This window comes from Arvicanthis niloticus, chromosome 11 (genome assembly GCF_011762505.2).
Source record: "Arvicanthis niloticus isolate mArvNil1 chromosome 11, mArvNil1.pat.X, whole genome shotgun sequence".
Classification (NCBI taxonomy): Eukaryota; Metazoa; Chordata; class Mammalia; order Rodentia; family Muridae; genus Arvicanthis; species Arvicanthis niloticus.
In genome coordinates this window covers 50,057,645-50,168,722 of record NC_047668.1, presented here as the reverse complement: position 1 = coordinate 50,168,722, position 111,078 = coordinate 50,057,645, and the positions used below count along the sequence as shown (strand labels likewise).

Sequence of the window (111,078 nt, the reverse complement as noted above, 5' to 3'; positions counted from 1 at the left end):
CCTTCAAGAGCTAGTGATGACAAAGACCCAGGGAAAGCTGAGCCAGAAGATAAACAGTAAAGACACTAGTTTCAGAACCTGATTCTCTGGCTGGCTGGCATCTTGCTGACTTAGACCTGTGTCAATGAAAGGGCACATGGTAACTCAGCAAAATTTCCAGAAAGAGAGGTTTTAGTACAACCTCCTAGTACTTACTCACAGGTGTAGAACTAATAGAAGATTCTGGCTTAAAATATAAACCTAAGTCACTATCTACAGAAAGCTAGAATTTTTCAAAGTAAGCATGTGCACAGAGATATCAAGTACTTGGGCTGGCAGGATGGCTCAGTGGACAGAGGTGCTTGGTGTGGGGCCTGATGACCTGGAATTGGCGTGATAGCAGGACAGCTAATGTCTTCAGGTTGGTCTAAGGAGAAATGCTTTCACTGGAAGCATTCATTTTACTGGAACATTCATACCTGTAATCCCAAAATTTGGTAGGCTGAAACAAGGTTGACACAAGTTCAAGGCCAACCTGGGCTACATAGTGAGTTCTAGGCTAGCTGGTGCTACACACACACACACACACACACACACACACACCTGTCTCAAAACAAACAATAATCAAACATACCACTCATTTCAAGCCAGGCTCCAGGGGCCCAGGAACCAGATCGGGGAAAGCAGAACTCGGGAGAATGCTACAGTGGTTGAAGTACATGGTCGGTGGAGACAAGACAGGACCAAATCCAGAGTATGAAGATGTTGGACTTAATATGAAAATGCCTCTCCCTCCAATACAGAGCACATAAGATCACTTAAATATGGTTTGTACAACTGAGAAACTGTATTTTTTCAAGTGTTTTTTTCAGTACATATTAATTACACATGAGAATGGGTTCATTACTACATTTTCGTACAGTTTGTAATATGTGTTTCATTCATATTTGTTTTTGTTACCATCTCTTATCCCTTTCCCACTCATGCTGAACGACCCCCTCTTCCCAACTAGCCTCCCCTTCTTTTAGTTTCATGCTGATTTTTTTTTAAAAAAAAAAAAAAGATGTATTTATTTATTTGATGTATATGAGTACACTGTCACTGTCTTCAGACACACCAGAAGAGGGTGTCTGATCCCATTACAGATGGTTGTGAGCCACCATGTAGTTGCTGGGAATTGAACTCAGGACCTCTGGAAGAGCAGCCAGTGCTCTTAACTGCTGAGCCATCTCTCCAGCCCCTATGCCTTTTTTTTTTTTTTTTTTTAATGACCAAGTGAACTTCATTAGGACTGCTTACAGAAGCATAGGTGAAGATTGTTTACAGGTGCACAAGCACCTAACCAGAGGCCACACCACTAAAGAAAATGTCTCTTGCCATCCCTATCGACCGTTAACTTTGTATAAATACACAGAGAGGAGTGGGCTCCATGAAGCTCTCTCCTCCCCATGACAGGATGTTGATGGACTCAGTTTTATGCAGATCCAGTGCTGACAATCACAGCTGTCATGGTTTAAGAGTACAACAGCCATGTTGGGTTGGGAATTCAACATTTCCACTCTGCTCTCTTCCAGCTCTTACATTTCCCCCACCTTTCCTATCTCGGTGTTCCTTGAGCCTTGGGGGAGATTATGTAGATGGCTCATTTATGGCTGATGTAGATGAAGCAGTGGCCATCTATTCTCAGCACTCTGACTAGTTATGGGTCCCTGCAGTTACTGATGCCCACTGAAAAATGAAGCTTTTTTTTTAGCTTTTTGTTTTGTTTTGTTTTGTTTTTAAGAAGGGCAATCTGATGAACACATCTTATCCATTAACAAAACAACAGCACTAGCTTTCTTACTGGAGTCTATGGCCTCCTGGCCATGGGCTTTTGCCAGTTTTGCAGTACCAGATACAAATGACCTCCTTTGGAGCAAACTTGGGGAGAAAAAAAAAAAAAAAGCAGTTGGTTACCCTGGTAATTGCCACTACAGCACCAGTGAGTACATCTTTTCTAGTGGATTGATGTTGTTGCATCCACAGTCTGAAGTTGTGTCGAGAACCACTCTATCAATGTTGGAACCTGCACTGCCAAAAGCCTTGGGGGCTAAACTGTTAGAGCCCACACTTCCCCAAGCTGTTCCAGTCTGCAGGTCGGGGTTCAGCAAGAGAGAGAGTGAGAACAGACATGAAGAATGGAGACCAGACAAAGTGTGATTCAATCCTGTTTATTCTTCAGTCTCTCTTCTTCTCTCCAAGTCCCTAGCTCCTAGCACCAAGTCTCAGGTCTAATCCTAGTTCCAGCTGTAATAAGTCTCAAGTCCCAATCCTAGTTCCAAGTTACTCTCCAAGTTTGAGTACTTCTGTCTGCCTCTCACCTTTTATATGTATCACTTCTACGTCTTTAAGTCACGCCTTTAAGTCTTGTCTCTAAAGTACACCTTTAAGTCTCTAACACCCAAGGGAAGATCCTGGGTATCTAAAACAAGATGTTATCAGAGTGTGCTCAGCTATTGTAGACTGTTGTAAACAAGTCTCTTGTCAGGGTATATGGCTCAAGATGGCTTCAAGGATGATAGCTGCTTTCTGTCGGCTCCCCACAAAGTTGAATAAAATTATTGACAACAATTCTTTCCCAGCAGCCTGGGTAGCATCTTCTAGCACTATGAAGGCCAGGTAACAAGGAGGAAACTTCCATTCTAGTTGCAACTTGATTGTTCTATGTCCTGTTTTATGACCAGTGGCATGGGATCTTCAGCAATAAGGTTTCACAAACTAGTTCTGGTAGGCCACCAATAATAGTAGCAATTGCTTGTAAAAGACATTCTTTTTAAATTTTACTTAACTTTAATTGAAATATTTAAATAGACACAAGTATCTAGTACATCAGTTGTCAACCTGTGGTTTGTGACTCCTTAGTGGGTGTTGAATAACTCTTTCACAGGATTGCCTAACACCATAAGAAAACACAGATATTTACATGACGATTCATAGCAGTAGCAATGCAATGAAGTAGCAACAAAAATAACTTTATGGTTGAAGGTGGTCACCAACATGAGGAATTGTCTTAAAGGGTGACCACATTAGGAAGGTTGAGAACCACTGCTCTAGCGGCCGCCATTTTGGACAGTACAGTGCAGTGCCGCTAAATTTATGGTTACTGTTTGGCTTTTGGCCTGCTGTGTAGGGTTTTTGTAATCTTCGATTCTCTCTGGTGATTCTAAAAGTATTTCCAAGCAATATAAATGATATTATTTGTGTAAATCAAATTTACATGGCTCTTGAGTCCCTTAGAGGCAAGTTAAATAAACTCATCTGCTTGGTGTAGTTCATCTAGTGGAGTCTGGAATAGGCAAAGGAGATAAAAAAAGCCAGCCTCCAGACAGACTTTATTAGAGTACAGTGTTGACCAGCTGCTAACTGTCCGTGTGTTGTTCATGTCATGAAGGGGTGTCACGACTGAGTTGAGAGTGTACTATACACTTCCCAGGGACCAATCCCATGAGAATGTATCATACACTTCCCAATCAGTCAATCTCAATCTATATGCTTCCACAGGGGCATGCCACAAATGCCTGGTGGATGGACACTGAAAATGTGGCCTTGTCCGATTCAGGTCAACACCCATGAGGCTTGCTTGTGCCTGGGAGTGAGTATGAGCATCAAGTACGAGAAAAAGCAATAAACAGACAGGAAGTGGGGGCAGAGAATGGATTCAGTGGGAAAGGAAACCTCTCGAGTGAAGAAAAGATTTTCTAGCACTTCCCCGTGAGCACTTAACTACACACATGAGAGATAAAAGTCTAGGAAGCCTTCGGTGATCCCACAGGAAGATGAGGGTATGAGGTAGGTTGTTCCCACTGAACAGCAAACCCTGGGCCACATAAAGAAAGCTAGAGGGTAAATTGAGAGTGATGAGAACTCCCAGGAAAATCCCAGGGAAGGAGAGGGAGCTGGCTACTCAGTTTTCTTTCAAGTTTTTGTCACATGTGTTTTGTTGGAGTTTTGCACGTGGCCCTGAATGTGAGGAGGGGAGAGGACAACATACATGAGTTGGTTCTTTCTTTTCCCTCTGTGGGTTCCAGGGATCAAACTCCGGTCATCACGGTTGTTGGCAAGGGCCTTTACCCACCAAGCCAACTTGCCAGCTCCTGCTCAGTTTTCCTGATGTCGGGGACAAGGCAGGCTGAGGCATGCTGGCTCTGGCTGCTTTCTTGCCCTTCCTCCACTTGGCACACCCAAATGTGACAGGTTGCATTTGCACTCACGGGCCAGATTTACTATTGTTCTCCCTACTTGCTCACTCCAGACTCAGGGACACTGAGAGTTTCTGGTACCGTGCCGAGTTCCCAGGGGTGTCATCTGGATGTTCACACACCAGTTTGTCAGCTGCATAGGACCAATCATTTTCACCCCCTGCTCCTCTTTGTTGCTGTCCTGGCTCATGAGCCTGCAGTGGGTATGCTTCATGTCTTCCTCCTGTGACAGAGTCACTCTGGAAAATGGCAATATCTGTACCTACCAAGAATGCTGTCTCTAGTGTTTCCAAAACTACTGATCGGAAGCACCACAAGGGCTGGCCTCCCTTTAGAAATGTCCCTGATTTTGTGGATTATTTTACCATCTCAGTGCTGAAGTAATCCTACTTGTAACACCCAAATGCCAGTCTTCAGCAGCCTGGGACTGCTAAGTAAAGTCCTAATTGTAAAGCAAAAAGAGAGCCTGCCTTAAAATAGCAGTGACAAACCCTCATCAATAGCAGTAACAAAGCCCTCACCAATCCCTTATCCTCTTTCTGAGCTAGAGCCTCAGATCATTAGCTCCTCCTTCGGGAATGTTGAGGCCCAGGATACACCTTTCTTCATTCGACCAGATTCCTTCTGGGGCATCTGAAACTCAGTCACATCCCTAGAGTCAGACTGCAGAACCTTGACAGGCTACAGCTCTGTCTGGTTCCCACCAATGTACCTGCAGGGATATGGACAGGAAAATTCAAGTCTCATACTCAAAGTGTCTGCATCCTTTCACAAACAAGGCCTCTGAAAGTCTTTAAGATACACTCATTCTTTGGGCCTGAGAGCCGCAGGCTTGAGGGTAGCATGTTTTAGTTATGGCTTCTATTGTGATAAAACACCGTAACCAAAAGCAGCTGGGGAGGAAAGGGTTTATTTGGCATATACTCCAACGTTGTAGTCATTGAAGGAAGATAGCAACTCAAGCAGGACTGAAACCTGGAGACAGAAAATGTAGAGGCCATGGAGGAATGTTCTTTATTGACTTGAGCTATGAGTCTTGTCTGGATCGTCCTGTCTTCTTATACAACCCAAGACCATGAGCCCAGGGGTGGCCCGTAGCCAGTTTGAGCCCCACCCCTATGTTGATTACCAATCAAGAAAATGCACTACAGATTTGCCCACAGGCTAATCTGGTGGGGATGTTCTTTTCGATTAAGGTTCTCTCTCCCAAAATGACTCTAGCTTGTGTCAAGGTGACATAAAAACTAGCCAGTACAGACCACTAGAGGTGACAGGAAGTCATACTGTCTCCGCTTATTTCCTCTTGTGGAGACGATACTAGCCCTGCTGGGCTGTCATAACCAGAGCTCAGGATGGGCTGAATGGACCAGGCATGGGAGTGGTAAAATTCTGGAAATGAGATCACATCAGCCTTTGGGTGCTCTCAGCCTCACCCAGTTGTTTCAAATGTATTTATAGCTGGCGTCACCACAGACAGCCATTACACAAGTTCAGCTAATCCCAGCCGGCCCCCATGTCTAAGGTGAGTGGGTTGTTGAGCTGCCATGCTTCCGGGAAGGTTCAGTGGATTTTCCTGTGACCTCCAGACTTGGCATCAGCGGCATCAGGGTCACTACCTATGCTGGCCCTGAGCACCAGTGGCCTCCAATGTCGATGGCTAAGCTCCATTCCAGATGTCAACATAGCTCTCATTCTTCTCTGCTGAAGGCCTCGCCAGTCACAATCCTAGCTGGCACCCCCAAGATACCATACCCTACAGAAATATATTTTGTGCCATTTTTGGTACTTCCACTTGAAAGGATTTTCTTAGCTGTAGCAAGCCACAGACCAGTACTGGAGAAGGCTTTCAGAGCGCCAGTACTCTGCATAGTAGAAGTTTGTTAAGGAATAAGTAGTTAGGAGATTGGTATGAAGGATTTCCATGGTGTTAAGAAGTGATGGGAACCTACAGGGGCTGCACAGGCATCAATGGCTCATCAGAAGCCTCGGGGGCCCAGAGAGGCGGTATCTTTGCAGGTGTTTTTGCCAAAGAGGAGAAGAAAAGTTTGGAAACCTCCTTGAGCTGACAGGTACCCTCCCTAGAAGACTCTAGGGTGTGTATTTCAGGAAGCCTCCACTTCTGAAACAGTCCTTACATGGAGCTGGGTACACAGTACCTACAGTTAACCTCTGTGGAATCACAGACTCTAAGAGTAAAGTCTGTACTCATGCTGATTTCCTGGTTCCACAAGCAGCGTTCTGAATGGTTGGTGGCTTCTCTCCCACAGTTCAGCAGCTCTCATTCCCAGAGTAGCTCTCCCTTGTGGCTAGGCTGTGAGGTAAGGCAAGGCAAGTTGGTAGCCTCGAAGGCTCAGAGGCTGGTAGCAAACTCTGCAGCGGTTACAAGCAATGCCATCAAAGCTGTTTGGCCAAAGAGACTTAGACAGGATGAGTAGATGCCTTCCCATGATGCATTCATTTTTCGTTCATTCATTCTCCAGCATCCTGCATTCAGCACTGTCTGGGAGATGGAGGGAAGGAGCATGTCTCTGTTGTCATGGTGCTTTATTTGAGTGACAGGACGCAACAATGAACAGACAAATGATACTTCAGAGGGAAGTGCGAAAGAGTAAAACCCATTAGAGGACTGGACACAGAATGGCTGAGACATGAGTGTGGATGTGCTGTCAAAGGACGAGCATTTAGAGAAGGTATTTGGAATTGAGGAATAATCCACTAGGATTGTTCGGGAACATGGTCCGGGCCAAGGAAATACTATCACTACCACAGTTAATATCTTTTTTCTTTTATTTATTTATTTATTTATTTATTTATTTATTTATTTATTTTAGATTACACTGTAGCTGTCAGCTGTCTTCAGACACACCAGGAGAGGGCATCAGATCCCATTACAGATGGTTGTGAGCCACCATGTGGTTGCTGGGACTTGAACTCAGGACCTCTGGAAGAGCGAGCAGTCAGTGCTCTAACCACTGAGCCATCTCTCCACCACTGATAGCCTTAAGCAAAAGTCTCTACTGTGTTTGAAGAGCAGAGCACATGCAATGGGACTTAAGTTAAGGTGAGAGAGGTAAGGGACTTGAGAGGGAACAGAGAGCCAGATCGGAAAGGCTATGATTGTGGTTCTGGACTTCCTGTTTGTGACACGCAAGAGCCATTAAAGGGCTCTAAGAGCAGAAGTGAATTTCTTTTATAAAAGGAGCTCACTGAAAGTAAGCCATATACATAAAGACAGCACAGCATGGTCTCACTCAGCTGTGGAAGCGGAAAACAACAACAACCACAACCACAAAATGATCTCACAGAAAGAGAGAGCAGAACAGTGGTTGCCAGAGGCTCAGAGAGGACAGTGTGGGCAGGGGCTGGCTCAGAGTTAGAAAATGAAGAGGCTGGAGAGATGGCTCAGGGGTTGTTTTGGCAGAGGTCTCAAAGTTCAGTTCCCAGCGCTTACATGGCAGCTACAACAATCTGCAACTCCAGTTCTAGGGGATCTGAGCCCTTCTTTTGACCTCCGTGGGTACCAGGTATGAATGTGGCGCACACATATACATGCAGGCAAACACCCATATACGTAAAATAGAATAAATAAATCTTTTTTTTTAAAGAAAATTATAGTTAGATAGAACTGGTAAGTTGTAGTGTGCTATAGTGCACTGGAGTGACTACACAATCTACTGCATATTTCTAAACATCTGCAAGGAATTTGAATATTATCACAAAGAAATGACACATCCGAGGTGACAGACAGGATTAAAAAAAAACCCTTAGTTTGATCTTTACATGTTGTGTAACTATATCAACATATCACACTCTACCCCAAAATACATAAAATTATTGTCAGTTAAAAATAAAATAAATGTTAAAGAAATGTATCCATAATAAAAAAGTCATTAGAAAAAAATCTAAAGAAAAATTGGTATAAAAAGAGAGACTTGTTAGAAAACATGGTAATGGCCCATGAGATGACTCAGTCGGTCAAGGGTTGGCTGCCAAGCCTGAAGAACTACGTCTCATCCCTGAAACCTACATAGCATAAGGCGAGAGCCATTTCCTACAGTTGTCTTCTGAGTTCTTCATGTACACCATGGCACTCACATGCCCAGATATATGCACACACAAATACATAAATACATACATAAATGTAATTTTAAAATTATTTTGAGATAAGACCTCACTATGTAGTCCTGGCTATCCTCAAACTCAACATGTAGACCAGACTATTCTTGAACTTAAAGAAACGCTCCTGCTTCTGCCTCCCAAGTGCTGGGGTTAAAGGTAGGTGCTAACCATAACAGCAGCCTTGGCGGAGGCAGAGGCATGCAGAGCTCTGAGTTTGAGGCCAGCATCTACATGAGTTCCAGAATATCCCAGGCTATGTAGGAGACTTTGTCTCAAGAAACAAAAAGCAAAATTATCCCCCCCCCAAAAAAAAACAAACTGTGAAAGAAATAAGTAATTTTAAAAGTTACAAGTTAACTAATCACATAAAGTGAAAAAGAAGCTAAGTGTGGTAGCTACCATATAGTAACCTGTAATCCTAGCACTTAGGAAGCAGAGGCGGGAGGGTTGGGAGTTCAATGTCATCCTCAACTACATAAGGGATACTGGTCCCATGTACAGAACCTCCAGAGTTCCCATGACAGTGGATCACAATAAAAGAGTAAGACATGCTTCTCCTCACGGCCTGACTTCCCTTCTGTTGTACTGTGTGATATCCTTTCTCTTCCACATTCTGTCATCATAATGCCACCCACCATGAAGTAATACATCCAAGGTGGTGATCACCAAAGGACAAGCTGTTTTCACCTTTATCCTCCAAAACTGTGAGCTACATAAAGTTCTTTCTTTAAAGATTACCCAGCTTGGGTATTTCAGACTGATAATATGTTCTGGGAAGAACTATTTTATACCCAACGTACAGAAAACCATGGACACTGAATCCAAATCTTCTGTTTAACTGGGAAGTTTTCAATATTACATACGTATTTTTCTTGTAGAAATGCATCTCTAATGTAATGACAAAGTAAACACACACACACACACACACACACACACACACACACACACACATTACTTTGAAAATGTCCACGACTGATAGCTTAGGATGAAGACAACAACAGTAGTTTTTCCTAATCATCAACTACTTAATTCCTAAGCATAGGACTCCCTGAGTCACATCCTCAAAAGCTGAGAATCACACCAATGGTATGCAATTATACTGTAGACGTTACAGAAGTGTAGAATGTCTGAGACAGTGTGGGGGTCTCTTGATCAACTTTTGTGCTTTCCTTAGTCAGAAATATTAAATAAGGCCATAGATTTCCTGCATCTAAGATCTATCATTTATATTTTTAAGCTGAAGAAAGCTATGCTCAAATGTGAAAAGAAACTATGATATGCCCCTAAGAAACAATAACAAGTTAGGAAAACCATCCTGTTGAGGTCTGAATGAAAACTATCGCCCACAGGCTCATGAATGTGAATGCTTGGTCCTCAGTCGGTGGTTCTGTTGTGGGAGGCTATAGAACCTTTAGGGGGAGCAGTCTTGTTGAAGTACATCAGTGGGGAATGGGCTTTGAAGGTTTATAGCCTCACCTTGCTTCCTGCTGGCCCTCTGCTTTCTGTTTGTGAGGAAGATATGATCTCTCAGCTTCCTGCTCCTGCTACTTGTTGCTACCTCCATTATGGGCTCTTCCTCTGGAAATGTGAGCCAAGATAAGTTCTTCCTTCTACAGGTAGCTTTTAGTCATGGTGTTCCCTCACAGCGACAGAAGGATACCCACTGTATCCCTCTAAGCAGGCAGCCTCTTTTTCAAGGGAGTACTAAAACACACACAATTATAACAGTACTGGTCTTGTGCACAAACTCATCATAGCTTATCCAACCTAGGATACCTGTTCCCAAAACCTAAACTCTGAGATCCAGATCTATATGGAACAGTGGGCAGTTAATGTTTAGCTAACAGTGGAGTGTTTTTGTGCATCTGGTTTGGGGCAAAAGAGTGAGATTCAAGTTAGCCTACATAAGGCATGTTTTTTTTTTTCCTTAGAGAATCACCAGAATGACAGAAAGAATTGGTAGAGCTACTTCAAGACTGGAAATGAAATTTTGGAGAAATCCTGTACTAGACACTGGATGTTTCAACTTAAAAAGCATTGTTTTATTCGTTGTCACCAAAGCTCATCAGACTGTGATCACTAAGACATTTCTTCACAATTTAGAAATGAAAATTTGGTATAAACGAAGCCTCTGTCAAGCCTACAAATCCTGACAAAACTAGCCTGTCTTGGAAGAGACGGGAGCTTATGGCAGCTCTGCCTTGGCAGACTGAGAGCTCCTGCTTTATTTTAGAATTAGAGTCAGTTTCAAACATACCAAGATGCTACGAGGAGATGGAGCAGGAAATACGGAAGATGCCACTCCAGCTTGACATCTACCAGGTTACTCTTAGTTGGCAGAACACACGAAAGCCCATGGGAATGAGGAAGACCAGATCTGTGACTGGGGGTGGGGTGGTGGGGGGTTAGGCACTATCAAACACTGTTCAGAGGATTTCTCTTGAGTGATCAGGGTCTAAGCTTTATTCAACAAGAATTCAATTTAGCATTGACTAAGAACTCTTATTTCACACAGCCATGGCTTTCTCAAGCTAAAGAGAGGCATCTTTGTTACTGGAGTTTGTGGAATATAAACCTGGGCCCTGGCAGCCCTAACAAGCTATATTCAGCCACTCACCCTCAATATGCCAATTATAGAGAGAAGTTATACTAATAAGCAAAGAAAGGAAATTCATGCCATGTCATCATATCTGGAAGAGGAAGAAAACACAGAGGTACTTATTAATAAGTCCATCCTCCAGGTACTGCAAGACTTTCAGGTTTATAGAGGGTAAATGGTATGCTTACATCAGTGGTTCTTGGCTCCTGGTCTAACCTGAAGGTGGTCTAACAAGATGGCAGACTATAAAAAATCTTCCTGGAAGACAAGCTCCTCTTCTGGCTAGTAGTGCCAAGGCTTTTCAGGGTTCCCTTTCTCCCAGCAATGAAGAAATTTACCACTCAATAGTCTGATACACACACACACACACACACACACACACACACACACACACACACACACACACAGAGAGAGAGAGAGAGAGAGAGAGAGAGAGAGAGAGAGAGAGAGAGAGAGAGAGAGAAACACCACATGAGTCTCTATTTAGAATTTCTTCCCTCCAGCCAAGATGGTTACAGCTTTACTCAGTTCTGTACCCAGCATTACAACTGCAGATCTAAAGGGAAGACATACTGGTTCCAGATGAGTAACACAGCTTTCAAAAATATTTTACTTGGGGCTGATTAGACGGTTCATCAGGTAAAGATACTTGTCACTGAGCCACATGACCTCATTTTGATCCTCAGGACTCACGTGATGGAAGGAGAAAACTGACTCCCACAAGTCCTCAGAAATCCACATACCTACCCCTCAAATAAAGAAGTGTAGTTTAAACATATTTTAGTCTGGCAGTAGTAGTGCACATCTTTAATCCCAGCTCTCGGGGATACAGAGGCAGGTGGATCTCTGTGATTTTGAGGCCAGAGTCTGGTCTATAGAACAAGTTCCAGGATGACCAGGGCTACACAGAAAAACTGTCACAAAAAAAAAATTTTTGTTTTCCAATCGTACTACTCCACAGAACAGAGGAGGTATATTATGTCTGCCCATGGGGGAACTTGACTCATGAGAACAAAACCCAGAACACCGTGGCCTTTCTATTTGACTGGCAGGCAGGAAAGGTGGGAGGAACACATTACAGGACAACAAAGATCCTGACTTGAAAGAAAAACAGTGAGGCTGGGGATGTAGCTAGGCAGTTGAAAGGCGTGACTAGCATGCACAAAGCCAGGTTCTGTCCTCAGCACCTTGTTCACTGGGAGACATGGGACATGTCTCTAATTCTAGTAGTGATGTAGGCAAGAAGACCAGGAGCTCAAGGTCATCCTTAGCTTCAGAGTGAGTTCCAGGCCAGCCTGGGCTATATGAGACTATCTTTCTAAATAAATAAATCTATAACATACTTGTTTAGAAAAATCAAAGAAAAGAAACACTCTTAAGAGCAAAGGCGCTCTGCACTAAAACATGTGCACAAATGTTTACTGTTAATAATAAACAAGGTAGAAAACACCAAAATATTCATTAAGTGATGAATAAGTAAACAAGATGTGAAACATCCAATATGACGGGATATTTTCCTAGTGAAAAAAGTGAGGTGCATCTGACATGGATAAACCTTCAAAAAATTAAGTGACCCAAGCCAGTAACATGAAGTCATAAATAATTCTGTTTTTTTTTTTTTTTCCAAGACAGGGTTTCTCTGCATAGCCTTGGCTGTCCTGGAACTCACTCTGTAGACCATACTGGCCTCAAACTCAGAAATCCACCTGCTTCTGCCTCCCAAGTGCTAGGATTAAAGGCGTGCGCCACCACCGCCTGGCAATAATTCTGTTTTAATAAAATACACAAGTCAATCATTTGTTTTGATAAAAGTGTTTTATGAATGGCTGTAATTGTGATGCCAAAACATGAGGAGGCCGAGGTAGAAGGAGCCCAAGTTTGAGACATGTTGAACTACACAGTCAAAAAATACTGAATTGAAGCCCTTTAGTGGTTGTTTAGAAGTAACAAGAGAGATAGGAGAACTTTATGCTACTTTATGGTAGCATAAAGATATATACTTTCATTCTGAAGTGATGAAAAATATCCTAAAATTGGCTGTAGTAATAAGTACACATACTTATGGACATAATCAGTGAGGGGCTGGAGAGATGGCTCAGTGGCTAAGAGCACTGGCTGCCCTTCCAGAGGTCCTGGGTTTGATTCCTAGCATCCACATGCTAGTTCACAATTGTTTGTAACTCCAGTCCCAAGGGATACAATCAGATAACTTCTCTGGCCTTTGTAGACACTACATACCTGTGGTATACAGACATGCCTGTAGGTTTACCCACATACATAAAATAAATAACAACAATGTAAACCATGCTGAATAGTAAACATTAAATAAACAAATTATACCTATGTGGTAGTGGTACACTCCTTTAATCCCAGCACTTGAGAGGCAGAGGCAGGCAGATCTCTGAGTTTGAGACCAGCCTGGTCTACAGAGTGAGTTCTAGGACAGTCAGAGCTACACAGAGAAACTCTGTGTCAAAAACAAATAACAAAACAAAACAAAAAAAAAAACAAAAAAAAACCCAACAAAACAATCAAACAAGGAAAAATGGACAAATTATGAAGTACATAAATTGTATTTCCATAATTCTGCTGCTAAATAAGAACTAACAAGGTTGACTACAGATTTAAATAACAATATACTATGCAGAAAAATTGGTAATAAAGGCATGGGAAAATATATTTTCCTGAAAGAACCCTCAAGATCTCATTTTCTGGGGGTGGAGAGACGGCTGCACAGTTAAGATGCTTACTGCTTTTGCAGAGTACCCTGACGTGGTTCTCAGCACCCACACAGCCATCTATAATTCTAGTTCCAGTGGATCTGACATCCTTGGGCCTTCATGCATTTTTTTAAATATACATGGTGCACACAAACACAGGCAGGCAAACACACATACAACTAAATGAATAGGTCTTTTAAAAAATTCACACTTTCTGCAGATGCCTATACTAAGGAAGAAGTTAATACTATAATTTCAGTATGATAAGTTGAAAAAGACGATGCATGAGTCAGGAAAGCAGAAGCCACATTGGTTACCTCATCGTTGTGTTTGATGCGGTGCTGGGGATGAAACCCAGAGCCCCATGACGCTGGGTGAACTCCCTGTCATTGAGCTAGGGAGCTCCAGACCTTTTAGGTTTTTGTTTGTCTTTCTTTAAAATTATTTGAGACTAGGTCTGTCATATGTTGCTCAGGCTAGCCTTAAACTTGTGATCTTCCTGTCTCAGTTTCCAAGGAGCCTGGGATTACAGGCATGTATCACAATGTCCGGCTACACCCTAGTTATTTTAACAGAGAGACTAATGGAAGGAATTAGTTACGTGAGCATCCAAGAAATGACAAAACAAAGTGGGCCCGTGAAGTAATGCAGGGTTAGTCAATGCAGTAAATACTTAGTCTCCTGAGGGAAGCAAAAGGAAATGGACCTGAATTGAGAAACTAGGAGGACATGTGGTGAGCACACGGATTCCCAAAAAAAGGGGTGGCCTGGAAACTGCTGTAACACAGGGGATCCCAGAAACAACCCTGGGTCTGAGGTACTGCCCAGCCTCTGCTTAGAGACTAAGGAAGTACTATGAGCTAACTCTAGGAGTGTGCAAAGAAGCTGAAAACAGGAAGTAACTGCTGCAGTTGGGTGGACAGAAGTTACATGCAAACAAGAAGCAGCCAGAGGCTTTTCTTTCCTTCTGGCCTCCAGCGTCTCTTCAGCTGTCTACATCCTCAGAGCCTAACAAGTAGCTAGCTAGTTCAATGGTAAGGCCTGCACAGCCACAGTTTTAACAGCATAAGCTTAGAGCTGAAAAATGAGGGACGAACCATCAGTAGAACTGACTTGATTGCAGCCTCAGAATGAGATGAGAAGATGGAACTGCAGGGCTAAGGCAATCCGGAAACCAAAGCATCACTGCAGGTGCAATTGCTCACCACTGCAAAGCTTGGCAACGGATACTTAATAATCCACAAATTGAATGAATGCTGTGGGGGAAAGGCTTGATTTAATCAGCAAACTCAAGAAGAATGGCACAGTTAGCAACAAAATGACCTATGCAGAGGATCAAGCTGTTTCTACCAACTAGCTTGTGCCCTGGGTAGTCGTGCTTATCTCTGATCCCAGAATTTCAAAGGTGGAGGCAGGAGGTTAAGAAATTTAAAGCCAGCCTGGTCTACAAGTTGAGTTTGAGGCCAGCCTTAGCTACAAGAGATCCTGCCCACAAATAAACACTTTCTGTGAAGATAAAACACAAACAAAAGTACCATTTTTGAGTTTCTGGACATCCTTTTTTTTTGTTGGGATGGGTGTCAAGGCAGGGTTTCTATGTAGCCCTGGCTTCCTGGAACTCACTCTGAAGACCAGGCTGACCTCGAACTCAGAGATCTGCTTGCCTCTGCCTTCTGAGTGCTGGGACTAAAGGTGTGTGCTTCTTCTGCCTGGCTAATTTTTGCACATCTTTATAAAGGGCTTGTATTATTACTATTATTTTAAATTTTAATTTTATGTGATTGGGTGCCATGTCTGATATATGTTTTGCCTGCATGCCTGGTGCCTATGGAGGATTGCAGGGGGTGTTGGATCCCCCTAGAAATGGAGTTACATAGGTTATTTATTTATTTATCTATTCTTTTTTTTTTTTTTTTTTTTTTTTTTGAGATAGGGTTTTTCTTTGTAGCCCTGGCTGTCTGGATTTCACCCTGTAGATTAGGCTGGCCTCAAATTCAGAGATCCACCTGACTGCCTCCCAAGTGCTGGGATTAAAGATGTGTGCCACCACTGCCCAGTGAGTTACAGGTTTTGAGCCATCATGTGGGTGACGGGACTCAAACTGAGGTCCTCTGAAAAAGCAGCAAGTGTTCTTAACTGCTGAGTCATTTCTCCATTCCTGGCTTGGTATTATTTTTATAAAGATAACAAAGTTATAAAATGAATTTACAAGAAGCTTCACAAACAGTCCCAGGGGAAAGGGCCACTTGCATAGGGAATACTAAGATGAAATTATGCTCTAGAATGTAATCTGTCTAAATTGCTGCTTCTCAATTATAACTGCACATTATAACCACCGAGGAGCTTTTAAAAAAATACCAATGTCTAGGCTCCAGCCCAGACCCATTAAGCCACAATCTCAGGGGTGAGACTTGGGAATTGATATGTGTTAAATGTTCCTGGAGTAACTGTGATGTACAGCTCTGGTCAAGAACCACTTGAGTCAACAGGTCACATGGATACATCTCAAGATATAAGGCATATGGCTGCAAAGTCAGGACACTTCACTCTGCCATGGCTACAAAAAGGAGTCAAAACCAGAGCTCGTTACCAGGGAAGAAGGAAGAGATGGGCTACAGCAGCCTGACCTCAGCCTGGCTTCCCTTGTTGTCACAAAGTGCCTGTCAGCAGGAACGAAGAAGGCGACATGTGTTCTTGATTACAACCAGTGTGTGTGTGTGTGTGTGTGTGTGTGTGTGTGAGAGAGAGAGAGAGAGAGAGAGAGAGAGAGAGAGAGAGAGAGAGAGAGAGACTTTCTGAGTTGGCATCTCATTGTATGTTGCTGATTCAAAATGGATAAGGCACACCCATTACAGGAGCAATTTCTAGTAAGCATGATGGACTATTGTGATTAGCTTACTAATGCTTCTCAAACATTACTGTGTATAGGCATTGCTCGAGAGAATCTTTTTAAAATGCAGATCCTGATTCAGTAGGTCTGGCTACGGGCCAATTTTGGCATGTCTAACAAGCCCCCAGGTGATTAGAGTGGCTGGCTAAGGTGTCAATTACAATGTCCATCTTAACTGCCAAGCACACGAGATATTTATATTAGCTGAGGAATCCATTCTTTCCTTGTAGGTAACTCTAAAGAGAAGCCAATTATAATCACAAGGCCTTAATGAGCATAGCAGATTGCAAAGCATATGTGAAGGCACAAAAGCAAGGACTGCTCACCGCGCAGTGAGACGGGATAAGGCAGAGTCAGATCACTAAAGGGTGGGCCCTTACTGTTCTTTAGAACACAAAACCATAAGGGATAATCTATGAAAAAGAGCTCTTCTGGGTCCAATTAGTGTGGGAAACATTACATCCTACGTCTCTCACTTGGGTATTTACAATGGCTACTTAAATTTTCGAGATACTAAGAAGTTTTCCTGCAGTAAAGAAACCTCTCCTCAAATAGACAATAACTGATAGGTCAGTCGGGGTTATCAAAATGAAAATCAGGGGCTGCTCTTCCAAACCCCATTCGGACTTTCTAGATGGTGACAAGACCATTAAACAACTGCAGATCCCTTCTAAGGGAGGCCTTGTACAATGCTCAGAGTGCCAGGCCTGCTCACGAGGAAGCTGAAAGGCTTAAAGAGGGCAATGGATTTGTACATTATAAACACCAAACAGACAATAACTATAGCATCCATATGGGTTTTGGTTAAGACTCTTGGTTGCAGCAGAACTTGCTGGATCTAACTTCAGCAAGACAGGCAAGGAGAAGTAGCAGCAGTAGCAGCAGTAGTAATTCATTATAAAGATTTTTCCAGGCAAGTTTCTCATACTTCAAGTACTTAGGCAGTCAGCAGTCACCTAAGCAAGTGGTAGAGCAACTTCCACATGGAAGAGTAATCGTGTTACAACTCTCTCAGCTCTACTAAAGAGGTTCTCTACATCCTGAGGCAAGGCCAGCTCATAGAGACTGTCTAGTGGGAGGAGTGCCTTTTCATCCCAATTCCATTTTCTAAAGAGGCTCTGATGGTTCCATCTATTTTTATCTAAACAAGTATATATAATGACTTTTGTTATAGGCCCAGTGGGTTCAATAATCCAACTCGGTGTCACAACATCCTCTACAGTTGGTAATTTGGAATGCACAAGGATGTGGTTTTTTACATAGAGAAGTAAAACATATACATCCCATAATTGCTTAATTTAAGGGACTTTTTTTTTTGGACAGGGTATCATATTATCTTAGGGTTTTACTGCTGTGAACAGATACTATGACCAAGGCAACTCTTATAAGAACAACATTTAATTGGGGCTGGCTTACAGGTTCAGAGGTTCAGTCCATTATCATCAAGGTGGGAACATGGCAGCATCTAGGCAGACATGGTGCAGGGGGAGCTAAGAATTCTACATCTTCATCTGAAGGCTGCTAGCAGAATACTGACTTCTAGACAGCTAGGGTGAGGGTCTTAAAGCCCACACTCACAATGACACACACCTACTCGAACAAGGTCATACCTTCTAATAGTTCCACTCCCTGGGCCAAGCATTTACAAACCATCACGCATGTCATCCAGTTGGCCCAGTGAGACCTTGCTTCAGTTTCTTAAATGGCGAGATTAAAGATGTAGCCAATATGCATGGCCTGGGGACATTTCTTAATGCAACAACTATTAATACCCAATAGAGAGGAGAGGGGAGGGGAGGGGAGGGGAGGGGAGGGGAGGGGAGGGGAGGGGAGGAGAGGAGAGGAGAGGAGAGGAGAGGAGAGGAGAGGAGAGAAGAGACCAAGCAAGCAAAAGGACTTGGGAAATGATGCTGAAACAGGCACTGAGCTGGGACACTTGAAGGAGCGGTCTGAGTAGTATGAGTTGAGTTCTTAGCATGTTTGATGACAAGAATGATACTCAAGTGGAAGCCTGAAGCTTGGGGAAGAGGTAGAGACTTGATATGCTGGGGAGATGTAGATGCAACTCTAAATGTTTATGAGTTGGACTTAAAAAACCCAGTGCAACAATGTTGGGAAATGGGAGCCCAATAACAGGTGGGATTAAGGATCTGGGGGAGATGGCTCAGTAGGTAAAATGTTTACTGAACAAGCATAAAGATGGTTTGGGTTCCAGAACTTGTTTATAACTATAGGTAATCACAGTACCAGGCAGGATTCCTGCCATTCACTGGTCAGCCAGTCCAGTAAAATTGGTGCGTTCCAAGCTCAGTCAGAGTGTCATCCACATCCCTCCACATGCCATGTACACACATGTACACCTGCACATATGCAAACATGCATATAGGTATTTTAAAAGAGGTGGGATTAAATCAAAAGGCTCTCCTGCATAAATTAGTATCACTATCTAGGGAGTATATGTTACCTTGAGAGTAGGTTATTACAAAAGGAAGCTCAATCCCTCCTCTCCTGTTCTTTTGTCCTTTTGCATTTCACCATGGGATCACACAGCCCCAAGGATCTTTCCACAGAGGCAACTTTTAGCATTGGACTTCCTAGTCTTCAGAAGCTTGAGAAGTAGATTTCTTTATAAATAACCTGATTTAGTATTCTGTCAAAATAATACAACACAAAGATAAATTTTAAAACAGTCCGTTTTTATAATGATGAAAACCCAAAGAGCTCCTGTGTTTAACAGGCACTAGGAGACATCACATGAACAAAACATACACAGTCCTAAGCCAGGCAGAGCTCACAGATACCTAGGGGAGACATTACCACAAGGTAAATTACAAGGCCCTGGATTGTCAAAACCAGGAGCTAAGTCATCAGGAAGTTGTCCCAAGCTGTCCAAGAGAGGTGTGCTAGAAAGTGGTCCCAATGACTGCCACCAAATCTTTGGAGTCATTGCTGTTCTCTGCAGATTTCAAGGAAGGTCATGCCTCATGAGGGCAAGTCAAGTCTGTAACTGGTAATAAGAAAACATTTAGTCTGATACATAGCTCAAGTTCGTTTCTCTTGTGCGTACCCAGTACCTGTGTCTTATCAATTGAGACACAGGGAATTAGCAACACTTGCCTACTGGGCATATTAGAATTGGACAGTTGATGGACATTCACAAGGTGCATTTTTGCATCCCTAAACCTCCAACATTTGGGGAAAAAAAGGGAGATAAACGTTGAGCGGTAGAGCCCTGTACTAAGGTCCACGGCTCCAGCTTCAGCATCCCGGAAGAGAAGCGGAAAACAGACCCCAATTTTGGGGGGCATGGGCAGCGCCTACACACAGGCAGTTTGGGGAGAACAATGAGATATCCGGGTGGAAGCCGTGGATGAATAAATTCAGCCTCATACAGAAAGTCGGGGATTTGCAGTACCATACGAGGCGCGTGAACAACCCCGGGAGCAGAGCGCCAGAGGTGGAGAGCGAAGCCGAGCCCTAAACCCAGGAGGTAAAGGCCGGGAAGTCACACGCCTGATGGCGGCCGCACCCGCGAGAAGGGCGTCGCGACAGTGCGCATGCGCACAGCCCCGGCCAGCCCCCTGCGTCCGCCGCGCGGGAGAAGCTACGCACTTCACCACGGAGAGGCGTCGCGTCTGGGTGAGCGCGCTCCCCTTTCTCCCGCAGTGCTTTGCGCGCGGCCGGTGGGCGGGGGAGGGAGGGGAGGGGAGGGGAGGCGGCGGTGGCAGCCATGTTGTTGTGAGTCTCTGTGCCTCACCCTCGGTACTTCGGTGGTTCGGAGGAGGAGGGGGAGGAGAAGGAGGTGGGGTGGGGGGGAGGGAGGTAGGAGGAGGAGAAAGAAGACGTCGCCGCCACCGGAGGCGGAGGGGGAGGACGGACGGCCGAGAGCGTCGCCGCCGGTGCCCAACGGTCGGTGTCCCCGGCTGAGGCAGCGCGGCCGCAGCAGCCCTGTAAGTCAGCCCGCGCTCGCTCCATCTCGTCCGTGGGCGCCGCGGGGGCCGGCCCTGGGCTTTGTGTGGCTGCCTCCATGGGAGCAGGCCTCGGGCGGGAACCGGTCGGGCCTGGGCGGGTATCGCGGCGGGCTGCGGCCTGGGCCCCGCTCGCACAATGCCGGGGGAGGGGAGCCGGAAGGGGGTGTGCGCCGGCGGGGGAGGGGGCGCAGCTCGCCGCTTTCCCGCTTCCTTCCCGCGCCCTGCGACTGGCCGGCTCGGCCGGCCCCTCTTCGCCGGCCTTAGTGACCAAATCCGTGTGCCTGCCAGTCCCCAGCCCTTGGGTTCCCACAGTGTGGAAGAAGCTCGGTGGGTCCAGAAACAACGTGCGAGTTGGAAGTGGGTGAAGCGGAAGGAGTGGTTTTATGAGAACGAGGGTGGGAGGGTGGGTGGGTGGGTGTCGGGGGGATTTGGGGAGGGAGGGAGGGGGTTCCTCCGGCCTGCGAGTGTCCAGGAAAACCTTAGCAAACGGATGTGGATGTGAAAGAAAACGGGGACAGGGGTTCGACCTGTTCAGCTGCCTCAGTAAGGAACATGGTGTTTTGTTAGGGGAACGTCTTTTCGGTAGAATGTGTAACTTCAAAGCCCAAGACGAAATCAGCGACTTCAAATATTCGAACCATAGTTTTGCTTGTGAATACAGTTAGATTTGAGGGGAAATAAACTGTGCGGAGTTTATGCCCAAACACGTGTAAAGTTAGTGTTTCTTCCAAGAATATAGCTTTTAAACCCCCTATTTTTTAATAGCCTTTTATTTTGTAACATTTGAACTTTTGGGGAAGGGAATGGATTTCGGACGTTTTATGTGTAAGACATGCTAGGACTTTTTTTTTTTTTTTTTTTTTTTTTATTTAAAGAAATCTGGAGGTGGGTTTTTTGTGAGGATTTCAGGAGAAATGTTTTTAAATCTTAACAGGGTGCAATACCTGGAAACGATACAGTGTGTCACGAAAGCAGTTTTAAGGAGTTACCTTGGTATGTTTAAAGCTTGTTCACCGCTTAGATTCGTGACTTTACCATGTGACCGGGTGAATGGAGGATGGTTTAGGGAATTCTGGCCAGGAATCCTGTTAAAAATACAAAGATGGATATTTTTAATTGGTTAATAATAAGCCTCTGTTGCTAGTCCAGTATCCTGCTGTTTATAAGTGGTTTACGTCATTCGAACAGTCATAAGTAATTAACTGCATGTTCTTTATCGAAAGAATGTCTTTTAAAATAATTTTGGGAAAAATTAAGCTCTATAGGGCTATCTTTGGTGTTTTGGAGCACAACTGTTTCACTCGAAAAAGTTACAATAAGTGTTTTGTATTTCAGAGGCTTACTACAATAGTCTGGGTTTTTATTTTATTTTTCTCATTTTGTTTTATCAATCTAAGCTGATTTACCTTTAAGTGGATTTGCCAGGACCATTTTTAAACATTTTCAGACAATCTTAAGTTATCTAGTGATTTAATAAAATTTTCTTTGTCTTGAGTCTAAAGTTTCTTTAGGTGGTTCATATTTAGTAAGATTTTAAAGTAACTTTTTCTTTAAAATTATATTTTAATGTAACTTTTTGTCTCTGTGTTTGTGGCATGTGTATGGAGGTCAGAGGACAGATTGTGGGTGTTACTTCTCTCCTCCCACCATGTGATTCCTGGGGATGGAACTCAGGTTGTCAGGCTGTAGGCAGGCCTCTACTTTGTTGCCTGCCAAGATTTTTAAAGTAAGCACGGGTACAAAACATGGATTTTCTTTCCTCATCTTTCTAGTGTTAAGAGATAGTTTGTGTTTTAAATACGTATTTTTCTACATTATCAGAAGTACTAATCGATTTAGGCCAGGTGTGACATCTAGACTATCTTCTCACCGTCCAAGACTGCCTGTCTGTAATGTGTGTGGGTGTGTGCTTGTATTTACCTGAAATACACTATGTGAATACTCATATCTCACATGGCTTTGTAAAACTTTGTGTATTCATTCACAGCTTTAGGCCATTTTATTAACAAGTTAATAATCAGTGCACTTGTAGGTGGGTAAATTGAAATTGGCTTCTGACATTAGATTTTTGTTTTTGTAATTGAGACAGGGTTTCTCTGTGTTGCCCTTGGTTGTCCTGGAATTCACTTGGTAGACCAGGCTGGCCCTGAACTCAGAGATCCACCTGCCTCTTCTTCCCAAGTGCTGGCATTAAAGGCATGTCCTGCCACGGCCAAACTTTATAGATCATATTTTTAAGAAGGCATGAAAACTATCTTGCACTTTGTTTTCTCCTTGTTGTCTATTAGGTCTACTGTAAGGGAATGAAGTACTATGCTGAACCCCGTCCTCCCTTTTCCTGAGAGTGTGCCCCCCCCCATGCAGAAAATGTGTCTTATCTCATGAGACCAACCAGGATAGACAGCTTCTTTGTATAGGAGAGGATGGTAGTTGGCAACTTGTGCTACCAGTGATTGCATTAAGTCTAAACTATTCCTCTGTAGCTTTGCCAGTATTAAAAATTGTTGGTTCACCATCAGTCTAACTTGTTTCTTGGTTCAGTAGGTTCTGAATTTTAATGCAGTGGGAAAATGTTTCTTCAAACTGAAAAATGTTTTATTTTGAGACAGAGTTTCTCAGTATAGTCCTCTGGAACTCATTCTATAGACCAGGCTGGCCTCCAACCAACCAGGCTGGCTTCCAACTCAAGAGATGTGCCTGTCTCTGCTTCCCAAGTGCTGGGATCAAAGGCAGTGCCAGCACTGCCCAGTTGACAAGTCAGTTTTTTTTAAAAAAAAATAACTGCTTTTGTAGTTGACAAGTGGACTGAAAGATATTTTCAAACTTTTGTAGTGCATGAAACACTGAAGAATTACTATATAGGTAGGTGCATGATGCTTTTTCTTATATTTCAGGAAATAGTAAATTTAGAGATGAGGTGATGCTTTTTCTTCCCATAATTCAAGAGATTAAATTTTAAATGAGAATTTAGGATTTGCCTAGTTAGCACCTTCACCTTAAAGAGTAGCTTTAAATTTTCATTGACTTTTTAATTGAGTCTTTTTTGAATCTAAAATGAAATGGTTTAAGAAATTGAAAGTGATTGACTTTATTCAAGCATGTTGACAAAAGGTTGGTTTCTTTACTCCATTCTGCAAGTGTGGCTACTATAGTCTTATTAATCCATTCTTAAGCTACATGTCACTTCTTTTGTGGAGGGATAAAAGACTTCAGAGTACTGAGAAACATCCAGATGTGCCCACCTGATGTGCATGTCATGCTAGCTGCCAACTACAGAATAAGTGTGAAAAAGGTGTGTCAGTATGTTTTAATTGACTGTAAGTAGGACAGGAAAAAACAAGATTATTATCACCTACTTTCTGGCAAAGTATATGCTTGAGCTCTTCACTGATCCCCCAGATTTGTTTCCTGGAAAGGATTTAGTGTACTTGGCTATACTTTGACAACACTACAGTACTATCTACTCAGTATTACCTATCAGGCATGGCCAACTCTTGGTCCATTAGCTGTGTGTGGTCAAGAATAACTATGGATGTAGCTCACTACAAAACCCTAAACTCACCTGAAACATTATGAAATACTTTAAATAGATTAGTTTGTGTGGTTCTTAAGTATGACTCCATAGATGACAATGCTGTGTAACAATGTCAAAAGTTGGATACCCCTGGGAAGGAATAGAACCTGTATCTCTAACAAAAATATAATGTGGTGGAATTAGAAAAGTAGGAAAGTATTGTTTCTGTATAGTCCTTTAAAAAAAAAAAAGTCAAATAGTGAATCTGGGACCAAGTTTGAAGGTCAATCTTTGTAATGATTTCTCTTGCCAAGACTAGCAAGTTCTTTTCTTTGTGTTTGTGTTCGACTATTCGAACACAGGACTTGAGTGTTCCAGAGTGCATGTGTGGAGATCATAGGATAATATTGGGTGTGGGTCCTTACCTTCCACCGTGTTGAAAATGGGAGTCTTTTGTTTACCTGTAAAAACCAGGCTCTCAGAGATTTAGGGGTTTCTCGTGTTTCTTTTCTTACCTACCTTAGGACCTGGTGATTTGGCTATATAGATTTTGGGGGATCTGAACTCAGGTCCTTACTCTTTACACACTGAGATGTCACCTTATCCCTTTGGCACCATTTCCAAAAGACTTCTCAGGGATAACTGAATCTTAACTAAGATGCAGTTGATTTTATTCAGACAATACAGATAAGTGAAATATAGAGGCAGGGGGAATCTGTGGATAGTTATGTAACAGGCTGTCACAATGGGAAGAAAGAAACAATAGACTGAATTACATAGTTTGTTAACTATCAAAAAAATTAAATATTCCAGGGGGTGGTGGTGGTGCATGTCTTTAATACCAGCACGTGGGAGGTAGAGAGGGATCTAAGTTTGAGACTTGAGACCAGTCTAGTCTGCAGAGCAGGTTGCAGGACACACAGAGAAACCCTGTTTCTAAAAAACAAAATTAAGCACAGGTAGGAGCTACTTGAATTTTCTATACCATTTTATCTGTATTTTTGTGATAAAATTTTACTATAGACATTTCTACAGTAAAATTTAATCTTTATTCCTAGTTCTACATAAAGTTTTGAAGTTAGAGAGTGGGTCTAGATTTTTTCTACAACTGTTTGTTCAGTTGGTTTGGTTTGGTTTTTTTGTTTTTTGGAAAAGGGTCAGGGATAAGGTTAGGATCTTATGTAGCTTAGGTTGGTGTGGAAACCCCTGAGAGTATGACCTTGAATTTAAAATCCTTTTGCCTCTAACTAGTGCTGGGATTACAGGTAAGCCACTATGTCTGCCTTGAACATTTTGATTGAAGCATAATTATAATTGATTTTCAAAAAAATGGAGAGAAAGGATGATTTAATTTCTAGATTCTGTGGCTTCTGCATCAGTAAAAGAGGAGTACTCTTAAGTGCTTGCTAAAAATAAATTGCCCTTTTAAATCAAAATTCTTGTTGAGAAAGTATTCATGGAACATTGAAGAATACAGTATATTTGTTTTTGAATGTGTGTTTTCATTAAGGTATACTATCAAAAGCACACTTGTTTGAGGATTGTAGGTTGGTCTTGAGCTACACTGTCCTTAGATGTTGGTAATCAGTAATTCTTGTTCTTAAGGAATTTATAGTGTAGAAAAAGGGTTAACTTGGGGTTTTTGTGCAGTATGCTGTCATAAAGTTGATATTATAAAGGTGGTCCTGGGCTCTGGGGTAGAAAATACAGTGGTCAGGAAAAGCTTTGCATAGGTATAACTGTAATGGCTATTCCTGGTTGTCAACTTGACTATATCTGGAATCCAGAATTGGAGGGCTCACCTGTGATCCAGATCTTGAGGGTGGGAGACAAAAGTTTCTGACCTTGATCTTGGCATGAAGATCTTGAGGCATAGTGGCTTTGAAAAGTTTAGGCCCAGGCAAGGTAGTCCGTGCCTTTAATCCAGGAGACTAAGGCAAGGAAATCTCTGAGTTCAAGATCTTTATGTATGCCAAGATCCAGGTCAGAAACTTGGGTCTCCCAGCCTCAACATCTGGATCACAGGTGAGCCCTCCAATTCTGAGTTGTAGTTCATTCTAGATATAGTCAAGTTGACAACCAGGAATAGCCATTGCAATAACTGAGTCTTTTTAAAAAGAGTTAGAGAAGTTAGGGTTGGTGAGAAGACTCAGTGAGTAACAAGCAAGCCATGCAAGCCTAGTAACCTAAGTATTATTCCACCCCAAGTCTGTGTAAAGGTGGGATGGGAGAGCCGACTCTGCCAAGCTGTTCAACAATTCATCTTTATATGAGTGTTGTGGTACTGTCATCCTCACACTCAATGCCATATACACATATATAATAATGATGATACAAGAAAAATTTCGAGACATTAATGTCAAGAAATAGGTGAAATGTTACTCGGTCAGAGGGATTCACATAGTGACTGATGGGAGAGAAGTAAGAAGATCTGAATGGAGCAACTAGAGCTCAACATAATGTGATCATTTGATTGGGGTATTTATTCATTTAGATCTGAACAATCAGGATTATAGTTTAGGAAGATTTAAATTATCCTGAAACTATTGTAAAATTGTTATGGACTTGCTTCCACTGTGTTGTATTTGGATTTTGGTATAAAACCTGTCCTTGAGGGACTGAGAAAAATATATTACTGGAACTTCATTGAAGACACTGCCTGTTACAGTTCTATCCCTTCTCTAAGAAATATTTCTTTTTTTTTGGGGGGGGGTTGGTTTTTTTGAGACAGGGTTTCTCTGTGTAGTCCTGGCTGTCCTGGAACTCACTCTGTAGACCAGGCTGGCCTCGAACTCAGAAATCCTCCTGCCTCTGCCTCCCAAGTGCTGGGATTAAAGTTGTGCACCACCACTGCCCAGCCGAAATATTTCTTTAAATAGTAATGCTAGGAAATAAGGTTGCCCCTGTGGAATAGGTATAATTTTCCCCCTGCAAAACATTAATTCATGTTTCCAAATGTTAGTTTTAAGAAGTCAGTAAACAAATTGTACTGGCTGGTTTTGTGTGTCAACTTGACACAAACTGGAGTCGTCACAGAGAAAGGAGCTGCTGTTGAGGAAATGCATCCATGAAATCCAGCTGATAATTGGGAATTGAGGGCATTTTCTTAATTAGTGGTCAATGTGGGAGGGCCCAGCCCATTGTGGGTGATGGGCATCCTTGGACTGGTAGTCCTGGGTTTTCTAAGAAGGCAGGCCAAGCAAGCCATGGGAAGCAAGCCAGTAAGCAGCATCCCTTCATGGTCTCTGCATCAGCTCCTGCCTTCATGTTCCTGCCCTGACTTCCTCCAATGACTTTGGTCTGGAAGTAAACCCTTTGTTCCCCAACTTGGTTTTTGGTCATGGAGTTTCCTCACAGCAATAGAAACCCTCAGGCACCAATCTATTCTGAATATTACAGTTAAGTCAAAAAAGACTGAGCAAAGCCATAGAAGTATATACATTAGAGTAAATATATATTAAGTCACTCTGCTAAACAAATTTCAGAGTTAAGTGATTTTTATACTATATGTGGAAATATTTTCTCTCCTTAGGTTTTGTGTCCACATATTTGAGCTCTTAAGAATGAAGATGAGGAGGCAAAGAAGAGAAATTCTTACCATGGGGCCAGTATTTATAGCTAAGGCTCTTCATACAGTTAGATGTAATACATCAAAGCATAAACAGAATGTATCAGATGATTATGTGATATTCCTTGGGCTAAACAGAAAGATGCTCACTGTTAGCTCAGTTCAAAGCCGTTGTCTACTAGTGAATACCTTCCTTCACATTCCAAATTTGAGCAGAGGTCCTTTTCTCACCCTAATTGGTATGTTCAAACTGCCATGTTTTAACCCTTTCTGGCTATTTAAAAGGTAACTAAAGTCAGTGTAGTGGGTGACATTATTCTTTATGGTATGCAGCTGAAATTGGAAATTTTCTTCTAGGGTCATGATCTGAGCATTTATAGGAACCTTGAGGCATTTCAGATGGCAAGTAATGGACTCCTAACTACAGCCAAAATTTGAGAGGATTACTCCATTATCTTGCCATGGGGAAAGGCATGGCTGCAGTATCAGGCAGCTGCTGTGTCACACTGCATCTCTATTTAAGAAGCAGTTGCCGGGCCGTGGTGGTGCACGCCTATAATCCCAGCACTTGGGAGGCAGAGGCAGGCCGATTTCTGAGTTCGAGGCCAGCCTGGTCTACAGAGTGAGTTCCAGGACAGCCAGGGCTATACAGAGAAACCCTGTCTTGAAAAAAACCAAAAAAAAAAAAAAAAAGAAGCAGTTATATTTTGGATAATAAAAGGTGTTCATATCTAAAATATATTTTTTTAATTTTTAAAAATTTTATTTTGTGCTGTGTGTGTATACACACTTGGGTGAATTTTCTCTTTCTATACTTTGGGTACCGGGTATGGAATTCTAGCAGTGGAATTTACAGTAAAAATAACTTAGAATTTATTTATTAGTTTTATTATTACTAGTCTTATTATTCAATATCTGTGTTTTTTTTTAAGATTTTATTTTACATCATAGTACTACAATTTTCTGTTTAGAGAACATAGAATACATTTTATTTAAGTTGTGCTGAAGATCTTATCTCAAACCCTCTTTTTAAAAAAGGTTTTTATGAAAGTCTTTAAAAATTGCAATTTCAAATTTAAGGTTTATTTATTTTTTATGTGTGTGAGTGTTTTGCTTGTGTATGTGTTTGTGCACCATGTGTGTGTCTGGAACCCAAAGAAGCCAGAAGAAGATGTTGGATCCCCTAGAACTAGTGTTTCAGATAATTGTTATCTGTGATTTTGGTGTTGGGAATTTTTAGAGCTCTTAACAGCTGAACCATCTCTCCAGCCACAGAGTTTGTCATCTTTAGGATATTTTGATTGTTCATCTCACTGAAAGTTGGTGAGAAGAAAATGATCAAGAATTCATGGTTTATTTGAATGTCTGAGAAAAAAATTCTTACAATTCATTGTTATCTAAAAAAGACTAACTATTTCAATTCAGAGATTTGTACAAACCATGTATTTTATACTATTTCAGAGACCACAATAAACATTTTAATGCTTTTTAACTGTTAAGGTATTAACTGTTAAAAGTCACAAACCATTATAAAGTTAAAAAAATATTTTATATAGCCTATATAGAAGAGTACATATATTCATTTTTTAAAAGTTGTCTAGGAAATTACTGGGTTTTGGGTATTTTTTGTTAACATTTACTTAAAATGTTATGATGGGAGATAGAGAAATGTCTTAGTTTGTAAAGTACCTGGCACATAGGCACAAAGATCTTATTTTGGATTCCCAGACGGATGGAACCCACATAAAAAAGCCAGGCAAGATAATGCATGCACATCTATAACCTCAGTTCTGGGAGTGGGGCGTGGGTAGAAACAGGCTGATTGCTAAAAATCCATTGTCCAAATACCTTGGCTGAATTGATAAACTTCAAGTTGAACTCTTGTCCTGTCTTAATAAAGTTGGAGCACAGAGATACCTAATATTGCCTACACATGTACACATCTGTCTACACATCTTGCCTACACATGTACACATCTGTATACTAACAAGTAGTTAGAGCCCACACGTAGACCAAAAAAAGCTGTGAGCTGTGTTGCTACTGGGATTAAAGTCTTTAGGACTTCTGAGCCTGTAATGGTGACACAGTGACTGAAATTAAGCATGTGCTCAGAGCTTAAAAATAACTACTGGTGTCGGAGATCAATGTATCTTAAATGTATTGAACAAGGAACTTATTTCAAAGAAGAGAGTAAGTCATTTTTTTTCACTTATTTATTTAATCATTTATTCACTTTAGATCCTGATTGAAGCCTCTCTCCTCCCAGTCCAGCTCTTAACAAGTCCCTCCCCCCATCCCATCCCCTTCTCAGAGAGTACCCTATGGGTCCCAACCCACTCTGGCAAATCAAGTTATAGCAGGACTAAGTGTATCTTCTCCCACTGAGGCCAGACAAGGCAGTCCAGCTAGGGGAAGGGGATCCAAAGGCAGGCAACAAAGTCAGAGACAGCCCCTGCTCCAGTTACTAGGAGATCCATATGAAGACCAAGCTGCACATCTGCTATAAATGTGTAGGGCCTTAGGCAGCTCGATCATACCTTTGGTGGTTTAATCTCTGTGAGCTCCCAGAGTTCCAGGTTAGTTGACTTTGTAGTCTTCTTTTGGTGTCCTTGACCCCTCCAGTCCACTCAATTCTATCCTTGTGATGGCTTGTATATACTCAGCCCAGGGATTGGTACTGTTAGGAGATATAGCCTTGGAGTGGATGTGTCACTGGAAGTGGGCTCTAATACCTTTATCCTAGCTGCCTGGAAATGAGTTTCATAGTAACTTTCAGATGAAGATGTAGAACTCTCAGCCACACCTACATCATGCCTGCCTGGATGCTGCCATGCTCCTGCCTTGACGACATTTAGTTATCCTTATAAGTGTTGCCTTGGTCATGGTGTCTGTTCACAGCAGTAAGACACTAAGACAGTCTCTTACTCTTCCATATGACTCCCTGAGCTCCACCTGAATTTTGCCTGTGGGTCTCTACATCTCTTTCTACCAGCTGCTGGATGAAGCCTTTCAGAAGACAGTTATGCTAGGCTCCTGTCTGCAAGTATAGCAGAGTATCATTAATAGGGTCAGAGGTTGACTTTCTCCTATATGATGGGTCTCTTAAGTTGGGCCAGTCATTAGTTGATCATTCAATCTCTGCTCCATCTTTATCTCTGCACATTTTGAAGGCAGGATAAATTTTGAGGCAAAGGTTTTGTGGATGGGTTAATATACCCCTCTTTTCACTGGAAGTCTCACCTGCCTACAGGATGGCCAATTCAGTCTCCATATCCCCAGCTGCTAGGATTCTTAGCTTGGGCCACCCCCATAGACTCCTGGGAGCCTCCCCTGTCCCAGGTCTCCAGCTCACCCCAGAGATTTCCCCTCAATGGTTTCTGTTCTCTCTCCCAGCCCTATTCTGTCACCCTCAATGTACACCTGATTCTCACCCTTCCTTCCATCTGCCTCTGGTATCTATTTTATTTCTCCTTCTGAGTGAGATTCAAGCAACCTCCTTTGAGCCCTCCTTGTTATTTAGCTTCTTTGGGTCTGTGGATTATAGTATGGTTATCTTGTACTTTATGGTTAATTTCCACTTATAAGTGAGTACATACCATGTCTTTCTGGGTCTGGGTTACCACACTGAGGATGATATTTCCTAGTTACATCCATTTGCCTGCAAATTTCATGTTGTGTTTGTTTTCAATAGCTGAATAATATTCCATTGGGTACCACATTTTCTTCATCCATTCTTCGGTTGAGGGACATCTGGGTTGTTTGCAATTTTTGGCTATTACAAATAAAGCTGCTGTAAACATATTTGAGCAAGTGTCCTTGTGGTATGGTGGAACATCTTTTGGGTATATGTTCTGGAGTAGTATACTGAGACTTGAGGTAGAACTAGTCCCAGTTTTCTGAGAAACTGCCAAATTGATTTCCAAAGTGGTTGTATAAGTTTGCACTCCCACCAGCAATAGAGGAGTATTCTCTCTTGCTCCACAACCTCGCCAGCATGTGCTATCTTGTCACTTCAGTTTTTGATCTTAGCTATTCTGATGGGTATAAGATTGAAGGAATATCAGAGTCATTTTGATTTGCATTTCCCTGTTGACTAAGGAAGTTGAATATTTAAGCGCTTTTCAGCTATAAGAGATTCCTCTGTTGAGAATTCTGTTTAGTTTTTTGTGTTTGTTTGTTTGTTTGTTTTAAGTTAATTTTGTATCCAGCCACTGCTGAAGATGTTTATCAGCTGCAGGAATTCTCTGGTAGAATTTTGGGGGTCACTAACGTATGTAATGTATCAATTGCAAATAGCAATACTTGGACTTCTTCCTTTCCAGTTTGTATCCCCTTGATCTCCTTTACTTGTCTTACTCCTCTACCTAGAGTTTAAAGAACTCTATTGAATAGATATGGAGAGACTGGGCAGCCTTGTCTTGTCCCTGATTTTAGTGGAATTGCTTTAAGTTTCTCTCTCTTTAATTTTATATTGGCTATTGCTTTTATAGTGTTTAGGTATGCATCTTGTTTCTCTGATCTCTCCAAGACTTTAACTCAAAGGAATGTTGGATTTTGTCAAAGGCTTTTTTAGCATCTAATGAGATGATATGGTTCTTTTCTTTCAGTTTGTTTATATGGTAGATTACCTTGATGGGTTTTTTTATTGAACCCTCCCTGGAACCCTAGGTGAAGCCTACTTGATCATGGTAGAAGATGTTTTTGATGTGTTCTTGGATTTAGTTTGGGAGTATTTTATTGAATCTTTTTGCATCGATATTCATAAGGGAAATTGGTCTGAAATTCTTAAAAAAAAAAAAAGATTTATGTATATGAGTACATTGCAGCTGTCAGAAACACCAGAAGAGGGCATCAGATCCCATTACAGATGGTTGTGAGCCACCATGTGATTGCTAGGGATTGAACTCAGTGCTCTTAACCTCTGAGCCATCTCTCCAGTCACTGAAATTCTTTATTAAGTCTTTGTGTGGTTTAGGTATCAGGGTGACTGTGGACTCCTAGAATGAGTTTGGCAATGTTACTTCTGTTTCTGTTTTGTGGAATAGTTTGAGGGGTATTGATATTAGTTCTTTGAAAGTCTAGTAGAATTCTCTGCTAAAACCATCTGTCCCAGGGCTCTTTATGGTTGGGAGACTTTTAATGATGGCTTCTATTTCCTTAGGGGTTATATTCCTATTTAAATTGTTTACCTGATCTTGATTTAACTTTAGTAAGAAAATTGTCCATTTTGTTTAGATTTTTCAATTTTGTGGAGTATAGGCTTTTGAAGTAAGACTTTCAGATTTCTTCAGTGTCTTTTATGTCTCTAGAATTTTGTTAATTTGGATACTGTCTCTGTGCCTTTTATAGTTAGTTTGGGGTTAGTTAGCTAAAGGTTTTGATTTTTCTCAAAGAACTGGCTCTTGGTTTTGTTCTTTGCATTGTTCTGTTTCTAGTTTATTGATTTCAGCCCTGATGTTGACTATTTTCTGCTGACTACTCAGAAGTAAATAATGTTATTGAGCCTGTATGTATGCCTGTAAGCTTTAAACTTTAAAAATGGAGGTAGGAAGATCAGGAGTTCACGGTCATTCTTGCCTACATAGTTTGAAACCATCCTGTGTTTCATTAGGTCCCTGTTTCCTCCCCAACCCCCAAGATGAGCGTTGAAATTTTTGAAAGAAAAATCTTTTAAAACTGCATTAAAGAACTGTTTGGTGTTTTTATTGATATAATAGATGTTTTATTAATACTAATAACATACAACTTTAATTTTAATAACATTTTTAGTACATGGCCTTTTGTTACTATTAAACCATTCTTTTCTGTTGTTGAACTTGGATTGCTCAGTTAAGCACTACTGGGTAAATATTGTTAAATAGTTAATTCTGTTCTGTTACTGCTGCTGTTTGTATGAGGCAGATTCCCAGAAGAGAAATTTTTATGTCTGAGGATTGTATATGGATTTTGTTTTTTTAAACAAAGTCACTCATTAAGATAGGGAGTTAATACTCTAGGAAGCACATGTTTCAATTTTGAGTATTCATATATTCTAAGTCTTTTGATTTGGATCTCTGTTATACTATATTGATGATAAAAGAACTTTAGTTGAAAACCTAGGCTATTTGATTCAGTTTTGAAGGATTTGCACATAAATCCTTCCTGCACAAAGCAAGATGCTGTCCAGGTGATTTGTGTAATGTAAACTAAAGAAAGATAAGGACAAAGATCTTTTTAAAATTAAGAGTTCGATAGTTATCAAGTTTATTAGCATTCCATAGCAGTGCCAAATTAATGGAGCAGTTTAAAGGAGGAAAGAGTTGTTTAGCTTCAGAGGTTTTATTTCATAATGGGTTGGTTTTATGTTGCTGGGCCTGTGGAGAGGCAGTAACTTCATGGTAGAGTAAAGCCATTGAATTGGCAACTAGGAAGCTGAGCAGAGTGAAGAGGGGATGTTTAGACGAGAAGTCTTTAAAAGGCACCTATGAGTTACCTACTTCTCCAGTTAGGGTCCACACTCTAATGTTCTATTCTTATCAGCTCCTAGTAATTGGGTCACATCATGAATCTTATCAGTGTACTAATCTCTTCATGAAGTCTGGTTTCATAATCCACTCATTTTCTAGAAGTTTCTAGAAGATCCACCTCTGAACACTGCCCTGGGAATTGAACCATGTGAGCCTTTTGAGGGTGAACTTGATATTAAAATGGTAATATTGCTTCAGTGGTGGTTTGCTTTGTTATGGAAAGGCCATGAGGCTCTTGGGGTCTTGATTATATTGATTGCTCTGCCATTTGATTTGTCTATTTATGTACTGTTGTATGTTTAATAAATTAGTATGTTAATATGCTGCAATTTCTTAGTTTGTAGGACTGTAATATTTACTTAGTTGGGTTGTATTTACCTAGACCTAGAATGATCTCTAGCATAACCTTGAGTGAGAGGTTCCATTGACTACTCTTTTGGGGGAAGCTGACTCATCAAAACTTAGGCCAAAATAGATTGTACTCATTTGGGGGAAATTTGTCATATACTAGTCAAAACTGGTTGAGGAAATTATTAAATGTACTTAACTTTGAGAAGAGTCATCTTTATAAGCTGCAGCTTATAAGTATTATAAGACCACTTTTAATTAGCTTTTTTTCATGCCGTTCTCTGGGTATGAGTGCTGTATATATGCATATAAACTGTGAGGGGCCGGATGTGCACTCACACACAATGAATGTTTGTAGGAGCCAGAGGTCAACATTGAGTGTCTTCCTCTCCTCCCTATTTTTTGAGCTCACTAAAGTGTGGAGCTAAGTTTGCAAGACTAGCTGGCTGCCAGGTGCCAGGAATCACCTGCCTTTCTAGCACTTCAACTACAAGGTTGCTGGGAATCCAAACTCATATCCTCATAGTTGACTGACTCAACCATCTCCCCAGTTCCCTTATACTTGTTGCTTCATATAGCTGCAGTGTTTTTTTGAGATAGGGTTTCTCTGTGTGACAGCCCTGGATGTCCTGGAACTTACTCTGTAGACCAGGCTGGCCTCAACTGAGATATCTGAGTGTTGGGATTAAAGATGTGTGCTACCACCATCTGTCTTCATATAATTTTGTTAAATGTATACATGCTCTCTTCTGTAGGTACACATGCATGCCAGAAGGAGGGCATCAGATCTCTTTTATAGGTTGTGAGTCACCTTGTTGTTGCTAGGAATTAAACTCAGAGCCTCTGGAAGAGGCCAGTGCTCTTAACCATTGAGTCTTCTCACCAGCCCATTCATATAGCTTTTGATTATATTTCATTAACCTTTATTATGGAAAATGTCAAACGTAGTAAAGAAATTAGAGTAAATTCTTGGATATCTATCCTTGGTAGTCAGCATTGTATGAAATATCCATTTTACCTTTTAAAGGAATGTATTCCTGTAATTGACAAATGTTGATCTCTGTAGTACTTTTTTCCAAAATGAATGTTTCATAAGCATTATTTTGTTTTTCAAATAAGTCAATGGAAAGAATGAATGCCTTGTATAAGACTTTGTAATGACAGTTTACTGCCCCCCTCCAGGGAGGTTTTAATGGAAGACATATTTCCATATGTGGAAGAATATCTCCTTGAGGGTTTGTTCTCTGAAATTTAATCTTCAAAGAGCTAAAACTAAAACGATCTTATGTAGAACATTTGATAGGTTTTTATTCAGTGACAGTGGTAGGCTGGAATAAAACATTTCATTAGATGATTAGGCCTAATAGCATCTTTGAAGGAGATTTGTGATCTCAGGGTCAGTAAAATGTAAGTAATATCCCAGGTCCTCCCATTTACTCCCTGTTTGTTCAGCATCTTTAACTCTCTTAAGTTCCTTCCAAGTAGATACAGCATACTTCTTATGTTGCTGTATTTCAGGATATTTAGATGCACTAATACTTAGTGTGTTGAGTCCTGTTGTACACTGCACAGGTTCAGATTTTGTAGTCTGGGAGTAGAGCCAGCCATTTAGATTAGGAAACTATCTGATGTTGGAAGCCAGATAGACTACTATACGTTTTAGCAGGGAAAGGAACCTAGAAAAACATAGGTGTGTACATATGTCACAGAACTGTGGAAGTCAGACAATTTGGGAGTCCTCTCTTCTTCTACTATGTAGGTTCCAAGGATTGGACTCAGGTTACCAGCCTTGGCAGCAAAGTATTTTTACCCAACTGAGCCATTTTCCTGGCCCCTGGTTTTGGTGGTGAGTTATGTTAAGTCAAAGCATTAAGTAGTAGCCTAGCCTGCCCTTGAACTAATAGCATGGCCAAGGATGAATTCCTGATACTTCTACTTAAGTGTTGGGATTGCAGGCATTGACCATGTCTTAGGACTTTTAGTTTTCTTCCCACTTTCCTCTCCTCGGTTCTTTAGATTAGAAATCCTTTTATGTATTTTCAAATTTTACTGACCCTTCTATAATCTCTGCTAGTTGACATTGAAAGGTATGTTTCCATTTTAGTATTTTCTAGTTTCTCTGAATTGTTGAAATTTTGTGCTCACTGTCTTTGTTTCTTCTGTTGCTTTGATAAAATACTCCGACATAAGAAACTTAAGGGAGAAAAGATTTATACTTAACTCAGAGTGTAAAGTACAGTCCACCATAGTAGGGGAGCCAAAGCATCAGCTTAATGTAACTACTTATATGGTACTCAAAGTCGGGAAACAGATGCTAGTGCTTAGCTCTTTTTCTCCATTTTATGTAGTTGAGGATCAAAGTCAATCCCATTTCAGTTAATGCAATCAATATAATTCCCCATAGGCATTCTCAGAGGCTCATTCTAAAGTTTTGTCAGGTTGACACTAATCAGATTTGCATACTAGAAGCATGCTTTTCCTTCATCTTGTACAGTTGTTAGGTACTTTTAGCCAGTTGTTCTCAGCCTGTGGCTCAAAAAGGATTGATGGTTGCCTAAGACCACCCTGCATATCAGATGTTTAAATTACAATTAATAACAGTAGCAAAATTACAGTTATGAAGTAGCAACAAAAATAATTTTATGATTAGGGATCACCACAAGATGAGGTATTTGCTGTACTAAAGGGTCGCAGCATTAGGAAAATTGAGAACCGTTGCTTTTAAGTTCTTTATAGCCTAATTCTGTCGTGCATTATCTTGATGTTGGTTGATTGTTAGGAACATACTATGTCAGAAACACAAATAAGCACATTTGTGTCTTTCTGCAATGTCAGACATTATTTAACAGTAAATTCACAGAGAAGGCTTCAGTGGCTGCAGTTTGCCAGGTATTCATGGTTTCCTTGATAGCTCTGGCTAAGGAGAACACATTTTTACAATCTTATTTATTAGCATTAATTCTCAGATAACATAGTGTATATATCTGTATTTATATATTTATGTAGGTTACAGAATAGTTGCAAAGGTTAAAGAGGCAAAAAAAATTTAAAAGAAGCCTGAGAGGCTAAAGCTGGGGACCTGCCTGGTATGAATGCTAGTCTGCTGATAAGTTATATAGCCTCAAGTTGGAGAAACTGCTGGCTCCTGGTTGTAGAGTCTGGATGCAAAATCAGAACTGAGCTGGAAGAGTAACAAAACAAAAGGCAGGTTTGGGTCTAGATAAATGAACAGGCAGATGGATGGTAGGCCCAGACTGCTGGGCAGATAGATTGGACCAAACTAAGCTGAAACTCCTAAGAAAGTGGAGAGTTCTTTCTATATCATCACAGTTGGTGTCTCTTTCCTGTTCCTGTTTGTCTGTCTGTCTGTCCCTCCCTCCCTCTCACTCCAGGATTTATTTATTTGTTTAATGTGAGTACACTGTAGCTGTCTTTAGACACACCAGAAGGGGGCATCAGATCCCATTACAGATGGTTGTGAGCCATCACGTGGTTGCTGAAATTGAACTCAGGACCTCTGGAAGAACAGTCAATGTTTTTAACTGCTGAGCCATCTCTCCAGCCTGGGTGTCTGTCTTATTTGTGGGGTCCAGGTGAGGCAGTTATTCTTTTGCCTTGGTCTGTTGTGTCTGATAAATTCTTGGCTTTGTTTTTTTCTGATGTGGTTTTAATAAACCCCTGTGCTCTTATAGTTGGATTTACCCAGATAAATATATAGGATGGTACTCTTTTTACTCCCAGATTAAATTCATTTATTTGTCCGCTGTGTTGGTGGTGCTGGGCAGATGGTACCATTCATGTGTCCACCTAGGCACATAGGGAGGGCCTCATGATAGAGTCAAAAATCTGCTTGTGGTAGAACTAGGCATTGTGGCACACAACTTTAATTCCAGTACTTGGGAGGCAGAGGCAAGCAGATTCTGAGTTCCAGGACAGCCAGAAATAATACATCAAAATCCTGTCATGAAAAACTGAAAGCTGCTGTGATAGCGTCTCTTAAGGCACAATGTGAAAAACAGGCAGAGCACGTCCTGACTTCAGCATTTGTCTTTATTCATTGATTTTTCTCTTTATATCATTTTCTAGTTTCTTCATAAGTCTAAATAGTATGAGTTTCAGATATCATTGATGATTGGATTCTGTTGTGGAAAATCTTGGGTTTAGTTTTCATGTAACTCGAAATCTAAATTCCTATAATTTTTATGGTCAGCAGCACAAATTTGCTTAATTCTTGTTAGATCCTTAATTGGGCTTCTCAGAACTTGTTCTAGACCTGTAGTTCCAGGGTCATCTAAATATGTATTTTAATTTAAATGCAGAATTTATGTCCTTTCTGGGATTCTTCCCCTTGTTGTATAGTAGATCTGGTTGCTCTGTAGTATTTTTTTTTAGTTCTTTAGGCCTTATAGGAGTGGATTTGCTATAGGAGTTTCAGAGCCTGTCTTGCTTGCCCTTGGATAAAACTAGCAACTGTCTCTGTCTTGTTTGTCAGGAGGCAGGTTCTGGGAACTGGACTCTGGTCCTCTGATTTGGCAGTTTTGAACTGCTGAGCCATCTCATCCATCCCTAAAAGTCTTCTACTTGAATGTTTGCCTAGTAACCACTACTTTTTTTATTTTATCTGACTTAGTTTTTACAGCCAATCTGTGTGGCAGCTCTTCATATTAGAACATAGAGGGGGGAAAAAAACCTTTATTTGTCCAGAGAATTAGAATTACCAGATGTATGAACACTAATTTGTTTTATTTATATATTTGCTTGGTCCTTGAAACCTGATTGGGGCAATGTGGGAATAAAGAAACTACACAGAAAAGCTGGAGTTGGCCAGACTGTGCTTACATAGGCTGTGTTCACTCTAATGGAAGATACCTACTAGAATCTCAAAAACTTAGCCTGTTTATTATGAACAGAGCAAGGAGGATGAGCTAGCTAGTCTCATAACACAGAAGCAGTCCTCCAAGAGGAGGAAGCTGTTAGACCAGAAGAGGCTTTGCCAGTCTCATAGATCTGAGGACCTGGGGTCCTTGACATAGCTGTACCTATTCGAACAGTGTACACTGGCTCAGGACTTCAGCTTCCTATGGCTATTTAGTGGAAATCCGGCAAGCTGAAGGAGTCCTTCCTTCCACTCTGTGGCTCCAGGGCATTGAACTCATGGTTAACATTTTTACCAGCTAAGATCTCCTTGTAAGCCAAATAGGAGTTTGATGTTCTTCTTAGGGATGAATTAAAATACAAGAGTCGCATGATCAGAGTAGTTTTAGAAAGATACCTACAACTTGGAGATTAGATTACTGAAAGGAATGATGAAGAAGGTCACAGTGTTAAAAGGTGGTGTTCTCAACTAGACAGCTAGAAAACAGGTTGAAGCAGGTAAGATTGGTTTAACAGGACTTTAAGTTATATGAAATGAAAATGTGTGTAGAAAAGGCAGTAAAGGAGAACAAGATGGAAACTTTCTGTGGTACATTCAGGGAAATAAAAGGAGATAACTGGAAGCATTAGAGAATAGAGAGATTTCCTTTGTAAATACAAGTTTGGTGGGTTTGGTATCCAACTCATCTAGACAGCTCTCAGCATTGAAAATAGAGATTGTTTACATTATGGGATGAAGAAGGGTGCCTTCTACAGAATAAGGAGGGATACTAATATTTAAGGGATGAGATGAAAAATAGGAATCTATGATGTAGCAACTAGAAACCTAGGAAAGCAAAAATGATTATAAGGACAGTAGAACAGAGAGCAGGGAGGAGTTATAGTGTTTTCAGTTTGTCAAACCATGGGGGTTTTAGAGAAAGAATGGAGTGGCAGTGGGGGAAGAATAATAGGATTTTTTTTTTCCAGTTGAATTTCAGAGTTGTAACTTGGGAAAGGCTTAAGCTTGCATGTTTTATTTTGTTTTGTTTTATTTTGTGTCTTAGTTGGAGGAGGCTGGGGACCAATAACAACACATTGTCACATAAGAGAGAAGTAGGGCTGGAGATGGCTCAGTGGTTAAGAGCACTTACTGCTCTTTGGAAGGTCCTGAGTTCAGTTCCCAGCACCTACATGGTGGTTTACAACTGTGCTCTCTTCTGGTGTGCAGATATACATACAGACAAAATACTCATATACCTACATAAATAAATATAAAAGTAAATAATGTACTTTAGTAGATAATTAAGATTATTTTTAAAAAGAGAGAGGTCAACTATTATGGAAGGATTGAGAAGTGCTTTCTCAAAGAAACTACAACAAACATGGTAGTTAATTCACTGTAGATGAAATGTTTTCACTAAAAATGTATATTACCATTTAATTACCTTGCTAATTTTTATATTGAGGTTTATAAATAAGTGGTGAGACTTTTTCAAAAATCATAACAAAACCTTAAGTAATATAAAACAATGTTATAGAAGTGAGTATCATGCTAAAAAGAGAAATACTTTAATGCTTGGATTCGCTTTTACTTCTTTTGCTTCAGTTGCACAAGAATGTGTAGTGGTCTGTTGGCACTTAGTTAGAATTATATAAACAAACAAACCTCATCCACTTTTATAGTTTTAGGAAAACCTGTCGCAGAAAAATCTCCTCTTGTGTATTTTGGAATATGATAGTGTTAGTTAATACCCATACTACATAGTACTACTCTTAAAAAAAACTTCTGCTAACTTCCACTTTGTGTTATTTACCAGGTTTGATCTGTGGATGAAATGAATCATGATTTTCAAGCTCTTGCATTAGAATCTCGGGGAATGGGAGAGGTAAGAACTCACCAATACCAAAAACTTATGACACACTTTAATCCTTGAGCCATTGAAACTTATTTTTAAACTATAAATATTGGAAATAGTTATAGTTTCAGACATATATATATATATATATATTAATTATAATTATTCGCTTATGTAGTCAATGATTTTTTTTTCCTGGTTGCTTATTTTGTAAGTTAAATCCAGTAAGTAATTATTGGTGTGCTTATTTGTGTCTAGGTGATTTTGATTGACTTGGTTATCATATTTTGCTAATGAATTGTATAATTAGAATTAGCTCTGCTCAAAATACATCCTATTCTGTCATTTTATATATGTATCCTGTTTGCTTTAGCTACGCTTGATTGTTGCTACTCTTTCTCAAAAATCTCTCTTTACCTGAAGATATTTGCTTAATAAACTCCTAATCCTCTGCAAGACTCTACTGAAAACACAATATCTAGTATCCCATTGCTGTCTGTAATAGAATTATCCTCATCTGACTTGTCATTAGTTCATTATAAATACTTTATGTTACTGATTAGTTTGTTTCGTATTTGTCTCCTATAAATTGCTAGCTTTGAATGCTTAGCGTAATAGGTACTCTTCAAGTTTGAATGGATGTTATCTTTTCTATTAATCTATGGTTCTCTTTGGGTCACCCAGTTAACCATACCATTACATATTTTAAGGCATCTAAAATACTTAGTTTTCCATATTCCTAATGAATTTTAGAAAACTGATTATAAAACTTCTTGTGGACACACCTTTGTTGTCTTCTATATTACACACTCCTGTGTGAACTTTGATAGTAGAAAATAACAGTAAACAGACCTAAGATGTATAATTAATTGTTTGCTCCTGGAGATTATTTTACTTTAGTAGATTAGAGACCTTCATGAGACTCACTCCATCCAATGCTGTGCTCTTCAGATGCAGAGAGAGAGTCCAGTCACTCCTTTGGGCCACAAGAGGGCACCCTGCAGCTAGCTAACCCTCCCTTTCTTCAGAGTTTGTCATTTTCAGAGGACTGATTTAAGGGTGAGTTAAGGTGCTTAAGCTAAGTATTGCCAAAGTAAACTTGTTAGATCAGTACATAAAGTAAAATCTAATCTGGGCCCTAAGAAAAAATTGAGAGAGGGAATACTTTTGGTTTTAAAAGAAAAGCTTTATCTGTAGCATAGTAGCTGTTCAGGCATTACTGACACTACAATAGACTAAACAGAGGCAGTTAAAAGGACTGTCCCCCCTGCAACTCGTATTCTTTTGAGTTTTTAGAAAGTAGAGTAGCATATCTTAACAGCAGGTCTGGGAGCATTGTAGAACATGCCTGCACCTCCAGCACTTTGTGGGCCAACGCTGTAAAAGTTTTGAGCTCAAGGCCAGTTTAGGTTACATAGAAAGGCCCTATCTTCAGATACTAAAATAGTGAAAACATTTTTGAACTGTTTTTACCCTCCGTCTGTGACAGATTTGAACTTGGTTTTCATAAGAGTGAGCGAGAACCCTACATTAATTCTAGACTTGGTTCTTTACTTCCATGTACATTATGAATTTATTTACAAATTGCCTTTTTTTTATTTGAAACATAGAAAAATTATGGTCAGAAGCAGTGGTTGAATTAGTTGTCTATGGGTAGATGAAGATTTTAGTAGAGTAGTTGGGTTGAATAGTAAGTCAAATGAAGTAAGCTAATACCCACGCCTTATTAGTTGACACATCAGATGTGCACAAGCACAGTGCTATAGATATATAGATAGGGCCTAAACTTCTTGCTGTCTGGTGGATGGCTGCAGGCCAGTTTAACATAAAACCTTCATCCAGTACAAATATTTTTTTTTTAAATAAGCTGGTTTTTTTTTTTTCTTTCTTTTAAACAGTTTACCGATTAATATTGTTACCTCTAAGAGATAGCTAAGAAGCCTACTCAAATTTCTGTCTCTGGGTTCTCTCCCACAAGCCTTTCTATCTTTCCTCATCTCACAGGCAGCAGGGAACCTTCTGGGATTTCCTTCTTTGCCTGTCTCTCTCTCACCAGTCTTCTCCTCCTTTACTGACAGGTGAGGTGTTTTGTTTGTTTTATTCCAGAATTCACTCATTGGAATAAATTAAAGCAGCCTGTACTCTTTGGCTCTTAAGTTTTCTAAAATTGCTTGTTTGGGTTGTTTTGTAATGTAAAACAATCCTTTTTTTAATGGATTGCCCTGTTCTTTTAAAGATAAAGTTTTGCATATTGAATTTTAACGGTTATAAATCTCTAATGTATGGAGAATCATTGTGTATACTTATAAGAATCACTTTAAATGTATTGTTTTTGTGAGCTATCATCAGGAGATCATTTTCTTTTTTAAAGATTTATTTATTTTATGTATTTGAGTTCACTGTCACTGTCTTCAGACACACCTGAAGAGGGCATCAGATCCCCATTACAGATGGTTGTGAGCCACCATGTGGTTGCTGGGAATTGAACTCTGGACCTCTGGAAGAGCAGTCAGTTAGAGCTCTTAACCACTGAGCCATCTCTCCAGCCCAGGAGGTCAGTTTCTTAAGTTGTTCGCCCAAAGATAGAAACAAATCTGTATTCATAAACTCATTCTTTTTCTTGATAGCATGTTTTTGTCCATACTGATTTTTATTATATCATGCGACTTAGAACAAACAAATATAACACATAGAGGTATTAGGCCTTATTAGTGTGTATAGAGATGTAATATTTTAATGAAGTAGCCAGAGAGGCACATGACTATTAACTGTCATCAGTTTATTAGCTGGCTCTTGTTTAATTTTGAAATAACAGAAGAGAAGGACCTTGCCTCAGATTTTTTGAAGATACCAAAATTCAACTTTAGATCATTGAGCTAATAAGTTTTATTGGGGGGGGTAGTTTCATAACTGTTGTGATAAATAATGTTCTCCTATTTTACACAGTATTTTAGAAAAATATTAAAATGGAAAGATGGCTCAGTGGTTAAGAGCACTGGCTGCTGTACCAGATGACTTGTGTTCAATTCCCAATACCCACATAGCAGTTCATCTGTCCGTAATTCCTGTTCCAAGGTGATCTGATACCCTCACACAGACATACATGCAAGTAAAACACCAAGACACATAAAATAAAAATATATAAAGCATTTAAAAAAATCTCAAGTAGAGCCTAGTATGGTAGGTAGTAAATGCCTTTTAATTCCCAGTACTGTGGAGGCCAGAGGCAGGTGGATCTTCCAATTCAAGGCCAGCCTGGCCTCCATAGTAAGTCCCAGGCTAGCTGGAACTATGCAATGAAATCTATCTTCAAAACAAAATTTTAGAGTAATGGAGTAGGAATGTATTGGAGGAACTAAGAAGACCTCTGTTGTCACAGAAATCTCACTAGCTATGCCATTAATGCTGAATCTTTGAAAACAGAAGTAAGACTGAACTCAGGTGTTCTTACTGATCAGTGGAAATGTAAACAGCTATGTCATCTAGACAGGAAGCAGAGGCTGCTGATGGTGTGCACAGCTCTAGGACAGCCAGGACTACACAGAGAGACTGTCTCAAAACAAAACATACAAGGAAAATAAGCTATTTCAAGTAGTGTTTAGAAGACTGCAGTATATTTATAAAAATCACTGTCTCAATTATTCTTAGAGTTTATCCAAAGATTGAAGAATTAGATAATCTTAAACTTTTTATTTACCTAGAGAGAGTCTTAAAAAAAAAAAAAAAAGATTTATTTTATATGAGTTACATTGTCACTGTCTTCAGACACACCAGAAGAGAGCATCAGATCCCATTACAGATGGTTGTGAGCCACCATGTGGTTGCTGGGAATTGAACTTAGGACCTCTGGAAGAGCAGCCAGTGTTCTTAACCACTGAACCATCTCTCTAGCCTGTGATAGTCTTAATAATGGAAATTCTTAGAAATATGATGAATTGGAAAGTACCATCCTCTGTAGTAGTTAAATGTAAAGCCTTAAAGTGAACCCTCTTAAGAATTTAAATCCCAGCGGTGTTCTTTATCAGCTAGCTATATGTGTGAACCTTTGGCATTTAAACTTCTGGTTGTGTTTTCTTATGCAGAAAAACTGTATCAGACAATTATTCTTAAGTATTAGGGTTTCATCTCTCTGGTATACTTAAAGTAACACAAGAAAAAAGAAAAGGAACAAAATTTTGGCAGTATACAATTCTTTGAAATAAACAGTCAATAAAATGAAAGGTTCCTAGTATTTATGACTGCTATAATCTAGATGATGGATTGAATGAGTCTTTTCAGTGGTCTTTCATTGTAGTTCCAGTCTTAGAACAGTGGGTTTAATGTGCTTTCATTACAAAAAAAGAAAAATGAAGAGTAGAAATTATTACTATCTTTTATTTATAGAAAAGATTAATTTACAGCAAAGATAAAGACTAGAAAGCACCATTTTAGAGATTTAGGAAATTTCATTGTGATTTCTTTTGTTGCTGTTCTCTACAACTTCATCTGGGACTTTGTTTTGTTTTGTCTTTTGTTGAACTTGTATTATGAGTGATCATATGTCTTGATTTCCCCCTCCCCCCAGGTAGTTGAGTTATGTCATCATAACATCCCTTTTTTTGAAAGTATCTGAGTTTGGATAAGCTGTATGAACTTAACTTTAAGCATGCTAATTGGCTAGCTTGAGATTTTTTGCTTAAGTTTATAGTAGAAAATTATGATGCATATATGTACCTCCTGAAATGCTGGACCAGGAATTTGGTTGATTTGTGTATAAGGCAGTATATATAGGGTCTTCACTGGTTTCTTCACATCAGAGAGGGCAAGCCATAAATTGTTTCTGGAGGACAAAAAAAAAAAAAAAAAAAAGTTTGTTAGTCATATCTGACATTGAGGATGGAAGGACAGGTTGACAAGAAACACTGAGTGTCCCAACCATGGTTTAGACTCAAAGCTTTGTGAGTTAGGGCACTAGTAGGAAAATAATATATTTTTTAGATTTTAAATTTTCTTAGCCTTATTTTCTATAATGTAAATCTTATTTATGCTATGTCATACATAATCAAAGAATTTATGGAGAAATCTCTGTCTCAATTCATTTAACCTTATGTTTTCTCAGGTTTTATTTTAACTCTTTGGGGTTATTTATTTATTTATTTTCAACCTGTTGCCTTTTCTTATCTTTAATCCATTTTAGGTCACAAGCTAGGAAGAACACTTAAATTACTGTTTAAATTGCCACAGAAGGTATTTTTCTATGGAGATGGCTGAGTGGATAAAAGTGCTTACTTTGCAAGCCTGAGGACCTAAGTTCAGGTCCCCATCATTCATGTAAAAAAAAAAAAAAAAAAAAAAAATCATGGCTGCCAGTACCCATAATCCCAAAAGCTTACTGGTCAGCCAGCCTACCCTATTCTTGTCTCACAGGTAAAAAGGCAAGAGTCATAAAGACACATTTTGCTCTTGTCTCCAAACACACTAATGTGCAGGTACTACATATAGTGTGCGCGTGCGTGCGCGCACGCACACACACACACACACACACAGAGAAAACATTTTTTTTTAAAAAAAGGCATTTCTAGAGTGTACAGAAGGTTTTTAAGTAGAAGTGTTAATTTTAGCTAAATTATTTTCTGAATATCTAATAATTTATACATGTTTGCAAAAATAAATGCTATTTTCCTTATAGAAGTACCCGGAAAAATGGCAATATTGAATATTCTACATAGTTTTTTTCCCTACTTAAGCAATCAACATTTTTGCTTTATTTTATCCTATTTGTGGTGCTGAGGATAAAACCCAGAGCCTTGTATATGCTAGACAGGTATTTTACCACACTATGCCAATCTCTAATTCTGCACTCTGTAGTTTAAAGCAGTGGTCTATGAAGGCACTTGGAATATTATCTTGGAACAGAATAGTCTCCTCAGTGTGGAATACTGTTATTTCTACTCTCTCAGAAGATAAGTAATTCACCTAGCCACTTCTGTATCCATGATTAGTTAAAACTTTATCTTACATTTTACACACACACACACACACACACACACACACACACACACGCACACGCGATAAGATGTTTTATATAAAACACTGTTGGTTTGGTAATAGTATCATTTAGTTTTTACGAATTTTATTTACATTTTTCACCATTTGTAATCAATGTCTTTATCTTCCAATGTCTCTGAGATTCATTTTTTTCTCAGATATTTTCTACCAGTACCCTCTTAGTTCTTAACTGTCTTGGCTTTGTTGTGACTTTCCTAAACTGATGGTTTTCTTGCCTTTTAGTTTTCCGTATTCTATCAGTTGGTATTACAACTTGCCTTGTTTTTCCAAAACATACTGTCACTAACCTGTCTTGATTTCCTGTTGCTTTAGTAAAACTTTGTTTCCTTAACATGCCTTTAAGGGTCTTCTTAACCTCATTGTTAGCTTTACCAGTGTTAAATGGGTCGTTTTGCATCTTCTCTATGTACAACACTGCATTTTCTTAAGTTTTGCTTTTGTTCATGGTTTTCTGCTTCATTTATGCTTACTGTATTCATCACCTTGCATGCAACTCGCCTTGCCCTCTGCAAATACACACTAAATTGTCTCTCAGACTGTACATCAGGTATTATTGAGTTATATTTTACTCCAGTCTGTTTAAATTCTCTGAAGATGGTTACAATGCCTTTAAAGGGACAAACACAGGTAATTAGTGTGGTCAATATAGTAGTCGAAGTATATACAGGTCTGATTATGAGTGCTAAATGACTTGGCATTTAATTAATAGGATGCAAGTAATGTCTTTATGAATGTTCACTTAAAATGCCACATGTGTGTCTTAAAACGAATCTGTTCAAACAAATGTAATTCTGTTTCTGAGTGTCAGGGATAGAGAGTAGTAAGTGAGTAGTCCTATTGACTGATGTAATTTTTACATGTTACCATGTAGAATAGAGCATAAGACCTTGAGGTTATTATCTCAAAAAATATCATTAGGGTTTCTCTTTGTGTGTCTTCTGTTATTCATAGTTTTTTTGATTTGGAATTGACTGATGATATTCAAAAGCTAGTAAGAATTGTGAAAAAAATACTGTTTTGGAACTTTGATAAGAGATTGTTCAAAGGCAGCTGTTAGAAGTGAATTTTTAATAATTTCTTTGGCATTTTTTAATCTTGAGCAAGAAATTTGTTAAGTGTTTTGAGAATTATATATAAAGAAAATCATAAGGGGATGAAGAGATGACTTAGTGGTTAAGAGCACTTGTTGCTCTTTCAGATGGTTCCCAGCGGCTGCATGGTAGCTCATAACCATCTATAACTCCAGTCTAAGAGGATCTGATACCCTTTTCCAATCTCCTTTGGCACTAAGCATGGATGTTATATGCATACATACATGGCAGGCAAAATTCCCACACAAAGTGAATAATAAAATATCTAGTAAAAATTGAGAAAAATTGGGACATAACAAAAATGTTTGAAAATAGTATTAGAGGCCTAGAATTATTTGAGTCAGTATATAAATGAGTTCTTTGCTCTTCAGTGAGATGGCTTGGAAAATAGATATCTCAAAGGTATGCAAGAGCTAACATGTACATATACGTGATATATTTATATTTCCCTATATACTTATTTTTTTGTAAATTGTATAACATTATAAAACTTTCTTTTTCTTCTTCCCCTTTCAAATAGCTTTTGCCTACCAAAAAATTTTGGGAACCTGATGATTCAACAAAAGATGGACAAAAAGGCATATTTCTTGGGGATGATGAATGGAGAGAGACTGCATGGGGACCTTCTCGTGAGTTATTGGTGTTTGTGTGAGAATTAGGAGTAAATTGATTTTTTAAAAAACTGCTTATCCTTAAATAATTTAGGGAAAAACTTTGTGATACCTTTGTTGATTATAGTTTAGATTTCTTTTTTTCTTTTTCTGAGACGGGATTTCTCTCTATAGCCATGGCTGTCCCTAGAGCTAGCCCTGTAGACTTAGGCTGGCCTTGAACTCAGAGATCTGCCTGATTCTGCCTCTGCAGTGCTGGTTTTAAGGGCATAGGCCACCACTGCCTAGCTTTGTAACAATAGTTAAGTCTTACATGACAATACACATATTGATTAGATATAGATTTAGTACAGGATTTTAATAGTCCTTTTCTTTGTTTTGTGTTTTAATTAACTCTGATGATAAAAATTTGGAAACTACTAGAGGACTCGTTAAGTTAACCAGAATTTTCTGTCTTAAATTCTTTTGGGTGACAGTGACTGATTAATCTAACAGCATTTCAGTTTAGTGCTGTAAAACATTAGCCACATCTAGAAATGATATAAATTGGTGATACAGACCTCCTAGAAACAGAGCAGGTAAAAATATTTTTTGATTCCAATAAGTTGCAAGGAGAAAGTTAGATCTAAGAAACTATTAGAGGAAAGGAACTTGGCACATAATGAATTATAACCTGTAGAATTTGCAGTATTTATTTGTAAATTTTAAAACATTTTGACATATTTTATTAAAACGTTTGTGATGAATCAAATTTGTGGGATATTAAGTAAATGTGTTTTACACATTTTCTCTTTTAATTGCTGAGTGTGATACAACTTGTGCGTGCTATACAAAGTGAACAAAATCAAGGAAAACCCAAAATTCTTAACCATATATTTTACAAATTACATTGCCTTAGGGGTTGAATAATAGTAGGGATATACAGGGCACTGATTGAGGTGGTCAGAGGACATAGTGAGATCCTGTTTCTGAAAAGGAAAGACAGAAATTCTTGGGCCAGTGACAAGGGTAAAGCTCTTACTGCACAAACCTGGTGACCTGCAACTCATGCAAACAGAGAACAATCAAAGTTGCCTTCTGACTGTTGCATATTTTCCATGGCACATTGTGCATCTACATATACTTCATACACATAGTAATAAAGCTTTAAAGTTATTTCTCTGCTGCTATGAGAGGTCTAATCATATATATTATTACTTCCTTGTAGCTAAAGTGATATTGTGATCAGTTTGGTTACTTTTTTTTTAAAGCATGTTTCAAGCCGTGGGACTTTGGAACATGATAGTTTCTATAACTAAAATACTCTTCACTCCTCCTCCATTGTCTCACTTTGTAAGTCTACTCCTCCTTTCTATGCCACTTAAATGTCATTTCTTCTTTTGGATTTACTTTAAGAGTGGGAAAAATTAATTGTCCATGCTTTATATTCCTGTAAAATTCTGGATTATTTTTGAGGGACTTTATTCTATTTTCGATTATTCCTTATTAAATGTAATCCTGGATTGGCCTGGACCTCAGTGTAGTAGAGAATAACCTTGAAATAATGATAGTCCTGCTTCCACCTCTCCATTGCTGAGATCATGGATGTGTACTACTACACCTGCTTTATACAGTAGTAGGAACCAAACTTAGTCTTATTCATGCTTGGCAATCACTACCAGTTGAGCTACATCCCCAGTCTCCATACTCATTCTTTCTCTATGTTGAATTGTTTTTTTGTTGACTTGACAAAAGGTACAGTTACCTGAAAGGAGGGAACTTTAGTCAAGAAATGCCTTCATAAGACCCAGTTGTAGGGAATTTCCTTAATTAGTAATTGATCCGGGAGGGCCCTGTCCAATGTGGATGATGTGATCCATGTGCTGGTTCTGCAGTTCTGTAAAAGCAAGTTATAAGCAAGTCATGATAAGCAAGACAGTAGGCTGTACTCTTGCATGGCTTCTACATTAACTCCCACTTCCAGGTTCCTGACCTGCTTCAGTTTGTGCCCTCACTGCTTTTGGTGATGAACTGTTAACACAAAACAGTGAGTGAAATAAACCCAAGTTGCTTATGGTCGTGATATTTCATCACAACGATAGTAACCCTAACTAAGACAGGTTGTCTTGTTCTTAGATTCCCCATTGAATCATAATACCTATCAGAAGTGACAGTATATACTAATATTTAAATTGTTGAGGGTGAATGAGTAAAGGAAACAGTATAATGACAAATCTCTTAGGGATACAAGTGGGAAACAAAAGAGCCTTAACAAGAACTAATGAAAGTACCATTTACTTCAAAATTATTATAGTAATGAAATAAGTGAATATACCCATGGTATTAAGGACTGAAACGAATTGAGTGTTGTTTCTGTTCACAAATGAGCCAGAGTTAATTAATAGCCTGTTGGTTTCTTTAAAAACAATTTTCAGCAATAAAATCTTGGAATACTGCTTCTAATTTGTGGACTGTATTTAAATTATGCTACTTCTCAGATGTTTAAAAATTGCCTTTTGTTTTCAACAAAGGCATTTCTGGGTACATAATTTTGTTCTAAAAATAAAAGAAACTAGAAAGTATTTTTAATAAGTCTTTATCTGATATTTGGGTTTTTCACCAACCACATAAAATTCTGAGATTTAATTGATTTTTTTTCCCCCCTAAATTGGTTAGGTTTGTGTGATGTATAACTGAGGTTGGGAATTGCTGCCACTTGTTTTGTTTTTATAGGTTTTATTTCTGAAGGTTTAAAGGCTTAGAAACAATTCAGCCTTCAGAGTCATTCTTCTGCCACATTGATATGTTTTGACTTGACTCTTTTGCATAATTTGTCACTAAATTAAACTCTTGTGAAGGTAGGAGAAGCAACTCCACAGAGTTGCCTTCTGACTTTCCATCTACATTTTTAAGAAGCATCTTCTTAGGTCAGTGATGTTATTCAGCTGGTAAAAATACACTTGCCACAATGACAACCTGAGTTTGATCTCTGGTACCCATGTCAGTATGGAAGGAGGGAACTGTCCACATGTAGCTGTTCTCTGACTCACACAAATAATAAAATGAATCATTTGAAAAAAGATGTCCCAACTATCCAGAATAAAAAATTATTTATTATAGCAAGAATATTATAATAAAAGGAAGTACTGGTTTTCTTGAAATTGATAGGTTAATTTGTAAACTATATTTTACTTGCCTTAAAAGTAAAACTGTATTGTTTTGTTTGTTTGTTTGTTTTTGGTTTTTTTCCCAAACAGATCATTCAATGTCCCAGCCTATTATGGTACAGAGAAGATCTGGACAGAGTTTTCATGGAAACAGTGAAGTAAATGCAATTCTTTCTCCGCGCTCAGAAAGTGGAGGCCTTGGTGTGAGCATGGTAGAATATGTATTAAGTTCCTCTCCTGCTGATAAATTGGATTCTCGATTTAGGAAGGGAACTTTTGTAAGTATTTTGAATAAAAATTTAATATTTTCATTGAATTTTATATTTTATGGTATTTTGCTCTTTTATTTTTTTCTTTTGACATAAGATCTTACTATATAATCAATCTGTCTGTCTGTCTATCTATCTATCTTATCTAATCTAATCTAATCTAATCTATCTCCATCCTTGGCTAGCTTGGAAGTCACTGTGTAGACCAGGCTAGCTGAGTCATGCCTGAGTCTCCTGTCCTGGCATTACAAATATGGGCCACTGCTTCCAGTTTAGGCAGCTTATTTTTTTGACCATAGAACTGAAAGAAACTTTAAAGCTATTTACAATTTGTTTACTTTAGTTCATGAAATTGTAGAATAATCTCAAGTACATACATATGTTTTTAAGACTGTGTTAACAAAAACCAAATCATATTTTAAAACTTACTTTGCAAAGGTAATATTGCTTACTCCTGATAGTACTTAATCTGTAACTAAGTTGAATTATGTAACAATTAAATACTATAATTTGTGGTGTTACTGCATTTCCTATACCGCTATAGTTAAGGTTGACTTAGCCCTTCTGTTATAAATCTCTAGTTTTTTGGCCTTTGCTAAATTAGTTCACTTAACAAAATTAAATTGTTGTTTTATCATTACATGCACTACAGGGTAGTTTTAGACTACCTTTTGGTGCCTTTTTTTCTGTTCTATTAAGTATTGAGAATCAAACAGATTCTTTTTCCTCAGGGTACTAGAGATGCTGAAACAGATGGACCTGAGAAAGGAGATCAAAAAGGCAAGGCTTCTCCATTTGAGGAGGACCAAAACAGAGATCTTAAACAAGATGATGAGGACTCTAAAATAAATGGCAGAGGTTTGCCAAATGGAATGGATGCCGATTGCAAAGATTTTAAGTAAGATTTTTAACTTTTTCAAGAAGAAAAATATTTCTTTTAGGAGTTACTATGGTTAGTTGATATGATTGATTTAGATTGTTTTTCCAAATTAGGATTACTTTACTTCCTTTGTGCCTTGCGTTAATCTGGATGAGTTTTTTTTTTTAATTAATGATCATGAGTCATTAAAAATCTTCAAAATTATATCTAAAACAGTGTTATATTGGAAGATTAATGTTAGAAGCTGCTATTTTTGTCTTATGAACTAAATTAGGACTTTTTTCTTTGCTAACTTGTGACTTGCAGGTTTAATATGATTTTTCCTTTCCCCTTGAGTTGGGCTTGAGTATCTTGCAGTGGGATTTTTCTCTTTCATCCCCTGCCATTTAGTTTTTTTTCCATCTTAGATATATGATATAGGCAAAATTAGTTTAGGAATCAGTGGTTTTCTTATACTATATGAATTGTGCTAGTACATAATTGCTTCTTCAAATAGGCAATAACTTCTTTAAGTTTGGAATTCTTGAATACTTACTTTTAGTTGTTTCTAGCAATTAAATGTGGTTTTTTGTTGTTGGTTTGGTTTGGTTTCAGTCATCGGCTTTAGATTAAACACTGCACATACTAGAAAGTCGGTGCTTCAGGCTGATCCCTGCAGTCTCCAGTTAGTTGTCAAGCTTCACCTCATGAACCATGGAACTTTAGATACAGGGACGGTTACTTGGTGCATTTTATGTTCCTGTATTTACTGCCTTCACCTAACAAAGCATAATAATCTATTAAAGAATCATCTTCATCAGTTTCTAGTGCAAAAAAGCATCCAAAACCAGTAAACCTCTTTTGACAAGAAAAAAAATAATGTTCTTTATTTAGAATCTTTTCTTGATTTTTCTTTTCTGCTACTAAGTTTTAGTGAAGGTCAGGCATTTAAAACTCGGTTGATTTATATATTTATAATTGAAGTGTTAACACACCATTAACTATAGCAAGAAAATAGCACCACTGATAGCACAATATTTTCGTTTGTTCTCTGCTTTTGCTATATTGAGTTGTTTTATGTGAAAGGTTATTGCTCCCTTTTAAACATTAATGTGAACTTCTATATTTATGGGGTTTTTTTTCCATTAGATTTTAAATATGTGTTTGAAATTACTAGTTAAATACAGTATCAATTAGTATTTGACATGTAAAAATGCTTCAGAAAAGTAGCTGTGGCTATATGGTCTCTTTCAAGTTTATCATTAAAATTTGTAGTAAAACGTCATGAATATATACGTTACTAGAATGAAGTTTAGGACTATTCCACCTTTTAAAGTTGTCGAATTAGTAAGAATCCCTGTTTTGGTTTGCTTTTTTTTTTTTTTTTTTTTTTTTTTTTTTTTTTTTTTTTTGTTTATTTTAAATGTTTCAAGTGAAAAAACCCACAAAAGGCAGGTTATGGCTAAAAGTAAAATACATTTGAAATCTAATATTGCAAAAACAGTGATTGACTTGGAAGTAGCATGAATGTTTTAAGAACTTAATGGTCTGTACTTGTAATTAAGAATTACTTTGTAAACTCCTGTGTATATGATAGCAAATTTATGCCAATGTGGAACCTCTTAAATTAGAGGCTATTGCAGCTGGTATTTGAGACAAATAAAACACTTATTACTACTAATACTTTGATACTTACATACTTTGAATGTGTTATGAATACATTACTTCTCAGAGCAGTACATTTAGAGTAAGATTCATATATAAAGCATATATAAGAAGATGGACTAAGTTAGGATTAAAAACAATGTAAAAAGAATGTTAGAGGGGGTTGGAGGGATGGCTCAGCAGTTAAGAGCACTAGCTGCTCTTCCAGAGGTTCTGAGCTCAATACCCAACAACTCCATTAGGGCTCACAACCATCTATAATGAGATCTGGAGCCCTCTTTTGGACTGCAGGCATACATGCAGGCAGAATACTACATTAATAATAGTAGTAGTTAGTAGTAGTAGTAGAATGTCAGAAATATGAAGAATGTTGATGAGAAGAGAAACCAATGCTGAAATTTTAATCCAGTATTAGTGAGTTTCTTGTGGAAATTGTATGGTAGAGCAGTACGGTATTTTGTTTATATAAAATTTTGTGTGTTTTCTGTATACTTTTAAGTTTTCAAAAATTTCTACAGTTACATTTCTTTTGATGGTTTAAACAGAAACAACTTGATATAGTAAAGATGGTCTTTGGGTAGCTATTTATTATATTACGGCTTTCATAAAAGCTTGCTGGTTGGCTGCTACTCTGTTTCTTGCTCGCTCCTTCTTGTTCTTTTAGCTAGACCTACCCAGTTGTACATTTATTCTCATTGAGGAATCGGGCCCAAAAGATAAAAGGATTTGCTCACAAAAACCTCCAAAAGTCACAGTTGTGAGTCAGCTTTTGTTTTTTAGATTTCTTTCAGTCCCAGAAACTGTAACCGTCATGTGTGATTAGTTTTTTTGATATGTGGACTTTTGCCACGTTTGTTATTATAATAATTTTTTTTTTTTTTTTTCCGAGACAGGGTTTCTCTGTGTAGCCCTGGCTGTCCTGGAACTCACTCTGTAGACCAGGCTGGCCTTGAACTCAGAAGTCCGCCTGCCTCTGCCTCCCAAGTGCTGGGATTAAAGGCGTGCACCACCACTGCCCGGTTAATAATTGTTTTTTATTATTATTTTTTGTTTATGGTTTTAGACAAAAGTTTCAGTTAGTATATAGTTCTAAATTTTAACAACTTTTCTTATCTGTATATTTGACTTACCTATATGATTGAGTTATATGATTATGCTATTTAAATTGAGGAGAGTGATAAAATTAAAAATACTGAAACTGTGTTATCTTAAGTAGTTACTAAATAGGAAGAAATATGAGAAATGGAAATAGTTGATGGCTCAGAAAGCCTTATTTATTCTTCATATTTTGGGACCCTTTTATTTCTTCATACTTCACCATTTTTACCCTTTGACTTGCTACTTTTACTCAGAGTGCTTTTCTGTTTTCTTTATTTAGTCGTACTCCTGGAAGTCGTCAAGCCTCTCCAACTGAAGTAGTTGAGCGCCTTGGCCCTAGTACTAATCCCCCAGAAGGATTGGGCCCGCTTCCTAATCCGACAGCTAATAAACCACTTGTTGAAGAATTTTCAAATCCTGAAACTCAGAATCTGGATGCAATGGACCAAGTTGGTCTGGATTCCTTACAGTTTGACTATCCTGGTAATCAGGTACCCATGGATTCTTCAGGAGCTACTGTAGGCCTTTTTGACTACAATTCCCAACAGCAGGTAAAGATACTTCTTTAAGAAGTTTAACAATATTAATATTGTTAATATTGCTAATTAATATTGTTAATATTAATTAGTGTAATCTGAAGTGGTGTGAATCAGTAAGAATGACAGGTTTTGACACTTAATGCTTTATTGATTAAAATGTCATTATGGTTAAGAAAGTTCTTCAAATAAGTATTTAAAATATTCACAGCTTTTTAATGAGAATTGCAGTGTTTGGGTATTAATCTTTGTATTAAATATTTTCCTGGATAGCTCTTTCAGAGGACTAATGCACTAACAGTTCAGCAGTTAACTGCAGCTCAACAGCAGCAATATGCATTAGCAGCAGCTCAGCAGCCGCATATAGGTAAGCCTTTACGAATTATCCTTTTCATTATTAGAAAAATCTTGTATTAAAGTATTTTAAAATGTTTCCTTTTTATTTCTTAATGTCTTGTTTACATTTTGTTACTTTCTGAAATACCTCTGAGGTTAGTAGTAACAGATTACGTACTGAGGATTATGATTAATGGGGGAAATCACTTTGATTATTTGCATCATTGGTTAAATCTGTCTGTAATTTGGGCCAGCAAGATGCTTCAGTGGGTTTGTCACAAAACCTGATGACCCAAGTTTTATCTTAAAATCCAGGATCTGTGATGGAGAGCACCAGGTTATTAGCTGACCTCAACATTTGTTCTGTGGCATGTAAACACAAGCGCATATACATTTTAAAATTTGAAAATCTATACTTGATAAATATTGTTAGTTTTTAGGATTTTTCTCATTGGGTAATTGATAATCAAATATTCAGAAATGAAATATTATTTATATAATCTATTATCCATTCAGAATGCTCATTTTTAGAATTAATCAGAAACAGGAATTCCAAGAAGTCGTCTTTAAAATCATTAACTTTTTTGACATCTAGTTCTAACTAATGTGAATTAACTCAACCATATATTTATTACTGATAAAAATCAAGTTTAGTACATGTTTTGCTATCTTACAGTTTAGTAACTTTTGTCTGTTTCTTGTTTTTTTCTACCACTTACACATCTTTACTGTTTAATAATATAGATAAAAATTAATATGCTAATAGGTATTTTGTTTTTCCTCTTCCCAGCCCTCTGATTCTGACCCTTTTAATAGTAGATATGAAGTGAAATAAGTTTAAATGTAATATATTATTGGACTTTTTAAATGGAGATATAGATTTATAAAATTTAACAAGTATGGGGAGTTCCTCATACCCTTCTGTCTAATTTATTCTAATTCTCCTCATATAATTAATTGTAGCATATTAAAACTAGCAAAATGATATTAATATAGAGCATATATAGTTTTGTATTCTTTATCACTAGATTTATCTACCTGATTTTAATTTATTTTCTAGTTGCAAGTGTTTTGTGGTAGGATTTCTTTGTTGTTTTTGTCTTGGTTTTGGGGGGACTGGGTCCTCTCTCACTGCACTGTTTCCAGCCCTCAAGTGCTCTTTAAAGACTGATTTGTTTCTTTTCCCTCAGATATATATTGTTCTGCATTAGTGCTGTTAAGGCTTCCTGGAGATTTTACTTTGGGTTTTTACAAGTGTGTGTGTGTGTGTGTGTGTGTGTGTGTTTTTGTTTTTCTTATTGCGGCATCTACCTGACCTCCTTTTCTTCCTGGGCCTCCTTTATCCATGTATTTATTAATTCAACCCTTCTTTTATTGTTAAAAACATATTAGCTTCATCTGCTCATGAAATACGACAGGTTTTATTACTTGGAACTTAATGATTGTTTTACTATTTCACAGCTGTTGGTCTTTGCAGTTTTTTGAAAGTTTTTGTAGATTTTTTTTTTAGAGGGTAGTAGGGGGTATAAACTTCAGAATTATCTGCTTCTAGAAGGTCAGATTTGGGGATTTAAAATATACTTTGGAAAATTTAAATGGCATAAATTACCCTTGTTAATGAATACATAGTGTTGTTATGTTCAAATCTAGTGTTGATAAGTGTTTAAAATTTTTTTGTGGGTTGTAGCTCAATTTTTAAAGTAAAGGGTTGAAGCTCAATTGTTAAAGCATAGCACACAGGAAGTTGTGCTTCCTGAGTTGATTCCCTTAATTGCTTTTCTTTTAAAAAATTTTAAAATGTATTTTTATTTATATGAATTCAGTTAGGGTGAGGATGTGCTTGTGAGTGTACCTGGAAACCATAAAAGGGTATCAGATTTCCTGTTGTTGGTATAGCACAGTTAGGAGCTACCTGATGTGGTGCTGGGAAGAGAACTTGATAAGAGCAGCAAACATATTTAACTGGTGAGCTAATCTATACAGCCTGATCCTTAATTCTAAGGATCATTTATTTATAAGTGACTTGTCTTTGTTTTTTGCAATTGTCAAGTTTTGTTATCAGAATACTCAATTTATTGAAATGAGTTTAGAAATGGGGTGTGTGTGTGTGTGTGTGTGCGCGCGTGTAGAGTTCATTTATTAGTTGATGCTTGTGTGAACTTACAGGATCTTAAACAGTCGTGACAATTTGATGCAAATTTTAGAAAGCTGAATAGATTGAAAATATTTTATGGAAATTACAAGCTATCAAACTGACTCTTTTAATCTTATTTTCCCATTTGTAAGTATTTATTTTTCGACCATTGGTTCTTTTTAATCAAATTTTGCAGTCAGCCTTTAGCTAGCTTACAGCATACTTAGAACAGCATGATCCTGCAGAAATAGAGTACATACTATGAATAATTTTAAATTATTTAGTGACGATGCTTAAAACATGAACTGGGTAAAAGTGATTCAAATTATTTAATTGTCTTAACCCATTGTATCATTTTAGGATATTGGTAAGAAACATACTAATGAGAAATTTTGCATTCTTTTAATTCTGAAATAAGTGTTTCCCTGATCTTTAAGTTAAAGTAGTCACATTTTGTATGCTTACTGGAATTATATGGCTAGTAACTACCATCTTGTTCAATATTGGTGTAAAGAGCCTTCTAAAGGGGTTGACCAAACTTTTCTATAGAAGGGTAAACACAGCAAATAATTTAAGCTTTTCAGTCCCTATGATCTTAGCCAGTAACTCCATTGTAGTAGTATGAACATTGTTATAAGTGATACATAATAAGGATAATTGTTTTCAGTAAGAGCTACGAGTACATAAGTTAACTTTTTTGGTTTTTGTTTTTTTATTTTGTTTTCAAGACTGTTTCTTTGTGTAGTCTTGGCTGTCCTAGAACCAGCTATGTAGACCAGACTGGTTTCAAAATTAGAGACTCTGCCCCCCTTTGCCTCACCAAGCACCACAATTGCCAATCTAAGTTAAATTTTGCTTTGCATGTTAACTTTTTTTGGACATCTAAAAATTATGGAACAGGTTTTTGCTTTTTTGTTTTTACAAAAATAGGTAGTAGCAATATAGGCTTGGTCCATATAAAAGAAGGTTAGTAAAAAGTATTAGATACAACATATTTTTAAAAGTAGACATTGTACACAGAGAATATGAGCTTAAATCAGAAGGAAAAGGTGGGGTTGTATAGATGATTGTAGTTTCTGTAGTACAGGATATCTGAAAATCTATAGTGGTAAAAGCTGGTAAGAAGCTAGGAGATAAATGACCAGAGTTGAGAGACTGAACCATGCAAACCATATAAGGAAGAACAACCCCCTCCTCCCTAGGGTGCTTGTAGATTTGGTTAGGATGTTTGACTTGCAGAATATAATTGAGATGGTCATGAACAGATGAGAGAAAACTCATATAGGGTGATGTTTGAAATAGAAATGACAGTGGAAATAAGAACAGTCAATCAGATAAACAGTCTCAATAGGAGTACACACTCAAAGTATAAAATATAAGTAAAAGAGCCTTAAAGTTTCATAAACCATTTTAAATGTGCATTTACAGCATTTAGAGATCAGTTTTCTTTGTCCTTCCATGGCTTTGGTCTCAGAACCCTGAGTAGAGGTGGCAAGGAAGACAAGACAGACACATAGACAAAGAAAAGGCTGATATTGGGTGAATTGGGCTATCAGAGAGAGAAGACTCAGCACCCCAGAAGTTTAGCATGCTTGTTATATATCATTGAATAGGGAAGTGTCATTATTGTATAAAACTGAAGAAGGAGGCAGGTTTACTCCTCAGAAGCAGGTTCTCTAGGGATGCAGTCTAGGGATGTCTAGGGAGCAGACATCTGGAGGGAGAAATCTATGGACACTGTCAACATTGTTTTTGCTGTACCTCTGAGCCTTGTCTGGGGAAAGCTTTGACGCTCCCATGTGTTTGAGACATTGGATAGGGTCCTTGACATAGCAGGTCCATGTTAACAACACACATTGTCTCAGGGCTTCTTCACTTCCTACAAAACTTGGCATGGTGGCACTCTTCCTTTAATCTTCACACTGGAGAGGCAAAGAAAGCCAGATCTTTGTGAGTTTGGGACCTAGCCTGGTCTAAATAGAGAATTTCAGATCAGGAAGACTTGCATAGTGAAACCTTTCTTTGTTGGGCTGGGGATAAATTTAAGACATCAAAGATTATGTAGAGGTCTTGAAACTAACATGATATGAAAATCGTTGAAAAGGCAATTCTTCAATGGACTACATTACTATATGGGTATTACCTAAGAGAAAATTGAGAAATCCTCTTGAACATTGAGATGGTCTGTGTGACCAGGATTTAACAGAGGAGGGGCTTGGAGCAGAAAATATAGACTGCATTTTTAAAGAACAACCCTTTCACAGGGGTTGCATACCAGATAATCCTACATATCAGATATTTACATTATGACTCATAACAATAGCAAAATTACAGTTATAAAGTAGCAGTGAAAATAATTTTGTGGTTAGTGGTTACCACAACATGAGGAGCTATATTAAAGGATCACAGCATTAGGAAGGGTGAAAATCATTAGGTAACATTGTGAGTTTCAGGCCATTGTGGTCTACACTAATTCACCCAAAAAAATAAAGGAAAGAAGAAAACCACTTTGTTTTGAGCTTCCTTGAAAGTTTGAAGAAAAAAATTCCAGGGAAGTGCTCCACATTGTAAGTTCTCCGAATTGGAATGCTGGTTTATTATATTCTTGTCAGAATTCTAGTGGGGATTCATTTGTTTAAAAATTGGATGTGTTTTTGTTGTTTGTTTCAGGAAAATGAAGTGAGGAAATTAGTAAAAAACTGAAGTATAAAATGGGGACTTGCTCAATTATATTAATTAAAATATATTAATTATATTAACACTATGGCATTGGCCTAGGAAATAACAAGTGCATTCATTGTTGGATAAGAACACTGTGTGTATGTGTGTGTCTGTGTGTTTAGGGAAGGATGATGCATGAATTACAAGCTTTAGAAAAGTAATTTATTATGTACTGTGTATGCATAGAGGAGTAGGGGGGTGTATACTTGAGTTTGCTAGTCTTGGCCACAGCCACTATCTTTACCCTCACAAACTCCAATTTGTTATGTAGCCAAGGATGACCTTGCTTATACCTTCTAGTGCTGAAATTACATGTGTGTCACCATGCCATATATCAATTTTAATCTTGACATTTCAAAGCAATGTATAAAAATGATTATTTGAAAATAGCTCAGATAATTGATTCTCTCTTTGTGGATTGAATTTTTAAATTAGAAAGTAAGAGTTAAATATTGGCACATTTTGTCTTGCTGATAGTAAAAGAACCATAAATTAAAATTGTTTTTCTTATTTCAGTGTTTTACTTTACTGATCAGATTGGTAGAAGACAAAAATTTGATAGATTTCTCTGTTGGCAAGTTGTAAATGGCATATATAATTTTGTGAGACAACACATTTTAAAAAGTAAATCCTAGCTTTCCAGTTTTTTTGTTTTTTGATTTTTTTTTTGTTGTCCTTAAGTAGAACATCAGTACTAGTACATACACTTTTCTATTCCTATAATAACTAAATCCGTAATAGATGAACTCAGTGAGAACCTTTTTTTTTTTTTAAGTCTTTATTATTGTGTGCGTTCCTGCACACCCAGGAGTGCCCAAAGAAGCCAGAAGTATTAGGTATATCTAGGCTGTAGTTACAGACAGTTGTGAGATGCTTGATGTGGATGTTGGGAACTGAACTTTAGGTCCTCTACAAGGCCAGTTTGTGCTCTTAATCACAAACTTAGGCCATCCTCGGCTCCGACCAGAGAGAAATCTTTAAACTGTTGACCTTGGGCAGAGTTTAGCTTGCAATCCTGAGCAAATGATGGTAAGTATAAGAATAGTCTTGAACCCACATCTTAATTTTTTTTACCCCCAAAAAACTGGTTTTGAAAAATGGCTGAGTTGCATGCGTCTTGTGCATGAAATTATGTGGGTTACAGCCTATATCTTAGAAATCCTGTCTCAGAAAGACAAGGAAAAAACAAACTCATCTTTATCATCTTCATCTAAAGCTGGATCTCTTAACTCCTTTAATTTTAAATGTATTCATGTTCATTATTTCCTTCCCTTTTCAGTTTGTCGTAGTTACTTTCCAGAAGAGACAATTGTAGCAGTACATGTTCAGCAACTGGCAAATATATGGTAATTGTCAGTTCCTGGAAGTTTGTTCTCTTTTGATAAGAATACTGCAAATACATAGTTTTCAATCATTTTTTGGCTTTTACCTAATTAGTATGGGCTTATATTAAGCTCAGAAATAGACTTAAAAATCTAAGAGACTTAAAGTCACTCCCTTTTAAACTCTTTGTTTCCCTGTTGTCTTGAGGACAAAGTCCAAACTACTTAGGGTGACCAAAAGTTTCATAAAACAGCTGATGGTTTTGTAAATGTGGTTATTCAGTAAAAATTTGAACCCTTATTGTATGAGATCCCACCCCAGATTCAGAATAGCAATGTTTTTTACCTAGTGAAGAAATGCTTTACATTTTCATTTATTATTTCTCACCCTTTTAAATATAGCTGGTGTATTCTCAGCAGGCCTTGCTCCAGCTGCATTTGTGCCAAATCCATATATTATTAGTGCTGCTCCTCCAGGGACCGACCCGTATACTGCAGCAGGATTGGCTGCAGCAGCAACATTAGCAGGTAACTTGTTTATCCTTGTTGTTTGTTATGAATTTGGTTTTAATCTTGATGTAAGGTTTTTTTATGGGAGGGGTGCTGTGAGCAATTTGAAGTTCCTCTGAAAAACTAATATATTGTCCATACTAAACTGAAATTTGCAGAGTTCATTTTTCAGTTATACTATTACAGGGTAGCAACACTGCAACAATAACTCTTTTTCGTCCCTATATGGAGTTGGTTTATATTTCTAGTTTGTAGTTTAGAAATCCTACAATGTAGAGCCTACATCTTCATTTAAATAACTGATCCTAATGTTCAGAACAAAGCAACACTGATTTTCAGAAATGATCTGAAGGTAGATGAAATTATTCAAGAGAATGTATATCTAAAACATTTCTTAAGCATTACAAGCAAGCTGGGTGCAAACAGTATGGAAGGAATTTTATTGTCAGTTGTTCTTCAAGCCAAAGCTGTATTAAATGCTTATTTAAGTTAAGGGAACCTTGCATGCTAGTCAGATGCAGTCTTATTTGACAGACCGTTTTGCTGGTCTTGTGTAAGTCATTGGGGGAAGTTTGATTTAGGCTGAATTGGCTACAGATACAGAAATAAGTTCAGTGCTTAAGCATGGTTTATATTGATTGTATTACTATCATTCCTGAGCACTTGCATGAGTCTGGTGGACTAACTGTGAATCTATTCAGTAAGACCTCTGCTGTCATAAACACTCTTCTCCTATCTGTGATATCAGTAGTAAGCTGGGTATAGTAATGGTGCAAGTAATTGGAAATCTGAAGCAAGACATGAATTTGAGACTAGTTGTTATAGACTGAGACTGTGTCTCAATTTAACAAACAAACAAAAAAAACCACAACACCATACCTGATTGATATATGTCTTAAGAGAATAAGAATGTGGGATAGCAAGTGTGAGGAGAAAGATAATTAACTTTAACTCTTAACTCTTAGACTTGTCTCCTTTTATAATTTAATGGCAACTGATCTCGTGTATAAAATTTAGTGACTTTTTTCTTTTGGTGGGCCATATGGGGTTTAGGTCCAGCGGTGGTTCCACCTCAGTATTATGGTGTTCCATGGGGGGTGTATCCAGCCAATTTATTTCAGCAACAAGCTGCAGCTGCAGCAGGCAACACAGCCAATCAGCAAGCAGCATCACAAGCTCAGCCTGGACAGCAGCAGGTAGGCCTTTCTTTGTGAAATAATAAACCGAGGATTCTTTAAATTCCATTGAGTTCCTGGTATTTAAAAGATGTCCATTTCCTCAATAGATAGCATGATAGTACTTAACACATAGTTGATATACAACTACTTACTGACTTTTGTTTTAATATTCTGATCATCTAAAAGTTTGATGTGGTCTGGCAGTAGTGGCACACACCTTTATTTAATCCTAGCACTTGGGAGACAGGCAGGAGAATCTCTTGAGTTTGAATCCAGCCTGGTGTATAGAGCTAATTCCAGGCCTGACAGGGCTACACAGACAAACCTTGTCTGGGCAAAAAACCAAAACCCTAAAACAAAAATGGTTTAGTGTGTCCTATTTTTGTTATTTTGCTTTTTTTCAAATGTCAAGTAATTTTAAAGCTTATTTTTTATTTTATGTGCCTTTTTTATTGTATGAGTATTCTGTCTGCATGTACACCTGCGTACCATAAGGGGGGGGGGCATCACACCCCTTTGTAGATGGTTGTAAGCCCTCATGTGAGTGCTGGGACTTGAACTCAGGACCGCTGGAAAAACAGCCAGTGCTCTTACCCACTGAGCCATCTCACCAGCCCCATAAGCTTATTTTTATTGCTTCTTAAAAGTTGCTAATACACCTGAAGTGGTGGTAAGTATATTTCCATCACCGCTGGGAAACTGAAGCAAGCCTATTGTGAGTAGTGAGGCCTTGTTTCAAGAAACATCAAAATAAATGTTCTTCTAATTTCCCAAATAAAGCAATAATTAGGTAGTTTTGTTTTGTTTTTCGATAGGGCTTTACTATAAAGCCATGGTGGGCCTCAAACTCACAGAGATCCTCCAGTCTGTGCCTTCAGAGACAATTTTTGAAAGGGCCTGAAATAAAATTATGTTGATAAATGTAAACACAATGTGAAGTGAGAATTCTGGCTGCTCTGTTCATCTTATTTCTACAAAGTAACTTAAATACCTTGTTGTTTGGTGTAGGTACTTTTTGCTATGAATTTTCTTTAATAATCTTAAGTGCCGTATTGATGTTCTGTGGAAGGTATTGTTTAGCTTAGCCTTTGTATATGGTATCATAGCATCATTTAATAATTTATTTAACCTGTATCTTTTTTGTGTGTGCACTTAGACTGAATCTGCTCTGCCAGGAATTGCTTGGATATTTGTGAAATGTGTTATTAATTTCATCATGATTATATTTTATTTTAAGAGCTTTTTACCTTATTTTAAAGATAACTTTGTTATTTTTCACACTAAGGTTTCATGTTTAAACAGGTTCTTACTCTTGCTAAACTTTCCTTGTGTTTGTTTTTTGGTGAGTTTTGTTTGTTTGTTTGGTTGGTTGGTTGGTTTTTAGCTTGACATCATAGTCTCATATAGGTGAATTCCCTTAAGCTTCTCATGTTTCAGTGTTTGGCCTTAGAAAATAATGTAAATTTTGATAAATAATAATTTTTAAAAGTTAAATAATTGAACTCTCTAGCCATTTCCTCTTTAGTTGGATCTTTTAAAAGGAGACTAGTAGGCCATAAGTATTAGAAGTAACTTACCCAAAGACCTAGACCCCCGGTGTTGCTTTACAGAGTATTGTAGTTGACAAGGACCAGTAGTATTGTTTCTTTGTTTTTATGGTGGAAATTATAACATTTCATGATAATAAAATAAATAAAATTTATTCAGTAAATTTATTTAGTAAATTTATTTAAATTATTTAATAAATAAAATTTATATTTTATTTTTCAAAAAATATCCTAATTCTACTGTGACATGTATATAGTTGTCTAAGATGAATTTGTTGCTCTATATTCCTTTTAACTGAGTTGTTGTCCCTTTCTAGGTTCTTCGTCCTGGAGCAGGTCAGCGTCCTATTACTCCCAGTCAGGGCCAACAAGGGCAGCAAGCAGAGTCACTTGCAGCAGCTGCAGCTGCGAACCCAACGTTGGCTTTTGGTCAGAGTCTTGCTGCAGGCATGCCAGGTATATAAGTAGTTTGGTTTATATCTGTAGTTTGGGGAGATGGTGATTTTGAGGGTGGGGAGGGGAAGCTCAAGAGATTTAAAATGTTAAGTGAGGAGTGACCAGCTCAGAATCCATCTGGGTAGTGATGGTGCATGCCTTTGATCCCTTGGGCACTTGGGAGGCAAAGGTAGTGAGTTTCAGGCCAGCCTGGTCTATCTACAAAGTGAGTTTAAGACAGACAGGGCTATGCAGAGAAACCCTATCTCAAAAAACAAGCAAACAAATTCCCCTCAGATCCAGATACTAATATTTTAAATCAAATATTTTTGTTTTGAGAAATCCAATTTTGGGAATGATAATATAGCAAGATCCTTAACACAACTATCAAGGGTTTTTTTGTTGTTGTTGTTGGTTTGTTTGTGTGTGTGTGTTTTTTTTAACTGTTTCTGGTGTGAACCACAGCATCTTTCTACTTCAGTTAACATGGTAAAACAACCTCTCACATTTTAAGATGACATTCTCCCAGCTGATTCTAGATTGTCAAGTTGATAATTATCAATACATAATTACCTAATATCAGGAAATTTTACCTATCACAAAAAGCCAGAGAAGCTGGAAATATGGGTCAAGGAGTAAGAAAACAGGTTGCTCTTCTGGAGGTCCCAGTTTGATTCCCAGCACCCACATAGTATCTCACTACCATGTAATTTGAGTTCTAGGACATTCAACACCCTCTCCTGCCATTACTGGTGGCAGACATGTGCTACACAGACTTACATGCAAGACAAACACCTATACATGTTTTTAGAAAGAAAAGAACTTACAGAATCTCATATTAATAAATTGGAAAATACGGGCTCAGTAAATTTGCATTTTTATCTTTGCTTCATTGTAAACACTAGGTCTATTATAAAATTTGTATCAGAAAATAGAAGCAATACTTTGCTCCCCTTTTACCCTCATAGCCACATCTGTTCTCAACAGATACTTTCAGAATCCAATCTTTCTTTTGTTACCATCTCTTTCAGCCAATCCAGCCTTACATAGTAACTTGGATTAGCTTTGCCTTGTCTTCTTTGGTGTCTGGTCCTTTTGTTCTGCAAACATAGAATCTTTTGAAAGTAATATACATTTTTGCATTAACATGTATGGAATTAACATGCAGTATGTACAGTTCATCTAAAGATGATTCTTTATATTCAGATTAAGGAAAGGGCATCAAACTTTATAAGTCTATTTGGACTATATATCCAAACTAATATAAATTTTCACCCATACAAAGGATGACATGATAAGTCTTGGACTCTAGCCAACAAGATTTATGTGCTATGCATAGCTGTAGTCCTGGCTTGAGACATCCAAATCTTAGCCAATTTCAAGGCTGTTCCCATATAAAGAGATCAGTGTATATGCTTTAACTGTTTTATTGTTCTCCTTGGTTTCTGTTGCCAAGATCTTCAGGAGGTCTCCGGTCAAATCTAATTTTTACTAATTTTGATGAAGTCCACATCTTTTCTTTTCCTATTGAAACAGGCAAAGCCTCTTCCTCAGTACAACACATTTCTTTCTTTTCATTCTGAGTTTATCACATACATAGGCTGATCTAATTCATCAGTTCTTTCTAAATTCCAGTGTATTTCAGCAGCTGTCTTATCTGTTTTAATTGACCTTTAAAAAAAATAAAGCATGGGCTGAAGAGATGGCTCAGTGGTTAAGAGTACTGATTGCTCTTCAGAGGTCCTGAGTTCAATTCTGTTTAATCTATGTCTGGGAGATCCCATATCCCCCTTCTGTTCTCTATTTCCTTTAAAACGTAGTTAGATCTTTTTACAATTGCTTAATGTATACTCTTATAAGATATATCTGTAATATGTTTTATACTATAATGTCTAAAAAAACTGTTCTGTTTTATTGGATATATATATATGTCAAAGCATCATCAGCTTCAATCTGTAAAGGCATTTCCAGTATAGCCACCATCTCTAATGTGCAATCTCAGAATTATTCCTTTCAAAACTCAAGGCAGAAGCCCTTTGGAATTCTGAACTTGCATCAACTGTATGATGTTTTAATACATATAAATATTTCACATTTTCAAATTTTGCAAAATGAAACATAAGCTGTTGTATGATACTGTTCTGAGGTGACTTCATTAGACAGAATCTGTATTTTTAACTCAGTATATTTGTATCTCTGGATTGCCATTCTAGTTCCTCAAGCCTTTCTGAATTTTTCTCATCTGGAACTACCCTTTTGGCTGTCATTGTAGGTTCCAGATTGGATTCTGAAGATTCTTTATTCTGATTTAAAGAATCCTTTAATCTCTCTGTTCTGTATCCTTTAATCTTTAATTTAATTAATTTAATTAAATCTTTAATTCATTCCCTGGTCCTTTCCTTTTCTAAGTCTGCTTTATTCTGATCTCTTTTCAAAAAGGACATCTGAAATTGTAGTTTCTGAGAAAATAATTATTTGTACGTTGATAAGTAAAACAAAATCATACGGGATCCAGATGCATTGTGTCATTGTGTTTTTCTTTTTTTTTTTTTTTTTGGTTTTTTGAGACAGGGTTTCTCTGTTTAGTCCTGGCTGTCCTGGAACTCACTCTGTAGACCAGGCTGGCCTCGAACTCAGAAATCCGCCTGTCTCTGCCTCCCAAGTGCTGGGATTAAAGGCGTGCGCCACCACTGCCTGGCGTTTTTTTTTTCATTTTTTAACACAGAAAATATTTTTCTTTTTAACTTTTAACTCTCCTTAAGGACTTCCCACATTTCTTATCAAGTCTGTTGATTTTTCAGCTTTTCCCATTGTTTGCACGAGCCTGTACCTGGCATCTCTGAGTCTCTGCCACTTAGCTAGTACATTGTACAGGCTGCTGGCTATACCCCCTCCTGTTGGTCCTTCTCTCCATCTGAGGGACTTGCAAGCTTTCCCTGAGGACCCACATATGACTTCCACATACGACTTCTAAAAGGTGGACCCTGTGCTTGTTCTAGCTCCAGCCAGGCCATTGTAGGCTTTTTCAGCAGTCACACTGATTTCTCCCCAGCCTAGGTTGCTCAGTCCCTCTGCTACTTGGGAAGTGTACTAAGGCTCCAGTTAGGTCACTCTTAAAAGGAATACCTTCTGCCTGGCTAGAAAACTGCTCCAGGAGGTGAATGTTTCCTGTCTTTCCAACAGGGGCTTTAAAAATATCAGAATCTTATGTTCAAAATTTGGATTTTTAGCTAAGTTTGGTGGAATACATGCCTACCATGATGGGTGCCATTTGTGACTTTGGGCTTTCTTTCCACCCATATTCCAGTACCTGAATAACGACTTAGAAGCTTATCATTTATTTAAAAATGCCTAAGCTATCGCTAGGCTTGTTCCCACTAGTTTGTAACTTATTTAATACATTTATACTGTTCTACGTCTGCCATATGGCTAGTTACTGCTCCTTAGTTTCATATGTCTGACTTCCTTCAAGCCCGGGTGACAAAATCTCTGATTATTTCTGAGAGTTTGTCTCTCTGCCAAATATTTCGCCTTCCAATTCTGCCTCAAATTGTCAGTCATCAGCTGACATCATTGGCAGTGATGCTTCCATACAGTACATAAGAGATTATTTCTACATATATGTCTTCAGATTAACGGTCAGGGACTAAGTGGACCACTTTGTGAATGATATTCAGAGTTTTGCTTTTCATTTTAAACATTTTAGAATGTGTTGAGGAGGGATTATGGTAGCAAATTGGTTATTAAAAACATAATTCTGGAGCATAAAATGATAAAAGTGAGATAAGAGAACATAAACGACATCAGTAAAGTTGGGCAGGAATAATGGTGATCAGAAGAATGGATGAATTTGAGAGATTTACAGGGTCAGATGAACTCAAATTTTGCAGGAAATTGCTCTTGGGGAATTATATATATCATTTAAGTGTGGGATTTTATCTTTATTTTTGTAAAGAGTATTTGCAACCCAGTATCCAAATGGAGTAGCCTTTAGTTTTTAATGCAGATGTTACAGACAATATGCTTTTATTTAACATTTATTTATTTAGTTGAGGCATGGAGAACAAGTGTGTAGGGGTCAGAAGACAACTTAAAGGAGAATTTTGTTTGTAACACATGAGTTATAGGATTGAACTTAGGTTATCAAGCTTATCAGGAATTACCTTTACTTGCTGAGACCTCTTGCCAGCTGGACCAAAATGCTAAAATTTAGATAAACTTTTTTTTTATAGTGTTCTAATTTACTTCCTCTAGTCTTTCTAGCTACTGTCTTCATAACTGACCAAACAGTGATGTTTTCTATTACTTAGCTTCTGTTTTAAGGAAAGAACTCTTTTCATAACTTGTAAATAAGACATTACTGATAAAAATACTTTCATAAAAATTTTGAGAGAATGTTTACCTTTTAAAAACACATTTTTAAAATATTTCAGATGTGGGTTTTCATGGTCAGTATTTAACGGTTTGGTAGTAATAGTATGAAAATCATTGACTAAACACAAGTAAAAAGAAAAGTATTCGTGTTTTATGTTTTAAAGTATTTTCATTAATACTCATTTTAATGTTATCTAGGCTATCAAGTACTAGCTCCAACTGCCTATTATGATCAGACTGGTGCCTTAGTAGTTGGCCCTGGAGCAAGGACTGGCCTTGGAGCTCCAGTACGATTGATGGCTCCGACACCTGTCTTAATTAGTTCAGCAGCAGCACAAGCTGGTAAGTATGACTGAGATTTTTAGAGATTTTAGATTCTTTTCTGGGTAGTTTCAAAAAGTATCTGAAATTATTTTGCAGCAGCAGCAGCAGCAGCTGGAGGAACTGCAAATAGTCTTACAGGCAGCACAAACGGTCTGTTTCGGCCAATTGGCACTCAGCCACCGCAGCAGCAGCAGCAGCAGCAACCGAGCACTAACCTGCAGTCTAATTCATTTTATGGGAGCAGCTCTTTGACTAACAGCTCCCAGAGCAGCTCTTTGTTTTCTCATGGACCTGGCCAACCTGGAAGTGCGTCCCTTGGCTTTGGAAGTGGTAGCTCTTTGGGAGCTGCTATAGGCTCAGCTCTCAGTGGATTTGGCTCATCAGGTAAGTTTGTTTAAAAACAAATGCATTTTGCTAAGTGTACTTGAGGTGTTTGAGTTTTTAATATAAAGACAAGCAGTAATAACATAGTGTAGGAGAGATAGGAATAAAGTATGGGGCACTAGTTTAATTTTACAGAATTCCCGTCAATCTTTCAGGCATTTACAAATGTTTAGCTCGTTCCAGCAAGCCCATACTCCCCCTGCCCTCAGCTTTTAAGAATTTGGTACTCTAAATTTTGCTAATCACTAGTTCTTCATTATTCCCCACAATGTTGAAGGAGGTAAATACTTGGCTATCCTAAAATTTGGATAATTTAAAAAAAACAATAGTCATTATTGGATGGTACATTCTTCCTAGGTTCGGGTAGCTGATGATGGATTTCTGTATTTAGCCTAATATCTAAATAAATAAATGTTGAATCATTAAAGAGTCCCCTAAGAAACTACCAGTATACATAACAGATTGTTTCTTACTTGGATTAAGAAATCATAATTTTAAAACAGCCTCATATTAGGTAACGACAGCATACTCTAGTTCTTTATATATAATTGATAACCTTCAAGAGAATTTGGACTTCAAGGGATTTTTCTAAAATCCTTAACATTTATATTTAACACTCTTAGAACCCCTAATCATTTTCCATTTTTTTCTTATCACTTCAGATTCTTTTCTGATGTGGAAATTGATAAAATTGGTCTGGGAGTGTAGCTCAGTTGGTAGAGTGCTTGCCTAGTATGCTGAAAGCCCTAGGTTTGATCCGTAGCACAGCCTAAACTGGATGTGGTGTAAGTTTATAATTTTATTTCTTAAAGAGGATAGAGTTATATGAATCAGAAGTTCAGGTTCATCTTTGGCTTTACAGTGAGCTTGCAACCAACCTAGCTTCACGAGACCCTGTCTCCCTCCCAGAAAAGAAATAAAATGGCAAAACTAATGCAGTACTAGTTATCAGGTGCTTGCCGCTCTCCTGATGTGTCTCTCTGAACTAATACTCATCTTTGTAGTATAAGTATATTTTTGTAGAACAGCTGTAAACTTGTAGGGCATAAAAGGCACTTTCAGACTTTCAGTTTTAAGAAATGTTAAGAAAGCAGTGCTTTACTTGCCTAACTATATTTTCTAAATAATGAGTATAGCATGAGGCAAATCTGGTGAATTCAGACTTTGTGTTCACTCTCTTAGACTTTTTTATTTTATTTTATGTATATGGGTGTTACACCTGCATGTATGTCTTTGCACTACATATGTGCAGTTGAAGGCCAGAAGAGGGCATCAGATCCTCTGGGACTGGAGTTGGTCATAAGCCACTACATGGATGCTGGGTTTAAAACCTGTGTCCCCTGGAAGAGCAGCCAGTGCTCTTAAGACATCGAGCCAACTCTCCCGCCCAATCCTTTAAATTTTCTACTTATTTCATTCCTTTTTGACTTATTTTTATGTCCAAATGATGTACTACCATGAGACTCATTCTTTGATTCTAACCCAATTGAGACATTATCCGGAAAGAGTCCTAAATGTTCTGAACAAAACTGGTAGAACATACAGTTTAAAATATAAACATCCTGGACATAAAGTAGTTTCTAAATTACAGCTATTGTCCCCTTATAATCCTTTGGGGAAACATCTTTGATAAACTCCATATTCTTTTCTCTAATGTATGCTATTGATGCTCTGATGCAGATTTCTAGATCACTCTACTCAGTAGTTGTTCAGACTCCCATCTGTCTCAGAGTTAGGAATTCCCCTTACCTTAAGGCATTCATCATGCCTTACTCACTTTTAAGTATCACATGCTCAATTTTGATGCTTGGTCCGGCAAATAGCCATTTTATCTTGGATTTAAGAACATTAAGACTAGGCATATAGCTCAGGATTAGAGTGGTTGTCTAGTTAGTGTGCATTAGGTCCTGGGTTCAATTCCCAGTATAGTATAAAAATGAATTAAAAAATAAATTAATAATTAAAAAGTAAGGACCATTAGACTTGGCACTTATAACTACCTCTAGATAAATTTCATCTCCATTCTTTTTGACTTTTTGTGAGAGTCCATTAAAGTGCTGTACATATGTACTCTTAAACCTGTTACTGCCATGTCACAAATTGCATAGATAAATGGAAGCTAAAATATGTAGTTGTCTGTTTTTACATAGCTTTCCCCACTGATAATGATAGTTTTATTTTTGAGTAGTATCAAACACTCCAGTTTTTAATACACTTGACCAGGCAGTTGCAGCTACTCTAATGTAACAATTAAATCAAGCTTTCTGTGACCTATTATTTCTAAAGTGGTATTTTAATTGAAAGGTTGTGATTTAATATCTTATGCATAGTTGATGAATGAGTAGTAATTCCAGCATTTGTCTACCTTCTTAGTATCTTAGGTACATTTTGTTGCATGTAATTTACAAAATAAGCCTCTATATTTTGAAGTAATCTCTGAATTTTTTTTTAAAAAAGATTTATCCTGATTTCTCTTTGGGTGAATACACTGCATGTGTCACAACCACTTTATTTTGGTTATTTGGCCAAGGAATGATAATGCTGCTGTTCTCAAAAGAGTTGGTATCCCTCCTTACCAGTTAAATTGCTTGTTAAAATAAATAGGGGTCTGAGATAAGTATAATATGTAATATATATTTCAAGTAGTCACTTTGACAGTGTCCTTTTAAATTAGCAATATTTGATATAGCACATATTGACATTTTGCCAACACCAAACAAAAAAGGTTTATTACATTAAGGCTTAATTTAGTTTTACTATTACGGTGCATATAGCTTCCTTGCTAATTCTAGTTATCATATATAAGGTCTTAAGATGTGAAGTGTTCCATGAGACATAGCCAGTATTTTAGAAACTGCATTGGATGCTATTAGTCAATATTGCAGTATAATCTTTTGCCTGTGCAGTTGTCACACTCTCCCCCTCCCCACCACCCCCCTTCTATATAGGTATTTGAATTTGACAAAACCTGGGCAATCATGGTTTCTATCTTTTAGAAGCTCAACTTGGTTTACTTATTATGTTCTCTAATTGTTTTCTTTAATTCATGCTAAGTATGACCTACTTATTATATATGTGTATTAGTTACTTATATATGACTCACAATGTAAAAGCCAAGATTTAGTAGACTTTACAATTCCTTGGAAAGAATTGCCATATTGGTCCGAATATAGAGTTTGTCCTTATGGGGAGAGGAGACCTTATTCCTTAGGTGAAAAAATGTTACATGAAAGGTATTTGGTTAAGAGAGACTGATATTTCAAAATAAGGAAACTTAATTGAGAATATTGGTTATAAATGTGTCTTGAGATAGACATTTGGGACATACCTTTTACATACTCAGTAAAGGATTTGATTGTACACATGCATGCTGCTTTACATCCAGATTGTTCTTTCTAGCATGCACTCATAACTAGCTGAGGGACAGGAGGAACTTCTAACCTGAATAAATTGCTCAGGAGGCCAGTTCTAGAATCTTAAAGATCCTGAAGGGTAAGAATAAAGGCATGTTTTTAGTGTGGCCCAGTAAAGAGAAGTATTAATTTTACAAGAAAAAGATTGATGGTTGGGATTATATGAACAATACTAAGATGTTAGCTCCCACTTGTTTTCGCAGCCAACTATTAATATTCGGGCCAATATGGGCTTCATTTTGAACACAGCTAAAATCTAAGTCAGATATGACTGGTGAGGGAAATTTATGAATACTCATTTATTAATATAATCTTTTTTTTGGCATTGAGTTGAAATCTTCAAAAACAGGTTCCAGACATCAGGATAATACCAAAGTAAACCTTATTTGAATTTAATCTTTTTTATGACCTAAAACAGACAACTTTGCAATTCAGAGTTTATAAATCATACCAGGGTATTAAAGCACAGTATTAACTATATGTGTCGGTGGTAAAATATGTGTGAAATAATGAATCATATAACTGCTCTGTTAAGGATTGCTTATTTATTGGGGTGCATTTATACCCTTTTATGATTAATAAGTTGTTATGTATAGTTATCACAGTAATTATCATCTCCATAATGTTTCTAAAATAATTATTGTGATCACTTCTATTATTGCCCAGCAAGAGTTGGTTGGGGATAGGTTTTATTCAGTTAACACTGTATGTAATTAGGGTTTTTTTTATTTCTTCTTCAGTTGGCAGTTCTGCAAGTAGTAGTGCCACAAGGAGAGAGTCTCTATCTACTAGCTCTGACTTGTACAAAAGATCTAGTAGCAGCCTAGCACCCATAGGGCAACCATTTTACAATAGTCTGGGATTTTCCTCCTCTCCAAGTCCAATAGGCATGCCTCTGCCAAGCCAAACTCCAGGACATTCACTTACGCCACCGCCATCACTTTCATCACATGGATCCTCATCCAGTTTGCATTTAGGTAAAAAAAAAACCCAAAACCCTTTTTATTTGTATGTATACATGTATGTGTGTTTGTGTGTGTGTTTATAATATATGTAAAATATTGAATGTTGGATAAAACATGCCAAATTGCTTTTGCTTTTAGATACTAGCCTTTTGAAAAAGTTCTACTTTCCTGAAATTCAAAGTGAGGGTCTAATGTACAGTAAGGTAAAGACCCTCTTTTGTATTTTATGTTCTTTTTTATGACATACAATGGTGTGTGTTTTCTTGTCTGTGCTTTTGATTTATGTGTTCTAGAGCATCTGAAAGTCATGTATGTACATGATAGTGAAAGAAATTTTTGCTGTCAAAGGGTTTTGCACACCATAAGAAAATATTAGTTACATAGTATTGGGGTATAAATAATTTAGTTTAGGACAGTATTGGCCATTTTACCAGAAGTTATATCAGAGAATATCAGTTAATGTGTGTACATTAGAGAAGCAGATAGATTTCTCTTTTGAATATGTTAAAGGGGAAAAATGTTTTGAGCGTGTTGTATTCCTACAGGTGAAGCATTTAGAACTTTTATCTGTAGATTATCCTCACCTCCAGATTATTAAATTGGTGGTTATCCTCTTCTTGGAAGTATTTGTCCATAAGGAAAAGTGTATTTTTAGACATTATTAGCTGTATATGAATTCCTGTCTCATCAAAGAATTCTGCCATTAAAAATTAGGCTTTGGATTTCTGTAATTTTTAAGTACAGCTGAAACTAAAGGGTTCTGTTGCTTGGAAATATTTAACATATCTTGTGAACATTGTTATTATAAACAGACTATATAAAAGACTCTGGTCCTGCATCCCAAATTCTGAAATTTTTGCTCTTTGGAAGATTTGCTCTTTTGAATATGTACCTGTTAGTTTATTCAGATAGGATCCTGAGGTCTGCCTTAGATCCCTGTTCATAGACATAGCAAACTTAACTAGTTTATAGCCTAAGCCTCTGTTATCAACTGTCACAAGAGCTGTTTGGTAAGACATGGCTTTGAAATGTATGCAGAAGTTTGAGACATAACAACCATAAAAATGCTGGGTGTGGTGGCACATACCTTTAATTTTAGGCAGAGGCAGGTGGATGAGTTTCAGGCAAGCCTGGTCTACAGAGCTAGTTCCAGGATAGCGATAGCTACACACAGAAACCCTGTCTCAAAAACCCCAAAACAAATTTAGAAAGAAAGGAAAAGAACGAACCAACAGACATATCCCAATAGTTTTGTGTTTGTTAAAATTATATTTGTTGTGTCCTGTCATCTTTTCATAGGTAAGTTACACATCAGGTTCTGTTAACTGTTACTGTGTGTGTTTGTTTAGAGCCTGTATAAATAGACTCGTTCTATATAACTTGCTAGTAAGTTGAATATTTGTGACCTTCTAGGTGTTTGTAATTACACTATAGTGTGGATGTGTCTCTCTTTTTTAGACAGTAAAGAATTCGGCCTAATTACTTACAGAAGGAATTTTAGTCAATTATGGGAAATTACATCTAAGCAAGAGTCCTGTGTTATACCTAGTACTGTTATACCCAAAGCTTTAATTGGAAATCAGATGCTACAACTCATTTCTGCTGGCAATGAATGAGTACCTGTAATCTCTTCTTTTTTTAGCTCCTACTTTCCTCTAGTTCTAGTCATGTTACTAGAAATGTTTCCCCACCAAATTGAAAATAATTCAGGTTTTATAAGTTGACTCTTTATATACTATTCATGAAAATAATCTATTCTCTACTTTCTTATGGTTGAATCATGATGCGAAGATTCTGTGCTTTGTGGCATTAAAAGTATTTAACAGGGTATTGCTATTAAGGCCTGACTGGCCTATAATTTGCTGCATAGACCAAGCTGACTTCACATTAATGATCATTTTTCTGCTCTTGTTGCCTCAGTTGTATAGAAAGTGATTTTGAACTCTTATCATTGAATTAGATTTCTTTGTGAGTCAGTGGCAAGATTGCTGATATGTAAAATACTTTATGGAAGTAGAATTTACATTATTTGATTTTTATAAAAAACATTTTACTTGACCCACTTAAGATTCCCTGTGAGGACATAGTAGAATGCATTTGTAAACCCACCTACGTCAGAGGCTAAGGCAGAGATAGTTCAAATTAAAGTTAGCCAGGAAACTTAGCAAGACCTCTATATCAAAAAGAATAAATCCCCTTGCTTTACTGTAATTTGTTAAAATTAATTCTCAGTTATTCTTGACCAAGATTTGAAATAATGAACATATGGCTATTAGAGTTATCAGTGGTTCTTGGGATTAGCATCCCCAGAGTTCTTGCTGGGACTTTAAAACTCAGCTCTTCTTTTGATTATGTTGTCTGAATCCCACAGAAATCCCCAAAGCAACAACTGCTTGAAAAAAAGACTTTCTTTTCAAAGAGCAAATATTTAATCAACAGATATCATTAGACTTTCTAGAATCACTTTTATTGGAGAACTATTTTAGTTCATAAATTTTGAATATTTTAAAAATAAAAACAGATTTAGAATCTATATTTTTAATATATCGAATTTAGAAGAATGAAAAATAGTTTTAGCTTTCCGGTATGTAGTGTAAAACCAGGTTTCTCTAAAATACTCCACCAATAACATTATCATCATACTTTAATCTGCTTGGTTGGCTTAAATATCAGTCATTTGAGTCACAGTCCAATACTTTTGTTTAATTTGTCTTTTTAATTATAGTTGTTTCCCACCTTTTTGTTTGTTTGTTTTCTTTCATTCATTTGTTAAAGAAATTGTCCTGTTGAATTTCTCACATTCTTGAGTTTGCTGCTTGTTTCCCTATGATGGTGGTGGTAAGCATATACCTACTTCTTGGTATTTCCTGTAAGTGGAATTCTATTCTAGAAGCTTAGTTAGGTAATAAGTAGGCTGATGGGCTTTTTTGGCAAGGTGCGATTCTGGTTACTTTCTGTTGTGTTACACTGAATCAAGATATATATAGTTGTCTCCTTTGTGAGATTGCCAGTCTAGTCTATATGATGTTTTTAGCACCTTATGGCTATTGCCTAAAATATTTCTTCAGGGGTTACGAAATGGTGTAGTTCTAATATCATAATTCTATCTCTAAATTCTCTATGATGAATTTTTTTTTATAATTTATGAGGTTACCCTAAAAGGCCATTCTTACAGTGGTTAGGATAATGCCTCATTCTTTTATTTTCTAACTCTCAGAATAATTAGTTATTGTCAGTTTCAAACCATTAGTTGTACAATGCTTGGCCCCCTTAGAGCAATTCTGTGTTACCACTTTTTAGGTGAAACAAAACCAACTTAAAGTGACTTTAATTTGCCTAATGCTTGTGGTCTTAATATTTTGATAAATTTGGGACTTCTTAGGTATATAAGCACCATTTTTGCATGGCCTTCCTTGGTTTGGTTAGACTAAATGACTTTTCAAGATGTGTGCCTCCACCTCCAAGAAAAGAGATATTAAAATATATAGTGTGAGCTTTGAACTCAGTGAAATTAGTTTATTGGAAGGTGGCTCTGAATTTTGAAGATTCATTAATATTAAGTAAATAGGAAAACATTAACTCTGAATTACACATTTCTAGAACTCATTTTTTCTCCTAATCAGAACATTTTATATTAAAAGTGGGGCATTATTTACTGTTAAGATCTCCTCTTCTTCTTCCCCCTCACCTGTTTATTAGTTATTTGTTAAGAATTGCTGATTTTGACAGACTTACTCAGCTGCTCCTTTTAGAGGAGGTGTATAAGAGTCAACAAGTATGGCCAAGTTGGTTGTAAAGTAGTCCGTTTTTTGTGTTGAAATATGATTGTTAATAAAAGCATAAAACCAATATGAAATATTTTGAAGAAATAGTGTTACTTCAAATGAACACTAAATAGCATTAGTCTTTTTTTCTCTAAAACACTTTGATAATTGTCATTTCATCCTTAATGTGGACGTAGCCTGACTCAAGGATAAGTCCATTTAAAACAGAGAAATTAAAAAGTAAAGAAGCCCCTAAGACTCATAAGAGTAATTGAAAGAATTGAGGCCAGCCTACAGTTCCTGACCTATGATAATATTCCTTTTCTATTATGCTCTTACATAAGGAATAGAATACAGTTTTTAAAAGTGTTTGAGTGCTGTATTTTAGCTAGCCTTTCAGGAAGTAATATTTACATTATCTTGAAGGTCTTGTTTCATTAGTAGATATCTAGATTCCTTTCTCAATTTAGTTATTCTTAAGATTTTCATGAGAGATACTGTCTAAGAACCTTTAAAGTTCAAGTATGTCCCTTCTTCATGAAATAATACTTCCTAATCTTAGATGGACAATTCACAGACAGGCTGTAGAACATCACATTCAGCTCTTAGATTATATACCAGTTCTCATGTATGCTAAGGTACTGTGGCAACTTTTCAAGATGTCTTTAGAGTTTATTTGCTCATGGGAGGGTTGTATGTAAAGAAATTTGTAAAATTGTGGTTTGTGGGACAGTTGATTGGTTTTCTGCGTACAATTTTGTTTTCATAACAGAGACTTAACACTATGTGATTCTAGCTGATCTAAGAACTCACATAGTACTGAGAGTAAAGGTGTGCACTACCACACATGGCTGCACATAAAAATTTATTAGGTTTTGGTTGTACTGATTTTTAAGGCAGAATGATTTTACTTTTGTTTTTATGACTTTGTTCTTTATCTTTGTTATTTATTTTTTTCATAGCTATAATCAGATCAACAATAGAAGCAATAAGGGGAAAAGAGTTTAACTGATGGTTTGAGTGTATAATCCATTATAGCAGGGGAGTCATGGCATCATCATCTTAGTCAAGTAGCTGACTGCAGAGTAAGGATGCAGAGAGACATAATTAGTAATGCTAGTTTTGCATGCCCTTTGTTCGTTCTGGAAACCTAAAATATAGAATGGTGCTGACCACATTCAGGGATAGTTTTCCTCAGATAAACCTCCCTGGAAATCACACTCACAGATAAGCTGTGAGGTCTGTCTGAGGTCCGTCTCCTATTTGATTCAAAATCTAGTAAAATTGACAGTGAAAATTAAGCATTGAACCCTTTAAGCACCTTTGTGATGTTGGTTCCAATGTTTCTGAATGTTTTCTGTAATTAATTTAGTTAAAATGATCACAGATTTAAGACAGAGTACTTGACTGATCTACTTTGGCAATATATCACTCGAGATACATGTTTGATTAGTACAAGTTGGGCATCTTACCAAAACCTGAATCTTTTGCTGGACTCAAAAGTCTCTTGTTATTGGAACATTTCCATTCAAATTATCAGCCTAAGAATATTCAACATTGAATTCTATTTACATAAATACTCTAAAATCTGAAAAATGTAAGCCTTAAGTATTTAGATGAGCAATACAGTTGTATAGACCTGGGGAAGTGAAGGGTTTGGAAATATGTTTGTAACTGATTGGTAGTGAGTGTCTAGCAGCAGAAACTACATATTCATAACAGTACTTACTGCATTTTCTAGTAGTTCCTAAATAAAAGGATGTTTGCCTCTAAGGGCATACTTGATATTTAACTCAGGGATGGATCCCTTGGGTTCTCATAGAAGCCTTTAACTTTGTCAGCCATAATCTTCCCTCATGTAGTTTCCCCTTTTTTCTGTGTTCTGTTGTCCTTAATTCTGAATCACTACATTTTTAAGTGGAGAAGAGGATTTATGGGGACAAGAGAGAAAAATAAGTCTAATGTTTTGTGTTTTAAAATGCTGTGCACTCTTAGAATATTTTATAGGTGAGAGCATTTGCTTTAAATTTATTTGACTTTTCCAGCTTTGCTGACCCAATTATTATTTACTACCATTTTATTATTTTCCTCTCTTTCCATTGTTCTTTTTTTCCATTTCATTTTATTATTGTACTGTTTGTGGGTCGAAAGACTGAAAGTATAAAGGTACCAGCTTTCTTCTACTCAATGGGTGCATTTAATGTATTGCGTTTTTTCTTCAGGTTTTTAGGAAGACATTTATTAACTGATTTTGAAAATCTAGTTGGAAAAATATAACCAAGGATACTCAGATAGTCTAGAAGTACACTTTAAAAAGAACTTCATACTGTCAAGTACCAAAACTTACACAATTGTAACAACTAGAATTTTGACATTAGCAAAAACAAATAAGAGTACCCAGAAATAGATATGCTCGTTGAATTACCTGATTCATGACCATAGTTGTTACTCTGATGTATAAAAAAGATGGTCTTATCAGTTGGCCTGGAACAATTGTATGTCTGAATGAGGGCAGTGAGCTTTGACTCTTGTTTCACATACACCACACCATTTTTAAATGAACTTAGTTAGTTTTCAGTCACAAAATAAGAGACAAAACAATTTTTTGATTATGCTTGTATGGCTTACTCATCATATACTTCTCAAAGGATTCTTTTGTTATATCTGTGAATAAATGAACAGGATCTTATTCTACAATTTTAGAATCTTAAATATTTATATGATAAATATAAATAGTAAATTTTGACTTATGTAACTTGATGGTAAAAGTGAATTTGTTAGTGTTGTCTTTAGACTTTTTTGCTTGCTAGTTGACTAAATTAAATAAAGTTTATTTCAATAGAATGTCTTAAAATGATTTATTACTCATTTTAAAATTATTAATTGGTATGGGTTTTTATGGCTTTACAAATACTCATAACTGAGCAGTTTAATTCATACTGAGATGAATTGCTTATTCAGTGTCTGTCTTTCGTGTAATTTATTAATGCTGCTTTAGATTTGGTTTGGTGTGGTTTGTGATTTTTTGGTAGTGCCAAGAATTGAATATAAGACCTAAGAAAAGTTCAGAACATTTTAAGTTTATCCAGTATTGAATACACATACAAGAGTATGTGGTACATTCTGGCTGAGAAAACCCCAGCCTTTATTCACTAACATCAAGTTTGTACATTTGTGTCCTTGTTGCCTTATATTACTTTATTAAGTAATTTAGTTCTATAAGAAGGCAGTAATTCTCTCTAGTACAAACAATAGCTTTCCTTTATAGTTTTTATACTAAGTTTGTTGCTAGCAGGTTTGGAGTTAGGATTGTTTTAGGTTTATTTTTCCCAATAGATTACTAATAAGAAAGTTATTTCTATTACTTGAAGAAACGTTAGGCTCAGCTGAGTAGTCTGGACTCTGGTGCACTCTTACGGTCCCAGCGCGTAGACAGGAAGATTTGTAAATTCAAGGCCAGCCTGGGCAGCAGTTGATGGTAGCAGATTGGATCTCAAAAAGTTGTGGATTTCAGATTTTTTGTTTTAATTTGGTATGTGTGTAATTATTGTACTACAAATCAAAGGGTTTTTCTGTTTTTGTTTTTTGTCAGTTGTGGGTTTTTTGCATGTGTGCAGTTGATTTTTTTTAAAAAAAACAATTCTTAAAAGTTCTTCTTCTAAAAGATTCTTCTAAGCTTGGTACATCTTTCACAATACTATTCCAGGTGAGTCCTTTACCACCACTTAATAACACCAAGGGAGAAAATAAATGTACTTGTGTGTGCTTAAGATACAGTTTATATTCATAACTTATGGAACAAACTTTGATTCTGCTAAATACTTGATAATAATCATGGCTTAACAAAACCTCAACTCCCATAATTTCCTAATCCCAATCAAGAAAGGCAACTGAGTTGCTGGAGAGGTGGCTTATTGGCTAAAAACACTTAACTGCTATTGGAGAGGACTGACTTCAGTTTCCAGCATCTTCCAGCATCTACTTTATTATCATGTGTCAAGGGATTTATGCCCTCTTCTGACCTCTGAACCTCTGAGGGCACCAGACGTGTATATGGTGGACATACATACATTGAGGAAAAATTCTCACACTCAGGAAAATAAACCTTTAAAAAAAAAATTTTTAAGCCCAATAGCCTTGAAATCTTATTAGGAATATTTGAAAAGAAATACGCACCTTAATGGTCTCTCTTTTTTTACTTAACTATGGCAAGAGGTTTTTAGGCAAAGAGAAGTCAGATGAAACCAGAAAGAATGAAGTGACTTTTATTCATGTGTTCATAATACTTACCTAGTAGAAATTTTCCCTGCTGATTCTTTTAATGAGGAATGGGCAAATAAGTTTTCAGAGTGTTCTTATGTTCATTATTATAGAAGGGGAGGTAGTTTTCATGAAAGATGTAAAATTCAGGCAGTTTTTGAAACCATACAAAACCACTCCTTTTTGATGGAGTAATGGAGTTGACACAGTAAGTTTTTGAGAAAATGATACAATACCAGTCTGAAGAGTGAAGCCTATATGGGTTGTATGTTAAAACCTGGTCTGTGGAAGTGAGATTTTAAATACCATGTGTGGTAATAATATCATACACTCATGCATTTAGTTAAACCATTAGAGACTATAAGATGTCTAAACTACTTTTAGAAAAGAACCAAAACTTTAAAAATAATCAGTTACTTATGTGGCGAATTTCTCTTCTACAGTTACCCAGTGTCTGTGTATATTCTCACACAATTATACATTTAATGTGACAGAATTGCTACTTCAGTGCTTTTATAATATAGCCCATTTAGATGGTGGACAAAGTTATACTTCTTGCTAGTATCACTTCAGTATTTAAACTTGCATTCCTTGCCTTTTTTCTATTAAAAAATGTTTATTATGTGGGACTATATAATTGAAAATTTTTCTTTTTAATAATGTAGTCATTCCCAAGCTTACAATATTAAATGTTTTCCTTGAAATGCAGCAGAGCATTACTAAAAATGTTTACATTAATTATTCAGCATGGCTAATTAGTAGGTATGCTTTTTTGATTAAGTTGTTAGCTTCTCATGCCTATTTTCACATAAATAAAACAAACACATTTGTGTTGCAGGATTACTAAAATGATGGCATTATGTTATTTATGATATTGTTAGAAAGATCATAAAATAATCTTGCCAGTGCAGAGCAATGTAGAAAGATGTATTTTAGTATACGTACATACAGATTTTTTAACTAATGTGAAAAACAATGCACTTGGGTCATTAATCTGGGAATACTGTATTATTACAACCTTAACAAATTGAAGTAACATTCCTATGTTTTATTGTCCTATCATTCACACTGAGGTAGGTCATATACTCTGCTTTTAAGCATATTAACACTCAGTATTCCCAGTCAGTGAACAGCTAGGAGATTTCACACAACAGAGATGGTCTGAAGACTAGTGGTCCAAACTAAATGTGTGGATTTGGCCATACTCTGAAGGCTTCATAGGGTAACCTTTTTTTACCCTCTTTGGTCTTCTGGTAAGTTGGTTTGATTTTCTGTGGGTGGAAGATATGGAACTCCAATCTACCATCGTCAAGTCAACACATGGTTTTCTCCCTCAGAATCTCCTAAGACAGTGGTTCTCAACCCTCCAATTGCTGCTACCCTTTAATACAGTTCCTCATGTTGTGGTGACCCCCAGCTATACAATTATTTGTTGCTCCTTCGTAACTATAATTTTGCTACTGTTATGAGTCGTAAATATCTGATATGCAGGATATCGAATAATATGAAGACTTCCCCCCCCCCAAGGGTCACAACCCACAGGTTGAGAACGTCTGCTCTAGGGATTTGTCACTTTTCTTCTGAGGTTACCACCACCTGTATGCTTGCACTCACATATACGTATATACTTTTAAAATAATATTTTTAAAAAAAGATTTCTAGCTGTCATTTAGTCAATATTTACTATATACATAGACATATTTAGGTACCAGGTGTCTAGCATATAATTTGGTGATACTTAACAAAGGGTTAATGATTCAAGTAAATGTTTGATGCAGTGTACAGTGGGAAATTAACAGAGAAAAATAAGTTAGAGTAGATGCTAAAGGCAGAGGAGGAAAGCAAATGCTCTAACTCAGTTCACACTCTAGCATTAAACTGGTCCTTTTTATTTCCTGTGGACTCCAAGGTCTCTGACTTTTCATTGGTATTGGGATCATCTCTATACTGTGGCCTGGACTATGTAGCATTACTGTGTGTACAATTAGTATAAGTACAGCTGATGAAGGATATTGTTTTTGTAAACTACTAAATCTGCATTTTATAATCTTTACATTTTTCCATCTTAAAAGGACACTGTCAAGTACGTTAGCTGTTATTCATAATAGAAAGAATTTTCTTATTTAAGTTTGTTTCTGTTAGCTGCCTTTCATTTTCTTGTATGGAATAAACGAGTTGGAGGCTTATGATTATAGGAATAACTTATTTATTACTACCATTTTTTATCTATAAAATAATAGCATTTTATGGGAAATATTTTTAGTAAAATATTTTCAAGTTTTCAAAAAAGCATATTAGTAGGGTTTAAAAAGTTTCAGACATTAAAAATTGACTAAAAATGACTTGTCTTTACCTCGAAGTACATTTGACAATATATTTTTTAATGTTTTCTCTAAAAGTACAAATTTAACTCTCAATATTATTACTCTATTATACTGTAAATGTACCTTTTTTCTGTGGTATTGGGGACTAGAGCCCAGGGCCCGGAGTGTGCTAGGCAAACACTACCCCTGAGCTACTTCCCAAGACTACAGATGGAAGGTACAGCATTCCCATGGCTCCAGAGCTGAGTTTTACTAGCTAATTACACCTTACCTGTTAATAGAATGGAAAGCTTTGTTGAAGCTTACTTGACTAGATTTACAGTTTATGTAACTTTTATCTGTGGAATAACCTGTCAGAAATACTTGCTGACCACAGCTGCTTTGTTGTAGGAGGACTGACAAATGGTAGTGGTCGCTATATCTCTGCAGCACCTGGAGCAGAAGCAAAATACCGAAGTGCTTCAAGCACTTCCAGTCTATTTAGCTCCAGCAGCCAGCTCTTTCCTCCTTCTCGGCTCCGCTATAATAGATCTGATATCATGCCCTCCGGCCGCAGTAGGTTATTGGAAGATTTCAGGAACAACCGCTTCCCCAACCTTCAGCTCAGAGACTTGATTGGACATATAGTTGAGTTTTCTCAAGACCAGCATGGCTCCAGGTAGGTGGTTATAGTTCATTACACTTCTGCTGTTTCTTTTGAACACTGCTACCTTTAAAAAGAAAGGAATCTAAATGATTCTCCCTAGGCTACATGGCTAGTCATTCCCCCCACCCCCGCCCCCCAAGGAAAGCATAAAAGAAAAAGATTTAATTTTGCTTACTGAAGTGACACATGCCCGAGACTACCTTAAGCTACATAGTGAATTTTAGGTCAGCCTGAGCTATTTTACAAGATCCTTTTTTATACACACACAAAAGATGGGGAATGCAGATGATTTTAGAAATGTTGCTTTTAGCTTATTGTCTTGGAATTTTAATTTTTTTCCATATAGATTCATACAACAAAAGCTAGAGAGAGCTACTCCAGCTGAGCGACAGATGGTATTTAATGAAATTCTACAGGCAGCCTATCAATTAATGACAGATGTTTTTGGAAACTATGTTATACAGAAGTTTTTTGAAGTAAGTACATTTATGTTCATATGCTCATTCAGTTTTGCCTAGTATATAGTTCTAAAGTTGAGCAACAGTCATTTTTAGGAACCAATATACTATTTGATGATCTTTTCAACTGCGAAGTGCTGTTATGTTCATTTCTTACCAATCCTATCTTTCAGTTTGGAAGTTTGGATCAGAAATTAGCCCTGGCGACTCGTATTCGCGGTCATGTTCTACCATTAGCCTTGCAGATGTATGGCTGCCGTGTTATTCAAAAAGCATTAGAGTCTATTTCTTCTGATCAGCAGGTAATTGTAAGTTGAGATAAAAATTCTGTAATATTTAACTTAAAATTAAATTTCTTTTTACCTTAAAATCTTGAGGAAAAATGACTTAAACATAGTTCTACCAGGAGACTTAACGATCTTTTCATAAAATCTGTCTAAAACAGCTCAGTGTTATTTAAAATTTCTAAAGTAGAACTTTGATCTATTCACTGCCTCTGTATGGAGTGCCTACATTTGTCAGATAAAATGCCAAATGATGCATCTTTGCTATTGCTACCTTTTATCTGCAGTTTCAGCTTGGGTGTCTACCGAATATTTCTATTTTAAGAATTTTAAATAGCATTTTTTGTATTCCTGTTAGTATATACACACACGTATATACTAAAAGAGTCTAACCAGTGAAGAAACCTAATACTCCTTTTAACAAGATTGACTTCTTTGGTACTGGAAAGAGAGCTCCTACTGGTGTACTAAGTTCAGTTCAGACCCAAGCACATGAGGTATAATCTCACATAGAAACACACATACATTTTTTTTTTTTTTTTTTTTTTGGAAAATAGATACACTGATTTGAAAGAAAAGAAATATGTGTTTTAAATGATAGTCTGAATTCTTTATTAATGGACTAATGTAATTTCTGTCACATATTCATTAGACTTCCCTTTAAGTTATGAATCTAACCTTTAAAATAATTTGAAATAGAAAACAGTATTGAGAGTAAGATATAAGAATAAATGTTAATTTACTACATTCTTAAGTATATGCTATGTGACACACTAATTGTTTAGTAGGTTCTTGTGTGATCTTAAGCTTATATTCAATATGAAGTTATTTTATGTGTTCATGTATTACATGGGAATATAATTGAACAAAATAGCTTATTCTTTATAGTAATACTTTAGAAAGTAATTTTTGACTTATACAATAAAAGTAAATTCTACAGTTTAAAAGCAGAGATGAGGATGTCTTAGTTGGGATTTTTATTGCTGTGATAAAACACCATAACCGAAAACAACTGAGGGAGAAAGGGTTTTCTTCACTGACATGTTGGAAGTGAGGACAGGAGCTGATACAGAGGTGGTGGAAGGGTGCTGCTCACCCTCTTGCTCTCCATGGCTTGTTCAGCCTGCTTTCTTACAGCATCCACCAGGACCACTGGAGCAGTGACACCTCCTGCAGTGATTTGGGCCCTTCCACATGAATCACTAATTGAGAAAATGCATCACAGGCTTTCTCACAGGTCAATCTGGTGGTTATCTATTTTCCAAAAAAAAGTATGTGTGTTTCTGTGTGAACATTTTCTCAATTAAGGATCCCTCTTCGAAAATACTGTAGTTTTGCCAAGTTGACATAAAACTAGCCAGCAAAGAGGAGGTGGGTAAACGGGTAGGTAGGAGTGTGCATGGGAACATGCTTGCCGTGCACGCTTTAGTCACAAAATTAAAATCTGTAGGAGAACTCCATTATTCCTGCAAAAGAAATTGTTAGTTTTAGATTCATTGAAATATGTAACAGTGGAGAAAAGCAGCAGATTTGATTACTCAAAGCTTTAAAAACGTCTCTGCCATAGGTATCAAAAGTGGCATAGCCTTTCCATAGCTGGGCCTTGGGTGTTTGGAAGTAAAGGGACTGAGACTATCTTAATAAGAGCTAGTAATAAATAATTTCTTAATTATTAAGTATATTTATAATATAAATTATTTTTAAGGCATCTTTTTTTTAGAGTTTTTAAGTTAATTTTATTTTCTAGTTTAGTCTGTCTGAATTTCTGCATAAATCCATGTTGTAGGTTGACTTAGAAGGATTCCTCCATAATTGTGTTAGAGTGTAATTGAGTCCTTTAAAATACCTTTAGATTGTGTATGTGTGCCTTATTTCTTCAAAGTAATAATTTTCTATACTAATAAGACAGTAAACAAGAAAAAATGCCCTTCGGTAATTAAAATTAAATTGATGATAAATGACATGCAGATGACCTAGTATTCCATTGTTTACTCTGTTTAATCACTTTGATAAACTCATGCAGCCATTAGTAGTGATTCCTTAGGAATAAAGGATAAAGATGCTAAAGGTCACAAAAGTAGAACTTTAGCTGGGCAGTGGTGGCGCACGCCTTTAGTCCCAGCACTTGGGAGGCAGAGGCAGGCGGATTTCTGAGTTCAAGGCCAGTATGGTCTACAGAGTGAGTTCCAGGTCAGCCAGGACTACACAGAGAAACCCTGTCTCCCAAAAACAAAACAAAAAGTAGAACTTTAAAAAATATATATTAGATACCAATTTAAAAAGATAGTTGCAGAACATGTACACAGTGAAAATTATACTTTAAATATGACAAGTTGAACATTATTATCCCAATATGCTTTAATAATTTTTATTTTTATCTTAAATGGTTTCTGAATTTTTATATGCTAAAACAAAAAAAAAGGAAATAGTTTTGAGCATACTTTTCTGTGTTGATATTTTTAACTTTGTTCCATATAAATATTTTTAATTTTATTGGATTTTTTTTGTTGTTGTTGAAATATTTATTTAAATGTCTTTTGCAGAGTGAAATGGTCAAGGAACTAGATGGTCATGTACTTAAATGTGTGAAAGATCAGAATGGAAACCATGTTGTACAAAAATGTATTGAATGTGTTCAGCCACAGTCACTGCAGTTCATCATTGATGCTTTCAAAGGACAAGTAAGATTGATTTTTGGCATTAATTTTCTTAGTAGAACATTTTATAATTTGAATATTAGCATTCTTTTAAGTAAAAGCTTATACCCGGCATTTTATTAAGAACAGAAAATAGTAAATGTAAGTAGTGTGCAGTTGAACACACCTGTAATCTCAAGCACCCGGAAGGTGAAAGCAAGGGCATTGGAAGAAAGTTAGGTATCATGGCTGAGAGGCAGCCAAGAGCATGTGAGACCTGTCTCAGCAACACTGAGTGCCATTCAAATATGGGACTACTTAGTTTACTAAGTTTAGTCATTAGAGAAAAGTAGTTTTCCATAATCCCAAGGAGGAAAAACGTCATAAAACTATGTTTACAAAGGCAAAATAACTACCAATCAGTACCAAAACCACACTGGTCACACTGCTGAGCTACCCTCTCCCAAACCGATAAATGTATTCGTTTACACTATCATCCAAGCCACCCTTGGTCTTAAGACTAGGTTCATTTATTGTGTTGTTCGGGCTGTTGTTCTGAGGAATGATCCCTGGGCCTTACACAAGCTAGGCAGCTGAAATAGACTATCAGGTGGCTTGGCAAGTAAAAGAGAAATGCCATCAAGCCTGAAGACCTGAGTTTGATTTTTCCAGGTCCCACATGGTGAGAGAAAAAAAATAGACTCCCCCAGGTTGGCCGCTGATCTCTATCTATCATATGTGCTGTGAGATGTTAACATTCTGATTATGTTAAATATAGATCCACCACTTGGCCAATTTAAACTGGGTTATTGTGTTGTCCTTTATCTGTCTGATACAGTGACCCAAAATAACAGAAAATGTACATTTTCAATCCTTCTATTTATTTCAAGGTATTTGTGCTTTCAACCCATCCTTATGGCTGCAGAGTCATTCAGCGTATCTTAGAGCACTGCACTGCAGAGCAGACTTTACCCATCTTAGAAGAACTTCACCAACACACAGAACAGTTGGTACAGGTATAAGTCCCCTGTTCATTTGAGGTGTCTGTGTATTTTGATTTTTTTTTTTTTTTTTTTTTTTTTTTTTTTTTTTTTTTTTTTAGAAATGTAATTTGTTGTTAAACTGTAAAATTGGTGAAGAAAATTTACTGTACTCTCTTGATTCTTCTAGAATTTTAGACAGTTGATTTACATTTTTACATTTTTTTTCTTAATCAAAAGGATGGAAAGTAAATTTTAAATGTCTATTACAGGATCAGTATGGCAATTATGTTATTCAGCATGTACTGGAACATGGTCGACCTGAAGACAAGAGCAAAATTGTTTCTGAAATTAGAGGAAAGGTCTTAGCCCTGAGTCAACACAAATTTGCCAGGTATTGTAGTAGTTAGTTCTTTAGCTCCTTCTATGAACGTCTCTAATAGGCCTAGAATTAAGTTTATGGGTGTCATGTTGTGGGCTCTCCTACGATTTCTGTTTTTAAAGTGATTAAAAAAAAAAGATTTTCTCTTGCTTTCTAGTAGTTGGAGCAAATTGAAAAGTAAAATTATTTGGCTGTAAAGAAAAAAACTAACAAAGTTTCTGTGTATGTACCTTGAATTTTTAGCAATGTAGTAGAAAAGTGTGTTACTCATGCCTCCCGTGCTGAGAGAGCTTTACTGATTGATGAGGTCTGCTGTCAGAATGATGGTCCTCACAGTGCCTTATACACCATGATGAAGGATCAGTACGCCAACTATGTGGTACAGAAGATGATCGATATGGCTGAACCTGCTCAGAGAAAGATAATCATGCACAAGGTAACACAGTGCATAACACCATGTTCAGGAACTCCATCTCTGACTTTTGATTGCACGCGGGCATTCATTGGGTTAATTTCTCTACAGTAGGAAACAGTTAAAGCACATGAGTAGCTTAGTCCATTCAGTAAAATGGTCATTTCTGTAGGATGATTTTTCTAGACATTGCCCAGTTATATTCAGAAATCTTACAAGCTTATTTGTCCAGGTAAGAAGAGTGCCTGTTGAGCAGTCTCATCTGTGATAGTTACTGCAGGTGTAGCTGGGAAGGAGCATAGCACTTCCCTAGTGTACTACTTAGAGTTTCCCTTGTCTGCATGTGACACAACAGAGGCTTATTTATTCATTGGACATTAAAAGAGTATTTAAATGTCCTGTTAAACATTTTTGAGAGATGTTTATGGCTAGGGGGCTATTTTAAATCCGAAACTAGGCAAGGTAGATAAACATACTTGTCACAAGCCCGAAGACCTGAGTTCAGTCTCAAAGACCCACACAGTGTGAATCAAGCTGTTCTCTGATCTCCACATACTGTAACTGCATGTATGTGTATACACACACACAATATTAAAAACCAGAAACTATAATAACTTAGTTTTTTACAAGATTATTTGTTTTTCAGATTCGACCTCATATTACTACTCTTCGCAAATACACATATGGGAAGCATATACTGGCCAAGTTGGAAAAATACTATTTGAAAAACAGCCCAGATCTAGGGCCTATTGGAGGACCACCAAATGGAATGCTGTAAGGAAAAAAGAGATGATGATTTAACCATGTTCAAAGAATGGGTTTTCTTTGTGAATTATCAAAACACAATTCAACTATGAATCTTTGATTTTTTTTTAAAGCAAAACTATTTATTGACTTTCTTCATCCATTTGTAAATTTTTAAGGTTCTTGTGTATATTTAGGGGGTGGGGGTGGTGAATTATAAATTATATTCAACCCTGAGTGGAGACCTATCAGATTGGATTTCTGGTGAAGCACAGAATGCTTGTATATGATGTAACTGTGTCCCCCCCACAAAAAAAAAAAAAGGAAAAAAAGTTGTCACATATTTTGTAAATTTATACCTTGTAAAGTCACAAAAAAAATAGTTTTTAAAGGGAAAAGTACAATATTTTAATAAACTGGCTTGCAGTCTGGTAGGTCTACAACCCCATAGCACAACAGGTTTATAGAGATGTATATAGAATTATAGTTCTTATTTTTTTCCTTTGTGTGAAGCCTTTTATAACAGATTAACAATCAACTGCATAAATATTATTAATATTTTAAAAAGAAAGTTAAGTTGTATTTTGGTAATTCACAAACTATCATGCAAAGAAAAACTCAGAAAGACAGAAAAGAATAAAAATGATTTGAGATAACATTATTTACAGTGGATGTGGTTTTAATAAAATTACTGCCCTATAATGTCCCTGATGATGTACAGAATTGTATATACTTAAAATTGTAATGAGTTAGAAACAAAATCATGGTGGCACTTCCATTCAGTTAAAACTGCACCAAATGAAAAGTTAAGTTTCACACTAACTTTTCAATTTGGTTTGCAACAAGAATGGATGAAGATTTATATTTCGTTCTAATTATAGAATTACTAGACTGTTGAGGAAGTGTTGGTTTATTCTGCGTTTTCATAGTAGATACATAAAGTAGGAATCCGATAGAGGTGAGAGAGGCTGCTGAGAAGTGAGCTGATAGCTCAGCATCTACGCATGATTGCATACTCAGACAGCTTGTTTCCCTTCCTATAAATAAGCGCATTGTGTGTAGGGGTAGATGTAAGTTTACAATTTGAAAGCAGATCTTGTTTCAGTGTTTGTTATGAAAGCCTTGCTAATTTTGTAGTGACTTTCCTTGGTTGTACAGGTGTACATTTGTAAACCTTCATGCTGTAAATGGAATCTGTTTTCTCTCTTTGGGAAACATTTGCATCTTAGTGTACATTTCCATCCCTGCCCTCTTTAACCTGGCAATATAGTGTTGTATAATGTAAATTTATTTCTCCAAATTGAGAGTGATTTTTACAAATTTTTTATCTTTATATGGTTTCAGAAGTATGAACCAGCTTTCTTTTTATTATTGTGGGAAACATTTTGTTTTATAACATAGTTGTTGACTCTGTTAATAATGGACATGCTAGGATCTGGATCACTTTCAATTGAAGTCAGGGTATTGTGCATAATGAATAGAAAGTATTGGACTAGGATTGATTACCACAGAGGCCAATGCTTTTTCCATCTCTAAATGTGATGTGACTTTTTTTCTTTGTACAGAAGAGTACTGTATTTTTGAATAGCCTACTCCCAAGTAAGAGCAAATCTGTATGATAACATTTTTTTTCCTCTGGACATAAGACATTATAACAGTAACATGATGTACATTTACAAGCGGCCTTATGTACATTTCCCAACAATCTTTTTAAGGCAAAATTGTGACCATATGTGTATAATTAAAATCGTTTTTAATCCTTTGCCTATGAAAATATTTTGGAAAAAAATTGCTTTGTATATTCAGTTTCTGAAAGATAAAGAAAGTGCTTTGTATTTTGTTGAAGTCAGTATTTTGTATAAACTTTATGTTGACCCACTTATGTTCAGTGCTGAAAACTGAGATGAACATGCTACTTCTGGCAGATGAATTGTAGAAGGGATTTTTTACTCGAGGTCTGCAGAAGGAAAACAATCAGAGCACAATATTGAGTATAAAGATTCTATCCTTTTGTTAGTCATATCATGAACCTTAAAATTTGGCATGAAGTTTGGGGTGCCAGGAGTCTTTCACATTGATACTGAGTTACTCTAGCTTTCTAACCCAACATTCCTTGGTGAGGCCATTAAGTCTGGCCATGTGTCACCATTCTCGGTCACACTGGTTCATCAGCATGTCCCTGTCACAGTAGCAGTATTCTCTCATGTAGAATAAATAACTCCCTTCCCGCCTTTTCTACTTTGTTTTGCCAGCCTCAGAGTATCTTGGACCTGGGTTGAATTTAACTTCCCCTCATCAGCCCATGGTTTCAGATTGAAGTTGTGGTGTTAGAGATTGGTAACAGCTCTTCCTGCAGAAATGCAGCCCAGTCTGGTTTGTTCTCACCCTTTCCTTTGGATGCCTGAGCAGCTGTCACTTGGCTCAGAAAAGTGGCACTTCCTAGAGAAAGTTATTTGGAACTGACTCCTCCTCTAGCTGTCCTGATTCATACTTCCCAGTGCTGACAACCCAGTCTTCCTGATACTTTTAGGCATATTCTAGAAAAATACCTGTTCATGTAGAAAATTTATGATCTGCCAGTTTTGGTGCCCACCCCGATTCCACCTTCGAGTATGTTGGCATGGAACTTTAGAAAAACCGGACATTTCAGAATGAAGACATCTGATTGGGCAGAACCCACTTAGGCTTCACTCTTGAGTGTCTCCTTTTGATATAGATTTTTTCTGGACCGGTTTGTCTAAGTCCTGGCTCTTATTGGCTCATATGAAATGTTATCTTCACTTTGTATATTATGTATAAATTAGAAAATGAAACGTGTGAATAACATTGTATGAAATAAACCTGGTCTTGTGTTTTTCTCTAGATAAAATATTCCTCTGTATCTCGGTCGAGATTGCCTGATTACATCATTTAACTTCACACACACAGACGTGTGGCTTGCTTTCTGCATAAACTTGAGACTGTTCTAGGAAAATGCATATTGGGTTCAAACCTGACTTTGAAATTTACCTTACTATTTTCACACTTTGTAAATTTGCCTGTCAACAGCCTGTGTGCCCTAGTGAACTAAAGATTTACTTATGTATTTTATGTATATGAGTGTTCTGTCTACATGTAGATCTGCATGGCAGAAGAGGACATCAGAACACGTTATAGATTGTTGTGAGCCACCGTGTGGTTGCTGGGAGTTGAATTCAGGACTTTAATTGCTGAACCATCTCTACAGCCCCAGGATTTGAATCTTGTATGATTATTAGGGGTTTTTTTGGGCGGGGGGGGGGGGGGTGTTTTTTATTTTTTTCAAGATAAGAGTTTCACTGTGTAGCTCTGGCTATCCTGGAACTCTCTAAACCAGGCTGGCCTCAGAGAGTGCTGGAATTAAATGCATGTGCTACTCTTAATGGAGACATGCTAGTTTTACTTTTTGTTCTTCCATAGCTACTAGGTAGGATGCAGTACCTGTTTGGATCTTAAGTGAAGCTCTCCATAATGTTCAGTGGGAAGAGGAGCCACCATCACACTCTATCGATTGTCTCTGGTTCAGTTGTTTCATTTTTTGGTCAGATCTATGAAAGCCATTTTGGGAAAGGTGACACTTGTGGAACTACCATGCCCAAGAAAGGGGCCTGAGTCGCTCGCAGCAACACTGCTCGTTGTCCGCCCTTCCTCCCATCTTGCCCAGGCCTGGATTAAGGCTTGTGGAATGATTCAGTGCTCTAGACATGGAAGTCAGGAGGATGAGAGGCTGCACTGTTCAGGGTGTGGTGCAGAAGGAAGCAGAGGTCTGTCTTTTGGTCTTTAAACTAAAAAAGCCCAACTACAAAGCAGACCTCCATGTGCTTTCTACGTCCAAGATCTTGTAGATTGCATACATAGGTTTTAGGTTTAAAAGGTCAGTTTGAGTTAGGGATAACAGCTCAGTGATGCAACTCTTGGGCCAACATGAATCGGGCCTTTGGTTATCTCCAGCACCACAGGAGCACATCTGGGAAGGGAGGCTTCCTAGTTACAGTTAGGAACCTGTGGGTTTTCCTGTTAAAGAGCCAACTGGAGGTGGCTCTGACTAAGAGTGCTTGATTTTCTGACAGAGGTCAGTTCAGTTTCCAATATCCTCACTAGGTGGTTCACAACTTCCTGAAACTCCAGTTCCAGTGCCTCCTGTCTTCCAGGAGCACCCACACCCACATGGTACACATGCATACATTAGTTGTGCTAGCTCAGCCAATTGGTAAGTCTGAGCATGTGCCCACCTACCCATTGTGTCAAAATTCTACTTAAAGGAAGCCACATTCAGAAAAACTGCTAATTTAGCTTATAGCAAGGAAAGTAGAATTAAGGAAAATTTGCCTACTAGCATAAGCTACTCCTTCCTAGTATCTGGACTTGATGGAAACAAACCAGAAACCCAACAGGAGTGTGTGTGTGTGTCTGTGTGTGTCTGTGTGTGTCTGTGTCTGTGTCTGTGTCTGTGTCTCCAGCCAATCAGCCTTTCTCAGAAAAATGCCCACAAAGTCTGGCTCAAGTCTTCTGTATGAAGCGCATTCCCCAGTAACTCTTTGACATCCCTGGCAAGTCAAGGTGGTTTTCCTCAGCACACACTGACTACCTTGGTCCTTGGGGTACTGGGCAGACATAATGCCCCAGAAGTCTTAACTGCAGACCACCGACTGTAGAGTTCTGAAAGTGTTCCTAGGGCTGTTTAAAGAGGGTATTGTATTGCCGTGGTAACAATGACCAAGGCAGTTAAGTTAAGGAAGGGTGTATTTGGGCTTAATGTTCCTTAACGTTGGGGTAAGAGTGTCACCACGACAGGAAGCATGACAGCAAGCAGCAGGCATGGTGGCAGAAACAGTTGAGAGCTCATGTCTCAGAACCCTAAGAGGGAACAGCAAAGTCTTTAAGCTCTCAAAAGGCCATCCCCACTGATGTACTTCCTACAGCAAGGACATAACTAAGTCTCCCCAAACAGCCATAAACTGAGGACCAAGCATTCAAATGCTAGAAAATGGGGAGGGGTGGCATCTATCATTTAAACCACATTCTACTCCCTGACCCCTATGATCCCATGACTATATAAAGCAAAAATGCATTTAGTTTGTCCAACTTAAAGTTTCCATAGTCTTTTAGTCTCAATACTAAGTCTATATCATGATCAGTGGTGTACCTGATTGAATATTGGGTCCCACCAATTTATGGCCACCTGGAACCTATAAATGCAACCTAACTTGATAACAGGTCTTTGTAGTGAAGTCACTCTGCCCTAAATCCGGTATGGCTAATGTTCTAAGCAGGCCAGGTGGTACCTACTCTTTGGTTCCGTTCTAGATGAGAAGTTCTGTTCTTTCCATCAGACACCAACATCCAGAACCTAGAGGCCACTCTACCATCCTGGCTTGTAATTTTGCTGTCCCATTACCCTCCAAATCCTAAGTAGCCACTCCCAGTCCACACTTCATTCAGTAGATGTGTTTCCCATGGAAGAGGCTACTTAAGAAAGCCACTTTGGGAAGGTGGTGACATCCCATTCCTTGTATTAATTCCTCACCTGGCTGCCTCACACTCATGGTGTCAGTATGACAGCATGAAGTTCGGCACAGGGCCAGCACGCATGCCTCCATGTATGATGAATTTAAAGAGCCTCACCATAGGACCCAGCAATCCTGCTCCTTGGTGACCAACCCCCCTCCCTACACACACATACCAAATACAAAAACGTGTGACCCCATCAAAAGGTGGCATGAAGTGGTTATAGCAGCTGACTGCATCTGAACTGCCACCCAAAGGCCCACATGTAACCAGATCTCCTGGACAGTGAAAGTATTGGAAGGAGAAGGAGCCATGGGGGAAGGGGCTAGCCCATTGGAAGTGTGCCCTCCCTCCAAGGGAATTATGGGATCTTAGTTTCTTCCCTTCTTTTGTGTCCTGACTACAAGGAAGCAGTCACCCAATGTCACCAGGACATTGGGTGACTGTCACATCTGCTTGAAAGCAACAGGGCCAATCATGGCTGCCAACTCTTATCTGAGCCCAAATCACCTTTATGTCAGTGATTTGTTGACAGGAAGGATACGGTGACCATATGCACAATTGCCACAAACTCAAAGCAACCAAAAGGTGGAATATTGTTCAGTAATTATCTTTGTTCTCTCTTGCTGACCAAACTTAGGGAGGAAAGGGTTTATACCCTGAACACAGTCATCAGAGCAGGAACTCAGCAGGAACATTCTAATTTGCTCTTCAGGGTTTGTTCACCTTTTTTTTTTTTTTTTTTTAAGATTTTTTTTAAGTATTTGAGTACACTGTCTGTCTTCAGACACACCAGAAGAGGTCATCGAATCCCCATTACAGATGGTTCTGAGCCACCATGTGGTTGCTGGGAATTGAACTCAGAACCCCTGGAAGAGCAGTCAGTGCTCTTAACCGCTGAGCCATCTCTTCAGCCTGTTCACCTTGTTTTTTAAACGCACCTGCCCTGGAGCTAGCCCCGCCTACAGGAAGCTGTGTCTTCCCACATCAGTCATTACTTTTTTTTAAAAAAAAAGCCTCAGACTTAAAGGCGATTCGATTTAACACATTGTCTCAATTGAGTTTCCCTTTCCTGAGACGACCTTATATCAAGTTGACAAATAAACAACCCCCCCCCCCCCCACAAAACCTGACAAGCACAGCTACCAAGAATGATCCTTGAGTAAACCAAGGCTTGTGACTAAGAATGTATCCGGATCTCTTCACAACTGCAGCAGATGTACCACACCAGTCGGTACAACAGGAGAAACTGCTTGCTCGGTGTCTTAAGCTCACAGTCTTGATTTACTCGGGAAACTGAAGCAGGAGGATCAATTGAGTCCAGGAATTCGACTTAAGCCTAGGAAAAGGAGGGCATGGATGGGGGCGGGGAGGGGGCGGCAGAGAATACAAAGAAAGAGGGAGGAAGAAAATTAGAGGAAGAGATGGGGGTGGGGGAAAGAAGAACAGGAGGGAAATTCTGGATGGACATTCCTCCTCATCCAGGGTCAGGCCTGACAGGCTTTTTCCAGGTATGAGTTTCTGGTGCCACCCACAGGTGTCTATCTCCTTCTCAAGATGTCGGGCTGGAAGAGTAAGTAGTAAATATTCTGCCTGAGGTCTCTGAAGCCCATATGAGGCAGTGTTCACTCTAGCCTGGTGTTTAAGGCCCTTCAACTCTGTAGACAGTGTCCCATCAACCCCACCAGCTTCCGTTCCTTCACTCGCCCTGAATGTGTGGGACACAAAATGGTCCGAGCTTTTTTCAGGACTTCAGTAATCCAAGCCTGCCTCCTGCTGGCATCTTTTTATACCTGTGCCTCTGCTTGCTGGTTGTTCCTAAGCTGGAAACCCTTCCCTGACCTCTCCACCCACCCAGCGCAGGATCCCATGTGCCTGAATTACGCATCACTGGACCTGGTGTACTCGCCACCAGCCAAGACCTGTTATTTCTCAGCAGCGCTCTGCCCGAGTCACTGTGCGCCTTCAGGACTCAGCTCAGAATAGGGCTTGGTACATTTTAGAAATTTTAGAAAATGGCGACAAGGATCATGCAAACAGAGCCTTTATCCAAATCATCCGGACAAGTCAGAATCCACTGCAACTTGCTTTGGTCCCAAAGGAGGGTTGCCTTAGCGATGTGCTGAAAATCCCAGCAGCACTGATTCTAATAGCGAAGTATTTGTTTTAAAAACAAAAACCACCTAGCAGAACCCGGAAGGTTAAATAAATTAAGGCAGAGCCATGCTGTGGGTTGCCAGCCTCAAAATGGAATCTGGACTCCTCCTACCACCATCCTCCACCCCCAACCCACCCCACCCACACACACACTTAGCTTTTCGAGACAGGGTATCTCTGAAGCCTTGGCTGTCCTGGAACTCACTCTGTAGACCAGGTTGTCCTCAAACTGGGAGGTCCGCCTGCCTCTGTCACCAGCTCCCAGTGAGTCTGGACTTTATAATACATAGCTAAGTTCTAAAAGGAAGTTATAGGAGGTATTAAAAAGCACACAAACACAATCGTGTGTGTATGCGCCATTTGTGGATACAAATTGTTAGGGAAAGATTGAAATAAATTCCAGCTAAGCTGGGGAGACGGAAGAGAGAATGTTTAATTTGTCTTTCTGCCTCTGTGGGTTAAGTTTTGGAGGAGCAGGGTTTTAGACAGGGTATCTCTGTGTAGCCCTGGCTGTCCTGGAACTCACTGTGTAGACCAGGCTGGCCTCACCCTGGGAGATCTACCTGCTTGTCTCCCAAGTGCCGGGATTATGTGTGCTCCACCACCTGGCTTGTTTGAATTCTTTATGAAATGAATGTATCCATGTATTACTCCTGACCCTCCTTCTTCCACCTTCCCAATACTAAGATTTACAGGCATGCGCCTGAACTCCCAGACTGTAGTTTTTAAAACAGCCTGTAAGCCAAGCTTGCTGGTGAACTTGTTATTCCAGCTATTTGGGAGTCTGGTCACTGAAACCTGAGTTTGAGGCCAGGCTTATAACGAGCAACAACATGGACCTCATCCCAAAATAAACAAGCAAATAAAGAAGCAAGCAAACAAATAACTAAACAAGTGCAACCACGGAGACCTAAATTGGATCCCCAGCACTCACAAACAACCAACAACAACAACAACAAAAAAAAAAACACAGCATGTGCCTATAATTCCTGTGCTGGGGAGGCAGAGGCAGGTGATCACTGGGGTTTGCTGAAAACACAATCTTACTAAATTAGTGAGGTCCAAGTTCAGTGAGAGATCATGTCTCAAAAAATAAGATGGATAACAATAGAAGAAGGCAGCCCACATGGACTTCTGGCTGAGCCACTACACCACACACACACACACACACGAGTATATATCACCAGCACGCTTGGCTTACAGGCCATTTTAAAAACTACAGTCTGGGAGTTCAGGTGCATGCCTGTAAATCTTAGTATTGGGAAGGTGGAGAAAGGAGGATCAGGAGTAATACATGGATATATATTCTCTCTCTCTCTCTCTCTCTCTCTCTCTCTCTCTCTCTCTCTCTCTCTCTCTCTCTCTCTCTCTCTCTCTCTCTCTCTCTCTCTCTCTCTCTCTCTCTCTCTCTCTCTCTCTCTCTCTCTCTCTCTCTCTCTCACACACACACACACACACACACATCACCTGTGACTATTTTACCAAAGTGCATGTAAGTACATTGTGCACATTTCAATACCCAAGGAGGCCAGAAGAGGGCGCTAGAACTCCTGGAACTGGAGTTATGGAGGCTTGTGAGCCCACATGTGAATACTGGGAACCGAATTCTAGTCCTCAGTAAGAGTAGCAAATGCTCTTAACTTCTGAGCATCTCTCTAGTGTCACTCTGTTAACTCAAGAGCCTCCCTGGAAAAATTTAAAACTAAGCTGTTAGCAGGGCTTTGGTATAGCTTCAATTTGTTATAACGAGCAAATATTAATTTCATGAAAATAATAACAAAGCCTGGTTTTGTCCCTTTTTTCTTTGAAACAGAAGTCTTACTATGTAGCCCAGGCTGGCCTTAAACTGGTGACCCTTCTACCTCAGTGACCAGAGGGCTAGGACAATAGCAGTGTTTTCTAAGGAAAGTTTGAGTGACTGCTTGTAATAGCCAATAGATGGAGAGCTGTGGGCGGGGCTAGTCTCTTTTCTCTTTCCACCTTCTCATCCCAAAGATAGGAAAAATGGGGCTGGAGAGATGGCTCAGCAGTTGAGAGCACTGACTGTTCTTCCAGTGGTTCTGAGTTCAATTTCTAGCAACCACATGGTGGCTCACAACCATCTGTAATGGGATCCGATGCCCTCTTCTGCTGTGTCTGAAGACAGTGACAGTGTACTCATATAAATAAATCTTTAAAAAAAAAATAGGAGCCGGGCAGTGGTGGCGCACGCCTTTAATCTCAGCACTTGGGAGGCAGAGGCAGGCGGATTTCTGAGTTCGAGGCCAGCCTGGTCTACAGAGTGAGTTCCAGGACAGCCAGGACTATACAGAGAAACACTGTCTCGAAAAACAAACAAACAAACAAACAAAAAAAAAAAAAAAAAAAAAAAAAGGAAAAACAGGTACCCTTAAAACTGTGGTACCCTGGGCTGGAGAGCACTGCTCACAACCATCTGTAAAGGGATCCGATGCCCTCTTCAGGTGTGTCTGTAGACAACTACAGTGTACTCATACATAAATAAATAAATAAATAAGTCTGGAAAACAAAGCAAAAATCAACCCTGCGGTACCCTTATCTTGTGTGTACAGCCTTTCTGTCACCCCAGCTCATCCCCCCTTCCCCCTGAGAGGCTTTGCGTTTCACAGACCAGGCAGGCCCCTTGACAGCTTGCTCACTGGCTCACACTCCTACTCTTCCTGGCACGCCCTTCCTCCAGTCCATTCTCTGGGACAAGGACCAGCCTACTCCCACTGGGCTGTGTCTTGACAGAATTTCGGTTCAATGAGGTTGTCTCTGGAAGGTGAGGGCCCAAGGGCAAAGATTATCTTTATATTCAGTACATCACAGCCCCACCCAGGCAGCTGAGGGAATTTCTGTTTGTCTTTTTGCTACTGCTGTTGTTGTTATTGTTGACCAGGCTGGCCTTAAACTCACCAAGATTCTCCTGCCTCTGCCTCTCCAGTGCTAGGAATAACCATGCCTAGCTCCTTGTTGTCTGAATAAGGACACTGCCAGACTTCGAAAGGAGAATGAGAAGATAAATCCCACTGAAGAGATCCCAGAGCCTGTGTGACATAAACTGTGCAGTGTGTGAGTCTGTGTGTCTGTGATAGGCGCGCGCACACACACACACACACACACACACACACACAGGGATGCACGAACATTTACACACCTTACCATATATTGTATATTGGGTGATTAGTACATACACACACACACATATTCACATTTCTCATGGGGTGGTCAGTATACAGGAAAAGCAGAGATAGCAGGTCTCAGGAGAGGCTTCCAGGGCCTGTGTGGTCTCTTAAGGATCATTAACCAACCGGCAGGACTGAGACCAGAGAAAAGCAAGCTTTGCCAATCATGAAAGTTTTCTTCAGATCTCCACAGATGTGGGTTCTAAAATCACAGTCTGATGTTACAAACTATAATAAAAAGCAGTCACTGAAAATTCTAGAACACTTAAGAGCCAGACAATGTTTTGTCTATACTATTTCATTCCGACCATGCTTAAAAGATGTTTCCTAGAGTCCTTGTTCTGGTAACCCCATGCACAGAGGGGAGCTGGTGAGAGGTGGGCCATTTGATGGACAGGTCATGGAGGCTCTGAATGGGGGGTTGGTGTTGTCTCAGAAGGATCCGCGTCTGAAGAACCAGTTAGTCTCCCTATACCCCCGGTTGTTGCTTCTCTCCTCTCCTTTTGTTTCTGCCAGGAGAGGGTGGAACAAGAAGACCCCAGCACACAGACCAGGATCCGAATAAACTTCTATTTCATATAAATTTCCTAGCCTGTGACATTCTGTTATAGTAGCACAAGATTGACTAAGACAACCCTCTCAACTCGGTGAGGAGGGAACTGGCATCACAGGAACAGGAAGTGAAGCTTAGAGAGAGGTTCTGCAACTTGCCCAACATGGCAGGAGTTTAAATTCAGTTTGCTACCATAGCCCACACACTTCACTGCTGTGCTGAGGGCCCTGGGACTCAGATCCCCAAGAGCTCAGGAGCTAGAAGGACACGCACATCATATGTGGCTTCATTTTATTGTTGCATACTATGTGCTAGCTCTTCTGGCTCTACTGGAAAAGTCAGTAATTGGGGTTCTTATAATCAATTCTCTCCCTCCCCCACTCTCTGTCCCCAAAGGAGGAATTACTTCGGGTCAAGCGTTATCTTCAAAGCTATCACTTCGAAACCTTTGCCCACACATTCTCATTAAAGGAATTTGCCGTGAGTTTAAGGTGAAGGAACTCAGTGGCTGGCGTGTTATATTAATTTGCGTCTGGATCTCAGAGCTGAAAGGGAGGCACTCCTGTTCATGCAGTCTGTGCATGCAATTGGATGCTGGACCAACAAAACCTTGTGATTTATACTCCTGCTGGTGAGCCCAGGAGTCCCACCGCTTAGTCACTTCTTTTTTTTTTTTTTTGGTTTTTCGAGACAGGGTTTCTCTGTGTAGTCCTGGCTGTCCTGGAACTTACTCTGTAGACCAGGCTGGCCTCAAACTCAGAAATCCGCCTATCTCTGCCTCCCAAGTGCTGGGATTAAAGGTGTGCACCACCACCGCCCGCTTAGTCACTTCTAGGGCCCTGCTTTGGGTACGGAAAGCGCTTAGTGTTTTACAGGTGTTTTGTCAGAATACTTTAAGGAACTTGCCCAGAGTTACAGGGAAGGTAGACAGACTTGTCTCTCTGACCCTCTGAACAGGGACATCTTTAGTCTCCCTTGAGGGAGGGAGTGCCACATGCATGTGTGTGGCCATGCATGTGTCTCCTGGAGCAGGAGTTACCTCCCCAACTCATTTCAAGTCCCTGAGGTAGGCAGGCACTTGGATTCCGTGATTCAGCAAATCAAAGTGTTACTATGTTTGCCCAAAGTTCCCCTGACAAAGTGGCCCTAAGAGTGTGTGAAAGGACACTGCATACCTGCAGTACCTGTGCGGATCCCTGTAGAGATTCACCTTTCCACTTGTCCGTCATTAGGATCATTTATATTGGTCCCCTTCCCACGGTGGCTGGGGCAGAGTCCCAGGGGAGCCTGGACGACTCAGACACTGGGTCATTGATGATTTGTGTGGGATAGCTGCTGGGGGCCAGGGGTGAGCCATGCCACCCCAGGAAGTGGCTCAGGGTGACTCTTCTTGGCACACCTGGGAGGGTGTAGCTGGTGCTGGCACACCCACCTTCACGAGAGCTTCCTGTCCAAGCCTCTAACAAAGGCGGCTTCTTGAGCCGGCCTAGACTGAGTCACCGACCTTGGGTGGGGTCCACTACATAACCTCAGTACCCAGGAACCTTTTCCCATACTGCCTGAAACTACACTGTATGTATGGGTTTCCAGCTGTGCGTGCCTGCACCCCATCCATCTCATCTTACATCTCCACCTCCTCTGGTCCCCACCCTGCTACACTCGGGGTAGCTGCATTCCTCTGGTCTTCCCCACGTTCCAGGCTTCAGCCTCCTTCTCTACACCTAGTCCTTCATGAAGTGGTCAGAGGCTTTCTGATCCTGTCTCTGTTGCTCTGAAGGGTCAGGAGTTCCTCCTGCCTGGACAAAGCCATCCTGAGGCACATAAATAAAACAAACATCAAACTATAGACAACCCCCTGGAACTTGTGTATGTTACCTTACAGGGCAAAACAATGGAGCAGGGGGCGGGTAGGGATGACATCTGGGTGTCTATAGTTGTGCATTAAGTTATAATTAAGGTGTGCATTTGGCGATAGGGGACAGTTGTTCTGAATTATCTGAGTGAAGCTGAAAAATGATCATACAGAATTTATTTATTTATTTTGTAGTGGTGAGATTGAACCCAGGGCTTTGTACAAGCAAGACAAGTGCCCTACCACTGAGTCTCAACTCAGTTTGAACATGTATACTCTCTCTCTCTCCCTTGTTTTTCCCTTCCTCTTTCCTTTTTCTCTTCCTCCTGTTCCTCTTCTTCCTCCTCCTCCTCTTCCTCTTCCTCCTCCTCTTCTTCTTCTTCTTCATCTTTTTTCCCCAGAAGAGTAGACTCTTAGTCTGTAGCCCAGGCTGATGTTCTTACACTCACACTTTACTTCAGCCCCTCCAAATACTAGGATTACAGGCATGAGCCAACATGCCCACAGTGATCATCTTTATTGTTTATTAAAGGGATCTATTTTATTTTTAATTATGTGTCTGTGTGAGGATGTGTGCATGTGCATGCTGGTCATAATGGTGTACGATACTCAGAACTGGAGTTTTAGGTACTTCTATTCCCTCCCCCCATATATACCTGGGTGCTGGGAACTAAACTTAGATCCTCAGGAAGAGCAGTCACTAACTACTGAGCCATTTCTCCATTCCTTTGTTTATATTATTATAAAAGAAAGCCCACTGAAGGCTTTTCCACACAGAGGAGAAGCAGGGAGAGCTGAAATGGGGAACTGAAGAGAACTGAAGATTCTGGCTGTAAAGAACAGAGAGGTACTGCCATAAGGTAAAGTCTCTGGGTGACTTAGAAGGGACCAATTCTCACCCCAGCCTCAGGGGGCAGTGCAGACCTGCTGACTCTTGGCAGCAACCCCAGTAGTTGGCTTCCAGCATTGGAAGAGAATATATATGTGTTATTTTAAATCCCAAAATTTGTAATTTGTCACAGCAGCCACAGGAAGCTCATATACAGCCCAAACTCTCTATCTCCATCCAAGGTCAGGTTCAAATGGCTTTAAAATGCTCCCTTGGCTCCACTCTCATTTGTGGGGCCATTTTGGAACACTGTCCCTGCATTTGGAAGCTGTTGTCCCCTCCAGCTTCTGGTAAAAAAGGCCAGTATTATACATACTTCTTTGTTTTATAAAGATCGTTTATATCTCTTTCTCCCCAAAGACCGTGTGAACTCTTAGAAAATGAGAACCGTATGTTTTCACTGTGGATCCCCAGGACCCAGCCCCAGGCTTGACTTCCATAGGCTCTCTGCATCTGCAGCAAGGCTGAGGAGCCAGCTCTACTGACAGCATTCATGCAGGATGCAAACGCATCTGGATTCCTAGCACACAGGCCAATGGAGCCAGTTTTGTGGAAGAGGCTATAAACCATGCTTTCTGCGTTGGGTGATGCAGAGGCTGTGGACAGGCTTAGCAAGTGAATGAACTACAAACCTTCTTCCCCATAGGAGAAGGCTCCTGGAACTCTGCATGCTCAGGAGCAGCGTCTGGTGGAGTGTGGTGATCTCAGGGGGCTGCGCTGGGGTAGTGGGTAGTCTGCCACGGATGTGCGAGTCTAATGACATAAGAAGTGTATTCATTTCCTTCTCCCTCTCCACCTTATTGGTGTCCTACCAAATATTAGCAACAGCATAGGAGGTAAGGGTGGCCGTGTTGGAAACAGACACAAGGCTGGGGACGATGCATGATTGAGGATGGAGACACAGAGGATCTAAGTTCAATTTGTAGAAGCTCTTAAAAGCATTGCCTGTCAATCAAAAAGCCGATGGCCGATGAAGTGAGACAGGAAATAGGAGGTGGGACGCTGTCAGGAAAAAAAGAGGATTCTGGGAAATAGTGAGCAACTGAAAGGAGATACAGGGAAGCCTTAGAGTCGTTTGAATGGGTTAAATAAGTAATTCACATGCTGCACATGGAATCACTTGCTGCTTCTGAGCTGCCAGGGAACAAAAGCAAAAAAAACATACCGACCATACATAGCTTTTAGTATCTCTCTGAGTAGACCCAGCTCATCAGCAGAGACCCATGCGTTTCTAAAGTCTTTAAGCCTTTGTAACTCACCATGAGCCCAAGAACAGTCCCACAGCAGTTGGGCTTCAGACTTTTGTGGTCTGAATGTGAAATGTTCCCCCAGAGGCTCATGCATTGGAACGCTTGGTCCCCAGTTAGTGGTGCTGTTTTAGAAGTTTGTGGAACCTTTAGGAGGTCAAACCTTGCTGAAAGCAGTGGCCCCTGAAAGCAGGACTTACTAATTACTTTTATTTGTGCATGTACAAGTCAGAGACCAGCAAAGCAGTTTTTCTCATATATGGGACCTGGGGACTTAACTCTGATTGTTAAGCATGGAGCAGGGGTTGTAGGTTCAGGGGCCTTTACCCACTGAGCCAACTTGCTGACCCAGGGCCTTAAGGGCTTTTTTTTTTTCCCCTTCAAGATAACAAAATTGCATTTGTTACAAATTCCTGCAAACTAGAAAATCCAAATATGTATGCCAATTACCTTCTAAGCCAAGTTACTCCAAATTCTATTTACATTATCTCTCAGCCCTGGGCTTGAGGCTTCTAAAGTTCACAGAATACTTTGACTCATTCTCGATACTTGGGGTAAATTTAAGTCATGCCCTCTGCCTCCTGACTGCTGACTCAGCATGCTAGCCACCTCCTCCTCCTCCCTCCAGCTCTTCCCCACCATGATGGATTACATCATCTCGAACTGTAAGCCAAAATAAACCCGTCCTCTATTAAGTTGCTTCTTGTTCATTAATGGGTCCCAAGAACATGGAAAGAAGTAACTGATACAGAAGCTTTCCCGACTGTGCCCCACCCTAGGAGTCCGGCCATTTTATTTATTTATTCATTTATTTATTTACTTAGCAGTGGAGCAATGCCACAGAGTCCTAGAGACTAGAAGCTGCACAGCTTTCTGACAGGTTTCTTCTAAGTCAGTTGTTCTCAACCTTCCTAATGCTCGGACCCTTTACTACAGTTCCTCATGCTGTGGGGACCCCCCCCCCAACCATATTTTTGTTGCTACTTCATAACTATAGTTTTGCTACTGTTACGAATCATAAATATTTGATATGAACCCCAAAGGGGTCATGGTTTTCCACAGGTTGAGAACCACTATCCTAAGCAAAGCTCACTGATGTCATATGTCTACTCCTCTTTGGGGACAGGAGTTGTCAGATGCCCGGAGTCATATGCAAAGCTTAGCACATAGACCATCCTGGCAAAGTGGCTAGTTGGCTTCCAAGAAGCTTTCAGCGGCACCTTCAAAGCTGCTGCTCCCTGTTTACTCCCTGGGCATCTCTCTTCCTCTCTCATATGTCCTTCCCACACTCTTTTAGGATTATCTTCTTAGTCATGCGTAGAAGGCCAATTTAATCTGTGTGTTATTAGGGTTAGATCTTGCTGGCAAGTGGTAGAAAATCCTGAATAAACGTTTTAAACAACAAAAAGTATGCCCACCATCATATGCAAGTGTGGGTGGGCAGTTCAGGGTTAGCACTGTGCTCCATGGGGGCCGCGGCCCAGGCTGCTTCTCACTTGTTCCTCTGTTCTGAGGTCACTTTATGGCCAAAGATGGCTAACCCATGTACAGCCATTATATCTGCATTCTGGCTAAGAAGGAAGATGGACGAGTATGGGCCTCCTTGGCCCTTCCCTGAGGTTTGTTTTGTCTTTCCCAACTCTGATCATTTACCACTGGCAATGACAAACTCCAATAACATGGCTGAACACAGCTGTAAAAGATGCTGAAAGAAGTTTACTTTAGGTAAATGTCTGAGAAAGGGATGGATAACAGGCCGAGAGGCGACCAGAGATGTCTTCCCAACCAGGCAGCAACAAAAAGCTTCAACAAGATGCTTTATGATGGGATGAGGAAACTCAAACCACAGCTCCCATGACTTGACCTGAGTCCAACTGAAAGAATATGAAGGGTCCATCCATATGAAGGCCTGGAGAAGAATGTTAAAGAATGGTCAGGCTAGATTGACTGACTAGATTATTCAGTGGGAAAATCGATTGCTACCAAGCCTGATAACTTGCGTTTGATCTCCAGGCTTCACATGATTGAAGGAGAGAGAGAAACAACTCTTTTTTTTTTTTTTTTTTTTTTTTTTTTTTTTGGTTTTTCGAGACAGGGTTTCTCTGTATAGCCTTGGCTGTCCTGGAACTCACTCTGTAGACCAGGCTGGCCTCAAACTCAGAAATCCGCCTGCCTCTGCCTCCCAAATGCTGGGATTAAAGGCGTGTGCCACCACCGCCCAGCGAGAAACAACTCTTGAGCATTGTCTTCCAGTCCCCACATTGCACTATAGCACAGGTCTCCCATTCTGCATATGCACGCAAGATAAATAAATTTTCAAAAGAAAGAATGCCAATTTTCCTGACTGCCAATGGGAGTATACATGGTTACAGGCCTTTTGGGGACCGGATTAGTTTAGAGAAATTGCTTAGAATGATTTATAAGAAATGTGAAGATATTTGTATCATAATCCAGGGATTGAATTTCTAGAGTCACCCTCACATATACACTTGAGGGGACAGACATAAGAATACACTTTAGGACGTAGTGATCCAATACTTGCCTGGCATATTCTGTCCTCAGTATCATGGAAAAAGAAAGAAAGAAACAACAAGATTAAAAAAAATAACAAAGACAAAGAGCTGACAGTAGTAGGACATAACATCTTA

General features: G+C 38.5%; 1 protein-coding gene and 1 long non-coding RNA gene across 14 annotated transcripts; one reads left to right on the top strand and one right to left on the bottom strand.

Annotated features, from left to right (window-relative positions):
* Nucleotides 1-19,220: 19,220 nt before the first annotated feature.
* Nucleotides 19,221-20,203, bottom strand: LOC143443970 (uncharacterized). The gene is made up of 2 exons (XR_013113428.1): nucleotides 19,961-20,203; nucleotides 19,221-19,552 (listed from the first exon to the last, which is right to left on the bottom strand). It is a non-coding gene; the product is annotated as an uncharacterized LOC143443970 (long non-coding RNA).
* A 27-nt stretch (nucleotides 20,204-20,230) lies between these two features.
* On the top strand, nucleotides 20,231-93,388 carry Pum2 (pumilio RNA binding family member 2). Of its 13 annotated transcripts, none has more exons than XM_034514422.2 (23): nucleotides 20,231-20,495; nucleotides 41,127-41,195; nucleotides 42,117-42,224; nucleotides 43,170-43,243; nucleotides 48,825-48,933; nucleotides 52,152-52,339; nucleotides 53,062-53,228; nucleotides 56,233-56,503; nucleotides 56,762-56,855; nucleotides 63,404-63,529; nucleotides 64,565-64,707; nucleotides 66,554-66,692; nucleotides 71,244-71,387; nucleotides 71,466-71,753; nucleotides 75,907-76,143; nucleotides 86,870-87,137; nucleotides 87,472-87,601; nucleotides 87,757-87,885; nucleotides 90,411-90,548; nucleotides 91,394-91,519; nucleotides 91,756-91,877; nucleotides 92,109-92,301; nucleotides 92,924-93,388. In XM_034514422.2, the coding sequence occupies exons 6-23, from the start codon at nucleotides 52,160-52,162 to the stop codon at nucleotides 93,053-93,055; spliced, it is 3,027 nt and encodes a 1,008-aa protein (XP_034370313.1). In that variant the 5' UTR covers nucleotides 20,231-20,495; nucleotides 41,127-41,195; nucleotides 42,117-42,224; nucleotides 43,170-43,243; nucleotides 48,825-48,933; nucleotides 52,152-52,159; the 3' UTR covers nucleotides 93,056-93,388. The 13 variants fall into 13 exon arrangements, with proteins under 13 accessions (XP_034370313.1, XP_034370316.1, XP_034370311.1 ...); XM_076942130.1 differs by having other exon boundaries at nucleotides 20,437-20,495; nucleotides 87,757-87,891; nucleotides 92,924-93,145; XM_076942131.1 differs by lacking the exon at nucleotides 43,170-43,243 and having other exon boundaries at nucleotides 20,437-20,495; nucleotides 87,757-87,891; nucleotides 92,924-93,145.
* Nucleotides 93,389-111,078: the final 17,690 nt, after the last annotated feature.

Excerpts from the sequence above, each read along its gene's own strand:
- Pum2 (XM_034514416.2), top strand. The coding sequence starts at position 41,145 with ATGAATCATGATTTTCAAGCTCTTGCATTAGAATCTCGGGGAATGGGA. Across the intron at positions 56,504-56,761 it reads ACTACAATTCCCAACAGCAG|CTCTTTCAGAGGACTAATGC; the intron begins GTAAAGATACTT and ends TTTCCTGGATAG. Across the intron at positions 66,693-71,243 it reads TCTTGCTGCAGGCATGCCAG|GCTATCAAGTACTAGCTCCA; the intron begins GTATATAAGTAG and ends AATGTTATCTAG.